Genomic DNA, 108,737 nt, shown 5'->3' on the forward strand with positions numbered 1-108,737 from the left:
TTGCACTTCTTCTTTGGTTATGGTCTGTTTTACGTTAAAAAAAAACCCACTTGTTTAGTTCCAAGATTTACACACCAATTACTCTGCGATCTTTTGCATACCACAGCTCACACAGAAAGATTCACAGGCCCCTTTTAACAGTAACTGAAAGTGAATTCCCTTCTGGCCAAATTCAGGCTATGATGCGATTGAAAGCTCCAGAAGAGCAAAATTTATATTTATATTTTTATTCATTTATCAATTTATTTTCTGTTATTTTCTTCTCAGAATTCTTCTTCTGTTTTAGCATTGTTTTGTTTTTTTCAATTGACCTTGAGATGACATTGGTTAACATAAAGTTAAACAAACAACAAACAACCGTGTTACTCCATCCGAAAAAAATCATGGAAAAGAAGACGAGCCATCTGAAAAACCACACACTTCTTTCCCCCAAGTTTTAAAAATAGGTGGTAATTAGATCTCAGTGGAGAATTAAAAATAAATGATTTCTACTTTATTAATGTGCCCCCCCCCCCTTTCCAGTCACCAGCCTTCCTGTCTGTCTGCCTGCTCTCTCTCTCCACCTTCTCTGGTCTATATTTAAGCTGTAGATGGCAAAGGACCCGAGACTCATCTCGTGTTTCCTCAACAAATAACACGCAGGGTGAGCGATCACTTGAATGTACGTGTGCGTGCCCTCATGCGCCATCAATATGACGGACAGGTGTGTCAAGCAATGCAGATCTCGATGAGCTGCTTTTGTCTGGAATCTAAATCAGACGTGGGACAGATGCAGACAACCACAACACGGGGGGAGACTCTGACTCTCATATCAATGGCCTTTAATACGGACTTCACATGCAGACCGGTGCTGCTGTTATGTACCGTGTCTAGACATGCCACTTTGTCTTGTGTGTTGCGTAACAGTGACAGGCGGCTCTAGAGAGTCAGAGACTGTTGAATCGGATTTATATATAAATGCAGAACAGTCCAGGACTCCTGGTTTGTAAAATTGTCTTATGACTGATAAAGGTTTCCATTGAGAACCTGCACTAGAACAGAGGAAGATTTTAGCATAGACAGAGAATCATGACACAGATGGGTCATGGCTGCAAATCATTTAATGGTCATCAAAACTTAAATGATAATGCAACGATATTAACATTGAAACATATATAAAACAATGTTCATGGTGTGATAAAGTGAAATAATTATTTGTTTCACAGTTGCATCTTTACTGAGGTAGTTCACCAAAGTTTAATTCCACACAAAAACCACAATTTGCCTCGCCACAGGAAGCAAACGTTTCATTCGCCTCTTCACTCTTACAGATTGGAAGTGAACAGAAGGTGAAGGTTTGCCTCGGTAATATTCAGGTATGTGACTGCGCCCTAACCCTGCATTTATGGAGACGTCAACGGAAAACAATGCGCAAGATTTAAGATACTTAAAAAACTATTTAGCTGCTGCTCTAGAGCTGTTGTTCTTTATGTATTGTTGATTTATACACATGCATTGTATATTATTATTAGTCATTTTTTCATTTTATTCTGTGCTAAAACCAAAACATAAGATGCTCATTCACTTTGAATAGGATGACGTCATGCGTTACGAAACTGCCTTGTGGTCACGTTGCATGACGACTTTTCATGCGTCATTGGAGGCCCCAGCCAATCGAATCATGTTTAAACAAACACTAAACTGACGCTAGCCAATCAAATCAGATCAATTAGATTAAGATTAGATTTCACTTTATTGTCAGAATATCTTCTGAAATTTGTCTTGTATCCCATGACGTCCGTTGGCTCATGTGCATTTCTAACATAACACCATGTAAACCTGTTCTCGTAGATCCTAAAATTAAAAACGTGTAACTGGTCAATATATGGTCACTCTAACACTCCAGTATATTTACTGGCTGGTGCTGCAGCTGTAATGAGGTAGTTTTCAAAGTTAGCTGCAGTTAAAAGTTCAGACAATTCTTCTGTTAGAACTCTTTTGTCTTTGTAATAAGAGCATAACAAATGTGTAAATTGTGTATAAATTATATATACCGTACATTTTGTTTGCATCAGTCACTGCCCTGTGTTAAACATCCTGTTGGATTTGAGCATCTATATGGTGAAATAGAAATTATTTAAAAATATTTTTTAAAATTAAGTAAAAAAACGACGTTTGTTACGAATTTCTAAACTGAATATACAAAAAAGTTATATATTGCTATTTTGCTAAGTTTCTGAGGTCTTAGATTCCTTAAGATACTCCGGTCATTTTACAAGTCAATATTCAACAGGAAGTCCTCCGTGTCCTCTTTTTGTGTTGCGGGGGTCCGGCCAGGTTCCGATTCCATCTCCTCAAGTAGCTTTTTCTCCACATCTGCATCTTCCGGACTAAGCTGTTCTCCTTTGGTCATCACATACACAAAATATTCAAAGCCCTTTCCATAACTGTACTGTTTGATTGACCAGTTGTACTCAGCGCGAGCGAAGAGGCGTTTCCTGAAGATGGGCTGCGCAAAGGTAACGGAGACAAAGCGTCCTCCGGGCTTCAAGCAGCGGCTGATCTGGGAGAGAGAAAAAAAAAAAGAAGGAAGAGTATTAGGAGACGTTACCACCATACTACATTACCGCCAAGAGCCACACCATTATGATTCCCATCACCACTATCATTACCAGCAATCTCCTCTGCGACACAAGCAGCCGCTTGTTGAAAGACTGGAGACTGACAGGATAATTTATACGTTTGACAACTGGGTAATGAAAAGCTGACAGTGCATCAGCAGTAACTGTTTTAGGCATTACATAACCTGCAATCATTTGATCAATTGACTTTAGCTATTTTTAATGCAACCACTGCAACATTAATGGGAGCACAAAATTATTCATAATATGCACTTTGTTATTGGATTGGCTTACGAAGCTATGGAGGGAAGCTACTGTCTGTTATGACCTTTATCAAGTTAATTCAGAGATTTGTCCAATGGCACAACCAGCAATGAACTCTCGGGTTATTCAAATTCTTTTAGAAGAGAAGACTACCTTTAAACTGGGGGATTCAAATCTGTAGAATCAACTGCAAGAGTAAATCTCCTGATTTATGTGCTGTCGCTGTTCGGTCCGATTCTCTGACTCAACCTGACACACGGTGTACATTGTGTCAGTTCCTCTAGACCAGCTCAGCACCGGTGCATTAGCCAAAGAAGAAGAAGTCGAAGTTTGTTTGACTCCAATGCTAACAAGGGAGAAACATGCTACCTTGATCATGTGTGTCATTCTGTGTCAAAACATCCAAAAAAGAAAAGAATATGGACACTGCTACATTGTATTGATCACTACTACCCTGTGCAAATGTTTCCAGCCATAAACTACATTTCCCACGATCTTGTTTGGCCACTTTACGCAGACAGAGTGAGGGAAAGGGAGCTGATTTGTGACTATGCTTAAACGATATGAAAGCCTCAGTCTAAACAGGAGCGTGCGTTATGCTGCTGTAAGCCACAGCAAACACTGAGCACTGAGCTCTTCAGTCCACAGCGGCGGCTGCTTAGCCATGCAGTCTGATAACATGGTGTGACAGCACGAAAACTGTGAGGGTCCCTCCTTATGAATAATTGTTGTTCTGGGTCCATCAGCCTTCCAGTGTGTTGATCCTTCGTGTGAGATACACGTGTGCAGCAGAACCCAGTGCGCTTCAAGAGAGGACTGCAGCTCGCAGGCAACGAGTGCACACACACACACACACACACACACACACACACACACACACACACACACACACACACACACACACACACACACACACACACACAGAGAATATAGACACCGACACAAACACATGTATACAGACACATTTAGCTACTCTTTGGCAGGGAGTTTCTCCAGAGACAGAAGTGTGTGTGGGAGTGAAGGGACACAAACTGCAGAACACTGAGCAGTGGGCGAAAAACTTTCTATATTTGATGTAACGAACATGTGAGCAGGGTCGATATATTGTCCTAAAGCACTAAGAGAATGATTACATGTTACGGGGATCTACCGATAACGAGTACCGATCCGATTCCGGTGCATTTTTACTGCTTCTACTAACCCTGTGTAGTATGGAAGTGATGATTTCTATCCTTCTTCTATGGCATTCTTCTTAATGCCATATTACTACTTTTATGATCTTTAGTTAGACAGACATAACTATGACTATGATTGAATTTTGAAAAGCACACAGATGAAACCTCTTCCACTAAAGAGGACATTTCTTTCAAGTCTGCGTGGCTCGTTCTTTTGAATAATCAGTGTCTTACATAATCCTTTAACTTGATTTAAACATAGGCAGCAGAATGATCTTCTGGTACTTCACCTCTAAAATGTCACATAGTTTGAAATTATAACTTTATTCTTGATAAATTACGACTTCATCCTTGTAAAATTGAGTTTTTACTCTCTGGAAATTACATATTTTTTCTTGTAATGTGATAACTTTATTCTCGAAGTCTCAACATGGGTCTGAGGCTGCGTCGAGTCATGTTGTTACCATGAAACTTGGTGGATGGTGGTTGTTATGGGTCAGCAAACAACCCATTCAAATTTGGTGCCGATCAGGATCATGGGTGGATCCAGGACTTTCTTTTTAAATCACTTTATTTAATATTGCGAGTTTTTTGGATCAGTTAGTTAAATGAATGGATTTGACTTCTGTGTCTTGATTTGAGACTTCTGTTCACAACCAAAACTTGACACTTGAAAAACAACCTTGTGCCAGCTCTGTGTTGTACAATCACAGACAGCAGGATTTCCGCACTTTCCTCAACATCAAATTCAATGACCTTTCAAGGAGTTTCCAGGCCCAATTCCCTCATAATCAAAAACCCAACGCAGCACAGTTTGAGACACGATTGAAGGATAATTAACGGTTCCAACACAAAGAATTTCTTAATGAGAATTACCAGGCTTTACAGAAGCTCAGAGAAAACAAATAGAAAGAGAATGGCTTTAACGTTTGAACACTGTTTAATTGAGCTGTGTTAGAGTGATGGGAGACTACGTGGTCTCTTCGCCTTTTCTAACACAGCAAAACAGTTTATTGTGTCAGTTGAGTGATGGAGACATGAGACTTGAGCTGAGAGCCCAGTGCAACCCGAAGAACACTTAAAGACATTTAAAAAGATGATGAATCGAATAGAATTGACAAAAAGGAAACAATCATTTCCTTCATATTTCACGATAAACTAACTCATGAAGCCGTTTGTCATATCCACAACACTGCATGGTCTCTGTGGATGGCTCCATGCCTGGTTTTTAAAGCAGAGCTCACATGAGACCCTCATGAAAGCACGGTAATGTCATGCAAGCATCCAGGACGGAGTAGTTGAGATCTGTGCGTAAGCTGTGCCCCCCCCCCCCTCACTGTCCTGTGGTCTTTGGAGAGAAGAGTCCCTCCGAGAGGAGCACGTGTATTCTGCTCCTCTCACATGATTCATCTCCACCAGCAAGCAGCCCGGGCATGAATTATTCACCCTCAACTCTGACATGGAGAAATAGCGAGACCAAGTGTGGTGATGGTGGTGGTGGTGGGGGTAATTGCATATTGTAGAAAGTTAGTGATAAAATGAACAAAAACGAGAGGCAGCAAGGTAGAGTGAGCTAGATTTGACTGAAAATGACAGATTTCATGTTTAGTGCTGAAGTTATGATAGTAATGGACTTGATTACATTATTTTTCAAAACTTAAAGCCGGTTCATACAACTTATATGTTTTTTTCAACCAAAGAACATATACTGTACATACTAAATCAGCTATATACTGGACTCACTTACTTTGGGATAAATGTGGAGCAATCAAACAGAGAGCTAACAAGAATATTTCTCAAACTGTTGCAGATATTGGGTCTTTTCTTACACCTGAGATGTTTTAGATTATTTTTGGGCCTTTCTTGAGAGGACAGTGCAAGAGTGAAGTGGGGAGAGAGAATGGAGGAAGACACTCAATAAAGGGCCAGGTCGGAACCGAACCTACGGCCGCTGCAGGAGGACTCAAGCCACCCTATGTGAGCGCTGACACTACCAGGTGAGCCTGCAGGAGCCCCAATGTCAAAAGCAGGAATAAACTGATGTCTAGTTTTGTCTGGACAATTTAATTCACCAGTATTTGGTCCAGAGTTACAACTCTTAAAAAGCAAGCAAGTGCATTGTGCTAATTTAGACTTTTGAAATGCTGCTGTCGATGCTGCTGGTCGACAAAGATCACACTCTTCAGTTTTTAACCATCATCCATAATCACACCAACAGGCAACAGGTTATAATGTCATTGTGGTAAAGTGCTTAGAGAAAGATTATTGATCACGAGTCGTGTTCCTGACCTCCTGATGACTTTAGCTGAAAACTGTCGAAGTTGATGAGACTGAATCCTGCAATAAATACGAGGGAAGTGATTTTCAATGCTTGTATCAAAAGTGCTGCAAGTTTGAAACTTAAGACACCAAAGTGAGACAGAGTGATGACTTCAACTGAAAAGGAGTCAACACACAGGGCAGGTGCTGCCATCCAGAGAGTGAACAGAGGTGGGAGTCCTGACTTCACCCCGTCAGCCATTATTCATGACATTAAGCTGTATGGGTGCTCTCTCTGTATCTGGCCAGTGTAACTCCAGACCTTTATGTCACAGGTGACCGGACGACTGACGTCACTGCAACCCAAGACGACTCTGAACTATAGTGAACAAATCAGCTCTAACCCCGGGTGCTTGACAGTGAGGCTGACAGCCATCGGAGGACAGCGTGAACGGTGAATTATGCAATGTTTCACACCATTTTACACAACCTGACACGTAGTCACACATAGTACTACCCCATCCATCTTTATGTGTTTGCAGGACACGCTACTGCTCCCTTTTCTCGCACTCAGCACCCGGCGTACGCACACAGAGGAAATCCTCATGAATAGGATGATGATGTATCGAGTGCAGTGAGTCACATTTATACTCATTCTGCACGTATATCAGCATGCGCACTACGACAGCGGCGCTGGATCTATGTAAATCCCCCGCCCACACATAAGAGCAGGGGTATTGTTTTGATAAAAGGTCGGCCCTGGCAGGTCGGTTCTGATGTGATGTTGTGCTCCGAATGCGACAGATGCACAAGTGTTTCACTTACAGGGTGGATAAGTGGTTCTACTTTTCAGGACGAGCAGATAATATGTAATGTGGACAAAAGGGACATGTGTCAAACTCAAGAGTCCATCATCTGAATGAACAGGTGGACGAGGGCTTCACTCAAACACTGGAGTAACAGACGGAGCATCCCAAAACACTGAGTCAGTATTCAAACCATCCACATGCACTCACACAGCTGTAAGCTGATCCGAAGTGGGCCACAGAGGAAATCTCCCTGTTAGCACCCGCACCCACACCCACACCCACACACACACACACACACACACACCATTATGACCGCTGGTGAATAATTCAGCATTGTGGCGGAAGCTTGTGCCTGAGTGACCTTACCTGTCTTGGGTTAATTGCAACAAAGAGTTAAAGTGAGATCCAGAGATGAGATGACATTTTTTTTTTTTGCCGATACCAATCAGATTCATAATAAAAGGAGAAACGGTTTTGTATCACTTCCCCTTCCAGGAGACAGCAGGGGTCGGGTCATCTATACATTTCCCAAGCAGGAAACTGTGATTGGTTGATTGTCAAGTGTTAAGGCAACCAGTACATGTGAGTCCTGCTTTATAGTCCGTATAAACTAGGAGGTTATGTTTTCGTCTGCAGGATTACGCAAAAACTATTGAATTTCCAGTTCACCACTTTGGTTCCAGACCAAAATATCTCAGTTAGTTGAATGTTGTACAGACATTCATTGTTTCCACCGGATGAATCTGTTTTTGGTGATTCTCTGACTTTTCCTCTGCCAAAAATTACAATTTCAGTAAAGTGACGCAGCATCATAAAAAACTGCTGCCATATTCCTTATTTGTTTTAAATGCAGCAGCGAAACAATCATCTAACTTCTTACTTTCTTCATGCACTCAACCTTTTAGATTTTTTTATCAGAACATTGTGGCTTTTTATAATCACCACATTGAGAATGAGTTGTTTTTATACTGGGAGAAGCAGATGAACTTGTGTGAACCTTTGAAATATTAACTTTGTATATGTCAGTCCAAGTCCCTGCCTGACCTTTCTGCATAAGTCAGAGAGGAGATAAGTCGTCGATATAAGGACAATGACATTTCATCTACTCTCTTTCTCCAGGTGGGCATCCTCAATTGTCTTCCTCTCTTCACTGGGCCACAGTATTAAAACTCATCCTCTCTTATCTCCATTCGATCTTCCCTGGGCTCAGGTTTGCCTTAAGATATTGTACATGAGGTGACAGGGCAGTGGGTGGTCACATCCACTCGAGTGCACAGGACTCTCAAATTACATAATCTGGGTTCATCTGAGATTGAAAAGGTACGTCTGTATTACCGGAGGCGGCGAACGCACACACTGTCATCCCTTTCAAGAATCTACCAGCTGATAGCCGACCGCATCAGTTCAACATCTTTAAATATTTGAAACTAAAAACACTGAGAATAGGTAATTAAAACATTTAATCAGTAAAAATGTATCTGTAAATAAAGAATTAAAATCGTAGACAAACAAGACACACGTGAGGCTGCTGTTGTGAATTTGGTTCATGTTATATAATCTTTTTCTCACAGACCAAAAACGTATCACAGAAGCTGGATAAGGAAAACCCGATCCTTGTTATGAGCAACTTGAGATGGGTGGTGCAAATGTTCAATATGTACAGCATCAATAAGTGGTGTCTAGGATCTGACCTTGTCTGAGGGGGGAGCAATGACACTAAACCCCCTTTCCACTGGTGAAAATACTCACTAACATCTCTTTTTTGTCTGTAATGGGAGAAGGATTCAATCTGCATTCAATCCCAGGTCAAATGACTCTGCAGCAGACACTGTTGTCGGCAGTGATGGAACCATGAGACCCGGGTGAACATGCTAATTTCTTATTCTGTATTTTGGTATTCAAGACGCTGACAGAGAACCCTTTAGGCCTGAGATTATGAAACACATTGAACTTCTGGGCATCGGTGGGAAAATGGCCACGGACATTTTGTGTACTTGTTGTTTTTTACATCTTGGGAACAACATGCAATGACTTTTTTTGTGTGAAAGATGCAACACTGGCAAGACGGCGAGGTGAGAGAGCTTCTCAGTTTGGTGATGGCGAACATGACTCACCAGGGAAACGTCTTCTCATCAAATTAACAACATGCAGAGCCAGTTGGCATTTTAGATGAGAGATAGGCTGTGTTTTCAAACATTCTATTGTACCTTGACATTTATTTTGCACTTACACTTGACTACATTCTTTCTTATCAAAGGGATAGTTCACAGAAAAATGAAAATTCACTCATTATCTACTCACCACTATGCCGATGGAGGGGTGGGTGAAGTGTTTGAGTCAACAAAACACTAATGTTGCAGCCAAAGTGACCTCCTCTTCAGACGTAATAAAACAACAGAAAAAAACTGAAAATGCCTCCATGCTGCTCATGTGGTGTCATCCTAGTGTCCGTAAGAACCGACATTCATATTCAACTCGAAATGGCGTCATTTACACATGTGTGTTTAAGCCTAAAAGTCTGCTACCGGAAGTAGTGATGCTAGAGGACGTAGTGATGTGAACGAGAGTGTGTGCGGTTTTCCTGTGTGTCCGTGCGAACGTGAAGAATAACAGAGGATATTTAAGCTTAAACACGGTGTAAATGACGCCGTTAGAGTCGAATATGAATGATGAGGCTTGCGGACACTAGGATGACACCACATGAGCAGTATGGAGGCATTTTATGTTTTTTTCTGTTGTTTTATCACGTCTAAAGAAGGGGTCACCTTAGCTGCAACACTGTTTACCCCTGAAACGTTATGACATCTCTCATTCTGCTGAATACATTTTGATGCATTTTAAAAGGAATCCAATATGAAATTGGTCGTACTTTAAAACTCTGTTAAACTCAACAGACTTTGGTTTGCCAAGTCAAACCGTCTTATTGTCTGTTCCAGCCTGATGACGGGGGAGGTATAGTGAGGGACAAGAAAGGGTGGAGGTGGTTCTTAGTGTGTGTGTGTGTGTGTGTGTGTGTGTGTGTGTGTGTGTGTGTGTGTGTGTTGTGTGTGCACCCACCTCACTCTGTGGGTGAGGCAGAACTGATCAGTGGGCAGAGACAACAACAGAGTGCTATCTCCGGACAGCAGACCTGTACGGACCACAGCCCTCTGTCTCCTTTAGAGATAGTGTATGCACGCACACGCACGCACGCATGCACACGCACGCACGCACACACACACACGCACACACGTACACTTCTGGGTTGACATCTGTGCACAGATGAACATAGAACTGATCTGGGGCAGAGAGAAAAAGCACGGAGGAGGGACACTTTCTTATTTAGTTTCATATTTTCATATCATATTTTATAAATTCCCTCCCATTATAGGTCTGCAGCCCCCTCACTGAAGGAATGTGCTTTGCTGAAATAAGCCACATCTCTTACTTTCCATTTTACCTCACCCGTATAGCCTGAGGCCAGGCATGTGGAAGGCAAAAACGTGTAAACGGCTGGAGGAAATGAAGGAAGGAGGCGGCAGAGGAGCACAGAGAAAAGCAGGGGAGGAGAGAGAATAAAGGTGGTAGGGAGGGAGGTCTCCTAACAAAGCAGCTACTCTTCTGCTCCTCCCTCCAGAGGTGCAACAGCCTGACTTGTTTCCTTCATCCCTCAATCTGTTCTATCTCTCTTTTTCACTTCTTCTTTCTCCTGCCTGGAAAATCGAAGTGAAGAAGCTTGATTTTTATGAAGAGATGTTTCAATACCTTCTTCAACTTGCCAATACTAATCCTGATGCAGAGTTCCAATCCAATACAAAAACACCTGTACATTACTAACGTCCACTGACCAGAGGTTAGCGGTTCGATACCCGGCTCCTCCAGGCTGTATGTTGAAGTGTCCTTCAAACCCCCAAATTGCCCCCGATTGCTGTGCAGGAGGTGTGTGAATGGTGTGTGATAGAAAATGAATGTGTGTGTGAATGGGTGAATGTGACTCATAGTGTGAAGTGCTTTGAGTGGTCGATAACACAAGAAAAGCAGCTACATAAACACGTCCAATTTGCTTCTGCACACGTTGCCTTCCTACTTGTGGGACCTTTGTGTGTAACATATTGTCAAATTGCTGACATTTTGTTAATGGCTGACATTACACTACTTACCAGAAATCAATTCTTCTGTGGTGCTCTAAAAAAAGTGACTGCAAGTGGCTACACAACCCAACTTACTGTGTTGAATACTGGTTCAGGGCAGCGAAGAAAAAGTGCCATTTAATCCAGGTTCGGATAAAAAAATTATTCTTAAAACTAGAATATCCGCCCTGCAGTTGTATGCCTCCAACAATCAGACAGGTTTTTTTTTCCAGATTCATATGAGATCACTGTGAACTTTCACCTGTAAGTGAAAATTTGTGCCAAATTTGAAACGATTCCCTTTCTCTCTCTAGACTACCAAAACCGAATCAGTTCATCCGTGAGTGCAAGTGAACATTGAAAGCATTCTGTGACGGTGCGTTCACAATGCAAACAATGGGTTTTGGGAGGTAACAGCGAACTTGACCTTTGAAAACCTATATTTGAAGAAAGTCCCTGAAGGCATTCTTGAGATATTGTGTTCACAAGAATGGAAAAATACAAATGAATGGATGGACAAACCAAAACCATAATTCCTCCGGCCACCAGCTCTTACCCACATGGAGGTATAATTACATGGTATTGGATCAGTGCATAGACGTGTGCACTTGACATTATGCTATCCAGCAGTACCAGAGGCATTGCTGATACTAGTTGCAGTATTGGGGCAACGTCAAATTTCTGCATGTTCAAGTATTAAAATGCTTCAGTGAGGAGAGCTGTTCCTGCAAAGTGTTCCTGAGTCTTGAAGTACCAGAGGCACAGGGACAAAACAACACAATAAAGATTCTGATCACATAGTGTATGTTGATTTATACCGATCCATATTCCCGCTGGACATCTTACAGTATTTGGCACAGACAGAGATAACAGTGCAAACTTGAGCGTGGTGGATTCTCCCTATACCCTCCCATCCCCTGCCTCCTCAAATCAAACCCACCCACCTTTCCTCCCCCGAATTTCCTCACATGACTCACACCCCTCCCATCTCCTCCGCCCACCCACTGCACGGATGAATTATACATCAGAGACCTTCTCTCCTCTCTCTCTCTCGCCATATTTCCACGCCTGCCTCGCTGCGACAAAAAGCCTTGTTTGTGTTTAACTTAACATATAGATAACTGTTGTGTTAAGTGTTGAAAACTGATTAAAAATGGAGACTTCTCGGCTCAGCACTTTCTCCTCTGACATGAATCTGTGTGGGCATGTGGGGGCTCAGGCTACCGCAGGAAGACAACAACACCCTGCCTTTAAAGTAGGCGCATCCCTTCCTCTCACACCTCGCGTTGCCATGGAGACAAAAGTTTAGCAGTGGTCACGGTAACGTATGTGGGTCAGAACAGGACGGCTCTCGGAAAAACTAAAAACAGCAGAGCAGCAGAGCAGCGAAACGCACATGTTCATTAGGCGAGGAGAGAAGTTCTGATAACGAGCGGCACCGATGCGAGAACGCAGCTCGAACAACACAAAAATAAAAGTACGCTGAATGTTTGCAGTGGAAATAAACATCAGCATTTCACTGGGATTTGAGGCTTTTCCAGGCTGCCAACAAGCACCAGAGTGTGTCGGGAAAGTCTTCCCCTCTGCAGCCTAATTAGTGGGTTGACTTTCGGTGAATGCAGGAGTTCAGTTCAGTATAAAGACAAGGGATTCTTATTTTTTTGACAACACGTGTGAATCTGAACTGGGTCACTGCTGATGCGTTTACAAAGAGCCTCTTCAACGTGGAGGGAACTGAAAGCTCCGGCGCGGTCATTCCCCTTAAAATGAGGGGAACTCTTGTCTTCAGGCAAATTTTTTAACAGCTTGCCTGTTGAGACGCAAGTGTGTTGTCCACGCGAGTGCACGGACCCCCTGTCTAAACGATCAGCATCCTCGCATTCAGTCGCCATGTTCTCCCCCCGCGGCGATCTGGCACGCCGAGCTAAAATTAAAACCTCCATTTCTTCCCCTTTCATCAAAAATGTCTTTTATCTCTCCTTTCTTCTTTATCTCTCCCACTCCCTCTCACTGCCTCCTCACCCCTTTCTGCCTTCCCCTCTCCATTGGGGACCCGAGAGAGGTTTGCTTTAATTACTGAACTACTTTTCACACTGGCAGAGAAAGACACAGACGCACTTCAGACGCCCACACCCGCCCACTGCCACGCTCCCGGCATCCCTGCACTGCCTTTCATGCCTTGACTCCCCAGCGTGTGTGTGTGTGTGATCATTTGCTTATGTTTAATTTTGTAAAGACTTTTTTAGCAGGCACAGACACAATGCGGCCGTCAAAAATGCTTAACTAATTAAGCGATGTTTGCTATTCTTGGTGCAGTCTGATGAAAAAATGATGCAGACTTTGTGAAAAACTTTTTTTCTACTGGATCAGAGCGCACAGAGTCAGCAGATGAGTAATTAATAAACTCATCCACCACTCAGATGAGTTTTTAAAATATGGTGAAACTCAGGGGAATGTGAGCTGCAGAGAATCTAGAGCAAAGCGTGACCGGCTGGTACAGTGACATGTCTGGCTTAGAAGCAGGCGGAGTAAATGGAGGGAGGGTGTTCCCCTCACTTTTGCCTGGATCCCTTTGTGTCTTCTGTCTTTTCGGGTCTCTAAATTTGTTGAAAATCTGTGCAAGACATTTATTACACATTTCAAGCCCTCGCTTGCACTTAAATGTAATTATCCATTAAGTTCTCGTGGCTAGACTTGCATCGGCAGTGGCTGGGTAATTACTTTATTGTAGCCATTCTCTATTTAGCAACACTCGCAGTTTACATCTAACATAGCAGCAGCTAGTGCTTTACTGCTTTACATGATCACTTAACTGTTAGATTTTAACTTTAAAATGCCACTGCAAATTTTACTGCTTGGACAGATTGGGGGAAAAAGTCAATCAACATCGCGCCGACAGAGCCAGAACCGAAACTACTTCAATAAAGTCTCACAAGTTCAATCCTTTTTAATGGCGAGCTAGAAATAAAGAGTCTGGCAGCAGCTGGAGAAGGAGGGAGACAGAGAGAGGGAGCTATAGTGGGCCTGGCTGCTGAAGGGGTCTCCCGCGGGACGGGGAAGTGGGACAGGACAGCCCTGTGGAGGCTCCAGCAGCACACTGACACGGTCCAGACCATTCACTAGGCCAGTGGCACAGGGGGAGCCACAAAAGATGTTGACCCAATATTGGCACCTATGTCAGTTTCACACTTCCATGTAGGGTATTTGGGAATGTTGATCTCTCGAATGTTAAACGACATAACTAAACATTACAAGAAACCAAACTCCAAACTGATATTAATTTACTGCCGTTTTCACTAGAGAGAAGAAGTGGTTCAAAACACGTCAGCATAAAACTGCTGCAGATACGCCAGTTTCCATAACAACCTGAAAAGATATTATATATACCCAAACAACTTTAACTAATTTATTCTTGAAGTTTGGGTGCACGACAGCAAGTCTGTTCATCTCTTTCTGCCTTACAGATATAACAAAGCCCTCAGATAAGCTGATTGTTTCTTAGTGCACAATTTGATACAAACTCTTGTCAAAAGAGAGTCGAATTTTCTTTCTATACATCTCAATGGCAACAGGGTCGACCTCCTTCATGTCCCCACAACTACAGGAACTGAACTTGCTGCTGCCACATCAGTCCAAGACAGAGCATCTGTCGACGGTTCCTCCATTCAGGTAACATCAGATGTTTGGGCAGTGTGGCAGTGAGTCATGGTCTGCTACCTGAATATAAACACTTGCTTGAGACAGTAGCACACAGTGCATTTTGATGCAGCCTTTTAATAATATTATATTATATTTTTTCCTCTCATCAATCTTCCCTCAATACCCATAATGATACAGTTTTTGAAAGGTTTGCAAATGAAGAAAAAAGCTAATACTGAATATCACATTTAGATAAGTATTCGTCATCTTAAAGAAGTTTCTTCTCTGGTAAATCAATTCATTGAACACAGGTCTCATAGCTGACATTGCACATCAGAGCAGCAACCAAGCAATGAGGCCAGTGGAGCAGCCTGCAGAGCTCAGAAACAGGGTTGTGAGGAGGCACCGATCTGAGGAGGGCTACAAAAAAAATTCTGCTGCATTGACTTTTCCTGAGAGCTCAGTGGCCGCCTTGATTCTTGAGGGCATCTGTAACAACTGGGTCTCTTCCCACAGAACAACCATCACTGAATAACTCCACGGTTCTGGGGTTTATAAGCAGTGTCCAGACCTACGCCTCTCCTCAGTGAAAGACCCATGGAAGCATGGGCACCAAGATTCTCTGGTCTGATGAAACCAAGACTGGCCTGTTTGGCCACAGTTCTGAGGCACCACTCATCACCTGCCCAACACCAACCCAATGGTGAATCATGGTGGTGGCAGCATCATGCTGTGGGGGTGTTTTTTCCATCCGTAGGGACTGAGCTTGTTTAGCTTTCCCTCAACCCAAACCAGAGCAAAGTACACAGACATGCTTGATGAAGACCTGGTCCGGAGCACCAAGGACCTCAGATTCCATCAAGCCAATTAAGCAGACAGCCAAAACAACACAGGGGTTGCAGACGTGGGATTTTCCATTATTGTTACATATTAATGCATTTGTGAGTCCAAATTGATTGACTGACTCAAAACTGGAACAAATTTCATTAGTTGTAAAGTAAGATTGACACGGTCAGTCGAGCTAAGATGACCACAGTTACAAGAACAGATCAGAATGGTCTTATCAAATGGTTTTTAGATGTGAGATCACATGTTTCTGACTACTGTCTTGGATAATACGCAGAAGTTACCCTGATCTGGGAAACAGTAATTATCTCTCAGCTCTGTCTGGATTCGCATTAGGACAGCACTGTTCTCCCTTTCCGGAAATTATAAAGAGAGCTTCTTCTACATCTCGCAGCCCCTTACACAGAACCAGTCCAGGACTCATTAAGAAGTAGACCATAAAACTGTTCTTTAACTACGCCTCTACAGTCTCATTAAGTGTTGAGCCTTCACGGTCAGGCAGTCATAGCTGCAGACCCAGGGGAACACGTGATGGGTTTGAGCCCAGTGTAGTGTGACTGTACTTTGTGTGAGGGAGGAGAGGAGCAACTGGATCCACATTAAAGCAGTGAGGACTACAGAGATTTAACAGAGCAGGTGAAGCAGCCAAACCTCCCTTTGTCTCACTGCAGGCTAACATGCGAGTGCTGATGCTCATTTACTTGTGTGTGTGTGTGTGTGTGTGTGTGTGTGTGTGTGTGTGTGTGTGTGTGTGTGTGTGTGTGTGTGTGTGTGTGTGTGTGTGTGTGTGTGTGTGTGTAATTCTTGTGTTCTCTACAATCTACAAGGGAAATTGTCTCTTTTTAAGTTGTTGCCAGAATACATTTCTTCTCAGGACTGATTGGCATCTCCTTCACTCGCCTGATGCAACCGATGAGAATAAAAAGTTACCAAACTATAATCTTTATTGGTACATAGAGTATAGTGACATCATGTATTGAGCCGGACTGACTGACCTGTGTAGGTTATGCAAGGCAAATTAATGCAATATAATTTATTCTCCTCACATGTTTATAGTTTGTTTGTTTTTCTTTTAGTTAACAGTAAACAGTATTACACAAAAGCTACCGGTCAGATCATCATGAAACATGAAACATGAAGGATGTGGGAGGGGTCATAATAATATATAATAATAATAATAAACTTTATTTGTATATACTTTATTAATATAGAGATCTAGTTGAAAACAAATCTTGCATATTTACACTTTTAAATTTAAATATCAGGCAGTAGACACTAGACATGTCAACAGTAAACACGCTAAAAAAAAACAAGGGCCATTAAAACTTTCTAGTTGTGTCCAACTGCAGCTCTGTTGCTAGGCGACAGCAACAAGGGCGGGCTAATCTGGTGACGCCGATCACCAAAATCCACAGCAGACTGTGCGTAGACTGCGTCCTCCAATGGAGGCGGCCCCTGAACTGGACACAACTAGTGTTTGTGTCAGATGTAATGAAATTCCCATGAACTGCTTTTACAATATATGAGGTCACAGTGACTTTGGCTTGTGGCATTTTAACCAACAAAAATCTCATCAGTTCATCTTTGAGTTAAAATGAACATTTGGGACAAACTTGAAGAAATTCCCTCAAAGCAATCTTGAGACATCATGTTCAAGAGGCCAAAACATGACTATCAAAATCCTTGAGTCCAATTGAACCTTTGGACCAAATTTAAGGAAATTCTCCCACTGTGTTCCTGAGATATTGGGTTGGATGGACGGACGGACCTAAAAACATATGCCTGGGGCTGAGGCTGTTGGTTTCGCAGAGGCATTACGCAAGGTGACCACGTCTGTATGCAAGATATTTTGGCTTCATTTCTGAAAAGTGGAAGGATGTGGAGACACGTCATCTGTCTACAGTCTCTGGTTAAAACAGAAAAGGAGTCCTGGTTAAAAGTGAGTCCTTTAAGCCGAGTACAGCTTGACTGAAAACAGTGAAAGTCATTGGCTGCCTGGATGATAGAAAGACAAGTAAGTTAAGGATTAGTTTGGGTAATGTTAGTAATTTAAAGTATAAATAAATTAATAGCAGTAACTTGAAACATGCAAAGCAAAAGCCAATTCCTTCAGGTTGATATAAAAGCAGCTGGTGTGAGCAACATGTTGTTAAATGTTCCTTTAGTATAGTTGATATTTTCACAGCTGCACGTTGGCCTGATTTCGATGGACAGTAATGACAAACAACATCAAGAGTCCCAGAGTTTAACTCTTTGTACCTCGTCACCAGCATCAAAGCTGCAGAAAGTAAAACTGCACATAGAAAAAAGCTTAATGCCTAAAAATGCCTCAAAAATAAAATCCACTTCTTCACTTTTTTTTTCTTTCTTACTGTTTCTGGCCCCATCCAGTGAATACCCACAGCAAAGCAATCAAACGCTCACTGCTGCGAGCTGCTTTATCTAACCTTAAAATGTCACATCCAATTCAACAGACGCTCAATAGTGTCCTGACTCACGCTAAGTATTGGTTGCTATTATTTGGGAGCTATTTCTGTGGCAGCAGTCGATCCTGCAGGCACAATATGCAGCGTGTAGACTGCTGCTGCGGAGTCTGATCACGTGCACCAAACCAGGTCAGCTCCAGTATTACAGAGTGGGCTGAAGCTCGCCCACTTAGGTCCCCTCAGATCCTCCATCCTTTAATATAAAGTGCTGCTTTAACTGGGGAGAAGATGATGAAACTTTTCCTGCTGCACAAGCTTTACTGCTGTGTGTCATGCACAGTCTTTCTGCAGTTTTAACATGGCCATCAATAGAAAAATATACATCTGACTCATTTGTGCACATTTCACAGTCACATCAACGTCAGATTTTGTTAGTAGCAGGAGCTGATGCCACCTCAGCAGCGGGCTCCATCACTCTGTCGCACCTTCTGTTTGCTTGTACTCTGCCTATCTGTCACTCGTTTTTCCCCCCGCCACAGTCTGCCCGTCCACCTCTCTCTGTGTGATCGAGCGCTTGGATTCAAGAAGCTGGGATTGTTTCGTGAAAATTCAACATGCCCCCGAGGTTGTTGTTTTTCATAATTAGAAACCAGAGCAACAATCTGGCTGCAAACAAAAAAAAACCAACAACAGACAGGGACGCTCACACTGCCGGGCTCGTTCCAAAAATATTCCTCATTTTCATATCCACACTGTACAAGTCAGAACAAACTGATCACACACAGCCGTCCCAAAGGGTTTGGAGCAAGTGGAGGCACTTTGTAGCGATAGAACTGTTCTGAACATGTAAGACAGCAAAACATACCCCCCCCCCCCTCACCCATTCCTTCACACGTGAGTAGCTTTGACTCCTCTCCTGCCATCTCTTTCTTTCCGCCTATTTCTAAATGTGAAGCGACATAAAATCCAAGTCCATGTATATTTTTCCCCCACCGTTTCTGTATAATTGCATCATTTGGGAAGTGGTACAGTTATTTCAAGCCCTTGGATGTCTCTGTGTACACAATGCAGGGGTTCAGAGAGACGTCAAATTGAAGGTTTAGTAGGATGGGATGGAGAGAGGGTGGGGGGGTGGGGGAAAGGACAAATATAAAATCGATTAGACACGGACAGATCCATATCATGCAAGTGGGTCAAAGAAATTCAGAGATGAGGTTTCTTCAGAAAAAAGGGCGGGCAAACACAACAACCACGGCCTTTTATTGAAATTGTATGTTTCGGAATTAAAAGACCAAACGTGACGTGTTCAGCAGCCTGATTTAAACCTAGAGTTATGATTTAGTCTGGAAAACCGTCGAAATAAATGGAAGCAGATACGAATCAAGTGTTTAAAATACTTTTAAATACTCTGAAATAAAAGGCCTGAGTATGTACACGCCATGAATGATTGATGCATGTTTATATGACACAGTTACCAACAGTGTTTCTCTGTGGGTTTAAAATACCTGTTTTAAAGATAAACCCGTGGTTTGAATTTTTTTTTTAGCAAAGAGAAGAAAACTTTCCCTCACCGAACACCCCTCATCTGCTGTTAGCAGGATGGGATGCACCGCACTGTCACCGAGTTTCCATGGAAACCTGTTGCTATGGAAACAAGCCCTGGAACAGACTCGGGAGGTGGAGATTTTTGTTGCAGGCGAGGCAGAGGGAGGTGAGGATAGATGCAAGAGAGAAAAAAAAACACAAGGAGAGGAGAGAGAAAACATGAAGAATTGGAGAGAAAGTAAAGCGAAAGGGCTCAAATGTGGTGCAAGCTTTCACCTCAAGTACCAGCACAGCTCACCTGTCCCCGGAAATGCACGGTTTAATAAAAAGATAGGTTTATTACTGAGGGATTCTTTTTGGTATTCAGGAGTTTTGAATTGCCGAGGGAAAAAAGAAGAGAGCAGCCTCATTGACATTCATTCCACCCGTCCGATGGGTACAGCAAACATTACATAACCACTGTGATGGCTGATGGACGACACTACAGCAAAACACACTCTCTGCACTTCTGATCTTTGTGAGGACCAACTCGAGTTTTTATATATGTAATGTTTATGAAGCTATACAAGTGTTGAGGTAAGAATACATTTAGGATAGGTACAGGTTAATTCTCTGTGTTATTGCATGTATTGATGATTGTTGGAGGGAATATGTTTGTGTCCATGTTTTGATGAGTGAATCAAGTGTCGGTTCCCTGTCGGATGTTATACACATCACATTTTCAAGAGAACAGTCAATGAGACTTTAACAAACACTCAATCACCAGTAAACTGAGTGAATGTGGCAGCTTAAAAGCAGCTTGATTTTTCTGTTACTGAGAAAATGATAAGGAGGCAGAGCTGGCTGTCAACAGGTAAATCTAAACCCAATACAATTTGCAGATATCCGCATTAAAGGAGCCGTTTCCCAGAAATTGCAGACTAACGAGTTGCTGGACTACATTTGATTTCCCGTAACATCACCCGCCCACACACACACACAGACACACAGACACACACACACACACACACACCTCCCCCTGCTCATCTCCATCTAACTCTGTAATCTTTCCCCGGCTGAAGTTCGACTGCAGCCTGCTGAGTTAGTCTATTTAACTGCTGTCATATAAAGAGCCCTTGGGGCATGTTGTGTTCTACAGTTAGTGAGACACAATATGGGCAGCAACTGGCAGGGAGCACCGTAGGACAGATGGATGAGCACAAACACACAAACACACACACATTCAGATGTACCAGAGTTCAGTCAGACTTTCCTTCCTCCATCATGGCTGCAACACAAACACACGTCTGTGGTGTATAAACAAAGCTGACAGAGAATATGTAGAAAACAGGAAGTACGGTAGGTTATTTACTCCATACTCTCGCATTCAGGCCCCCCTTCAAATGTTTAGTCGTCACATTGGCTTCATTTTGACTTTGTTGCTATGCGACACTATTTGTGCTAAGTCAGCTGACTCATGACACTACAAAAAGTGAGTGGTATTAGTTCTCTCAACTTCTTCTCAACTCTTAACTAAAACATTACTTCCCAAAATGTGATATGTCTCCTTTGTCTTTTTTTTTTCTGTACAAAAAGGTCTTTAGTACAGATCATAGACTGTAAATAAATACGTACGACATGACAGCTCCCAAAAGTGAAGCCAAACCATCTTGATCGCCACCTGGTGGATAGCAGCTGTTTAGGTCATAAATCCCAGCTCCTCCTTGTCGGATGGGACAAAGACCAAAACATGATACATTTTTTTCAAAGATGGTTTGTTCCATGTTAGTCTGTTCTTATCACACTGATGTATGTTCAAGTGGTCTTTTTCCAGTGAGTTTAGCTTTATTGCTAATTTGATGACATAAAAACAGGAAGGAAGGAAGGAAGGAAGAATATCTTTATTATCCCCAAGGGGCAATTTGTTTTACAGCCAGCAGTAAAAAGACAACAACAAATAAAAGACAGTAGACAACATAAAAAACTAAAAAACAACTTACATAGAGCTGAAATGTCATGATTGACAGCTGAGACTGACTCATGTATCGGCAGGACCTCAATACAGCAGCTCCATCCCCTGATCGCTAATGTGCAGACTCTCAAAAAAGCAAGATGGCGACGACCATATCCGGGATATTTTGGCTTCATTTTTGTACAAGTTGAGATGCATCGTTAATCTTTAAAAAAAAGTCTATAGTACAGACAGAAAATTGCGAACAGCACATCCACCAAACAAGTGGAGTGTAGTAGGAGCTGTTAGTTAGTTACCAAAGATATAACATAGCTACATAGATGCACTTTTAACCAGACTGCAGTGATAAACACCTTCCCATTACCACCACTGACTGGAGGAAAAGAGCAGGTGAGAAAAAAAGAGAGCAAAGAGAACATCTCATGGTCAAACAGAGAGAGCAAGACGCAAACTGTGACTTACGGTTTTATTTGGCAGCCTAAATAAAAGCTTTGCACCGACGATACTGACGGACGTGATTTAATTACCTGATTTGGAGAAACTTCTAGTTTCTATTGAAAGCAAAGGGACATTTTATCCATCCATCTAGTCACAAGTAAGATTACGCTGGCGATCTGTGTTTGTTGCAGCGGTGACAGTGTCATATCATATTTTTATCTTCATTCCACAGTGGCAAATTATTAAGGTCATTAAGGTGATGTAAATCTATGAAGTGATAAAAATCGGAACGAGGAGACGTTGTCATTAATAATAAGGGAACTTTTAAAACGTGTAGTTAATTCCTTGATGGCCGTGTACACTTGAGGACAAATGCAGTTATCTTTATCACCTTCTCTGGCTGAGACTTGATAAAACAAAAAAAAGGCAATTTCTTTCAGAGTGATGGCAGACATTGTGACATCTCTGGGCATTAATTTACCCATTTCTTCATTACCCCACTCTGCTGGCACAGAGCAACCATAATGACATTTTCTTTTCCACATATACAATACAATGTGTGTGAGTGTGTGAGGTGCGGTGCCTGCCAAAAGTCTGCTGACAGCCGCTGGCAGCCGCTGCGCTGCAGATGCATAAGTCACTGTCACGGCGTCACACTTCTTCCAGCATGGGAGGTGTCAGTTAAATAAATGTATAATTATCTGGAGGTTGACGAGTAGCAGTTTGGTTTGGTGCTGTGCCGCCCGACTCAAAGGGAAACGGAAAGAGTCTTTTCAGTGCAGAAGAGAGGCAATGACACACAGCAAATAACTCAGGCTACACATGTGGAGCTGAGACAACAGAGGGCACAGAGTTACATCTTGTGTCATGTGCATTGATTACCTCCATCAAGGAGGTTATTTTTTCACCCCTTCCTTTTTGTTTGTTGGTTGTTGTTGTTTTTTTTTAAACATAAATACACATCAGTCCGTAACTACTGGACTGATTCTTACAAAACTTGTGGCTACAATGTTTTTATGTGTGTCCGTGTAAGCGGTAGAATAGTAGTAGTAGTAGTAGTAGTAGACCTTACGGAGAGAGGACAATTTGGTCAAGTGAGGACATTGTGCATAGTGCGTCCTCACTTTTTCAAAGGGCTGTTAAAGGGTTGATTTGGTAAGGGTTAGACATTTAGTTTGGATGGTTGAGGTGAGGGTAAGGGGCTAGGGAATGCATTATGACAATGAGTGTCCTCACTAAGAGAGAAGTGCAAACGTGTGTGTGTGTGTGTGTGTGTGTGTGTGTGTGTGTGTGTGTGTGTGTGTGTGTGTGTGTGTGTGTGTTTGGCAGTATAGCGGCCAGCTGTTCAGCAGAGGGATCCCTGCACATCAGGTTTGGTGCTGTGGCCTGGAGTTGAGAGGGTATCTGCCATACAACAGCAATGATGAGAGGATGAGAGAAAGAAAAGAAAGAAAAGAAAGAGGTGGAGCTGGATGAGATTAAAGACAAAGAGCGGTGACAGCAGTCTCAAAAACAAGGAATGATGACGGATTTATCCTAAAAAATTAAATTAGAAGATTTACAGAGAGAGGGCACCTGGGGATGAGCTGTGTTTGGGAAAGACCAGGAACCAAGATGAACAGACTGACACGATTGATAAAATAGAGCCAAATCTCAGATATCTTAAATTTGTGTAATTTCACGTAAAACATTCAATCACCAGTTTTATCAAACTCAACTGCTTGGTTTTTATTATAAGCCAAAATATTGTTGACTTACCACAAGCTACGAGATTGTGAAACTATGTTATTTGCTCCTGTAGAAACCACAAGTTTCTGTTTTCCCATAGTGTTTTTGCTCCAAATGTTTTATGGTTATATGTCATCACGTAGCGGGTTTGCCTTTAAACTCTTTTTATGAGTATTTTCTAAACCGCAATGGAGAAAATTATTGGGAAATTTACTTCAGGAACCAGCGCCTTTCTCGAAGTGGTTAGTCACTCTCATGCTCTATTAGGTCGTACTTTATGCTACTTATTAGCTCACTGGTGCTACTGAGATACAAGTAACTCCTAGGATCATAGCAGTGCCTCTTTAAATATCCAAAAATGTTCAACACCTACTGATGCTGGAACCCAAATTAACTACTCCACAACAACACACAGAAACCTACAGAAAATATTATTTAACCACAGTACGTTGAGAAAAAGAAAACACTCTTATATAACTAAACATGTGATTTCAGGGAAAGTGATGATAGGCATCACTATTAACGGGAATCAGAAGATCACAAGGCTCAGCCATCGACTCTGACTGGATTTCAGTGGACAGCAAAAAACGTCCGGGCAGAGGAGAGAAAGAGAGAAAAGCAGAGTGCAGCGGAGGAGAGTGACCCAACTGCAGGCGTGATTGATCTGCTGTGTGGAGGGAGGCTGTTTTCACAGTTGGCTGGGTTCTTTCTATCCAGAAACACACCTCACTCACGCACAAACACACACACACACACACACACGTGCTCCTGCAAACACATGAACGCATGCCAGTGCACAGAAACACAAACAACCATGCTTTCTCCTGCATGCATATTGATGCCTCTCACGTACCGGATTGCACAGACATCTACACACATACAAATATGTAACATACAGAAAAAAACCCAGGCCTGTGATCGACCCCGTTACGTCAGAGCAACGCTTTTACTGTCATTTTCCCTGACCTCCCCCCTGCAATGACAAACCGTCCATTCTGCGGTAAGAACACTCTCATGAACATAAGTCTGCATGTTTGCTTGTGTCCTTGATCTTTTAATGTGCAATGCATGACAGAGTACATTCTCCATAATGTGTAATTAGAGACAAACATAATACCCTGCAAGCCGATACTGCAGATTAAACTGTGGCTGCAGCCAGACAACATCACATGTAGATGGACGAGCAGAGAATTTTGACAGGAATATGGATTGGGACAAAAGCAGAGTGGACCACCTGACCTACAAAAAACCTGCTGATGATAACTTTCGACAGGAGAAGCAAACAGGAGCAGATATAAACAAAGCGTTTCAGCCGAGCCTCCTCTTCCTCCCCTCCTCTCTGACTTTGAGAGGCCCTAATGAGAGAAAAGTGTCTGTATCGATTCTCCTGCTTTCTAACACTCCGAGATTGAAGAACAAAAGAGAGGAAAGATACGGACGGAGGCAGGGAGGCAGAGTGCATCCTATCGAAGAAGCTTACAGACGCTGCAGCCAAATGAGGAACAGTGCACTCTGTATAAATAATGCTAATTAACGATATTAAAGGTTCACAGTGTAGGCAGAAACCGAGAGATGCTGCTTTGTGCAAAGACTGTTTGAGTCTTTACTTACTCGCCCTATTTCTTTCTGTTAAATAAGAGGAACAATGCATTATCTACTGCAACAGAAATACAATAACTAACATTTGAAGCATATAATGTTGACATTTGGAAGCCGGGCAGAACTAACTAACTTCTTGCTAAGTCACTGTCATGTATTTCAATCAGACAAATTCTAATACGACGGCTAAATGTTTTTTTCATTAGTAATGTACAACGGTACAATGGATGCAGCCACAACATTTTGAGTTCCACAAATCAAAAGATTATCAGAGCAAATCAAATATTTTTCTATATTATTATTATTAGTTAATGAGCTACAGCATTGTTACCATTATCAACTGACCAACTGTGGCAGCCATAAATAAGTTTATGAAGTTAAAATCTAATCAGTTCATCTTTGAGTCCAAGTGAACGTTTGTACCAAAAACGTGTTTCTGAAGGTCACAGTAACCTTGGCCTTTTATCCCAAAAATATAATCAATTCAACCTTGAATTAAAACGTTTTTACCAAATTTGAAGACATTTCTTTAAGTTGTCTTGAAATGTCGTGTTCACAAGAATGTGACGAAGAGAAAGGCAACCTGAAAACATAACGATATCTGGCTATAGTACAAATGCTTGTGAAAGTTGAACTCATCTGACGAGGCTGTGAGTGTACACCCCTTAAAAATGTTTGGGAGCCACTGCAGTATCTGAACTAAGTGTGAAAAGTTGTCGTAGCTTCTGGAATTTCAAAAACACCCTTGCACACACAGTCACACGCACACACACTCCAGGGAGATTTGTGTAGTCTACTAACCCTCTTTGAGGGGTGTACTCCACTCCACTTCACTGTGGCCTACATTGATTTTACACACAGCCACTCTAAATATGGACTCCCCCACTTTGGACTCACGGCCAGGTTGTGATATATTATGTCGCTTGAATAAACAAACTTATCCGCAGCAGAAGACAAACTGAAAACATACAGTGAAAAACACTACGATACACCATTGTAATAATGTATTTGCAGGTGTGTGGATTGTTCTTTTCCGATCTTCTGGCCACACTTTTTGCTGAGCTACTCTCATTATCCTCTCATCTGTCTCTTTTCCTGTCCTTCGTCTCTAGTGCTCCTCATCCCTCTCTCCTATATTCTCTTATTCCAATTAATGATCTTCCTCCTTTAGTTGTTTCCATAGGAACAGTGATCTGTAGTCCATACTGGTCGTCTAGGCAACGGCGAGTTGGGCAGGACGTTCGGTGAGAATGTGAGAATGTGTGTGCACATGTCACATGTTAACTTGCCGCTCGCTATGGTGCAGGTATTCACTGTTTTTATAACTTTCTGTCAGATAAAATCAAAAATGTCTTTTAAGGACAGTCCCTGTTGATTATAATCTGTCTTTTGTACAGACTTGACTATAATAGGGATAAACTCTCTCCAGCGCATTCAGGTACACAGATGACATGACAAATAAGTACAGGATTGAGAACAAATGTGTGTGTGTGTGTGTGTGTGTGTGTGTGTGTGTGTGTGTGTGTGTGAGAGAGTACATTAAGTGAGTAATAAAGCAGTCACATTTATGAGATTTTGCTATGACTCATGTTTAACACCGTTGCATCTGACGACCCATGTCAGCCCATTACTGGACACATTATATCCATGTGGACGGTCTTGAACTGTAAGCGTGTGTGTGTGTGTGTGTGTGTGTGTGTGTGTGTGTGTGTGTGTGTGTGTGTTTAAGTGAGTGAGGGGGAGGGAGGTAGTATGTGTGTACAAGGGAACAGAGGCCTTGCTTCTGGCTCCGGGGGGCTTCCCTATTCACAGCTGGGACAACCCCTAATTCTGGATTAACAACAGTAAAGAGCGAACATGAGATAAAGAGTGTGGAGAGAACTGGGGATTAAACCAGGACAGAAGACAAATAGGAATATTTAAACTAAGAGAAAACCCTTTTATTGACTGAGGACAAATAAATCCGATGATATCCTGACACCACAAAGTGCATCTGTGTCTCTCCAGTCAGTTTTTCCTCTTAATCACTAAAATGAAAAAAAAACTTATTCACAATAGAGATGAATTATTTTACACTTAAAAAAAACAGACTGTATCTGAAGCTAATGAGCACCAAACATACTGCGATATTAACTGCTGCTAAATTTGGAACAAAATAAATAAATCATACAATATATGTATGTGCTGTTTGGTGGTGGTGCTTGTGTGTGTGGGGGGGCAGGCCATCTGCCAATGTGAGTGGCGAGTGTATGTATGACTGAGCACATGCAGAGATTCATGCCTGTGTGTGAAAATCTCTAGAGGCGGGAGGCCTCAGCTCAGCAGTCGATCCCCTTACACACACACGCATGTACATACAGTACATGTAAAGACATGCAAATGCGGATGTGCGATTATAAATGCAAAAACTGGTATTTTGTCAACACATATGAACATGTATGCACGAGCACCACGTGAAGCAAAAGTGTAAATGAAAAAAAAGATTCTATGCCACCATGCACAAGTGCACACACGCTCATCCTATCGTTGATCCCACATCTCTACACTTGCGCGATCAGAATTGCAATCACCCGCCCTGCCTCTCTCTCACGTGTGCTCCACTGCTCTACTTTCCCTCCGCTGGAGCTGCTGAGGAGAGGGCTCGTCAGGCCAGCACCCTCCATCTCTCACTGTCACACCCACACCCGCACAAACAAAACACAGACTGATGCAGCAACACACACAGAACCATGCATGTAACGGTAAAATACACACATGCACACGTACACATGGTAAGCTGCCTGCAGGTGTGCAAATTCAACAAAAGACACAAGTGCACAGTGCACTAATGTGTAGTTTGGGATGTACCCGCATATGCATATATAACTAGAGTACATACATGTACTACCATACTATAATTACTATATGCATACTCCATGCAAAAAAAAGATAAGGGGGAGAAAGAGCTGGTAGATAAACACACAAACAATAATGTAAGAAAATCAGGTTTCAAAAGTTTACAGACACTGAAAGCATCACTTTGGCAGCAGGGACTGACAACTTATTCCTTTCTAAACTTTAATATACCTAGAATTCAAATTATTTTGTACCCATTAACCCAAACTTTTTTTTTCTGTGGTGGATGGTTGAAGGGGTGCACAGAGGGAGAGCGATATGATGCAGAGAAAGTGCTGAGGTGAAAAGCAGCTTGGGTACTTTAAAATCCCTGAAGTGCCGTAATTTGCATAAAAAAAAAATCATACACTTTTTAGTCATAACTCAGTCAGATCGAAACTCTGAGGCAGTCAACGCATATTTTTTAGAGTCAGTATAACATTATCTCCAGTGTCCTTTAGGACTAAATGTCCATAAATCTGCTTAGAAACGAAGATACTCCTCTTGTCTGGGAATTTGGAGTTTTCTTCAGTGTCAAGGAACTGGATCGCTGTTTGTTGTTTATCCCACAGACTGTTTATAAGGATGGACGATATAACTGCTCCCCAAAAGTGAGGCCGAAGCATCTCGATTGCCACCTGGTGGCTGGCTGCAGTATTGATCATAAGCCCTTCCTCCATGTTAATGGATGGGACAAGGACCAAAGTAAAAAGTCAAATTACACATCACATAAATTTGTTATTAAAGATGACTTCTGTCATTTCAGGAAGCTCTCATCACACTGTTTTTCCAACTTTGACACTTGTTCCCTCACTGTGGACAGTTTCTGTGACATTGGCTCTGAAATGCTGAAGATCAGAGAATGTTTTCAAGTTCACCAGTGCTGAGGAAACAAATAAGTATTCATCATATCATGTCCATGTTTCATAAATGTCTCTTTTCAGGTTTTGCCTTTAAACAGAGCAGAAACATGAAGGACAGTGAGGTGGAAAGTGTAGAGTGTGAATAGATAGGGAGAATAAAGTGGATTGGCATAATCCACTTCTTAATCCACTTATTTCAGGCACAAAAGGTTCCAACACCAATGAAAACATGCAGACACATACACATGTATTGATGTTCTACATACAGTTAGTGCTCAATGTTGTTGAATGCACAAGAAATTTGCCAACTCTGAGAAATCAAGCAAAATCTTATGAGTGTGTGTGTGTTTGTGTGTGTGTGTGTGTGCAGGAGCAAGGAGCAAGGAACAACCAATCAATGTCGGTCAATGCCCCTCCTCTCTCTAAGGGTGATGTCATGAATTGAGCCCCTTCACTACGATGGGTGGGTGGCTACTCTCTCATATGTTTTCTGAGCATTAGTTCAGTGGAGGTGGGGATTCCGTGGACATGTGCTTGCATGATTCCTTAGAAAAAAACATGTAAATCTAATCACTAAATATCACACTGTGTCATTTCTTTGTAAAATCTCTTTTTTTTTTAATTGTGATCAAATCTGCCCTCCCCTCTCCTTGTGTCAACCGGTCTTAATAATAATGGAGTGACTACTGCTTCACAGCTGACGTATATACCTGCTGGATAAGCAGCGTTACCAAGGACTGCATAGAGGCCGGGCTCCATCTGTACCCAGTCTCAGATAACAGGGGGAAACATACGATAGAAAAGAGCGGAGGTTACCTTAAAGACAATTTTGTTGAATTGTGTATTTGTACTGATGTTTTCACCAATGTTCAAACACGGAGAAATCCACAATTTCATTCAAGGTAACAAAATGACTTTTCATTTTGGTCTTGGCCTTTTAATTGGTTCACATCTACTTTACCCCTGGCTTCGACATCTCTGCTGTAATTAACAGTGCAAACAACGTATGACGAAGGAAAAGCACTCAATTAACTTAAGTATCACGTTAAACAGCAGCATGTGTCGATAACGCTGGAAGTGACATCCTTCAAGCCAACGAAACAACATCGTTAAAAACCTGATCACCATCATAAATTAGACATGAAATATGATTTTCAACCAAGAACGTGGATCTGGCAGTTGGGCAGGTTGTCATCGACAGTCGGCTCCTTGAGCTTTTTAGAAACATCCACAGACAATTTCAAAAACACACTGGCCACAAAACAAACCTATGTCAAGCACACTTTGCATGTAACAACAATTCTGCCGCAGACGCCATTCCATCCATCCAAATGTTTGAAAAGCACATACTTCAGACAAAGTTTTACTGTTTTACAAAAGAACGACTTCAGTCCAGATCCTCAATAATACACTGACACTATGTAGAACCACCAAACTTGTTAAGCAGACTAAAGTTACAGACTTTGCCTTGTCAACTATCTTCGCCCCTGAGCAAAAACACAATGACTCCGGGGGGCACCGTTCTCCAGCTGACTCAGCACTTTGAGTCCACCCAGTTGCAAAAGAGAAAATCTCTACGAATCACCTCAAACCACAGATTTACATACACTTCTCTCAAAGCGACCAAAATATAAACATCACCATCACCAAGGGCTTGTTCTTACCCCTTAAAACAGGACTAAAGGTTAGCAATTAAAAGTGTTAGCCTGAGATGATATCTAACGAAAGAGTCGCCATAGCAACAGTAAGAGTGATTCACCGAGCGTGTCAGGCTTCAAAATAAATTTCACACCTCAGTGCACCACGGCCCCACCACCCCCCCGCTGTGAGACATTGTTTGGGTGTGTGTGTGAGTGAGTGTGTGTCAGCAACAAAAACTGTATTTGTTGTTACACAGACTGTACCAGGACTCTAGGAACAGAGTGTCTGTGTCTCATATAAACCTGCCACGACTGTGAGGACATATGTTTTTTTAAGCCTTCAGATTTTTGTTGCATTTTCTGGTGTACATTATTATTTTGACATATTAATCATATGTTTATTAGTATGCCGACATGAAATCTACCGATGTGAAGTTTCTCGATTGTTAACCGCAAATTTCTGGGGGTTTTTTTTGTTCTGAAACGCTCTCGAAGCAGATTTTAGATCAAAGTGCCCTCCATCTTTTTTTCCCACCCCTCCTTGCTCCCTCCTTCTCTTTCTCTCTTCCTCTCCTCTTCTGCCTTCTATTTCATCGGTCTCACACTGGTGCACTGCTCATTAGCTTTCTGTCAGTCTTGGTTTCTGTCTCCCACTCCTTCTCTTTTTTCCCCTCTTTCTCCTGTGCAGCCGTTCCTCTTTTCCTTTCTTTCCCCCTTTTCGATCCCTCCTTCGCTGCGTGTGAATTTGACAAACACTTCTTCAGGGATCTTCTCCGTTCTCATCACCCTCTCCTTCTTTCAGGCCATTTTCCTGCTTCTTCTGAACCGTTCTCACTCTCTCCCTCTTTGTGTGTCCAATTTTTACATTTTTTTTTTTATGTTTTCTTGCAAGGAATGAAAGCTGGCTCTGAACCTGCCTCCCACATTCCTGAAAAACACACGTACACAAACAAGAATCGTGACTGCTCTACCTAGAGCAGGAGTAAAAATACACCAGCGCAGAGGACTATCGACTTCTCTGCAACACACACACACACACACACACACACACACACACACACACACACACACACACACACACACACACACACACACACACACACACACACACACACACACACACACACACACACACATTTTATCTGCACACATAAAGATGCACAACACTCAGAGTGCAGCACAGAGACAATATGAACACAATCACACATTAGCGTCTCCTCACAGCCCTGAGCAAGGAGCGGTTGAGAGAAACCAAAGTGGAAATGAGAGGGAAAAGGAGCGAGAGGCAGAAGAAGTGCGAAGAGAAGGCGTGAAAGGAAGCATGTGATGTCGAGTGAGAAGGGAGCTCGACTCTTTCGCTGTAGCGGCTTTCGAACTGGTCTGCAGGGTGAGTTCAGCTGCACTCCTGCTGAAGGGAAGTCAAATCCTCCCATCTGTCCCTCAAACACACTTACTGATCCTTCGCTAATACTTTCTTCTGTTGGAGGAAAAAACACACAGGACCACTGTCTGCTTTTAGCTCATGTGAGTGTGTGCGTGTGTCTATTTTCAGACGCCGACTCTAAGCACTTGGCGCACATGCAGCAGAGTATCTGCCTTTGTTTACTTCCTGAGTTGAGCATTAAAACCTAAGTTGATTTGGGGAGATGAAAAATTATTTAAATACTTTTGTCGTGCATCATCTTCAGTCAGGCATTACTGAAACAGTAAAAACATGGAAAGCATCATTTAAATCTGTGACGTCTATTTTACCAAACTATAGTACGGTGCCTGTTCTAAACCTGCTTGTTTACAATGGGCTGTTTACTTGGCCTGTGGTGATACTAAAACTCAGAAGAAGAGTTTCTACCCTCAGGCCGTCCGGACCCTCTCACACACACACACACACACACACACACACACACACACACACACACACACACACACACACACACACACACACACACACACACACACACACACACACACACACACACACACACACACACACACACACACACACACAACCACACCAATTCACTTTACAATCTACAGTATATGAACAAACTTGAAATATCTACACAACCTTCTGTTTCTACCACTGTCACTTGAACTCCAGGTCAGTTTAACTGTAAATATCATCCTAGAAACTTGACTGTATTAACACCTTTTTTCTTTTCTTTAATGTCATTTATCTATTTACTGTTTTTTATTGTGGATCCCTTGGTATGTCTGTACAGAAACAGGGCACCCCTCACATTTCACATCATCTTTACCTTGTATCTCGGAGCGTGTGACAAACAAAAATCATTAAAATCCTTGAAGTGACCTGCAGTAATTGAGCCACAGCAAGTGAAGAAGAGCTGCAGGGCTCAGTCCAGAGAACTGTGAAGCTGCGCCACTGCCTGTTTATTAAAAGGTTATTAATATTGAACGCATCGCTTGTTCAAATCCCACCAAATCCGACACTGCACTTCCTTGGGCCCTTAAAAATATACACACCAAGTGTGAAGCTGATAAGATGAGCAGCTCTTGAGATATGGGAGCCAAGACAGACAGAAATTCTGGAGATGACTGCACCACAGCTGCTTTAGTTGAGGGGGGAAAAAAATCAAGACCAAATAAATTCAAACTAGTATGTAATTCAGGCTTGAAAGCACAAAATGACACGGTGCTGGAGCGTGCAGCCACTTTGAGGGGCTCATTTAGAAAGTACTGATTTCAGTTAGAATACCTGCATGGGGGGAAGGTAATACAAATGGCAGAGGAAGGAAGGACATTGCTGGGCTGCAGTGAGCACAAGCACATAATAGACTGTGATGACAAAATGTCTGATAAAATATTGTATAATTTTAAGCTTGTCGAATGCAATCAAGCTAACCAACCCCTGCCCACATTACTTAAGGCTGAATCCAAATCATCAGCGTAACACTAAGCCGGTAGCAGAGTCACGGCAACGTTTTAATGGGGGGAAAAAAGCACCTGAAAAGCACTATTATATTTGTATTTGTGTAATTTAGCATTTTCTGGTTTCTGTTCAGTATAAATTTGCATTAATATCGGTTGTACTTTGTCCTCTCGAGCTGCTTCCATTAAAATGATTCACACACTCTGACCTTTTCCCTCCATTGCATTCACTATGATTATAGATTCACTCTGTGTATTGAGCCCAAACTCCACCTGTAATTACGAACTAAACTTTGAATTAATTTAGCGGAGCCACAAAACGCTGCCGTGAGCAAATCATGAGTAATTTTCTACCCCCACTCAGAGCTCGGGGAGTCACCTACTTTACTTTATGGTGGTGTTCTCTTGTCTTATTGTGTCGAGGTCAAGCGTGGCTAATGGCCAAAACATTATTATTGTCACGCTGACAGCGGTGGGTAGAGCCGCAGCTCGCCGCAGCTGAAGGGCACTCGACATCGTGCAAGTCAACTGATGGGTTTGCGGAGATGGAGTGAAAATGAAAAGTGGCTCAATTACCGACTTCACTGTCACAAAGTCGCTTACAAATAAACTCCTGCTGCGGCAGAGCGTTCATTCATCACAGTCGGCTGGAGACTCTTGTGGTTTGCATAATAGTGAGAGGATCAATAAAACTGGACCCGTCTATGGAATATATTTCAAGTCGGCCTTTTGTTATGGACAAAAAATACCTGAAACTGAAAATAATATTATCTTCAAACTCCTGTGTGTGACTCAGGCTGAGGAACTTGCTATATATATATATATATATATATTTACTTCAATATTACCTTATACATAATGGACAAAAACAGTATACATCCTCATGCAATCATCCTGTGCCACTTTACTCGACCACTTTTCTCTACAAATAATACTTCCATCTGTAGTGAACGGTTTATGTTATGAAGATATTCGATGTATTTTTTTTTATTTTAAGTGCCTATTTTTATTCTCTTTTATACCGTCACATGCTCTCTCGTCTACATTGTTTTTGATGTAGTGAGAGAATTTGCCTAGTGTGGGATCAATAAAGTTTAACTTATCTTATCTTGTCTTATCTTATCTGAAGCTATATAGTGACCAATATCAGTTCACTGCAGGGACTTGAAACTAATTAGAGGCGTTTCAGCAACCAAAGAGAGGTTAAACCACTTCTTGACTATAACAGTAAATTAATCGCAGGTTCAGAATTGGTTCTTGTTTTCTCTGCGTCTAACCCAGCTCATATCATCCATCTAAACAGAATCGCATGTGTGAATATGACTGGGACCGAGAGCTCGTGTAGCCGTGTGAACCAATGACAAATGAAGTACGTAAAACAGTGATATGTCTCAGCTTCAAGTGGAAGAGCGAGCAGATGAACAACAAGCTGCTACAGTGGCTGAGAATTAAATGGAAGCGTAGGAACCAGAATTTCTCACCATGAATATAATGTATGGTGAGAACTGCATATTATTAGTTCATAATAAATATGTCATTATTATTATTAGATATACTATTACCATATGGAAAAAATGTTAGTCAGCATGTCCCTTTACTAATTTTAATATGTCTGCCTGGTCTCAAGGGAGTGTTGGATGAGGGTCATCTAAGGTGAGCACAGTGTGGATTGCCAAGAAAGGAAAATCTGTTGCATCCAGCTATTTCCTGTTGTTTTGGTGGTTTGATTTTAGATTTTATGCTCAATGTTAGATGTGTATGCATATACGGACGAGTCGTCTGTCCGTACTCTGTATTTGTGCACGTCTTCTGAAAGCTTACACAAAACAGGAAAAACAAAGCAGTAACACTGGAAATCATAAGGGGGCAGCAGTGTAGCCAAAGGTTCAAGAGAGACGACCGTAGGACACAAAGAAGTAATTTCAACCAGTTTGCAAGTTGGACCACCGCCATTTACAACTCAGATGTTTCCTTGAGACATACATTATCACAACCTCCTCCACCATCGCCATGTTTGTTGTTGTCAGGAACTCGCAAATCTGCTCTAACCTCTGAAGGATGTATTTGTTTACAACCATGCAAACGCAATGGGTGCATGGAAGCATGTGGGCAGTGACGGTTACATTGATTGAAACGGACAAATCTCTTATCGTACGTAAAGGCAGCGAAAATGACTCATAAGTCTAATAAAGCCAGGGGTTCCCATTATCAAAAGAAAACGTGGAATGGCTGAAAAGGTCTAATATCTACTCACATTATACATAATAATGGGCTTTGAAGGTTGTGCTTGTGTATTCAGCAGCTATTACAGGAAAGAAGGAGTCAGAGTTTTCAGTAAACACACACACACACACACACACACACACACACACACACACACACACACACACACACACACACACACACACACACACACACACACACACACACACACACACACACACACACACACACACACACACACACAGATTTGTGCAAAAAAATCCCTGGTTCCCTCTAGTACTTTTCATGGAAAATTGAATTGACTTTGGTGAGAACTCCAGCAAAAACCAGGTGAAATATGTTTTTATCAATACCTCTGAGAGTGCTTGGTGAACAAAACAGGCGGTCGGAGGGGACACCTCCCAAGGTGACTTCTCCTCCACCATGATGGCGTCCAGCGTGGCCTTCTCGAGGATGACATCGAAGGACGTGCCGGGGAAGTGGAGCTGGCGCACGTCCATCTGACGCCAGGTCATACCGGGGCAGTCGCTGTACCTGGCGCCCATTGTGCTGATGCACACCGAGGAGTAGTCTATGTTGGTGATGGAGCGGTAGCCGGCAATGTACATGTCCCCACTCATGCTGCTGTTTCCGCAACCTGAAGGCAAAAACAAACAAACGAGAGATAAGGTGACCGCCAGACAGGTTGGGGGAGGGAAAAACATAGGGGGAATGAGGAGAGGAAGAATCAAGAGAGGGGGATGCAAAACAATATTTCTCTGATAACTCAAATCCCCAATATGTTTTTCAGAATGAGTAAACGATGGTGTGATCAATAGAGCAACAACATGTGATTACACAGAGAGCTGCTATCATGACAACAGCTATTGAAAGGATTGGGACCACCTCCTGCGGTTGATGCACACACACACACACACACACACACACACACACACACACACACACACACACACACACACACACACACACACACACACACACACACACACACACACACACACACACACACACACACACACACACACACACACGTCTCCAGCTTATTCTAACGTGACGACTCCAAACAAATCATTCACCAGCAACAAGGTTCCAACTTGTCGCTCCTCTGCGGGCGACAGATGGATGAAAGCCAAGCAGAGAAACAAAAAAGGGGAATGAAGAGAAGTGATGATAACCTCTCATGCAGCAAGAAAAAAATGAAAATAATCTACTGAACGCAGCATCTCGCCTTTTGGATCAGATGACTCATAGATCAAGTAGATGGAGGAGGAGGAGTGGGTGGAGAAGACGGGGAAGAAGAAAAAGGAAAAGATAGGAGTGAGAGGAAGACTATATGGGGGAGGCACATACACTAACTCAATGTGTATATTCTGATTTAGCGAAGTTGGATTTCTTGTGCGTTGGCCTACAAAACTCTCATGTTATCTTGTACCTTAAAGTGTGTGTGTTTGTGTGTGTGTGTGTACCCGCCTGGGAAAGAAGGGTGGGGGATGATACGTGGGGCTGCGACTTCCGGCAGCATGTTGGCTTTGACACCTCTGTTGCGAACGTGTGGCTTGCGCTTGTTATCACCTTACTGCTTCTACTCATTACCAGGGTCCGTAAGCTCGATGTGTGTGTGCGTGTGTGTGAGAGACTGATTCTGTTAGCACCCTCACACACTCAGCAACACATTTGTAACTTCTTGGGAGGTGTGTGTCGGTGCCGAACATGCAGAAACCTCATGTTGCACATTAATAGCAAGCATTAATTCACACGTATAGACAGGAAGCAGATGTGAGATAAAAACTGAAAACAGAATTAAAGTAGCAAGGAGATAGAAACATACTTCACTCCACAGATACATTAAGACATTGCAGAGCAAGGGCATCCTGTGCCACAAATACTCCAGCAGAGCTGTTTGTTTTTAGACATCAGAGGGCCGGGTGCCCCGATGGCTCCCCCCGTGACGTTGGCTTCAAAACAAGAGAGGAAATATGTGAGCACTGATGGCTGGAATATGAGAGAATGCACCGGAGTTCAATTACACAGGCTCGACAGGTTATTTTAGATGCCGCACTCTGCGTGCGCCAAAAGAAAACAACGGCTTCTTCATAGAAACACTGAAAAGGGTTTGAAAAAAAGTTAGCATCATCCGTCATGAAAACAAAGCCAATCATTTCAGAACCACTGTCCAGTTTGGTGTCAGAACGAGGCGCTGAGGCCTTGTCTCATGCCCACATTTGGTGCTCTGCAGAGTGAGTTAAATCCCTCCTGCACTCCCCTCTCGGATCCCCAAAGCACGCCAGACATTGTTTCCAAAGGGTTCTCCCCGCTGACACAGCTATGTGTGTTAGTGTGTGTTTCTTTTTTCCATGCACTCGGCGCGGAGGAAGGGGTGTCACATCACGGCTTATTCCTAGGGGTTGTCACGACAATTATAGTTGCCAGGCTGTCATCAAGGACACTACTCTCATTTTGGGTATGTGACATCAGCTGGTGCCCCCCGCAACCTCTGACCTTTATACACAAACACGGGGGTACTGCGTGTTTGTGTGCGGGTGGACACCACAGTGAAAGTACCGTGTGTGTTTTGTGACAAATACATATTCAGGCCAGTCTGGAGCCTGCAGGAGTCGGTTTTTCCTCCAGCTGGAAGCGAGAAAGTTAAAACCTCCCGATTGCCAGAGAACGCATCCTAACCGGATTATCCAGAGCGGCAGAGAGAGGGAGGCACACTAAAGTTAGAGGTGTCATATCACCTCATTCTGCTGCCTGTGTGCGTGTGTGATGGAAAATTTGAGTCCCGGTCTTAAAACGTATCATACCACTCATAACAAGTCTGCAAAAAACTAACTGTGGTGACCAGCCGTCATCTGTTGGAGACCTGTGTAAACTCTGTGTTAGTCATGTTTGCAGTGTTTGTCCTTTTAGGCAGGAAATTCCGCACAAACAGTAGAAGAAGTGGACTTGGGGTAAGGTCAGAGAGGAATGTTGTCCAAACATGGAGGTGCTTCTTTCCTGCAGACTCCTGGAGATGCTATGTCCAACAATGGTATGAGGTTGCATGTCTGATTCAGAGGCATTCAAGAGAAAGCTGAACATGTGACTCTCACAGCGATGGGGAAGCTCCACAGGAAAAGACAACTCGCAGCGTTCCTCTGCTGCTCATAAATGAAAGGCTTACATGTTTGGTAACAAGTTTTCCCTGAATAACAACGGATGAAGTGGTGACGGGCTTAACAGTAAAAGATGGTTAAATTCCTGATGGTTAGAAATACTGTTCTAGATTTGAATAATCATTAAGACAGTGCATGAAAAAAAGTTAATCAAGGTAAATTCTCTCGAGCATCAACCTGTATGTGCAGCATTGGTTTGGTTTGCTTCAATGAAAACATGACGCAAAGCAGTGGCAACGAGCCAGCAGGACTGAGTCTTAAGTGTGATTATATTTAGATTTTTTTTACAGAGAAAATGCGTCAGTACTTTTTGAACAGTTACAGCAAATTCTAACGCTTTAATAATAATAATAACCTTTATCATTTTGGACACGATGATCATGATTAGAAATTTTCCACTCTGATGACTAAGTTTCTTCGATAAAAAGGAGGAGGATAATTTTAATTCAATGCATCAAGCCCTTGCCATGAATTTAAAAGCATGCTATTTCTGTCATTTTCCACAGAGCATGACACTTTTCATGGCTCACCTTCTTTAATGTACAGTTCAAGTGTAAAGGATAATGTGACTGTATAGTGCACTGGTATATATATATATAAACTATACACAGTGTTTTTTCATCTAATAGGTACTGCTCCCACTGAATATCTGCAAATCCATTTATACTTTGTTCAATATAATGCAATCACATCCAAATTTGAACAGCTTTAACTGATCCTGCAGTAGTAATTCCATTAGTTTAGATCCAAGCTCCTTCACTCTTCCCTAAACATGAACCAGTTGAGATTTGACCTTTGAGCTACCACACTGACCTCCCTCAGCACAAACAGTGACTCCCTGGAGTCCATCTATGGTCAGGAGGGGTGGTGGGTGGGGAACCCCTGCCAGTGAGCCAGCGGTGTAAAAATATCAAAGCTGCTATCTCTGAGCTGAGCCAAGCGCAGCAGTGGAAACTCCATGATGTCAGAGACACGCGGGATATTCATTCACATCCCAGATTGGTTTTGACACATTAAGGATGGGGAAGTGCAGCCAGCACTGATTAAAGGTGATGGTCACATGCGCTCAAGCAACAACACCCCGTCGACCACCCCGCACATGCGATAGGCGCCTCTGGGTTAGCCCGAGGTAAACAGACGCCACAGTGAAGCCTCAGAAAGTTCATCTGTATCTTCTGTAAATGTCAGCAAATGAGAAGAGCCGAAGATGGTCCTGTGTTTGTCTGTCAAGTTTCTTTAAATACATGCACATCGATCATGTGGCTGCATGTAAGAGTATTCTCCTGATGAATGTGTGTATGTGGTTTATTATGAGTCAAAACAAAAAACAGACATATGAAAAGAAGTAAACTGCTTTAGATCAAAATTGACAAATTATTTTCATGTTAGTAAATGTTTGCACTAATGTTGATGCAGTTTTGTGCTCAGAGTGTGTTTAAAAGGTCCAGTGTGTAAGATTTAGGTCGAAGGGATCTATTGGCAGAAAATGAATAGAAAAATAAACCTAGTGATGTTTTCACGAGTGTGTTTCATCTAAATTGCACAAATTGTTATTTTCTTTACCCTAGAATGGTCCCTTTACATTAAATACATTATATTTAGAGAGAGTGGGTCATCTTCACGGAGACCGCCATGTTTTTTAGAGTAGTCCAAACTGGACAGACTAAACACCTTTTTCGCTTTTATGACAACTGAAGGCTACCACAGTTTCTCTCTCATATTTGCCAGGGGAGGGTAAGGTGAGGTGTATTCAGCTGCAACATGCAAATACACCACTAGATGTCACTAAATCCTACACACTGAACCTTTAACTGAGACGGTGAGTCGTCGCGTCAGATCACAAGAAGCCTGCACGTGTGCCTGTGCTTGTGTGGGGGCGCACCAGGACGATGATGAAAGTAGACAGCGTCACGCTGAGCCTTGTTTTAACCAATTATCTCATGTTATCTGGCCCCCCAGTTATGGTCCACTGTTATCTGATTAATTAGACACAAATGTTTATATGACAAGCATTTGTGAACATGTGCACCCAATCACAGTCTATAATCTGTTTGACCTGTAAGGACTCTGCTCTGAGAGGGGAGGTGGCCTGGTGAACTTTATAAATGGAGATACAGCTCTGATTCTTTGATAGTGACGATTCAGGGCAGGAGAAGGGGACGTACAGGTGGAGAGAATGGAGAAAGAGAAGACACTGGAGGAGAGAGGTTATAGAAATGAAGTAAGAGTCGGGAGAAGGAGAACAAAAGAGGTCAAAATAAAATATGGAGAGGTAGAGAGCAATAAAACAAACTTTCACAGAGAAGCATGATGGAAACTAGAACTAGCACACAGCACATAGCTCTGTCTATAGGTGCAACAGTCCCCTTAAGCCAATAAATCTGTCCAGATCGGGACATTATCATCTCCATTGTAGAAGAATGATGAAGGTTTTTTTTCCATCAAAATTCAACAATTATTTGATGGAAAAATAGTAAAAATCTCAAAACACAAACAAATCCCACAATGTTAAAAGAAATGTCTTGGACTGCACTGAACTGCGCCAAATTTGGCCCAGGTCCTTCCAGCAAGTTGTACTGTTGTTGTTTTTGTTTGATGTACATTGAGTTCATTTACTTTATTTAAATTGACTTTATTCAAAATGTCTTCACTATTTTTCTCACTTCATATTCTTTGTCAGAGCTCTTATTGCTGACCTTTCATTCTTGCTGACCTTGTTTTTTTAGTGTGCTCCTCTAAGTGCAATTGTACCAGCCTCCATTTCCACTGATGAAGGGATGTCTAAACATACAGAAATGGATGTGTGGTTACATGTGTGTCTCACCATCTCTGCATCTCCACTAGATAAAGATATTCTGTATTTTCACGTTTTCAGAGAAGTTGCATCAGCAGAGAGGCCAGATGAAATTCTTTTAAATGAAAAAAAAAAAAACTGTGCTTTTCCGGCAACTTCTCCTCAGAAGTCTCTTCTTCCCGGCGCTCACAAAAGCAAACCTCAGTTACATAACCGAGTGTACGAGATAATTAGCGGCTGAATAATTAAGCATGTGCCCATGACAGTGTGACTGTTTGATGGAGTGTGAGCCAGTGTGTGTGTGTGTGTGTGTGTGTGTGTGTGTGTGTGTGTGTGTGTGTGTGTGTGTGTGTGTGAGTGATGGAGGACTTTTGGAAGGACTCCATTGTATGAATCTGCTTCTTTGTAGTGGCATGCAGCCTAAAGCTTCTTTCAGATCCAAAACACCAGCAGGCAGCAGGAATGGGGGCTTGGCGATTAATTAAACTCAAAACTTTTGCATTAAAAACGTACGTTTGCACTGATCAGAATCTGTGAGCGGAAAACCATTCTAGCAAGTGAAAGCTCTTTACCTTCCCAGTGCATTTGCAACTGCTCAACACTTGGTCATTGTGCGGAGTGATGTTTAAGACACTGGAGGCGGGAAAGGTCAGTCTCCGAATCCTTTGATTGGTCAATTTCAACACTCACAGTCTCTGGCCTGCAGGGAGACCAGGACCTCACTTAGTTGCAAAGGCAATTGTGGACTTACATAATGACATTTTTAATAGTCGCTATGCATTTTAAGACATTCAAAATTCACAGTACAGATATTTGGAATGATTTTTCATTTTGGATGTTTTGATGTCTAATATTAAAATCATGATGACTATATTATTTGAAATAGGAATATATCCACAATGTTCATTCTGGATATCAAAAATGTAACTCTGGATATCTGAAAAAGAATTCAAGGTGACGTCATTTGTCCTAGAAAGAAAACCGTTGAGGATATCTGAAATGCTCTTTTTTGAAAAATATTATATTTGTAATATACTGTTTATCTAGCTACCAAACATTTTACACTAATTTATTCAAATGGATTCTAAGATGTTGTATATATACATAATAATATAATTGTATTAGAGTGAGTTTGAGTTAGGTTCGATTCACTGGAGAGTGGCTCATGTGATGATGCATTTCAGGGATCAAACCAATCAGCCATCAAAGGTCATGGTCAGTATTCCAGGAGACCAATCAAAAGAACAGGGAGGTCAGCCAATGTCAGTTGGTGATGGACACTTCTGAGAGAGTAGGGAGGGTCGAGCAAGCACTCGCCCAATTGTTGCATGACTCACTATTGTGCACTTGTATCACATGCACATACATGTGTGGGTTTTGAGATTAATTAATGGCCATACCTTAGTAAATGGCTCCACCCCACCCCCACAACAATTAAAAACAACAGACAACTTTTGAAATAAACCTGCTGTGCTCTGGTGAAGGTCTGGAGATGGAGGCTGACACATAGAGCGCTAACATGAAGGGTGGGCAGCTGTCAGACAAAGTGGGCGAGCCGAGAGCAGCAGGGGTGACTTAAAGTGTACGTGTGGTAGAGAGCCCGAATGATGCAATTGGATCTGCCCTCGCTGTGTAGCCAAAGTGGACACACACACACACACACACACACACACACACACACACACACACACACACACACATATAAACACAGCATGAGTCAGGTGTGTAAGTGCAGATCAGGTCCTTGTAAGGAATGATGTTGTGGCCTATTATACTTCCAGAGACACAACAACAACGGCAATAAACAAACCTCCTTTGAAATAATAACTTCACAATCTATGACTAAGTACGATCACAATTAACTACTCATAAAACATGTCTACTAGCTGTTGTGTCCTCGTCTGTCTCCCTCACAGTTTCCATCCCACTCGAGCGGCTGCACAAAACTCTCATTAGATCCATCAACGCCCCACACGGCATCAAAGTACATTCATCATCACATCGCCTGTCACAAATAGAGGTGGATTTAATTTCCACTAACTGATCACCATTCTTCCAAGAGGTATCTGTTGGACAGACTTTTAGGGGCTCAACAGAGTTGTGATCTGGTGACAGCACATACCATGGCATGTGATTCACATCGTTGTCATTCAACAGTTTGGTCACCTCTCACACAGTAGTGAAGAAGAAGGAGATGTGAGTTCTCAGAGTATTTTAGCCTACTCTAAAATTGCCATTTAAAATCTTTGGCCACAGTTGCGGTGTGGCTATAGGAACATCAGGTCGGCCCACTGGGACAGACATGTTAGAAGTATTGGATTTATTGGTATTAATATTTTTAAAGTCCAGGGGAAATTTATCTAAATCAGCCTGTGTGTAATGGGCTGTTTTCTCGGCCTGTGGTCATGCTGGTTGCTGCAGTAATTGAGCCGTGGCGTACTACTCAGACTGCAGAACCCTGAAGCTGCTTCACCACTAGCTGCACAAAGAGCTGTTCACCTGTTTATTCAAAGCTCGGTGAAGCTCGACTCAGTACGAAGAACAGGAGAATCAGTTGTCTTTGCTGTTAGTGTGAAAGTGTCCGTTGTTGGGAACGAGGATGAGTCCCAGCCGCCGCTGTTACAGAGCGCTGGTCGCCTGTTCATTTAGGTTTTATTAATATTGAACTTATCACGTGTCCAAATCGCACCAAAGTCAACACTGCACTTTCTTGGGCCTTAACAAAACACATGTCACGTGTGAAGCCAAACAGATGAACAGTTCTCAAGATCAGACAGATAAACAGAGATTTCGGGAATCTGGAACTATTAGATAGATGGCCAACATGTTGGATGGATTTACATTCCAATCATCTGTCTCACTGATTTAAGTCCTTTTTCCATCAGTCTGTTGTGTAAAAATGTGGCTACTAAAACATGTATTTTTCTTGTCGTTGTTTTACTAAAATACACTTTGGGAGTCACGCTTAGCTTTTTTTACTTGTGTTTTTAAGAACACAAACTTAACTTTGACAATTTAATCAAAGAGTTTCATGCACATATGACCCTTGAGAATGATCCATTCAATGATGTATTTTCCTCCATTTTCTTCATACTAAAATCTCACCAATCACTAAATCTACAAGTTAAGAGACACTTCTACTGTTTCACGTCATCTGGAAAATCCCCAGCACCGTGGACACGTCATCGGCTCTAATCACAATTGCTCATTACAGGCTGCAGTGCAGAGTATCCCAACAGTATGAGAGATGTGACGCATGAGGGGCTCCCATTATGTAAATAAAGCAGGTTTTTTTTTTATTCAAAAGCAAACGCAACCCCATCAGCTTCCTCAGCTAGTTTAAATACACAGAGTGTGGCGTCTTCACACTGCAGTGGAAAAATCCATATTGTCGCAGCCTTCATCAGGTCATACAACTCACATGAGTAACACCCTGGAGGAGCCTGTCCAGGGCTGTTTGCTTCCACATTTTTGTTAACAGCTGTGTCTGTCAACAGCTCTCCCCTCGAACTCCCCTCCATATTTATTATAGCCACGTTGCGTCAGTTGCAGACACACCAATATTTATTTTTCCATGAGGCTGTTCTAGCAAGAGAGAACGTGGCTGCATGTGTGTGTGTGTGTGTGTGTGTGTGTGTGTGTGTGTGTGTGTGTGTGTGTCCTCCTGCACTGTTCTCTTTCTGTTTTAATCCCTCAGTCAGTCAGTCAGTCAGTCGGTGGTGTAGCAGCAGAGAAGAAGGTCATGACTCAGCAAGAAACTGAGTGTGTGTGGATATGCGCATGTGCAATCATATTCACAAGAATTGTTTCTCTGCTCCATTTAATCTGTGATTAATCCTCCACACCTGCACCGTGACCTGCGTGGCACGCGCACGCGCACACACGCACACACACCCACACAAAAACTCTTATTCTCTCTTAGTGAGGACACTCATTGGCATAATGCATTCCCTAGCCCCTTACCTTAACCCAAAACAATCCAAACTAAATCCCTAACCCATCCCTTACCTAGTCCTAGTACCAACCCTAAACCTAAAACCAAGTCTTAACCCTCAAACAGCCCTTTGAAGAAGTGAGGACCGGCCAGAATGTCCTCACTTTCCAAAAATGTCCTCACTCTGTAGGGTCTATACTTAAAATGGTCCTCACAAAGCAATAGGTACAGGACAAGTCCCCGTCAACACACTGTGGGACCAGAGGGAGGGAGCACATCAGGACAAGGACATTGCAGCTCCTGTGTCCCTCCAGAGGAGACGGGTTTCATCTTCACTCTATAAGGGTAGTGCGCACACATGCGTCGACAGAACCAACCACAGTAGAGTTACACACATACAGGAAAAAGCAGGTCCCTTGCATTTCAACAACAGCCCCAATAACATGCTGTTTGGATGCAAGTCCCCCAGACATCACTGTTTCTTCCTTGTAACCGCATGCAATGAAGTTTTGATGCAGACTTTCTCAGCAGGCAAATAGCACATTAAAAGTCAGAGAGATGACGTGTTTGAAATAGGACTGTGAATGAACAGAGACGAGCTCAGAGACAATAGCAACAGTTAGATGTTGCCGTGACATTTTACTGCGAGAATAACTGTCGGTTTAAATCAGCCTTTTCTTCTCCACTTGTGTGTGAGCTAAGATTTAAATGAGGCCAAAACATTGAAAAATCGCAGTGTCCCAGTGAGTGTGATGTTGGTGGATAGTCTGACACATGCCGTGAACAAGAACACAAATACAAACGCATAGAGAGACGCACACACACACACACACAGGTCGTTTTGAGAAGGGGGCAGAGAAAATAACAGCAGTATAGACATTTTCAATTAGCCACCTACCAAGACCACGTCTGTGAGAAAATGAAACGGCTGAAAAAGCACAGGTATACTGAAGTTTGACACACACACACACACACACACACACACACACACACACACACACACACACACACACACACACACACACACACACACACACACACACACACACACACACACACACACACACACACACACACACACACAGCCTCTCTATACCCTTACATTCCAGACACTTTACACACATGCACACAGAGGCTCAAACTTGACGAGTTAATTTTCTGCCTGGTTGGCATGCAGGCCGGTTTGTCAGTTCAAGGTGCCTGCGTCTATATGTAAATGGCTTTGTTGCCTGACCTTGGTGTGATTATGCAGAATGGATCAGGTTTTACAGATGAGGGCCGGCCCCGTGTCGGAGCTTTATGGCTGACAAAGCATATTGATCTCTGCGGGAGGAAATGGCATGTCTCTCTGCAGTGTCATTATGTCACAGTACTGATCTGAGTCTGAAGTCTCAATAACGGGCACTGCTGGGGAGTCAGGACCCTCAACGACATGGGGCATCTGACCCTCAGATTCACTCAGGTTGTTTTTTACACCTGGAAGTCCCAACCAAGGTTCACGTCATTCTTACATTTCTCAGATTTTAGTTTTGGTTTCACATTGCAATTTAGGGAGCACACAAAAGACTTTTGTATGACGTATACGTTTCACATATTCACAAAAGAAACACATGGGACAGAAATTTGATGTGTCAAACATGGGCTAAGATCTTACATAATATAGTTTACACATTTGAAAGGTCTATTCCAGCTCCATATTCATGCTATCGCCACATAAATATAACAGCATTATGAGCGACAAAAAAACTTTTTAAACTGTTAAAAATTGTATCAAAGTTAGTTTAGAATGTCATCAAGACCTCCAGTAAGTTTCTGAATCGTTGCTGATATCATTACTCATCTGAAGTGGCATCGCATCACTAACTATGTTATTGAACAGCAGGTAGTGGTCATGCACATGCAAAAAACCAAAGCACTACTTCGTTGATGGGCTCCCAGATCACTAGATAGTGTGTTCTAAGACTTTCAACATATGTGGAATCATAGTTTTGAAGTTAAATGTTAATTTACTTCATTACAACTACATTAGTGTTTGAATGTTGATGAAACTCCATTCCTCATTTCTGCTCCTTCAGAGTCTTCGGTGCAGCAGTTGACTTTGCTTTACATTGTTTATACTTTTCCTGTCGCAGGTTCAACTACCACTGGCCAACGACAGCCCTTTGTAGATTCCACGTTGCCTTACAAACTTTCTAATAAAAAGGCACAAAGTTGCATACGACTTTCCAACAGGTGCTCAAAAACATTAGTTTTCTACCGACATGGTGGTGTGGTCTGCAGGCTGCATGTGGGTCACTAGCGAGCAGCTGACAGCCGTGAAGCTGTGAATGAAGAGTGAGTCAGCCTTTGAGACAGGCTGGTGGATGAAGATGGTGATTAATGCTGCATGCTTCATCCCTTCCTCTGGACCACTGCTACATGCAATATGCCAATGCCTCATCGCTACTCTCCGTCTCTCTCTGACAGACACACACACACACACACACACACACACACACACACACTTTGATATGTCCGCTGTTACAGCTGCCTGTCTGAAACTTTCATAGGGAGACTGTTATACATCACTGATTCAGTTCTGTCTATGCTTCCTCAGAGTCTGCACGTGGCCGATGCATGTACCAGAGGAGGGATTAAGGAAGGTCGTGCAGCAAGTATCTACTGACTGAGAGCTGGACCGGACTGTACAACACAAGATACACACACCGAAACACACACATTAGTCTGTTCTCGGTGAATCATGACCTCTTCCTGTTTGGCAGGAACTGGATGTTTTTTCATCCACGAGAGAGCAAGAAACAAGAAGTGGAGGAGGTGAGAAGGATGAGGAGAAGTCAGACTGTGTGTGTCTGTGTGTGTCTGTGTTTGTGGTGAAGTTATATGGTCAGTATGTCCCAACAGATTCCCTCTAAACATCAAACTTCTGAAAAAAGATATAAACATGTGACCTTTCACTCCACCTGTTCAAGAAGTGCAACAGTGTGATGTCACTCCCTCAGCCAAGAGGAAGTACTTATATGGTCATGGGAGCAGAAAGCGCATGAGGAGCTGGATGTCACAGTAGTAATATCTGTGATGCTCCGAGGTTAGATGCAGTGCGAGGGGGGCTGCAGAAGCCGAACAGCCTCTTTCCATGCTGCAGGGAACTGAGAGCGGTGTGAATGACATTCAATTTGGTGGGAACGGGAGAGCGAGGGATGCGAACGGCTGGGGCTATGAAAGAGGGTAAGAGCGGGGAGGAATTAATAGGGAGGGGTACAGCGTGAAAAGGGAAGAGATGCGAAAGACGGGCAGGCTGAGATGGATGAGTGTGAAAAGGAGTAATTGGCAAATGCGACGATAAGGAGAAGAGGGGAGAGGCTGGAAGTGAGTGGGTGGTCTGACGTATTCAGAGTCTTTCTCTAACTCTCTCTTCTCTCTCCTGCTATTAGGCATCTCTGCTGCAGCATCAACTCCAACTGCATACTTGATGAGCGAGCCAGCACCGGTCCCAAGTCTCAACACACACACACACAGTTTGATAAGGCAGTGCCAGGCTAAGCACAGAATCTGGCACCACTACTGAACTCTACCTCTACCTGACTTTCTCTCTCTCTCTCCCTCTCTCTGTGTGCGAGTCTGTCACAAACACTGACACGCACGCACGCCACTGCCATATCTGAATTACAGGTTTATCAAAGTTTCATAAACAATGCTGCTGTTGTCTCAATCTTTTCTGCCCTAAACCCCCTATCCTTCCTAATTTGGTGAAATAATCTGCTACATGAATGTTTCTCTACAGTGTATGTCAGCAATGCTTGCTAGTTAACTTTGGAACGTTGATTTAGATAGGAGCTAGCTAGAAATCCAAAGAACAGCATCATCACAACAGCAGCATTTTACTAAACATTATGCCTAATGTGTAGGTCATAAACCTCACCTCCTCCATGTTAGCAGATGGGACATAGACCTAGAAAAAGGTCCCTCGCTACTGTGGCTACATCCCTACAGCACAGACTCTGGCTCCAAATGCTCAAGATGACTGCGTTCATATCCGGGAGGAAGTGGATATGTGTCGTACATCTTTGTTTACAGTCTATGACGTGCACAGAGATAGGATAGCTAGTCTATAGATTGAACAGCTTTACTTTACAATAACCAGTCTTAATCAAAACAGACCATATAGCGGCAACAACCGTCATTCATAAAAATCTGCGCAGTTACCAAAGCCAAGTGTTGTCTGGCAGTCATTGACGGTCAGATTTAAGCGGAGAAGTAAACTCAGCCTGAGATGACACGGACCTTATTTCTTGGCCCAGGAGGCAGATCTACAACAAAGCTCACACCTCTCCAGGGAGTGTCTCAAGTTGAGACTGCAGGGGATACCATTACAATAGCAACTGGGAGTGTGTCCTCAGAGTGTGGCAGCTTTCTGTTTCTGATGTAGCTCTGGGTGAATGAAAAGGAGAAATAATATAGTGGCAAGAAAAAAAAAACTACTTGAGCCCTTAATAAATATCTACATTTGTCTAAATTTGCCTGATTTCCATCCAAGTTGTAATATTAAACAGGGGTTATTGTATGATTTAAAAAATCATATAAGTGACATATTGTAGCGACAAATACAACATTTATATACTGTAAAGTCACTACATCACACAATACCAAGCTTCCCCCTCTTTTGTTAAATCCTTATAGTCATAAGACTGGAGCACAAAATCATCTGGGAACATTCCCAAATTCTCTCCCCCCTTCATCTCATTCCCCCTCACCCCTCATCCCCCACTAAGCGGCTGCTGGGAAATGCAATAGGAAAGATTAAGACCTTTAAAAAAAAATGTCCAGAGTGGGAAGAGATCGAGCGAGGGTTAGGGTTAGTTAGGGCAGTTCTCAGAAAGACTGCAGAATATAACGCTTGGTGAGGGTAGAGCCCGCTGCCAAAAAATGTAGTTACATCATCGCAGGTCAGCGAGGCAAAGTGTAATCATGACAGAGATGAGATGATGAGGGGATGAAAAGTGGGGGAGGAGGAGGGGAGGAGGAGAGGAGGGGGAGGAGACCAGATGTCAGCTCCTGAAGATGAAAATGAGCCCGACCGGCGGCAAAGGCATCTCCCTTTTATTCAAACACTCAAATAAGAAAATGAAACAAAAGGAAATGTGCTGCATTCACCAACAAAAAATAGCCTGACAAAAAAAATCTGCCGTGTCAAGCATCAACATCTGGCTCCTCCGTAGATCAGCAGGGTACCTTCTTCCCCTCCTCCACTTCATCCTCTTCCTTGTACTTCCATCATTCCTTCCCTCCACCTCGCTCTAATGTATATTATGTAACCTGGACTTCAGACTCAGGAGGAGAGGGGAGGGGATAAGGAGCAAAAAAAAAGATAGTGAGGCAGAGGTAGAGACAGAACGACACACACGAGTAGACAGGGATAGAAAAAGACCAGAACACACAAGAAGGAGATGTGAGGTGTGAGAGCGGCTGCCAAGTCGAGGGAAGACTAAAAAGAATTAAAAAGGGGGGAAGCAGCAGAGTAGAAAAGAGAAGGAGTCAGGAGAAAGAGGAAAAGCGCAGTTTTAAGGAAAAAATCAGGGAGTAAGGAGAGACAGAGAATAAGAAGACAGGAGGTAAAGCAAAATAATACAGAAGAGTAAACTATCAGGAATGGAGAAGAAATAAGATGTGGAAAAATTTGAAAATTAAGGAAAGATAAAAAAAAACAGAGAAATAGAGAGATGACGTGGTGGATGTGTCAGTGTTTTAAAAATGTTGCAGTGCACTGCATAAAAACCATGAGAGGGTCTCAGATTCTCTCATCATCAAATAGTCATGGGCCGAGCACTCATCAGCTTTCACGCAGCAGCTTCATGAGCAGCACACTGCGACAGGAGCCACATTTATCATCCAAGCATAATGCACGGTGCAGAAGGCAAATGGGATTTGGGCTGTTTAACTGAGAGCTATGTCTTGTTAAAGGGACTGTGGAAAGCTCATCTGCAGGGACACGAGTACGGACAGCCGACAGAGAGTGTGACAGCGAGCGTCGTAACACAGCACTCTGCGCTCAGTTTGGGTTTCTGTGTGATCACTGACATAGTTTAAAAAATTGTAGTGTGTGTGTGTGTGTGTGTGTGTGTGCGTGTGCGTGTGCGTGTGCGTTGTATTTAATCTGCATGGGAACACAAGGTCTGGAGAGACTCCCAACAGTGGGATTTGTGAAAATCTGTAGCTCAACTCTTCTCCTCACTTCACTGAAAAGCACAAAAATTGTTGGACCACCAAGAACAAGCACTTCAATTGGTAACACACAAATGAATTCAGTTTGTTCAACAAGTGATATTAACACAATTGATTAAGTTTGAATAAAAAAAAACTATTATTTGTATAATTTTTTAATTCAGTCCAACAATTAAGTACATTTGGTTATGACTGTTCACCGAACCCCTCCCTCCAATTAGAGACTGTCCATTCACAACATAGCAACTGTGGCACGGCAGGCCTCTCTAACATAAAGTGTCTCTGGCTATTCTTTTAGCTTTTCCAGAAAGACACACACAACAGCAAGTTACTCTGTCATAACAAAGATGCACTATGTAAATAAATATTGGTATTTCTCAATTATGCAGAAACCATTTCTGAAGGTTAGCAGCTCTTTATGGATTTTGTGGATTTATGGACGTCAGCTAGTTCAGACAACTCAACATAAGATAGTGTTACATTTTGTAACACACACATATTTATGCTGTGAAGATACAAATATTGCCCATTTTCCACAGGTCAGAAAACTTAAGACCAACCAACATCAGCCTTTTGTCTGCAGTGGTAACAGATACAATCTGAATTCACTCCAGGGTCAAATTAATCTGCATTAGACATGGGTTCAATCTGCAGCGATGGAAACATGACACCAGGGTGAACGCTAATTTCTTCTTTTGGCAGTCTAGACGACGATGCTGCACCTTTTCCAGCGTGACGTGACGCACATTGACCTTCTGAACGTTGGCGCATCAATAGCCATGAACATAACCGGAACACTCTCATTGGTCTCCATGGTGCATTCTTATGTTGTTTGTTGTGTTTCCCTCTTCTTACGCATTTGTGATGTCAAACCTGATCCACTAAGGAAAATTAAAATAAAAAAACTCTACTGACAATGGGTAAGGAGTCAATCCCCTTTTTAAGCAGGTTTACCAGGGTTTAAAGAACCTGAATATACCCAAACAAAACAATAGGAGTCTTGTCTTCAATCTTGTGAAACTAAGATTAAGTTGCTCTACACTGCATTAATGGGGCCCGTTATGTAATATAGTGTTACATGTTTTACTGTCATTTACATGGATCTGGTGAGGATGCTGACCTGCAGCTTTACCCTCATTCTTTTTGCAAAACATCAAATACCCTTAAGTTTGTGTTCTTACGACCCTTTTTTACAAACTTCTCATTTTAAAAAAGATTAAAAGAAAACGTTAAAAAGTTAATCTGCCAATTCTGTGACTAAAAACCTGCTTTTGAGATCTATATTGTTCTCAAGAGTAACTAAGACTCTATAGGTAAATGTGTAAAACTCATATGTGCTGTGTGATAGCAGAAATCTTGGCAGATAGTAACAGTAAGTGTGGGGGGGGGGGCAGTGTCAGCGAACAGTCGACTGAATGCCAATGTAGACTTTATAAAGTGATGTGCTCAGTTCTTCATCCCCAGCGGCAGCAGCAGAGGACACGCTCCACGCTGCCTCTCCCCCTCATTAAAGCTCACACGCAGCAAACAAGAACGCCACCTTCTTGTTACAGTCCATAAGTAAAATTAATGCATAACAATGTGTTTTCTAAATAAATATCGTCTTGGGGAGTTGGTAGCCATGGCAACAAGCGGAGGAATTGACTCTGCGATGGTGCTCTCGGTGCTCTCGCAGACTCAGACATGATTTAATACTGTGGGGATGGGAGGGATTGTCTTGATAAAGTGTGCTGTATTAAACTAAGCACTGCACTCAAACCTCATGGGTTTGTTGCTCTCCGTCTCACTTGACGAACCAAAACTGTCTCACCCTCTTACTCTCATTTGTGTGTGTGTGTCTGTGTGTGTGTGTGTAGACTCGTTTTTGCTACCTATTTAACACCTTTTCCAGAATAAACTCTAACTTTGGACCATGGGAACAAAAGCCCAGTCCTTATGAGGCAAAACGTCTGTGTGTCTTTATGTGTGTGTGTGTGTGTGTGTGTGTGTGTGTGTGTGTGTGTGTGTGTGTGTGTGTGTGTGTGTGTGTGTGTGTGTGTGTGTGTGTGTGTGTGTGTGTGTGTGTGTGTGTGTGTGTGTGTGTTCAGATAGCAGGGGGTTTATTTCAAGGCCTCATTTCTCAGGTTAAGTGAACAGAATATTACAAACTATGGCAGACCATCTGCTCTCTGATTCCCTGTACAGGCTAATATAGGCCATGTACACACACACAGACACAGACACACACAGAGTTGTTTGTCATGCTCTAATGGCGCTAGTTAATCCTAGCAGCACCAGACAAGATAATCCTTCATCCAAACGTGAGACTCCACCTCATAATACCTTTTCACTCGCCGTTGGGTCATTGTCTTGCTCGTGAGGTAGTTACAATGTAGAACAAACACCATACGAAGCACATAAAAAAGAAGGTCCAGTGCGGTTTGATCACGACATGCGGTGAAGCTTGTGGGCAACATTACTCGACCGCTTCGATCGAATGTTCCACTTACAGGGAAATGTCAATAGCAGCTCCAGTTACTAACTTTTGTTTATGTGTTGTCTGTCTGTCACTGTCATCTGATTATAAGGCTGAGCCACAAGAATCTCAAGTCATAGTGTGGTGCATGTAATCACACAGGGCTGCAACTAATGCATATTTCCCCATGAAGGTTATGTTTTCACCTGTTTCTGTTTGTTGGTTTATGTGTAGGATTACACCAAAACTACTCAACTCATTTCTATCAAACCTAGTGTCGGGATGTGGCCTGGGAAGAACCCATCACATTTACGTGCAGATGCATTTTAGGGTATGTTATGTACTTTGTTGACTTGTGTACTTACATTATCCTAAATGTTCCCAACAATGTTCAAACCAACAGAACTATATTCAAGATAACAGGACTTTATTTTGCCTGTTTCTACTATAACTTCTCTCTTTTACATGTAGTTAAATAGTCAAATATAAGGTATATTGGTTTTCATGTCCACCATTTTATGACAAATTTAGACTTCAGACTTTACATTGTCATTAATCAGATGTCTTTTTTCCCTTGATTAATTGATCATTGATCATTTGATCTATAAAAAATAATGAAAAAGCCATAAACAGCTTGTTCTATTCTGACCAACACATTTACAATCACAGAAGAAAAAGAAAAAAAAGCATATACTGAACATGACATGGAAATCTCAAAGAATTTGAGTTGTTTAAGAACACTTTGTGCTGCCAACAACATCCCAGTGAAAGCCGCAGCAGCTCAAAGCCCAGAGAAGACTCGGGCTGATCGAAGTCACTGATGTGCAGTGATGGCACTGAGAGGACAGGAGGCTCTCAGCGAGTCCGCACTGAGTGGTTTCCACCATTAATCAATCCAATCTCTCTCGCACACATACCTCATTTCATCCCCCCTGTACTCTTTAACTTGTCTCACTGACGATCTCTTTGGCCTTGTGGTCGGTTCATTGAAGCACCAATACCCACAGTAATATACAGTATACACACAATGGAGGGAAGAGGCATGGAGAGGCATTGTCTTCCAGAGAAAAGCATCAGAGGGATGGCATGGGACATGGAGCCTTTCATTAGGAAGAGCTCAACCAGCACATTATGACTCATGTATTCTTATCAACTGGCTAATTCTCAAGGATATTCATTCATTTATTTTTTGTAAAGAATCTGTTCAGTCATGCTCCTTTTGATTACCTCCTATTTCTTGTTTTTTGTATCTTTACTTTTTTGGGATAAACAGAAACAACAGAAAAAAGTGTTCTAAGAAACTGCTAGTATGTGACCTCTGTCACCTTTTTCAGGGTTCTTGAAGGTTTTAACAAGTTAAATCTAAAAACTTTTAAGACCATAATGAGCGGCATGAGACACCTATGTCAAGTATGACAGATATGAAGGAACATCAACGTCCTAGAGTTACTTAAACTTCCCTATAATTGAAGTTAAGGGAGGTATCCATGTTTTTTCACAAAGCCAAGTCGAGTGTACCAAGACTAATTCTGACCAGGGTGTTTTTTCAGTTCCATGTTGCACTGTCATTTTAATTCTAATAATCTGTATGGCTGAGAAAGAACAACACACAGAAACATTACCAACCATGCATGCTATGCCAAACCATTTCTCAAACAAAACTAATTTCAAACCGAGATGGAATGAGCGCTAAATGAACAGTAACACCATTAAAACCTTCCTATATCTAATTAAGGGCAAGTATTTAAGACCTTTTAAAGCCTAAAATTCAGATTATTACATTTTAGACTTTTAGGGGCTTTTTACGACCGTAAAGAAACAATTCAAACAAAATGTTAATTTGATTCTGACAACTCATAACACACACTGCCAGGCAAACATTCACATTGAATCAAAATAATCTTTGGTGCTGTGGCACAACTTCAATGTTTGGATATATTTGAAACATATATTTTGATACAACAGATCTTGTATTTCAGTATATTACACCCACGCACAACTTTCTACAAACATTTTGTTTTCCACTTTGTCATAGACTGCTGTGCAAAGGTGGAAAATGTGTCCATTTTTAAATCAAATTTTTAACACATTAAAAATACCCTGTACTGTTTATTAGAGCAGCAAGATACCATCAAAATGGCAACAACGATTCCTACCTTCATGCACTTTAATCCTGCAGTATCTGAATAAGCAGGGACTGTGCACAGGCAGAGATGGGAGAAATGAAGACAAATCTGACATGAGATGAAAACAGAGGAGTAACACTATGAGAGGTGTCTCAGAAAAACAACAAAATCAGAGACCAAATGAAAACACTGCTGTTGTTGGTGAGAAATTGTTGCAACAATGCACAGCAACAGCGTCATTTGTCAGTCGCCACAAAACACAGCTATGAAGGTCACAAAAAAATGATGCTCTGCCAACCCACACAAGCGTCAGAGGAATGGAAAGACAAAAGCAGAACATGTATTAAAAACTGTGAGAGGAATCTGTAATCTTAATTTTAAGCTAATAAAACTGTGACTCTCCTTTTATCCAGAGTTGCACATCTCTTGTGTGTGCGTGTGTGCATTTGAGACAAGGGAGAGTGCAAAGTCAAATGGAGAGTTACATAAGACTATCACGACCGAGCCGAACCAACTCTGTTATGCACGCACACAGACGCATATCAGGAAAGTGAGAGATGGAGCGAGATGGAGAGACCGTCAGAGAATACTGAAGACGAGCAGTGAAGAGATTGGTCCATGAACAAAACGATGAGGCAGACAGAGAATTATCAGCAGACAAACGCAAGGTCAGGGAGTGAATCTGTCAGTTAAAGAAACACAAAGAGAGAAAGAAAAAATGTGAAGTATGTTGATGGGAATAAGACTGAGGAGGGGGGTGCATTGTAGAGTGACAGACAGATCCACAGACACAGACAGGCTGACATGAAGATGCAGGGGTGGAGGTGTTGGTCTGCACCATGACAAACAGTGTTATGTAAGAGATCGCCTCACACAAAGCCAGCGCTCTCCTAAAAATCCTTTCGGACACAGACACACAGACACGCTTTGCATGGACTTCCATTCATTGTGCACAGCCTAACCAAAGCCTAATCCCTAACCTTAATCATGACCAATTCATGGCAAACCCTAACGTTCACCTAACAATTCACATCTTTCCTCTAAACTTAACCAGGACCTCAGAAATGATGTTTTGCCTCATTAGGACCAGACATTGGTCCCCATGAGGTCGACTGGTCCTGACACAGTCCGTGTTTATGCAGGTCCTACAGGGGTCACAAAAACAAGTATACACACACACAAAATAGTGATTACAGGAGCTTTAAATATTTGGAAAAACAACTTTCTTTCTCCTGGGAAGGTTACATGTCATGATATTGCAGATCTCATCACACTGCTACCATTTATTTTTTATACAAACAACAACAATGTCCATGGATCCATCACCACCATCATCTACACTGCTTATCCTTTGAGGGCCGTGGGGGGGGCTGGACATTGGGTGAGAGGCGAGGTTCACCCTGGACAAGTCGCCAGCATATTATAGGGCTGAGATACAGAGACAAAAAAACACTCACATTCACACCCACAGACAATTTAGAGTCTCCAATCAACCCGAGCACCAATCTACATGTCTTTGGACTGAGGGACGAAGCAGGAGTATGCAGAGAAAACCCCCCCAGACACAGGGAGAACAAGCAAACTCCACACAGAAAGACCCAGCAACCAGGATTTGATTCAAGACGACAGAGCTGGCCACTGCACTACAGTGCTGCCCCTGCAATGATGTAGAGCGTAAAAATGACTATGATTGCAACAGTATTTGGGGATTAGGACACAGGCCAGTGTTTAAACAACATTTAGTCTCGATGTACAGTCCGAGATCCAAGAACTATTTGTTGAAACACTGCAGCGACAGATCCTCACTCTATTAAACATACACACACAAACCCCGAAATATACACAGCAGCAAACCTATTCACAGTTAGTGTACAACTCTCCAGCACCACAGGCGGCTCGCAGCAAGAGTGCATCACTGCAGAGCCAAATGTACTGGGACATCGATGACGCACACACCGTGCCATTACCTCGCTGACGGGGCTTTCCCTGCTCAAAGCGAAGGGATGACAGGTTAATGACGACATCCAGACACAGAACACAGTGTCTACCTCGCTCGCCGACAGGCAACGCAATCAACCACAGCAAAATCATTTTTCCTCCACTAAACAGGCACGGAAGCCTTTAGACACCAGCGCCGTGTCTGTCAGGCTTTACAACAACAAAACGACAGATTCTGTGGCTGCTAATTACACACACACACATTTAAGGGCCTGTTTTATGTTTATTTAATTTGTTTGGTGTGACACAGCTTCTTTGTGCACGTCAAAGATCTGCTCCTCAAACGCCTCATTTGCATTGCTGGCTGTTTTTTACATATGTTTATGTCACATGTGACATGTAACATGTGGCATGTAACATGTAATGTGCAACATGCCCGCCTACCACCAAGTCAGGCTCAAATTGGTGCAGTAGGACCAACGCCATTGTTGCCGTGGCTACAGCAGTGTTAACAGCTGATCAGGAAGCCTCTGGTGTAAGAGGCGTGGCATTTCCGACACATGCTCAAAGCCGTTGACCAATCACAAAAGAGTAGACCTTCTTACCAATCAGAGCAGACTGAGCTTTTTGGAAGGCAAGAGCTAAAACGCAGTGTTTCAGACAGAGGGTGAAAGAGTCACTGCATCAGTGTACTGTATATGAGACAAATGTGTATGTTGAATGTTAAAGCATGTAAACCAGTAGACCCTCTAATTAAAATGATGACGCTTTAAATGGCCATAATACAGACACTAGGCCTATCAGAGCACTATGAATCCACTCAGCCTCTCAAACCTTCATCCTCCTATAGCTGTTATTTCAAAATCACACTGGGCCACTGAATCATGAAATCACAGATTTGTGTGCACGAGGTCACAGGAGAGTGATTGTCACAGTGAGGGAAGCCGGTTTCTTGGTATTCGTGACAAAGGAGCAGCGCCTTTCTGAAAGAGATGGATGACTCGTCTTTGAGGTAGACGTGATGTCTTTGTTAGAAATGCACGGTATCCTACGGGACGGCATTTCAGCGTTTGAGAGGCGATTTGTCTGCAGATGCACCTCTCAGCTGCCACTCTTCCTTCTTAGTGCTCCTCCTCCCCTCTGTGTGTGTGTGTGTGTGTGTGTGAGGATTGGGTGAGCGAAGAGAGGGCAGAGAGAAGGTAGAGAGGTGAGAGAGAGAGAGAGAGAGAGAGAGAGCGAGAGAGAGAGAGCAAGGTTAATATGATGCAGGAGTGTGCAGTGCAGACTGAGGTAGCACTGACCAGTATGTTCCCAAACCTCGACAGACCATTTCCTCACGCTTTCATGAAACTCTCACATACTGTACAAATGCAATTAATGTGCCAGTTTTACAAATGTAGAGTACAGTGGAAACAGCGTGTCGGGATCATGTCCTGCTGGTTGAAATTGATCACTATATAAGAAGTTTTTTATCCCTTATTTCTCATGCAGATTACAATAAAGCAGTGAACGTGACAACTTTGCCATTTACTGAATTACAGATGGATGACAAACTGCGCCTTGGTCCTCCTCTGTCTGAATGGTCAAGATGAAAACGTTACACTCCACTGACGTAACTCACACCTGCTGCTGTGAGCGAGCGGTGACGTGTTAGTTACGCAATGTGAAAGTACCAAAGCAGTGAGCAGAGTAGAACAAGAGAGAAAAAGAACTTACTGAGCCACAGCAGTTCATTACACACGCAGGCCACAACCCTCATGCAAAAGAGTTAAACAGGAAACTTAAACATACGAGAGCAACAGTTTTTTTCTCTGTCATGTATAAAAAGACCCTAAATTAACACTGTAATCTGTAATGTATTCTGCCATACGTTTATTGATCCATATAAGCTGTTGATCACCATAAAATTGATCAGTTTCCACTGAATTTTGTTGCTCAAGAGTCTATGTTTCAATTCAACACACACACACAGATTCGAGCCTCGCCTTTCAACCGCAGATACAAATCCACAAGAACCATTTTATAAAATATCTCCGTTCAGACAAGAAGACGACTAAAACTCTACAACAAGTATTCAGGGCCAGTAGTTGGTGATAACGTCTACATCAACAATCCGTCAAATACCAGAGAAGAATATCGTCGGTAGGCTCAGAGCTTATTGAGTGAGCTTGTTGTTTCTGTTGCTCATTACACAAAAGCTACAGTGGGCATGTGCAAAGTAAGCTGTGATGTCATCATTTAAAAAATGCTCTGTTTTACATGTACACACAGATACAGAGTTTTTTTTTTTTTATCTGCACTTTAGAGGTCATTTGAAAAACATCTTAAAATGTTGGCTGCATGTGGAGGAAGTTCCCCCAATGATTTGACCAAAACTACCTTTGACATTTTTAAATGGAATTTCGTTATCACAGTATTAAAGTGGCATTTAAAACGCTTTCTTTTTCCATTATCAGAACCTTTATGACTTTGGATAATCCTCAGACCTTTTCAGTTTTCATTGGAAATAAATAGTCCTTGTGACAGTGTATTTGGTGGATTATTATTTTACTGGGGTCACTGCTTCCAGGGAGAGATGATATTGTTGAAATCTGAAAGGTAATACTTCGAGCTACTGCAAGCAACACAAATTAAATAGTTCTCACTCCTGTCATATTGGGCTAGAAGCAGACATTTATGGCACAGAGAGCTAGAAAATGTGGGCAGGTAAAACCAAAATGATCTGCATGTTTAGACACCTGATGCACCGTCCTGTGACAGCTCTCGCCACTGTCCTGTTTCCAACCTCGCCACCCATGGAATAAAAACACACAATTTTTACTGTTGTCCCACTCTGTGTGTGGTCCCCTTTCTGTTGGCACACTGCAGCGTGACGCAGCTATAGGGGCTACCTCTCTTTGTGATCTAATTATTTCTCTCCATCGTTCTCCCTGCACCGCCTCCTTCACTATCATCTATTACATCTAGGCCCGAACCCATTTGATGTTTCACACCACGCTGGATTACCCTCACAACAACAGCACCGGACGTTTAATCAAATCAAGTGGCCAGTCGGACTCAGTGTCCGGCTGTGTAATTTACACTCCGTGTGAGTGGCAGCTGTGTGCCTCTCCCCTTCCGATGGCCATTTTATTAACACAAGTCAATGAGTCATGACAGTGTGTGTGTGTGTGTGTGTGTGTGTGTGTGGTCAACCCCACGGTCCGCATCCACAAGCCCTCTCACCAAGGGCGTTCAATGATCTGGGAGCCTGTGTCTCTGTGTGTCATCTTTGTATCCACACAGACACACACACAGTCTCACACAGTCTCACACTGAATCGCCACAGGTTGGAATAGATCTGATGATAAGATATCTTCTAATTGTCCCACAACAAAGAAACTCCCACTGCGACAACAGAAACACTGTGACACACTCTCACACACACACACACGCACTTGCTCTGTTTATCAGGGCCAGGCCCATCGATCATCCCAGCCTCGTTGCCTGGGTAACCCCATTATTATTCAGAGCATGCAGCACTAGCTTGCAGAGAAGCTGTGTGTAAGTGCGTGTTATTTAGGCGGCGGAGATTCCCGTCGGCTCAAAGGCAAAAACGCCACTGGTCCAGTGTCCTCCCTCATCTGCATACCTATGAGGTTGGACATTATCACACACACGCGCACACGCACGCACACGCACACGCACACACACACACACACACACAGGGCTATTTCACATTCTCTTCCATTTCTATCTCTCACCACCACCACCTCCCCTGCTCCCTCCCACACTTATTATTTTCATTCAGCATCCTTCTTCCATTTCTCTTCCCTAGCTTTGCTGCATTTCATTCAGCCCGCACCCCTTATCTGCTCGCCCCCCCCCTCTTATTTTCCATTCACATTCTGCGGTTGTGAGGCTCATTCATAAACAGCACCACCCCTTACAGCGGCAAAAAGTATCGAGGAAGGGGGCGGAGGGGAAGGGAGTGGGAGTGGAGGGGAGGCGAGGAGAGGGTGGGATGGAGGGAGGGTTGCCCCTACTGACTTACTGACTGCTGCATGCTGGGGGCTCCCAGAAAAAAAATCTGAAAGCAGCGAATCCGGATGCTGCGAAGAGGGGAGGGTAGGGAGGAGAGAGCGAGGGAGGGAGGGAGGGAGGGAGGGAGAGAAGAGAGGGGATGGGGAATAAGAACCCCCCCAAACCACACTCCCCTCCACCTCCTCTTTCATTCATTCATCATTCATTCAAACCTCCAGCCCTCGGCTCACACAACACACCTCACCTGCCACAGTTGTGCATCTGCTGCAGATGGTTTGGTACATGTAGGTGGAGACAGACAATGTACTGATGCACAGAATTTTCGGTTTGTGGACCGTATGTACATCTGCATCTTGACTTTTTCATGAATCAATACAACCAGTCAGCTCCCTATTTATATAGAAAGGGCTTTTAAAGTATTATCGACTGTTCCTGTTATTAACAAAAAAGGTTTCCATTGAAAAGTCAGAACTTTTTATCATTCAGATTATGTTGTGTCACTGCATCGATGCAGGGTCGTCGATGTCTGCATCACAATGCAACTTAGAGTTGAGAAATTTTCCCACCTAACATATATTTTATGTGTGTATGGGTGTAAGTGTTTAATGTTCCCTCCCTGAGGCCAGAGGACACTGCAGACAAAACAACCTCCTCTAACCTTTGCTAGTTGAGCAGCTACATTTATCACTGCATTACCTCACTCCTCACAAACACTCCTGTCCAAAAAACAATGCAACAGCATATCTCTCCCCCACTGCTGCTGATTAAGACATGAAGCCAATGTCAAATTCATGCAACTTGTTCCTTGAATGCCACTGTGAATAACCTGCAGGCAGAAACTAGGGAAGTGACATGGAGGACGGAGCAGATACAATCAGATCAGACACTCTCCGCCTCAAGCCGCCACAGGACGGAAGGGCCGCAATCAATAAAACGAAGGGCAAGTGTGAAATGGCCGAGGCCCGTCTCTCGCTTCCATTATTCCTCCAAAAGAAAAAAGGTGCCGTGCTCCCCCACAGCCGCACTCCTGCTGTTGCCATTGTTATGCCACGTGCAGGAAGCGCCTGTGTCTGTGAAGAGAGTGAGGGAAAACTAGGAGGGGAGGATGAGTGGAAAATGATTAAATAGATGGAGGAGTGTTGGAGATGAGGGAGGAGAGCAGTAAAGGAAATACAAATTGAAAAGTGGGAGAGACACCTGTGAGAAAGAAAGGAGGGAAAGGTTAAATGGAAAAATGAAGAAACTCGAGTTTCGAAATGAATGCTTGAAGTTCCGGTGAGCAGCATTATATCTGATGTCAGATGGATCCTCTGACAGCTGCTAAGACATAACACTCTCTCCCCCATGCTCGCTGTGTTGCCAGGGACTTTCCATCCCATCAGCATTTTGGTTCTGAACGCGCGCGCGTGTGTGTGTGTGTGTATTTCAAACACTGTGAAAAATAGGGATGTGAGAGGACTGTCACCTGTGATCTCCCTGTTATCGCTGAAATGAAATCCTACGCTTGGGTGCATATGTTGCCTGTGCACTGCAGATGTTCACTAACAAATGGTCGACTCTCACACTGTGACAACAACACACGAGCACAAACAAAACCGACCTGCAGAATCTTCCACTGCGGTGTAGGGAGATTTGACTCACCTCTCTAATTTATCTACAAGAGAAATTCTTGGCATAAGATGTGTTGAGAATTTGTATAACATACGCTACAACATGGAGTATAAAAAAGTCGGCAGTGGCTAATAGCTTCCTTAGAAGCGTACACGTCACTTCTCTAGAGAGTCGCCAATTTCTGAATGAGTCGCAGCTCAACATAATAACCCAGCAGCAGTTAAGTTGGACCCTCCTGTGAAAAGTGCAGCTCCCACGGCTCTCAACGTTGCCGTAAACACCAGCGCTCCGGCTATATTTATAACCAGCCTGGTTCTGGGAACACAGGTGGACGTCTTTGATACAGAATACTGACACGTAGGGGCAAGGGAGGCACAAGTGAGGCGATGGTCAACAAGGGAAGAAACGGGAGGTGAGAGAGGTGAGGAGGGAATGGAGGAAGTGAGGTGGGAGAACGGGGGAGAGTAGGGGAACGGTTGTGGGGCATGAATGTGCAAGAGCCCGAGAAGGTGATGGAGGAAGGACATTGTTGTCAAGATGAAGTAATGTTTTGTAGAAAAGTTATAATGTCATAGTGTCGGAGGCAATGTGACATGGTGACACAACAGCTGACTGAACGATCACACATGATATTTCAGTATTGCTTCACCAGTAAACACCAGCTACATCACCCTCAGGAGCTGAAGTCACAGGCCAACAATGTCCGTAGGTGAGCGAAGAAGGGAGAAGCAACACATAATCTTCTGTATGTTAAAGACACAATAATAACAATGACTTTGATTGTTAAACTGCAAATTATCTTCTCAATTTCAAATTCTCAATTTACTAGATCTGGAGTTTTATTTAGATCGGCTCCAAATTGCTCACACTCAGGAATATCAGTCCCGTAAACAGGCCTGTCTTTATTAATCAAGATCTATGAATTATTCTCTGAGAAATTATATGTAACGTATGTCAAAAAACACCCAATGTTATAGAAAGTAAAAATAAATTCCTGGATCCGCCCACTGATAGGCTACGGATCTGCACTAACCATTTCAACAGATCCTTTTTGGCCAATGTCGCATCAAACAAACACGTAAACCATCCAACAAACATAAAACATAACAGAATTTATCCATTTATCATTGGGATAACAATGGACAGCAGTCACCAAAAGAGGCCCAGGATGTTTCAAATGACCAGTGTTGTCCAGAAATTGTCCAGTTCAAGGTCTACCTTTCCCAGAGCTTTTGACAGCATCTCTGATCAGCAGCATCTCTGAGGTCTTCGTCTGCTGGACTGCGATACAGTTAAAAGCTCTGTAAGAAGCTAGCAGGCCTGCCCACTTAAAGATTATCTTGTTAAACTCCTGTTTGTGAATCTCCACACACAACAGGGGGTAAGCTTCCCTTCAAGAATAGAATAAAAAGGATCAGCTTTACATTTTGAAAAGCTGGAACCAACCAACATATTTGGTATTTCGGCTTGAAAGTGGACGATTGACGGATATATACTGGTTATCAAAACTGTCCCTGATTATTTTTCTGTTGAACCCAAATGTTAAAGCACAACCACATTTGCAGGCAGTGGCAGTGGCCAGCATTTCAACAGCCATCAATGCCGGGAGCCCGTATCTTCACCAAACCAGAACAAAACATCAGTTATTGTTAATTACTTAGAGTATATATGAAAATAATAAAAATATAATATAACAACAGAGCATCTTTAGTGTCTGTCTAAAGCTATATTTATTATAGTTATCACCTTCAACAACACCTTGTATGTTACCAAACACTGCACAGCATTGAGGCCAGGAGACACCTACACACATGTTTTAATACCCCTGCGGACCCTGAGGTAGGTATTCTCTGTGCGACTGTGAGGATTGTGTGTCATCTCTGATGTCAACTTGTGAAAGCACAATGTGGATAGATGCTCCAGATCCTCCAAGGACACAAATCTCAGCCTCACACACCGCAGGAGCACCGAGCCATTACATCATCACCCCATGCCTCGGGGGGAGCGAGGAATGAGCGCTGACCACTGGGAGACGTGGGGTCATTACATCACTGAGTGAGAGCCCGGAGCAGGCCATAAAAGAAGGAGCGGTGGCCGTGCGGCGGGCGGGGACCGGGCCGTGTGTGAGCGGATCATTGCTAATGCTCGGTAATGTTGCTGAGGCACATATACAGGTCAGGTACAGGGCGTCGGTGTCTGCTTGACGCAATGCTGTGACACATCCGACCTCAGGGCCCCTCAGCTGATCAAGCAGCCGACCCGGCCAGTAATGAGCAGAGTTATGGCACATTATGAGGTCATGTGCTTTAAAAATGATCTAACCGGAGACTATGTTCCATTTCAAAAATGTCTATAATGTCTTTTTATTTCTGGTTATCCATAGTCATCACTCTGACAAATGTTACGAAAGAGTTCCTGCATTATTTTACAGCAAAAACAACACTGACCTGAGGTCAGCGTGGTAGAAGTGGGTGTCTGAGTGGGCGGTGCAGCTTCTAAACTGGATATGCTGTTATGAATGATTTTCCCACCTGCTTGATCACGATGGAGCAGAGGATCAATACTGAATGTCCTTTTCAGAATGCATCCTTACATAATAAAAAAAAAAATCATAACCAAATATCGTATACTTTTAATGAAGACAAATGATCGGGTGAGGAGGAAAAACTGACAAAATGTACATGTTAGAACAAGTTAACTGCATAAGAGCAGAACCAGACAATAAGAACACTGCATAGTTAAAGGAGAGGAACTCGAAAAGCAAGCAAAGCAGTCCTTTATCAAATATTAAACACTCGTGAATATCAGGCTCCCTTAGCATGTCTGATTTTTTCATCAAGATCCATGAATTATTCTCTGAGAAATCAACGAACGTGTAGAAATTGTCCTATGTCGCAATGTCAAAGAGAAGTGAAAAGATGATTCCTGGATCTGCACCATAATTGAATGGGTTCTCTCCTGACCTCTTTATATACAGTCTATGCTCCTGACCCGTACCACGTCCTTCCAACAAGTTTCGTGGTAACTTCTGCAGTAGTTTCTGCTTAAACTTGCTTTCAAGCAGATGCAGACTAAAAGCTAACCTCCTTGGGGTAAAAAATGATTTCTTGCCGTCTGGTAGGAGATATCGCTCAATAACAGCAAAAAGAGCCAGAGTTTGCAACAGCTTCATCCCACAGGCCATTAGACTGCTCAACTCTCTGGGAATTTACACAGTCAAAATACGCTACCTTTACTTTTAAAACACAGTATTTATTATGTTTTTATCATTTTAACTCTGTGCACTTGTTAGTTGTCTTTCAATCTGCTGCTTTTTTTTAATGGTCTTTAAACTGTTGGTATGTGCACACAGGTCCTGGGAAACATAACTTTGCTCAACTGTATGTTTTACAGATATGACTGAAATTACACAAATGAACCTGAAACTTCAAAACATCACATAGTGGAAAGCTCCTCCTGCCCACGTGTCAAAGTCTCCGTGGGCGAGACACTGAACCCCAATGCACTCCTGATGGTCAGAGTAGAAACTCACATGGTAACTCGCCCCATCAGGCTTTAGATACAAACTTACTTTCATGGGAATTGTTGGCAATATGGAAAAAAACATCGCCCAAACTTGTGGTGGTATTGCTTCTATAAAGTCATTCAAAACAATTTTGTGCTGTCACCCGTCCTTATTGATCGCAGCCCTAACCCAGAGATGACGTCTCGCATCATGCAGTTCACATCTATTGTGTGCAGCTACAGTCTGGATGAGGGGACTGACTCTGCTGAGTAAGAGGGAATAATACCAAAAGGCAGAAGTAGGTTACTGAGGAGGTGGGGAGTGAAAACAGTGAGACGAGGAGTGGAAGGGAAGAGGGGCCGGCAGGAAACAGGTAAATGGATAATATGGACAAAGAGAGAACATACAAGAGGTGATGAGACGACTTAAAACTGAGAATAAAGACGGAAATCAAGTAAAAGAACAAACAGAGGAAGGAGAAAGACATTAAAACTGTCATCAGCATGCAGGAAAGCCTTCTAGCTCTCATCATCTGTGCATCTCTTCCTTCCGTCTCCTCTGTTTCTCTGTGCTGCGCCGATTATCCTAATGGAAATGACCTCCGTCGGAGACAGTTGAGTGGCCCAAACCTGATTAGTAATTTACCTCCCTTCCATCTCTCTCTCCTTCATCCTCTCATCACACACAAACAGCACCGTGGTGCCTCAAGTCTTTCTTGACGTCGTCCCTTCTCTCTGCCGAGTTGTCCCCCCCCCCACTCCATGGTGACGGTAATCTATTTTGTCCGTTCGTACGAGCCTGGATTTACAGACACGACAAGCGAGGGGTAGCCGGGGGAATGTGTGCAACCGTCTGAGCTCGGCGTTGTTTAAGCGCTTTTAAGTGCTCGATGTGTCTGTATACACAACATGAGAGGGTTCACAAGTCATTACAGTGGGCTTCCCTATATAGCCCCTTATCTGTGCATGTGTGTTGTTGTAGAAGACGCAACAACACGTGCGAGTGACAGAGAGAGAGAGAGAGAGAGAGAGAGAGAGAGAGAGAGAGAGAGAGAGAGAGAAAGAGAGAAAGAGAGAGAGAGAGAGAGAGAGAGAGATGCCCTCCAAGATGAGAGCTCTCAGGCGATATAACAGTTCTCCTTTGGGTTCAAATCAGCGTGCAGAGAGTGGTCTAGCCCTGCTGCTGCTGCTGCAGTGTAACACAGCTCAGAGGCACGAGAAGATATTTTATACATCACACTCCAGAGTCTCGGAGCCAACTCACGCCTCTGCTGTATGTGTGTGTGCCTATGACGCACGTTGCAAAAGTGATGCTGTCCGTCAATGCTCTGACCTCATGCAGCAGGGCTCCACACCGTTAACGTCGTAATCAATAAAAAGAATGAGACCTCCGGTTATAATGAAGTTGTCTGTATATTAACGCTGTAGTCCTGCAGGAATTAGACAGCAGCACAACAGAGGGAGATTTTCTTTTGTTTTTGAGCATAGAAAAACCCAATGACTGAACCATCCCCCCACATATACACATTTACACACACACGCGCGCACACACACACACACAGCAGAGGACCCTGTTCACTCCCTGACACAAATTTAACAAACCCCCTGACACAAACACACACACACTATCTCATATCAGCAAGAAATGGATCAGCACGGCCCTCTATGGCTCTGTGGAGGTATAACAGTCCAACAGCAGAGGACGTCAAAGCAGACATTATGTACATAATGACATAATATGACATAAGCTAATTATAACAAGAAAACTCATTATTACAACTACTTCTTCACAGTCTTTTAATTGCCCGACAGCAGTCTCTGTCAAAGACGACTGGATGCCATCGCAGGTGATGACAGCAAACGCCCAACTTAATAGATATAACAAATTGAGATCAGCATTAGCAGCCAAATAACAAATAAATGTGCAGATAAATTCTTAAAATTAATACAAACAAAGAGGAATATAAGCACTGAAGATTTTATGCCAATAGGGACAATGCGTGTACCACTTGCTTTACATTTTTTACATTTCAGTTCCATACAGTGTTCGTGCACCAAATGTTTTTGTAGCATGTTTTACAAATCTGCAAGGCCAAAAACAAAAGGTGCTGCAGAACGGGCTGGATTTATGCTCTAGTGAACATTGACACCGTGTGGACATTTGCAGAAGTTCCACCTCAAGACTTGGGGGATAAAACACGCCACAGACAACAAAAAAGGTTCAACTCTATATTATTCACAGAGGGACATCAATAACACTCAAGGTAAGACAATGTGTTTTTTCTGCAGCTACCACAGCAGAGAAAACAGGGTCCAGTCTAAAATGTGTCTAGTATAAAGAGTAGGACTGAATCTAACTGGTTTTTGTATCTATACCAATGTAATTCCTGATTTGAATCACACATTTAAGAATTTTTTTTGGACTGTATTTCAAACAGAATTATCTAGAAAGGCTTGTTTTTGTGAAAGTTTAAAATATTTTCTTTATTTCTTATCTCTTCCTTATGAGTTCATGTCTCTAAACTAAATGGTTTAAAATGTTGTTATCACTGAGATGAATTTATCTATTGAAATGAATATTGGCACGAGTTTTACTAACTTACACACAACACACAGGTATTTCTGGGTAGATGTCTGCTGCACATCGAGGTGTCAGATCTGTCAATGTCTTTATATGAAAGTATTCAGGTCACTCAGGTCACTACACATGCAAATGACTGTGCAGGAGGATTTAATGGAAGGAGAAGTGATGCTAATGACAGCACCGACAACCATGGGGATGATATCCGACACTTATAATGACAAATGGTGACCTGAATTGTAGAAGGCTCGCAGGAAGTGAGGGAGAGAGGAGAGCTGCCACAGGTCTCCTGTCAGACTCATACAGGGGTGCGGAGATGCAGAGAGGAGGTTACCAACCAAGATACTGAGGTGATGGAAGACAACAAAAGCTACTAACCCAGTATCAGAATGGAGTCTTCCTTCTTGACGTGCGTATCCAGAAGGTGCTGGAATTTGGAGAAGTCGCCCAACCAGTCGTAGCATAGCTCCTTCTTGTATCTTTCATCCCAGTAGTCAACATGTTTGTACTGGGAGTTGTCATCTGGCATGAAGTCCATGTTCTCTTTATCATAAAGTAGAATATTTTTCAGAATAAATGTCAAAGTGCTTTTATTGTAGTTATATTTTCACCTGCACTGTTGCAGGAACCATCACAGTTCGTATACCAAGAGCCTCCGCGTTGCTAAAAGTGAACAAATCCATTAACACATATTCAGGAGTCATTAGGTTTATCAACTGAAAAATGCTCACAACAAAAAGCTCATTAGAAGTCAACACAAAACTGAACTTATCATCAATCAATCATTTTAAGTTATATCATGTTTTGGAGACAAAATGCCAAATAAACCCTGCACCTGTCTCTTGTCCTGTCTACCTGGAGGCTTATGAGGGGTGTAAGAAACAACTTGACCAAAATGGAGGTGATGAAAATGCAGGTGAAATAAAAAATAGAGTGATGAATGACCAAGTGATTTGATTGATTTAAAGCCAATTTGACTAAAGCAGTCGTTACATGATGAAACTGAGCCATGTTTCATCGTTTTATTCATCATTTACGGAACAATATTGTCATTTAACATTTCAGGAAAGTGGCGTCAAGGGTAATTTAAAGTAGTGAGAATGACTAAGAATTAATAATGGAGCTGATTAAATGTATGTGAATTAGGAAATACAGTGATCAACTATCCATTCATTTGATAAACTCAATTGAAATTTCATGTGAAACCACGCCCACAGACCAACCGAGTGTTTGGCTCTGAATTTGCAGTGTGTGTGTTTTTGTTCTATTTGTAGCAACACATCGTAGTTGACTGTAACACAGTTTAAAATAACATCTTACTTAGGTTCATCAAATCACCTTTTTTTAACTGACACACATTTTATCAATATAATAATTCATTCATAAGCACTTCAAATTGTGTAGTGATTGTTTTACTACTCCCACTATTGACACCAATTCCCTAAACTGAAAAGTGTAAAATTTGTGATGAGAATATGAATCTGTTTTCATCATATCACAAATGTTTTAATCTATAAATTTATCAAATCACTTGATAACTTTTCATAATGATTTTTTCCCCCATTTCACATCTATTTTACTGCACATTTTTTTATATTCTCAAATATTTTCATCCACTGGATTTTTATACAAGCATGAGCCATTTGAACATTGGTCTTCTGAACTCAACCAAAACAAACACACGTGTCCTGTTTCGTGTTCTTGAACCTCCCTCGCCACGCTGACATGTCTGCACAGCGCATGCGCGGACGCATACATTAACTCAGTTCTACAAGCTGTGCTCTGTCCTTCAGTTGTATTCACGAGCTTCACAGAAACGCGCAGTGACATCTTAATTACGTGTTATTAGTTTGGCTACTTACGGATTCCACGTTACACCAGTGTCTCTGCGATGAATTTAAAAAGCCACCTCGCAGCGTGGGAGCGATCACGTGTTGTAGTTTTTTTAGAGAAAAAACTAGTTCCTGTGACAGGATGTCGGCATCTCCAGCTGATGAGTGAAGTGACTGTGGATTAAAGTGAGTTTGGTCTAAAAGCTCCGAGTCATTAAAGAAACGAGTGTGAAGAGAAACACGTTTCCTCCATGTTGTCTTTCTGCTTCCTCTTCGGGCGGAGCGGTTTCACTTAGCACGCCCTCCGCGGGTTCCTGCTGCTTTCACATGCTCCTCTGCTGTCGGACATTACACAACTCTGATCTCCCTCGTTTACTTCACTACAGTCTCACTTCACTGATGTTTCTGCTCCCATTGGCTTAGAGAAAAACTACATCATCATCTGAGCAATATCACTAAATACAGCACTGGGTTGGAACACTCGTGACTTTAACAACTGAAGACGATAAAATGTATATTTTTTATTATGGTGTGACGTCATTTAAAATGTCAAAACACAGCAGTCATTTGACATGAAATTGACCATTTCCATGGTGGCCCTGAAATGCAAATCACAAAAACACAACAGCAGTAAAGCTATAATGCAAAAGGTGGGAAAATAATCATAAATTATTGTTGGGGGTCTTATTTGATTTTAATTTTTTATCATTGACTGGTGTTATTTGCCTCTGTCCTGTCATATTTTATCTTTCTTTAACTTTGTAAAGCACTTTAACATTGTTTTGAAAAGTGCTGTATAAATAAAGTTCATTATCATTATCACCTGCTATTGACAAGGCTTGTCGCTGATTTGATGTACATGTTCATGTGTTTTGTGATTTGTTGTTGTGTTTTCTTATTTTTTGTGGTTTTCTTATTGCAGAGAAGAACTGAGACTGAGGGTGCAGGGAGACTCTGCCCAGTATTTGCTTGTGTTCACTGAAAGACTAAAAGAAAGTTGTGCCTGAAATGACCCCTTGTTGTATAGTTCACTTAAATAATAGTTTGAGGCTCATTAAGGTGAATTCATACATTATCCTACAAATAACCCCAAAAATGCTAATTATCTCCCAGTGTTTTTTTTCTCCCTACTACCTCAATAATAATCTCATCTCAACAGCTACAAAACGTGAATAAAGTGAAATGGTGTCCATTGATGCATCAGTATTAAAAATATGTTTTTATGCATATATAGTGCTTTTTCTAATAGATACATTTAGCTGTTAATGCTTAAGCACTTTTATTTTTGATTGCAGACTTCTCGTAATGGAGTATTTCTAAAGAGCTGTACTGAGACTTCTATCTAAGTCAAAGATCGGAATACTTCCTCCACCACAGCACAAATGAAATGACAGTGTACAGTAGTAGGCAGCCAGCAGCCTTTTTACAAAGCAAACACAGAGGTCTAGAGTTCATAAGCATTGAAATATGGGAAGGCAATGTCATATTTTCTCCTCTAGATGGCGATATCAAACTGGTATTTTACTCCCTTGCAGATGCACATTATGTGCAACCAGCATAGATGAATAATCCAACCATGGTCCGATCTGTCACCAAAGAGTTGTCTGCAGCTGTGTGGATGCACAGCGATGTGAAGAAGAGCAGAGAACTTAAAGGTGAACTCATGGTTAAGATGTATGAGCTTCTTCATCCACAACTGTTGCTTTTCCTGTGACACAAAGTGCTTCTCAAACTGTTGCACTGCCTCCGTCTCAGTCACTGAGATCCTCTGACAGCAGCTGAAAGAGGAAGCATACGTCTTCACTGCATCACCTCACTGTCCATCCCTCCACCCATTCAAAGTCAACTGTAGTTATCTTTATAAACTTGGGCAGTCATACCTCTCCTGCCTGTAGTTGTTCATAACGTCTGTCTTTTAGAGTTAATCCACCATTTTGATCAGAAAAAAATCTGTTATCCCAGAAGAGCCAGAGCACCTGAGTATGTCCGTGCATCTCTAATATCATCCGAAAGGTCGACTTCAGAGGAGAGGCACAATGCTGAGGTTGACTTCTCATTTGTCAGTGCCACTTTTCATGAAAACAATCTTTTAGTCCTTTATTGTGTTACAAGAATATATATTTTTTTCTCTGCACAAAAAGTAAATAGTGTTTCAATCTGAAACTTTTCTTAAACAGAGCATAGACAGAAATAATAATAATAATAATAATAATAATAATAATAATAATAACAAAAAATGCTGCAAATGCCTACATCAAAACCAAATACAGAAATGTGCAGCACATTCAAATGAACCATGTATGGACAAGTCATAGACTTTAAATAAAGATGGACGACATGATAGCTACCTAAAAGTGAAGCCAAATCATCTTGATCACCCCCTAGTGGCTGGCTGCGGTATAGGTCATAAGCCCTGCCTCCTCTATGTAAGCAAATAAGATATGCGCCAAACTAGAAAGTCAAATAAATGTTTCTGCCATTTGATGTAGTTCTTATCACATGTGTCCGATTGTTAATTTTCCCGTTAAGTTTGGTGTTAATTAGTTATTTGATGCTGTAAAAAACAGCTGAGACTGATTCACGATGGGTCGAGCAGGTGTATCAGTGGGAACTTGAACTGTGCAGACTTTGGCTCCAAATGAGGTCAACAGCACAACATGGCGGCACCCGTGCCTGTGATATTTTGGCTTCATTTTTATACATTGAGGAAATGGAGATCTACAGTCAATGATTTCAACATGAGCCTGCTGGATTTTCAGAAACATGAAATGATATTGTACAAAACACAATATGGAGTTTAGATAATTTTACAACCACCCAAAATGATCTCATTGAGAGCAGGCTGGTGCAACACAAACTGTGAGAAATCCTGCAGGTTTCTGTGCATGTATGTGATGCTGCAGCAGACTTATGTAACCCACAGCCCGCTGCACTTCAGGTACAATCATTTGAGTGATGACAAGTGGGAGAAGCCACAAAACATCTCAGGCTGCAGGCTTGTGATTGTGGGAGTGGGCGCATGTAGTGGAGAACAGGATAGAACCGCGTCTCCCTGATGCTGGGTCCGCTGAGAGCGATGCGGACTCCCGGGGTCCGGTGTGAGATGCGGGGAATGATTTGCCACAGATTCCTCTGCATAGTGGAGGCTCCACCACAGACCACGTGAGAGGCGCATTCACACACCGGCTCATCCCCGCTGCTGACATGGACCCCTGGACACTCTCCACTCTCTGCTGCGCACAGACGGACGTGGAGGGAGGGAGACACTCTTTCTGATCTTTTCTTTTTCTCTTCTTTTCATTTCCCTTCTTCTTTCTCTCTCTCTTACTCTCTCTCTCTCTCTGTCGTCTTCTCCTCTCCTCCCCAGCCCAAGTGTTAGTTAGAGAGGGGAGGGTATACGATGGCTTGGCCGTGCATCAGCAGAGTGTGCTGCCTGGCTCGCTTCTGGAACCAGTTCGACAAATCGGACCTGTCCGTGCCGCTCACCATCCAGAACTACTCGGACATCGGTGAGCAGGAGGTGCGCTCCGTCACCAAGCAGCTCTCCTTCTCGGAGCGCGCACCCGGGAATAACTACTCGACCCCGGACGCGCGTAAGGACGCTGGCTCCCCCCACGAGCCCCTGGATGGCCCGGGGACCCGAGGATCGTTCAGGGCGAGGAGGGAGCCCGGCTACAAGCCCCGGGAGGACTACCACCCGCCCGAAGTGCCTTTCACCACCGTTACGCAATACAAGCAGGATTTCAAACCCTGGCCCATCCCCAGGAAAGAGAACTTCCCGTGGATTAGTAACGGGGGCAGCAGGGCGGACAGTGTGTCGGACAGCCCGGGGAACAGTCACCTCAGCCAGGCACAGGCTGGGGAGGAGCGGGGCAAGGGGCAGAGATGGGGGGAGCAGCAGGTGGCGGAGGAGAGTAAAACCAGCTCCTACAGGTAGGACGCATCCGGATGTGGGCCACTTCAGGCAGTGATGCCGCACTTCTGGCCTTCTTATGGCCCGGACTAACTGGATGTGAGCCTAAAGTGTCCCACTTGTAAAATAGCGAATGTGGCCCAACTATCCCAAAACAAATCTGGACCTTTTGGGTAAACATGCGGTGCTCTAGACAACATGTAACCTGGATGTGAACCTAAAGTGGCCCATGTGGTAAATGAAGAATATGGCCCAAATAGCACAAAACCACTTTGGCACCTTTGGTTGACAGGTGGCATTGCGATGGTTTAGTTGTGGCCCAGATCTGGTGAACGGGCCCGGACCCCCCACTTACCATCATTCCACACGGTTTTTGGGGCCAGATGTGGGCCAAACAATTTTGCTCTGTGGGTTTGACCTGTTTCAGCACCTGTCGCTGTCCCCTTCATGATGGAAACCGATGTCTGCTTTGAATCTCACCAAGATTAACAGTTAATTGACATGTAGGTTGGTCCCAGGAAAGCCTGCATGAAGATGGGGTTATCAATAATTCTCTCACATTTCACATTTATATTTGAGATTAAGTTTAATTCTATGAATATTAGATTTTTTTTTAGGGTGTGTGAGGGCAGGACGGACAAATATAAGCCTCTCAACCTTTCTGGCAAGAGAAGAAATGTATGTACAGCCCCCTTTTATCTATGAGTTACTACCAGCAAGTTTATACGATCAGGTTTGAATGAATAAATATACCCTGTGATTCACAATAGAAAGAAAAATATTTATCTCACCTTGCAAGCTTGCAAGGTAAGCTTAACCTAAGCTTATCGTAAGTTAGGCTTGCAAGTAGTTCTCAATGTGGAGAACTACTGAATCTTCTTCATAATCACCTCTGGAGATTAAAGGGGTATTCTGTTGATTTGAGTCATCACAAAACTCGGATAGACAAGTTTTTTAGTTGCGATATCTGGACTTTTAATCATGGATCACTAGAAGCCAGAAGGCTTCGGGCCCAAAACTCTTGTCCCTCACCTACAGATTCTGTATATTCACATGTAGAATCTATTGATAGAGATTATAGTGGCTTTCATTACTTCCTCTAGGCCTACTGAGCCTCACATCCTCACTTTTTAACATAGGCTTTAAAAAATGGATTGTTACATTCCAAGCACTCGGCACTACAACTAAACTGATGTTCGTGTGTAAAAAGTAGTAGTAGTAGTATCCTCACAGGCATCACTTCAAAAACAAGCCGGATACAAACTTGTGCCTGCTCGGCGCCTCCGTCTCACTCTGATGCACCTCTCTTCCTCCAGGCAAGAGTACAGGCCGTGGACAGGGGCGAAACCAGCCAAAAGTGCAAGAAAAAATCCTCCAGCTCAATACTCCAGCCTGGGGACAGAGGCCACCGACGTCCCGCGGGAGACCAGCTACCAGGCTGCCTTCAACGGGGACTTCCAGAGGTCCATGGGGTGGAGGTCTGCTGCCCCGAACACACAACCTGCTGCTGTCCCCCAGCCCACCCCCGCTGTCCCGCAGGCCGGCAGCTCACCCAGCGCCTCCAGCCTCCAGCAGAGCGTCGCACCTGAGAGGGCAGAGCTCAGCGGAATCACCAAAGGAGAGGTGAGCAAAGACAGAAGTGTCCTTCACATTATATATGTACATGTAGTGTCAGTCACTTAGCTGGATGACTGATGTGAAGCACTCCTTCACTAAAGGAGCTGTAGGTTCAGAGAGTTCATTAAGAACATGTTCCTCCTGAAAGTCATCTTCACTCATCTCCCTGGTGGCCTGTTGCTGTCGGGGCGTCTCAGTGATACAGCATTCTGTCCCTAAGCAGCTCAAAGTGACCCAGCTGTTTAAAACAGGCCATGGACTATATGTTAGATAACAGCCACACGCATCACTTCGACCTGGATAGAAGAAGCCGGATGAGAACAAAGAAGTTCTGTAAATGAGTAATGTGCTCCATTTGGGTCCCAAAATAAAACAAACCTGTAGACAGATGTATTAACGTCTGTACTTAATGTGTCTCTGATCGCGGCTGCAGTTAAATACATATAAATACAACACTTAATGGTTCTTGTCATTTTATTCTAACACTTAAAAAAGTTTGTCAAACCACAACAGCACTCGTCTAAACAGACCGTTCATTCCAATAACAACACATGGATTTCTCCAAATTCTATATGAAATGTATTCAGCGTACTTGATAGCATCAGTTCTGTGTGTATCATTAAATGAATATGAAAAAAACATATTTTTGCATTTTAGAGAATGCCAAATTATTTGGAAACTGGAACTTTCGACCATGCAGGCATCTTTTTTACCTTGATATTTTCTTATACTTAAAAAAAATTCCCCGTTTACCTTTTGTGCAATAAAGAGGAAAATGTCACTGGGCACCAAGGACAGATGTTCTTTGACAAACCAGAAATAAATTGTCGTGTCTCAAAGCAGAATTGTGCTTATTGTCATTGACAAGTTCATTTCAATGTCAAATATATATTGGGATTTTTTTGTTGTTGTTGTTTTAAACATAATTTTTCAATGTTGCCCAGAGACATAACGACAACAGTTTAAAGCACAATCTGGGTCTGTGCTCTGGGACGCAGTGAGACAGAAAGATGGGCGCGCACAGAGACAGATGTAGAGTGAGATTGAAATTTGAAGCAAAACTAACTGCGACAACAAGGCGACAGGATTTGCTCTGGGAACTCATCAGTTCAGGCAGGTTGTTCCTGATTATTGAGGGATAAGGGGACATATCCCTGTCTTTCCACTTTCAGTGCAGGTCAGCTGTTGCGTGACAGTAAGTGAGACAGCTTTTGGGAATCTCCAGAGGTTTAGTGCCATCCCTCTTCCCCGCCTGCACCCACTAGATGCCATCTGCCAGAGGAGAGCTGGGCCAGGGCTGGACGTGGACTGGTGGGTTTGTCTCTTCGCACACCGAGTATCATCTCACACTGAAAGGACTCAGGGAGGGATAGGAAACTTTCTTTTGTGGTGAAAAGCTGTGTTTCTCATCTCTCCTCAGTTTCAGGAAAAAGTGATAAATACGTTAGAGAAAAAGCAAGACGGCGTACTGAATAAAATTTGCATAAGTTTCTGATTAATGACTGCACCATTAAGCCGCCATGTCTGTCAGTGTCCTGTGTGACAGTGATGGAGGTCGAAGTGGGAGATGTCAGCGGCAGGACACAGACTATTAATAACACTGGCCCAGTTGGAGCGAGAGTTCACGGCACATTAAGGAGGGATGTGCTGCTGACAGCGTGTTCATCTGTGGGACGGGACTGAACACACACACACACACACACACACACACACACACACACACACACACACACACACACACATTATAGGTCACCTTTTGGTGACTTTACATAGATCAGCTTTTGGCCCCAATTGGACGAGCCGTGTCCTATTGATTTGTCTTTTGACTTTTAAAAGAGCCCGACCAATGTATCGGTTGGCCGATAAAAGTCAGGCGATGTGAGTTTTTCACAGACATATTGGTATTGGCATTATGTTTGCTAAAAATAAACCTTTTATTTTATGGAATAATAACAACGCAGAAAATATGTGCAATTATATTTAGATTTTAAAGTAAATTTAAGGCAAATTCAATATCCCTTTCGTCGTGTTTGTGTTTTATTTTTTTTTCTAGTTATTTCAATTTCATGAATAAACTCTATAACATCAAGCCTCAATTAAATAAGCACTTGATAACGACATCTTGTGAATCTTTTTCAATTTTATTCATAGATAAATCGGCTGATACATCAGTTTCATAATTTTTTTTTACTCCCTAATATTGGCATAGGCCCCTTACGCATCCATATCAGTGGAGCTCTAGTTTTTAGTCTGAAATTTGTCCCCAAAGGTAGCCAATGACAGACTCAGACTCACACACACACACAGTGTAGTTTAACATGCATTCCATCAGTCAAACCACAATATGCCAGAGCAACATAAACTGGCCTGGCAGCAAATCAAGTTGATCTTAGATTATCCACCCCTGTCACCAGCGGCCCACTCACTGCCAACTCATTACTGACTCACCAGCCCCCTGCAGAGGAGTCTGACCAAGCATTACACATCCCACTGCACTGTGCATTACGCTGGGTCATGACACCGGGCTGGTATTTTGTCTGGCGAGGACAGGATCGGTCGTTGGACACACAACCACACCATACTGCATTATCACCAATAGACACAGCTTCTTCATTCAGTGTGTGGAGCAGAGACTGACTGAGTCTATTCATTAAACGATTTAATGGTTAAGTCCCCAAATAAGCTGCTGAAATCAGAATCAATCTGCCCGTGATGATAAAAGAGTCGAGCAGCCATGAAATTCTCATTATTGCTCGAATCAATCTGTCAAATTGTGTGCACCCCCCCCCCACCTATAACCGATCAAATCCATCTCAGCAGATAAAGGCCGTCTCTAATTTGATCACACGCAGCAGACAACTGACCGATTAGATCTCCGTGCTGATGCTTTTTATGATGAGAGAGCTGTGTTGTCTTGAACTCGAACGAACTCCAGAATGTAATTTAAAACATCCCGATGACATTGTTGTTGTTGTGAGTTGTCGGATGAGAGAATGAAGCTCTGGTAAAACCTGCAGCCCAGCTTGTCTGGCTCAAATGAGTGCAGCTCTGAACTGTCTGCACCGTGTGTGTGTGTGAGAGAGAGACAAGGCAGATTTATGAGGATGGGCTGTTTAATCCGCAATGTGTGTGTGTGTGTGTGTGTGTGTGTGTGTGTGTGTGTGTGTGTGTGTGTGTGTGTGTGTGTGTGTGTGTGTGTGTGTGTGTGTGTGTGTGTGTGTGTGTGTGTGAGGGATGAGTGAGACAAAACTGCAGAATGGGGAACACATTTAACATGCAGAGTGGAGCCCTCAGCGGAAACTCTCCTCACGAAAAGTTCCTGGTTGTTTTATTGTCAGTTCAGATGCAGCGGCCCCATGACGTTTGGGATTATTTTGCTCCCAGAGCTCACAGACAATCCTGATTTACTTCTGAATGCCGTGTTTTCACCTGGCAGTGACACGGTGGGTAGATGGAAAGGCTGCTCACAATGGTTTTAAACTGCAGAAAGAGGTTTATGCAGCCTGCAGGGACAGTGAGGCACGTGTGCACAGATTTGTTTGTCACTGCTGGAAATGTTGCTGCGCGAATTTTTAATAATAGATGCAGAAAATGTTGCAGCTACAAACACTTTTTTACATTCACAACTTATATCCTCATCATACATGTACAATTGCAAAGATGCGAAACGTGATATACAACTGCAAACTCGGAATCATTTCTGATCATTATTTCACAAGCCCAAAATATTAATGACGAATGCAAAATGCCTAAAAACCATAAAACACACAAAAGACAACAAGTAAGAGACGTAGTAGAAAAACAAAGAGTCACAAAATGCCTAAAAACACAACACAGAGATGTATAAAAAACAAGAAAGAAATACAAAGTGGCTAAAACAGGTGGGGTCTCATAAACTGTTTGCTGTTACAAATAGTTCCTATTTAGTATCACATCAGGATATTTAAAGTGGTTTATTTGACATTCATTACACTGTAAATAAATAACTCGTAACTATCATTATTCTCAAACATCGGGCCTCAGTCTGGACCATATTCAAATTCTCCCCCTCCCCTTGCAGCCACCTCACATCCTTCATCCATTGTTCTTTCCTCTGCCCCTTTACATCTACATCCACCAGGAGCCAGACTCGCTCTCCTGTTTTTCTCTCCACTGTTTTTTCTCTCTTGAACTTCTCCTCCTTTTTCCCACGCTGCCCAGGACGACACTGAAAGGTGTCCTGTGCCAAATTGGCAGGGAGGAGAGGGGCAGGGAGGAGAGGGGAGGGGAGGAGACGAGGGGAGAGGAGAGGAGAGGAGAGGGTGGCATTAACAGGAGTAGAAAGGCAACAAAAAAAAAGGCATAATGAAAAGAGACTAGGACAGGGAAGGGGGGGAAAAAGACGAGGAGAGATAAATTGAGTTGCAGCATGTGACGGATAGGTGATGGGAGAACGAGAGCGAAAAAGTGGGAGGAGGGTGGTGGAGGTGGAGAGCACCATGTGATGGATTATCTGTTAAAGTGCAACGTTGCATCAGGTTGCTGGGCCGTCTTTGGCACCAATCTAATATAGGAGAGAGAGAGAGAGAGAGACCTGGGTGCTACACGGAGCAGAAAATACAGTGAGTGTGTTCAGGGTGGAGGGGGTGATACACTCACACACCCATCTGACTTGCTGAACAGCATGTACCTGCTTCCCTGCCACCCACGGCGCTGTGTGCTCACACTCAAAAGAGCTGTTGGGACAGAAAGTCTCTCCAAAGGCCGAGGGATAAAAAAACGCTGCCACACACATTAAGTGAAATATAGAAGCTTGGCATATTTTCAGTAACCTGTCGAATAACACGTTGGCAACAAGGTTCGAATCCAAGCTTAACCAGGGTCTCCCTGCGTGGTGTTTGCATGTTCTCTCCATGTTTGTGTCGGTTTATTACGTCTAAAGACAAACAGAATGAGGTTTGGTTAACTCTAAATTGACTGTTGATGGTTGTTTGTCTGTGTATGTTTGCCCTGTGATGCGCTGGTGTACCCCGCCTCTCGCCCCAACGTCCGCTGGGATTGGCTCCAGGGCCCCTCATGACCCTCAAAAGATAAGTGGTAGAGCAAATGGATGGAGGGATGGAACTGCTGGTGCCAGTGATCTACATAGAGATCACTGGCATTGGAGTCTCTCAATCAAAACAAAACAGGAAAAATGTTGTTCATTGGAGAACCTAAATTGACTGTAGGTGCGATTGGTTGGATAATGTAATGTAATGTAATGGTTGTTTGGCAATGTATCTCGTCCTTGAGATACGCAGACGACCTGACCGAGGTGTACCCTGCTTCTTGCCCAATATCAGTGGTGTTTGGCTCCAGCGCCATCCATGACCTTCAAAGTAAAGGGGTTTAGATAATGGATGGATGGATGGAGACGTGCCACTTGTCTTAATTTCCCATTAGATTCTGGTCAGACTTTGAGAGCAGCTGCCCTCATCTGAACAGAGCAGCACTAAGCAGGAAGTGGCGATCCAGTCCAAACCGCTTGCTCTCTCTGACAGCAGCCCTGATGCTTTCTGACGCCAAGGCCCGACCAGTCTCCTCTCATTTCACGGGTCCATTCTGAGCACCGCAGCCGCTGCCCTCTCCGGTTTCATCTCTCCGATCACCTTAACAGCTGCTGTTATACCTGTGTCGTCTCCCTCTTCCTCTCTCTCGTCTCAGGAGCATCTGGTGAGGACCAAGCTCTCCCCGAACCCGTCCGCCATCTTCCAGAGCGGATCGAGGGTCTTCAACATCTGAGGGCCGCTCTTGGTCTCCGTTTCAAAGGAATCAACGGGAGAATGTTTTCAGTCCATTCCACGACACACAAGAATCTATGCAAGGGAATGTATTGTTGTGAAGCGTGCGGAGCTGCAGCGACAGCACCCTGAGTGGAGATAGATAGATGCCCCCCCCACTCCACCCTTACAATCCTCCCCACCCCCTGTTGCTATGGAAATGAATATGCATGAAACTAAATAAGTTGGCAAAAAAAAAGAAGCTATTTTTCTGTGTTTGCGTTAATAGGCGCACAACAAAGTGGCTGCTGTATGTGTGATTTTGTGTGTGTGTGTGTGTGCACATGCAGAATTGTCCAGTTAATGTACATCATGCTGTATCTGCTCCAACAATGAATGACGAGACGTTTGCTTCAAAGTACTTTGTTGCCCTTTGGTGTTTGCTAGAAATCTGCTCGAACATTAAGTTATTTCCTCAGTATTCAGTTAGTTGACTCTTTTCAGAAAGTATTGTACCGTTTCTCATTTTGTAAATCTATTGTTTCAGAGAAAGAGCAAATATATGATGTAAGTGAAATGACAATAAAAGAATATTAGATTCTTAGCACTTTCTCTCACAGCTGGATTTTTACAGCATCACACAGTTTTGTGGGTGGCATCAGTAGTGTACGAATAGAGTGGTGATTGATTCCATTTAGCTGCTGTTATTCCACAGGTCACGTAAAAGTCGATGTTTTTATCAGCATCTAAAATCAGAGATTCTTCAATTCATTGTCTTTAAAAAAAACAAAAAAAAAAACAGGTTCAACACAAGTTAAGTTTGATAAATAATCATTATTCAACAGTAGTTTCTCTCCGTTTATTACAAGAATATTGATTATGTTTTTTGGTTTGCAACATGAAAATACAGTGTTTGGATTATCTTCTACACTAATGTGGTTTAAAAGGCATCACAACCACTCGGCCCAAACACATTAACAAAATGCAAAAGCTCCACATTAAACAGAATTACCAGCAGAATATCAGCCAACAAAACGCACACGAGCCTCAATTACTGTCAAATTCATTAATTCACGCACACACACACGCACACACACACGTGGGCACAGACATGAACACACGTTTCCACTACTTCAGAGGACATTACATTGACTTCAGCTCATTTCGTGGAGACCTACTGTAACCTTAACTAGAACTACAACTAGCTTAACCTGAACCAGACCTTACTCTAACATTAAAACATGTCTTCATCTTAAAATTCAATGATTGATTTTATGGATATTTTCTTTTCGTCCAGAAAGACAAATCCCCATAGTGTGACTGTGTAAACAGATTTTGGTCCCCACAACATGAGTAATAACTAGAACACGCACGCTCGCTCGCACACACACAGTTAGGGCATTGCTGATTGCAGGTGTCGATATTAGATACAAAAATAAAAGAAGATTTGAAAACATCCATTTCATATTGGTCACATACACTGTGCACATTACATGACAGACATATTGTGGTTGTTTAACACTTAAAAGCACGTCAACAGACTATGAAAGCTGGTTCATGATAAACAGAAGATAAATACTGGTGTGTTGAATTCATAATGATTTGTTCATTAGAATATAACCTGACATGAGAACTAGGTTTTAGAAATGTGAAACATGAATTTCTTCTCCCTCAGAGAACAGTCACTTCCTGCATGTTTGTGTTTTTCTTGTATGTGTATGTACCTCAGCCAGGTAACACAGAGATGTTCGTAATGATGGATAAATGGTTGCCATGGTAATGGCACTTTTTGGAAGGATCTCTCCGTTTGCTTTGCCACCCTCCAGACATTACTATCAGAGTGACAGATAGAGAGAGCCGACACTCAGGTGTTCATTAGTGTTTCCAACTCGCTGTAAATCTGTGGTTCACGTCTGCTGGTAAAATGAATCTTGTTCCCAGTCCAGGGGACGTGACAGCAGGATGAAGAATGAAGGCGGGGACAGCTGTCTGATGCTGTTATTCAGCCCTGTACGTCACTCAGGCTTCATTTCCCCAACGACTGGCAGGGAACAACTCAGCATTAAAAATAATCCTGCTTTGAGGTAAGCAAGAGCCCATCAGCCTCTCAAAATCAAATGACAGGATTCCCAGAGGGCCGCTTCCCTCCACACATTATGGGTGAAACGTTACAGTATACCCGCAGTATTTGAGACGTTTGTTATTCTGCTGCTGCGAGAAGCAAACTGAGCCCTTCTCTGATCAAGTTAATGAATAAACTACGTTAGTTATTACTGCACAACCTGAGGCAACAGGACCACATCCAGGTGTGAATATTCACAGTGGAGCTGTCAGATCAACGTGTCGAGCCGCTCTGTCATAAGCAGTCCTCACATCTTTGCCGGTGTCAGTTACCAGTCAGTGTCAGTCAGTTGTCCTTAGACAGGTAACCCATGTGTGTGCTGGTGAGGAAGTCACAGGTGGGGATGCTACTGACCGCTTGGTGGATGTTCATGGCTGAGATCTCTCTGGGAGCCCTGGAAATAAAAAAATAAAAAAAGTGGACCTTGATTAGGATTGAAATCAAAGCTCAACACAGAGGAAATATGTTTCAGACATGTTCAGATATCAGTGATCATCGGAATAATTTGTTTTCATGGTTCTTCAGCTCTGAATCAATTCAATCAGAGTAGGGTTGGCCAATGTCTATGTCTGTATCTACAGTATTAATCAAATTCAGAAAAGTAAAACCTTATCCGACAATAATTAAACAATTTAAGTTTCTGTAAATTCTTTGGATCAATAATAATATCTATTCATTCAATACAATTTACTGATCACTTTTTGATAAGTATAATCTGAGTAGCAGTAGTAACTAGTAGTTTAGATAAGCCTGAGATACAGTGAAATGTATACAGTGAAAGATGGAGCACTGTGCAGGTTGCATGTTAGTGAGAGAAAACACCAGAGCTGACCTGTTCTGAGGGGATTTGGCGTAGGCCCCGGCCAGAGCTTCTCTCAGGACGTCACTGGCAAACTGTTCTGTCGCCTGCAGTGTAGTCAGCACACACACATTTTCATCATTAGTCACAAAGAAACCCACTGTCTGATACAGACACTGTGTAGGTGTACATCTCATACATACTGTATATTCATCAATCAAGTCAAGGGTATGTCAAGATTATGATGAGCTACTGTAATTGGACGACTTTTTATTTCCTTTTGCGAAACTGAAAAGGGACCGACCTTCAGAATCATGGTTTCGACTAATGGAGCGAACACGTTCTTCTCCACCTCGATCGGCTGGAAGTTCACCCCAATCTGAGAGACACACAGGAGTCATCACATTAAAATGAACAAAATGGTGCAGCATGTATTTCCATTACAAATGAAAACCCCAGACTGGTCAACCTACCTGCTGAGCTGCATCACTGACAAACTGGGCAGACACGCAGGGGCCAAGGAAGAACTTGGGCTCTGCGTCAGCTTCTTGCTCCTCTTCTTTGACCTTTAGTTTCTGGCAGGGTGGAACCATGGTGACGATGTCGACTATTTCGTCGTCTGCCTCCTCTGGTTCAGTCTTCAGCAGAGCTTGCATCTGCTCCAGCCGCGACACCAGCTCGTCGCAGCTACTTAGGGTTGACGGGCACTCTGCGGACACATCCACATGGTGATTTAACACAGCACAGAAACATCAAGTGCTTCAGCACTTCAGTCAGATAGCAGATTCTCCTTGTTTGGCTGTATGTTTATAGCAAAGTGGAAAAATATCGGCTCATTTTATCGATTAAACACTGACAATTATAAATTCAAGATATTTGTGAGAGGAGAGACAAGGAGAACACAAACAGATTATCATATTGTCTCGCTCAGGCAAGTGTGTGACTCACTGAGCTCTGCAGCTTCGACTCTCAACCCTTACAGACAAAATTAATAAGAACTCCCTGTAAATACAACACAGCTGAACAAAAACACTGAGGCTGCACACTGGCCGCCCTCACACCCAACTGGACTGCAAACACATCGCTGAACTGACTGGTAACTGCAGAAGCACTACGCCTACACATGCAACGCTGAAGAGGAAATATTGATCCACTTTGAGCAGCTGTAAGCAGAGGAGTCAACAGTGAAATCGCAAAAAAAAAAATGGGAAAAAGTAAATGATCCTCCTTCAGAGGCTTTGCCCCAAAACCCACACACTCACCAGGCTCATTATCTATCTGCGTGAGGATGTCCTCGATGGATTCGTCATCATTCTTGCGTTGGGGCTCGGGGTCAGGCGGCGTGTAACCCCTCTGCCTGCACCACTGCACCACCTCTCTTGTCTTCGGCGGAGTAAGGGCCTGCAGGCGCGGCGAGCGGTCCAACACGTCCTGGACAACCCGCTTCACTGCCACTGCTCGCTGAAGCTACAACAAAACATGCCAGACGATATTATGCAAACCTATATTCGGTCTAAAAGCCCTGAAATCTGCAAAGTGACACAGATAAATATGTTGTGGCTGGCAAGACTTGGTGTGCATACAGTGCCTTGCAGCCGTTCTTCCCCTGTGATAGCACTGTATAATGATGAGCTTTGAGTCCCCTCTCCCCTCATGTAAATTAGCGACCGGTAGATATAAATATCCATGATATTTCTGGGTTCGTCTGAGAACCATTTATAGTTGTGAGGAAAGAGAACAGACAGCTTATACACGGGCTGGTGTTTATGAGCTCCAGATGAACCCATTAGGAAGAGATGAGAGGAGATAAAAAGCCCGGGACGCACATCGGACCTGATAAGACAGGAAGACGCAAGGCAAACAGAAATCTCGCAGAGTCAGGACTGAGCACCGAGACAGATTACACAGACAACAAAAGTGCAAACACTGCAAATTATTACTGACATTATAGGCACTCTCATCCTGGAATCTGGAGCGGAGGAAATCGTAAGTGGGTGCCGTCACTCTGAGATAATAACTTGTCATACTGAACATGTTCAAGATAATGCTTTGTCTTTTCAAACCACAGCAAAGATGTGTAATGATCAGTAATGTTTTAAACATGTGTACAACATGTGTTTAAACATGTGTACATAAGTATTTTGACTATTTCTCTTTTTCTCAGCAAGATTGTTTTCACAATGAATGCACATTTCCACTGAGAGGACTTTCACATACTGAGGCTATGCAGCACTGAGTTTGAATTGTAACCCTCATTTCAATAGAATAGAATAGAATAGCAGAGAGAAGAAAGTTACCTCTGATGCTCTGCGCTTCCCGATATTCCAGGAATAATACTGTTCTGTTGAAGAGGCGCAGAACGGATGGGAGTCTTCAGCTAAACAAACAAACAAAACAAGTATATTAGCTCTCAGTCTGTTTTTATATCTGGAGTTGATTACAACAGATGGAAGGCAAGCTCACTTACTCTTTTCTGCCACAATCAGAGGGAACCTCTTCACCACAGCTGTCAGCAGCTGCATCATGGTCTCTATGTGCTCAGTGCTGAGGAGGAAATCACAGGGGTCAGATGTAGTGTGAGAAAATATCCAGAGAAATGGCAAAGTGTTCCTAAAACCCTTCATTAATACTCCAGTAGAAATATGGCTCTAATAAATCAGGTCCCACTAATTTTCACAGAGAAATCAGTTTAAAAAGTGAAAAATGGATGATAACACTGAAGTAGTAAAACAAATTCAGTGATGGCTTTGTCAGTGAGAAAAATGTGTTTCTGGCTTTGTACCTTTTCTCTAAAGAAACTGTAAATGATCCGTCCATCTAGGAATTAATCATAGACTGTTTGCGATTGTGGCATCGTGACCCTTTCTCGTGCTTACTTGATGAGGTCGTGCGAAGAGTTGTCCGCCCCTTGTTCCTGCTTGACGGTGGTGGCTGCCGAGGCAACATGAACAGATGTGGGGACAGGGGCAGTCACCGGCGGAGATGGACCCACTGTGACAGCTGTGCTGGCACCTGGCTCTGTCTTCACTGTAGCAGCAGCAGAGAGAGAGGGAGATACAAGTTAATTTCATTAAACTCAAACACTGAGACTGACATGAAAAGAGAAAAGACAGTGATGAGAAGAATGTGCGTAGATGGGAAATAAACCTTAAAACCTCCATCAAAGACCAAAAGAGTCTAAAGCACCAAGCACTGAATACTTACTGAACATTGGTGACAAACACTGCAGCAGATTCTTGTTTACTTACTTGTTCTCTGTCATCACATAATGAGAAATGTCAATATTTTTGTGCAGAAATGTGTTCTAAAGTTCTGCTGTTTATTTATATTGAACACATTGAATTTAATCTTAACCAGTGTTTCCCACAGAGCTGACTCATTCCGTGGTGCTAGTGCAGGTAGATAGTTTTATAAGGAATCTACGGAGCAAAACACTAACTTACATTATTATGAGAAGAGTAAAAATATTTTGTGTTCATTATTAAATTGTGGCGGGAAACATTAGAATATGGTGGGCAGCTACAGTCTAGATAGTTAATGGGAAAGACTGTCTGAACATATGTTGGTAAATTCTATAATGTTGTACTCAATAAAATAAACTCGTAAAATTTGGTATCAGTAACAGAGTCTGTGCTACCACTGGTACGAAAGCTTTTCCAATGATACCCATCCAAACAAAGAAAAATTGGTTGGGAATAAAGGAGGGGAGGGGATGGACCCCTCTCACCTTGTGCCAGGGGCAGAGCAAGGGAGGGGGAGGCCTGGATGGCAGGACTTGGGGAGGCTCCAGCTCCAGCTGCTCCAGGGTTGGTGGAAGAGGAGGAGGAAGAAGCGGAGGAGGGAGTAGTGGAGACTGTGCCTTTAGGCACAACTACACAGAGAAGAAAACGCACACTCAGGATGGATCGATGGGCCATTAGACAAACAGGCTTAAAGGTTAAGTGAAAAATGAGAAGGGAAGAAGATGGGTCGTACAGAAGCTCTCTCAAACTCGATGTCGCCATATGAATCGAAAAACTCATCTTCAGAAAGATGAACTGAATAAAGTTACTGTTTGCAAATTCATCCTTTCAATTCTAAAGTAATTTAGAAGAGAGGCATGCTTTATCTCAACACTTGCTGTAAAAGATGTGGCAAACCGACAAAACAATCAATACCAATGAAGCTTCATGTTTTAGTAAAACACCACTGATATTTCCTTTAAGCTACAATTAGATGTGGTCATTTTGATGTTGAGAACCCAGTATTTGTATCTGCAATCCTCACTTGTTGTCTTTTTCATGGTAATTGCAGATACCTACCTTTTCCAACAGGCATGAGAATGGTCTGCATCCCTCCAGACCCAGTGCCAACCCCCAGCTGTTTGAGCTGGTTGGCGGGGATGGTTAAAACCGTCTGCTGAGAGCTGGAACCTCCAGAGTGGATCTTCAGCATACCTGGACAAAATAATTCAAAATACAGAGCAATTCATTAGTTAATATTATCTAACTTGTACATTGGAACCAGGTGACTGATGCAGTGTGAGGTTTCTCTGTATCTACCTGAGAGAGTTGCACCAGTCTTCCCTCCTCCGGCTGCCATCCCGCTGACTAGTGAGGCTGCTGTGACCAATGACGTGCTGCTGCTCTTTGGCACGCCAACCACAGTCCCCACTCCTGCACCCTTGGACATGCTGATGACCGGCATCGTAGCAGTGCCTTTGGCAACTGTTACCACAGCTCCAGTTGAACCAGCTGCACTCTTTGTCATTGTGGCAGAGTTGCCAGCACCCTTGACCAAAGTGGCCACGGCTGTCTTTGACAGGCTGCCCCCACCAGCGGCAGCAGCAGCAGCAGCGGCAGCAGCAGCAGCACTGGCGCTCTTAGCTGCACTGATTACTGCTGCTTGGTTGGCTGCCACCAGGAGCGAGTGGTGCTGAGGCGCAGACTTCCCACCTTCGGCAGCCTGCGTGGAGATTACAGGAAAACATAGCTGTTAACCAGGAAGTAAACAGAAACAGTCACTCGGTGTCTGAAAAGACAAACTGGGTCATTACTGTGTGTTCCATGTTTATACATGGCAAGGGTCAAATAACAATCTTTCATTCAAAAATGTTCCTATTTGTTTGAGTATCAACTTTCATTTTTACATTGAAAATACTTTTTTTGTTATAGGCTAAACATATTACCTTCTTTGTAGTTGCACAATAGTGCTTGTGTAAATAATAATAGCCATTGTGAAGATCCGTTTAAAGCTGGACTTCAGTGAATATAAAGGAAAAGAGTGCTGGAAAAAGAAATAGTCTGTGTTTGAACTTTTCACTTGGTGTTTACTGTCTTTTCTCTGCTATGTCCACATTTGTTTTCCAGTGTTGTGCAACTGGGACAGTGAGCTGTTCCGATCAGGTCACTAGTTTTATGGAATTCACAAAGACAAAAGAGTCAGTGTTCTCTCACAGAGATGATAGAAGCATTTTGATCTTGACATTATTTTTTGCCATGTCGTCCAGCCCTACTGTCAACACTGATAGAGCATTGATTAGTTTTCTCAGTTTGCTACATACTGGAAACATGTTTGTTTTCACGTGTTTGAGCCTGAAGGAAGTTTCCATTTCTCAAGTTAATGAGGCCACTGACTGAAGCTGTAATCACCCAGACCGGTGCTGATGAACAGCTTAGGGCTCTTCACACTCTGCTCTCTCTGACAAATACACTGATGACATTGCCACTGCAGCCACACTGGATCACTCCTGTTTTACATGTATTCATACTGCAGTGGCAAATGCCGCATCACTACAGCTTTAACCCAAAATTTAACTCAAGTGGTATATTTCGTCATACAAAAGAAACCACCTGCTTGTTACACATAAAGCCACAACACGAAGGTATGTACTTAAATTCTCCATGAAATGAATACTCAAGTTACAAAAACTTTTAAACCAATTGTTTTGGCAATTGGGAAATATAGCTTAAATATAAATAACAATAAATATTTATGTAAATATTATATATTAACCCACATCGACTAGTTAATGAATGTAGTTTGTAGGCATGACAAAATGCTTCATGTCAATTTTAATGCAACTGCTGTTTGTTTTTTTTACATTACATTTAAAAAGAGAACAGCTGTCAGGCAGAATAAAACAAAAAAATATGAGGACTGTGAAACTCGCCTGTTGTTGGCTGCCCGCTGCTGCAGCGCTGACAGAGCTGGGGGTGGAGCTAGCAGCAGTGATGACTCCGCCTGTCATCCTCAATGTGGTCGTCCCCGGCTTGGACAAATGACCCGCTGCCGCTGCTGTTACCGTCTTAACGGAGCCATCTGACAACTTCACCTGTGCGCCCTGGGAGCTGCCAACCACCTGTCGGTCATAGACAAACTTTTACAAAACTCATTGTGACAATGAACATGGTAAAACTGTCAAGGGAAGCAAAAGAAAGGGCAGAAAATTCAGATCATTGTGAATAGGATGTGAATTTTCTTTCTACTTATGAAACCGTAACAATAATCTACATTATAACACAATTACAAGACTAATTGTATTAAACAGACTGTGGCTATATGAACTCTGCAAACAGCCTGCAGAGCAAGATGGTTAAAAATGACAACGGCTACTGTGCTGTTATATAAAGTGAGACAGAATAAAACTACATGAGGGGACTTGACCTCCAGCCAAGCAGCACTTGGGTGAGTAAAGCCAACACCAGCTGCTACTGGACAAGCCCTTCACAGTTTCAACGACCCACACATTCACTTTGTATGACAGGAAACTGCAGTTTGCAATAGCTCTTCAGTTAGTTTAAAAATAAACCAGTTAATATCTAAATTTAAGTGCCAAAAACAACAAAAAAGTGGAAAAGCTTCCAACCATCTGTTTGGTTCATCAACACTGATACAATCAAATAACAAGAATAAGTGTTGTGTCATGTTATAAGCATATTTTGGTCACATACTGCATTAGTTTAAAAAAGACAATGTGCAGCAGTAAGCAAGAATGAGGTTTAAAAGATATTTCAGTGTGAAGAGAAAACAGGAGAGCCAGGGCAGCTCAGTTGGGACTAAAGTGCTGGCAAACACCAAAGCTGGCATTCAAGTGCAAAAAACTTGAAGCTGGATCCTTAGTGATTGTACCCCACGAAGTTGTCAGTTAGCATCAGATACTGCTTGTAGCTCTTAATACTGACCTGAGCCAGAATGGCTGCCTTCTGTCCAGCTGTTACCCGGATGGCCTGCTGGGTAACAGTCGCTGGAGATGATGCTGCGTGACCCGCCGAGCTGGAAACCCCCTGCTTCCCTGAACCCTGCGCCGGTTGACCGACCAGAAATGTACCCTAGGAAAAATGGATAAACAGTGATTAGCATGAGGTAGCAATCCAATAACGTATTACTTAGATTCAATGCAGTCAGTGGAATTGTCATGGTATAAATTCAGCTAGATAAACCATTCCACATTGAACAAACACATATACAAAAGCAGAAACTGCCCCTTTCAAACAAAAAATCTTAAAAAGGTAGGATTATAATGCACCTCATGTCACACTAAATGGTAGATTAGGTATATTGCTATTCTAAGCATTAAAATGCTTCTACTGCTTCAGCTGTTTCATCCTTTATATGTGTTAGCTTATATAAAATGCATTAGCCTTCCTTAAAATCAATTCATTAGTGTGTGTGTGTGTGTTTTGTATACACAGTTTAGCTGTTTAGGTAGATGTACAAAATAAATGAGTGATAGACAACACTGAAATTAACCTTGAATATAGATAATTAACATGAAACACAGCCCAGAAACATAATTTAAACTTGTGAAATCTCTGCAGACAAGGGGATTTTATGCTGTTGGCACATATGCACAGTCGGTTCTAAACCTGACTACAGGATCAATGATGCTGTAATGAATGTTTCTAATTAAAAACCCACCAGGATCAACCTCCCGACTACAATACAAGAATACTGAGATTAGCGCAGGAAAAGAAACACGAGGAGCAAACTGTAAATACACCTTTTCATGACTGTGTTGATGCGTATTAAATGCATGATGTGTAAAGCATCTTTATGTTGGCAATTAAATAACAATGTTCTGTAAAGCAAAAATAAATAAGGCATCAAAGAGAAAACTTTTATACCAGAGCAAGTTTTCTATTATAGCATTAATGCATTTCCACCCACCTGTGGGGTCTGTTTGAGGATGTAGGACGTGTAGGAGAGGTTGGAAGGCAGACTGCTCGAAGAGGAAGAGGAGGAGGTCTGAGAGCCCCCAGCGCCTGCAGACGAGCTGCTCTGCGACTGCTGACCTAAATTACAGACAGTCAGAAACACGTCAGTCTCTAATCTCATAAACAAATCTGTCCTTGTTTATCCAAAAACACAGATCATCTTCTATTTATTAATGTGTGTAAAATCAAATAGGTAAAAGCATATTCATGATAAATGATTCCAAAGCAGGGCGAGGCAGAGTAATGTTGGTTTAGATCTATATTTCAGATGCTGCTAAATCTCTTTAATCTCACTGAGTGATTCTAGCTCGCAGCATTACACATTAAATACTCTGCCGAATGAAACAGATGACTACAACTGACTCACTGTCCAGAAGGTAGTGCGGCAGCCAAAATCTGTAACTGTCACCAGTGTGCTTCAAACTGTAGGGTCACTTCAGTAGTGGGCTTTTTACTTTTCAAAAACTTTAAGATGAGCCGAGAGCAACAAGAGCTTCAATACAGATGTGTGTGACCTACGGAGCCGGAGGAAAATGTCAGGGGTCCAAGACTTTTGTTTTAGAAGCCCTGGATACTGAGTCACCGACACCATCAAGCTCATTAATCAACTGAATCCAATCTAGTTCATTTCCTCGGGTTTTGTAGGATATTAGATTCCTGCTTAGAAATGATATAAAGCGAGAAATTAGAAGCTGAACAAGAACCCCCATTCTCACTCTGAAATCAAATAGCCATAAAAGGCCCAAATTAAAGTCAATGATTTTCTTTTTTCGAAATTACATTTTTAAAGTGGAGAATGTATAATTTTAAGAACTTTATATCTGGGTTGTATCTTGAGTATCTTCTTCTGTTAAAGGGTTGATTTTAACCTCCATGTTGCTTCACTAGTAAGATTTAACCCATCTCTCTATTGCATGTCTGATGAAGTATATCAGTTTCTTCAAGTGTCCGACACGACCAAACCTAAACCCTGAACAAATGCTCCGCTCGTTCATGTTATGTGTATTGCTGGCACAAATACAGTGTGGAGCATTATGTTATAAAGAGGGACATATCTGCAGTGAGAGAAACTCTGTCACCAGTCTTAAAACCCTACATTTCTTAGAGCTCGTCAAGTTTGTGAACTAAAAACAGAACGAAGAAGGGATGTGGCTGAATGACTAATGTCTGACACCAAAGTTCTTTCCAAACGTCTGCATCTAAAAGGATTTATACTGGATGCATAACTCACCGGCACTGGAGGCTCGGAGGATAGCTCCCTGCGGAATGAGGAGCAGCTTTCCCTTTCCTGACGGGTTCTTACTGTTGGTGGTCAAGTAGAGTTTGGTGCCTGGAGGCAAATTGGCCAGATTGGCCAAGTTGTTAGCTGGCAGCTGAAGAGTAGCCATTACTGTGGACGTATAAAGACAGAAAGAAAAGTCAAGACATTTCCTCATCAAAAGGCTATAATAACAGAATAAATATGTTTTATCCATCTATGTGCTGTGCAAACTCTTATCTTACACACCGACTGATGTTCTGGATGTTTTCCACCCAGGACTAGTTTTGGGAACCCAGGACGTTGTCTGGGTACTTTTTGTATTTTGTATGCATTTGTTTGTTCTTTGTTATATTGCCAAAACATTAAAATAAAATATCGAAAAAACATAAAGTGTGTTTCATATCGTGCAGATCATTCAAAATCAATTGTGCAGCTGTAGCATGACCTGTACATCATACATGTTGTCTGTGTGTGAACTCTGACCTCCGCTCTTGCCACCTGAACCTCCAGCCGCCTTGGCAGCAGCCTGCTGACCAGGGATGCCACTGGCTCCACTTACAATGGCTTTAGCGACTCCCTGAGCCAAAACCTGCTTCCCACCCATCACCTTGGAGACAGAGGGGTTGCCCTTGGCGACCAGAATCTGTCCACTGCTGATAGCCACCTGTTTGACTGCGGACTGAAGTGTTGAGGTAACAGGAATACCTAACATCTAGAAATAAGGAGAGTGCCAAAGTTACCTGGTGAATGATGGTGACTATTGATAACACATGTATATCACTGTTAACATACAAACATTGGAATGCTTTTTGGCATGACACTGACCTTGCTAGATGTGGCCCCTGTGGCCCCTCCTGTCTGTTTCTGGGCCGACATTGAGATCATGTGACCTCCCTTCACTGCGACAAACTGGTGTGCTGCTGTAGCAGCAGGTTGCTGCTGGCTGGTTACTGTGGAAACCATTTGCTGCTGCTGTGTTGAAACTTCCCCTGGCTCTTGCTTGATAATAACCTGCACAAGAAGTGAGTGCACATGGAGAGGATTGCAACATGAAGGCTCCTGTGTTTTGTAACCTCAAAAGGTTGTAGATAATTATTTGGTGTCAATCAGTTTTTTATAAAAGAAAAAAAGAGAAATTCAGTATTAATATGATAAAAAAAAAAATTACTGCAAATTAACATCCCCTTATTTTTTTCCAACAGGATACAGACAGTAAGCAGCGGGAAGAGATTTTTTGAAAATCAGCAACATAATTTATTCATTAAGGAGATGTTTTATGTTCCCCATCTGTCCCCATCTGCCCTGGTCCTTAGAACTACAGAAGAAACCAGCAGCTTACAGACTGTTGAGTCTGAGTGGATCAGAGTGTCACTATGACATAAAAGAAGTTTTCAAAGTAATCATATGTTGATCTTTGAAGATGGCGATGGGATGATGTGATGATGTGTGGGAGTGGGAGGATTTTACAGCAGGGTATTGACACTGACTGAAAAAGAACTGTGCAATTGTCTCTGCAAAGCTTCCTGCACATCCTCCCATCTTCAGAGTAATGTCCCATTTAAACAGCTTGCCAAGGCACTCACATATGCTGAAGATAGCACCCTGGCCTACTATTTATACCACGCTGCTTTGTTAAAGACACAGATACTACAGGGATAGACTATACTCAAAGTGGGAAGGGGACATATCAGTTACAAAGTTTGAGCTCAGAAGGATTCATGTTAAACCACTAAGATTATCAACTCACCTTCACCCCTGAGGAGAGGAAGGTGCCTGTGTGAACTTTAGGGGCCGGAGAGCGAGTGCCTTGAGCAGCAGATTGTTTAGCCGAGGGGCTTCCTGTGAAGTAATATACACACAAACACATAGAGTTGAACTGATGATTACTCACTTCAGATCCTGCCATTCTTTCAAAAAGGATCAAGGCCACTGTGGAGCGAGGTGACGGTTTCTGTGGGTGTTGAAGGTGAGCACTGCTATAGTTCCACTCCTTACAGACACCATTTCAATTTCTTTTATCCCAGGATTGGTGAATCAGCCTCAACACCCACATCAACCTCATCCAGCTTGATAAAAAGAGTACTTATTCGCACTCCTGCCCTGCTGCCAGATCTGGTTGAGCTGTGCATTTGTGGAGGAAGTGTGGGAGTGGCTGAGTGGGCGTAAGGAAAAGAGGTCCTAAGAGGAATATTGACGAATTGAGGAAGTAAATGCAGCAGCCTTGGTGATGTGAGATGACTCCGCTCCATGATGTGGTGACACACACACACACGACATTTGCTTGACTGGACAGTGAACTATCATCTTTGCAGATAATTAAACAGCACAAAACTTGATGCGAGTGTGGTTTCATCCACCTAATCTGGCCATGAAACTCAGCAGCTCAGTCACCATGGTAACCTTGCATCCAGCAACCACCCAGCTGGCTCATCAGCCGTCATTTTTTATGCGTGCAAAATGGGGACAAAAGAGAGACGGTGAGGAAGAGAGAGACAGAGAGAGACAGAGAAAAAGACAGAAGGGAGGGAGCACAAAGACATAGATAAAGGGTAAGGGAGGACAAGAAACAAAAAAAAAAAACTACAAAAATAGAGGAAAAAGAGTGAGGAAGGAGTATGTAGGGTATTGTACATCATCTGTTCAGCTATAACGCACATTCTTCACAGCCGGCTTTTTCTTTTCAATGTGGGTGACTCAGACACTGATTTTTGATTTTGCTACAGGTCCACTTCAGATTTCAAGCTGCACTTTGACACAGAGTAGGAGATGTGTACCTGTGGAGGCGGAGGATGAGGAAGCCATGCCGATCACCTGGCCTGGCTTGTCAACAATGATATAAGGGTTGTTGAGAACCGACGAAGAGTTCTGCTTGCTATGGACAGGGGTGGAGGTGGTGGGTGTGCGAGGCAGTGGGGAGTGGCTTGGGGTGGAGATGGGAGATCCTGCGGAGGAGGAAGTACACGTGCTATTAGATCAATAATTCTCTTCAAGGGTGTTCACAACAAATGTACACAGGAAAAAAGTACAAAAGTGATTCGGGTGTTTGTTGAGATTAAGGCAAAATAAAGCAATGTATGAGAGTTGAGTGAATATTTATGATTTTAGCTTTAACATGACACAAATATCATATGTTTTGATAGAAGCCCAAAAGAGTGATGCACAATATTTAGTCCCGGGCTCAACACTAATGCTAAATCAAATCTAACATGGGTTTATTAGGGGTTCCTAAACTTTGTACACCTGCACTGAAATCTGATATGAAAATGGTTATGTTAAACATATGTGTATGTGCATATATTGAATGTATTTGTTATACTCTGTTTACCAGATTACATGGCATTTATTTGAAAATGTGACCATCCATTTTGCTAATCTGGAGAAGCTCATTATGGAGAAAAATTATTTAAATTCTTAGTTTGTCACAGGGGGGAGAAACTATTTCCATAATTTTTGCCAACAACAGTTAATGTGACCCTGGAGGTGCTTGTGAGAAGTCCTGTTCTTTTTATGTACCGCACATTGTAAACAATTTGACAAAGTAAAGAATGACCATCAATACTAGGGATCTAAAATACAAGAAATGGAATGTTGGTGTCAATATTAAAACTAACAAAGTTTAACATCAAGCAAGTATTTCTTCTTTTTTCTATATTTAAAGTGACAAAATCCAACTTCTTATTTGTGGCAAAGGAGATATGCAAAGTGATGGGACATCATGTGGAGCCACTGTGAAATGGCACCTGGATGGAGACAGTTACCTGAAACTATTTTGCAGCTCATGGTGATTGGTTGGAACGATTTCCCAGGAGACTCCGCAGGACTGGGCGGCTGTCCTTGTGGGACAATCTTACAGCTTGCCGTGATAGGCTGGAAGGCGGAGTTGCTATGGGAACCAAGGGTGATCCTGTCACTGGCTTTTGGTCGGGTCGGGGTGCGCTCACCGGCTGCAAGTGCTGAGCTGTGAGCATGTCTCCCCATCTCTGTTTTAATGAAACCTTGGAAGAAATGGGAAAGTATATTTTAGTTTTACTCTCTGTAAACCTCATTTAAAGTCGAGATGGGAATTTTGTCACAAAGTTACAGATGTAAGATGTAGTATCTTTTGAATTCTAATTCTTGAATTAAGTGAAACCTCTGATTCCTGCTCAAATCTGGTTCAGGTAAAGTAAATGAGCCACAGCAGACGGGATCAAACCGACACCGTCTGTGATAAGCGAACTCTTGTCACTGCATTACAACTCATACTAATTCAACTTTAATACAAACCACCTTTTCCATAAATTATTCTTTGTTTTTAAATTATTAACATATCATTTCCATTTACCTACCTTCAGAGAGTCCCCATAAACTGACAAGTATAAATGAGAAGCCTCAGTAAAAACAGGAGTAAATAGGTTAACATGCAACACAAACATAAGGAAATAATAAACAAATGAAAACAAGTGAGAACCCTGCTGATTTTCCAATTAATATATAATAAAATAATTAATAATTTAATATTCTGAATGAAATCTTTCCTCATAGAACATTTTCACAGCCAAATTTAAAACATTTTAAATCCTGCAATGTTTACATCCATGTTTACTACCAGCAATCATTGTTGGTGCAATGATTTTTTGGCAGGTATAGAGTCAGAGCACTGCAGGACTGTATTATGCTGCCTGTATGTTTGTGTGTGTGCCTTTGGATCATCATGCACGTGAAAGATACAAACAAACAGTTATTAATAATCAAAAATTGCAAAGAGTACATTTAATTGCTAAAATGTGAATTTACTTGTTCATGGTCATGTAAAAAAAGGCTGAATGTTTCTACTGATGTACCTTTGTCTATGATGGGATCATGTGACACGGGCGAACTGGAGCGTCCGTAACTTTGGGGCAGGGAGGAGGTGGACGTGGGGCTGGCCGCTCTGTGTATCACCTTGGATGAAGCAGGCTGAGGGATGTAGTCCTGCCCAAGGGAGTTCCTGAGGAGCTCCACATCCACCACCTGGAACAAATATAGCTCATCGTCAGAGAAAGAGATGTGAGGACAAGTCATCGCAGGAAACAGAATGAACTTTTATTAACTTACAGTTTCTGCCCCCAGTGTCTGCAGCCCAGTATATGTTCTGTCCAGCTGTAGGCCAAGAAAAAAGGGTGAAATAAAAAACTTAAACTTAAATCCATGAACTGGATATGCTAGATTTAAATCACTATGACAGATGAGTCATGAAGTCACAGGAATTTTTTAATACTGCATCATAATAAAAATCTGACAACTACCATAAGATCCCATGAGATTTAATAGTCTATACGTTTCTAAACTAGAACTCATATTTTGCTTTCAAATATACCCTTTGTTGCTTTATATTCAGCCTCATGTTATAAAGGATTTCATAAAACATTAGCATGACTATACGAGGCTGAGTTAATCTGCATATGATGCGGTCTGACCTTTAGCTGATGGATGATGTCGATGCGTTTGTTGCGAGGGTCGTTGAAGTGGATCTGGATCCGCACAGGAAACTCACCCCAACCGCGACGTGTTAAATGAAAGGGAGGCTCACTGAGAAAAGACACATTCAAAACTTCAATGTAAGGTCAAATCTAGATGAACAGAATCTATAGAGAATGAATTACAATCAGTGCAAAAAAAAAAACTAAGATCCCAACCTCGAATCCAACTCACTCCTAAAAATCAATGACTTGAAAGTCTCTCATCTTCTCCCCCTTTGAAGCTTTCATCCCCACGGAGCAGAAACTTATCCGACTGCATGTATTTAGAAGGGCATGTTTACAGAGATGCATATTCTTTTTCTAATCAAGTTTACTCTATGAATGAGGCCTGTGGATTGTTTTACTTGCTTTCATTCATCATTTCATCTACATTCACATTCAGGCTGCGTAAAGTCGTCACAGAGCACTGGGCCTATGTGGGGTTCACTGGGAATGAAAACTTGAGTCAATCGGGGGGGAGCTTATGATCTGCTGCTACAGCAACATGAACGCACTGTCAGCTGAAACAGCCAGGAGGCTGCAGCTGACTGATGAAAGAGAATTTATTCAGAAGCAGAGGGAAAAATTTAATCCTTGGAGGATAGAAACTACACATATTAAAACACAGAACTTCAAAAGTTCAGTTCCCAATTAACAGCGATACTGATCTTCACACCTCAGTGCTCTGAGCAAAGGTGAGGCCTTGAAGACTCATGTTTTTGCAAAAGACTACACTGTGTGTATAATCTGGTTTGTCCACAGACTCCACCTAATGGTGTGTGCCCCCAATCTGCATAAGCACTACCCACCGGCACTTAATATTCAGCTATAATTGATTGAGATGAGACAGGGCTGTATGATCTGAATCATCAAATATCCACAAGGGGGCACTGTTTACTAAAAGATTTTCACAATAGTCAGTTTAATAGTGAGTCTGTTTTGTATCTTCAACGTTGATATAAACATCATCTGATGATTAAGAGAGTCTCTTACGCATTCAGATATTATCCACAACTATTTTTCACTTCCTTCATTTTGGCAAGGGTGTGTGGAAAGAGGTGGGGCAAACTACTGACATACAATTATAACATAAGGTTAGAAAAAATGTCAAGACTGATCGTACTGGAACAAGTTGGCCTGTAACTTCTGTGGTTGCCTGAGGTTACCGCATGAAACAGCACCCAAGCGCTAATATTTACCACAAGTAAGGAGTGCTGCCAACACGAGAAAATGCGTGCAGGGCTGAGGAGCAATTAAACACTCTTTGTCTGTGTCAGACATACAGGAAAAACAGAGAGGCAGGCACAAACCTGACTTCCACGAGGTCATTAGGTTTGTAGCTGGGGTGCAAGAAGAACCAGACTTTCTTTACAAAGTGGTCTATGCTGGGTTCCCTCCTGGAGCCTCTGACGTACACCATCCACTTATGAGTCGACTGGTCATTCTCCTCGCGTTTGTCAGGGGGAATGTACCTGGGGGTAATAGACAAAAAGGAAAAACAGCCAGAGGGGGTAAAGAACTAGACTTATTAAACACGAGGGATAATGCAATGGCATTTGTTTGTTTAAGATGGTTAAAAACCAAGAGATTAACACAATTCAAATAACAAAAAGACAGAAGATTGGCAGGAGGGGAAGCAAGATTATAAAGGAACAAAAAGGTCCTAGTAAATATAGTAAAGATTGGCGAGCAGAGTAATAAGGGAAGACAGGTTGCAAAGGTCAAAGGCAAAAATACTATTAAACGTGCTTTATATTACACTAAACTGAATGCTCAGTCACGTGGATAAATCTATTCCCAGGGAGAAATTAACTGGGTAAAACGGCATTTTCCACCTTCATCAAGCCTGGGCTTGTAATAAAATGATGATGTTGGTTCAGCTCTTCTTTCCACGGGCACACGCTAGACAAATTCAACTTACAGACTGAGTTTAAAAAGATAGTGCAATTAACAAGTAAAAATCTATTGAGGGAAAGATATACCTGCTTAAACGTAGAATCATGAAACCACTAATCTATGGTACGGTTCATCTAAAGCGTCATCTAATTTGACTGCAAGGACACAGACCCTGGAAGTTGCATCTCAGATTAACAACAACTCCTCTAAAGACACAGTCTACAAAAGTTAAAACTACTTCAATAAGTAAATAACTAATTCATAATTTTTACTTAAACCCTCATCTTTATATTCCCTCACAAAATGTTAAGACAAGCCACCTGGCATCTCTCTACTTTAAGAAATAATAGTATCCCTTTTCCCTGCATAGAGAATTGCTAGGCTGTCGCCTCCGTCAAATTTTTCGTGCCACCTCCAGCTCCCAACAAAATTCTAGTACAGTGGAAACTGCTTATAGTGATCATATTTGTCCGAAGCCAAATTTATCCCAAAACTTTCAGTTGTATGGCTCCGGACCTCTTAATATAAAAGACCTGTGCTACAACCTACTGAGTCAGAGAGATGACAGAATGAGTAAAATCTGGTTACGTACTTGGATACATTCCCCACTACAATGGTCTTCTTTGCATACAGTCTAGAGGCCTCGTCTCCGGTCGTGTGGTAGATCACCCTCTGATCTGCTCCAACAGATGATGGCACACCAAAAGTGTCCTGCGGTAAATAATGGAGAACACAGCAGACATGACGAGAGGTAAAAAGATGCAAGATGAATGCTGACACCCTCGACAGTCACCAACTAACCAACAACAATGTAATCTATAATAATAATAATAATAAAAATATAGCAATAAGAAGGCAGCATCCTGTGAATCAGTAAATACAAATAGAAAGAATTGGAACAATAAAAGAATAAGGCGAGATTACATAAAAGCAATAAAACATTAAAAAGACATAAAGACGACATCACATGAAGGCAGGTCTATAAAAAAGGATTTTAAGAAGTGATTTAAAAGAAGTCAGTGAATCTGCAAGCATCATCTCCTCAGGCAGGTCGTTCCAAAGCTGAGGGGCCCTGATGGCAAAAGCACGGCCACCTATAGACTTGAGCCTTGACTTTGGAATGACGAAAAGAGCCCCACAGGAGGATCTATGGCTGCAACATGGTTCATATGAGGTCAACATTTGCGATAAGTAGCTTTGGGCCAGACAAATGCAAGCTTTAAAATGGATTAGTATAATTCTGATGTCAATTCTAAAACAGGGAGCCAATGGAGAGAGGCCAGGATTGGGAAGATGTGATGTTGTCTATTAAAACCAGTAGGAAGCAACTGAACTTACTTTGCCTGTATTACGCCCGGGTCTGCGCTCCTGCCGGCTGCTTTCCTCTTTCCACGCTCCCTCCACATCCCTCTCAGATCCCTCTCCTTGCTGTGAGAGGGACTCGGACTCTGAGTGGGCCAGAGAAGGCGTCTCGGAGCCCTGGTTGAGAGGGGAAGAGGACCGGGATGGGGACTCCAGGAAGCGGCGGATGGCCGGATGGTTCAGCACTGCAGTGTCACTCTTAGAGGCATGCTGGGACAGAAATGACACAGGCATGTACTGGGTAAAGCAGATTAGTACTAGAGTTGCTGTGGCCATAACTGTGCAAGCTTAAAAGAATGCATCCTCAAAGAAATCACTGTTCTCCCACATTCATGACACCTGCAAAGACTTCCACTGAATCAATCATCAAACTATGATGTTGTATCTAACTATTGTTTCTGTTTTATAATGGGCTTACGGTGGCATGTCATATCCATTATTATAACCATCATCTACAAGCACCTGTAAACACTAAATGCTTGTAAGACTGGGCAGGTTTTTTAATCATCAAAAACAATATTGAACCCCTGGATATGGAGATTTACCTCTGGGAGCTTTGTTATCCCAGCGTTGGCATAGTAATTAGCAACTATGCATGCCCTTAACTTGTCCATCATCCTCCTGGCTTCATTGAGTCGCTGCAAAACAATGAAACACAATGAGCCAAAACACTCTGTATAGCACAGCAAACATATAAATAATGACATTTCTCTATCCTCTGCATCAACACAGTACTGATGGACTGCACGGACATAGTGTGTGTAGGAAATGAGAAGAAGAAAAGACACTTTGACTGTGTCCTCCAGGTACCTGACTGATCACATCTATCTCGTGCTCTTTGCTCTTCATCTCCAGAGAGAACTGCTCTCTGATGATGGTCTCGATCTTCTGCACCGCTGCTTCTCGGGCTGTTAAAAGTATGAACACACATGTTTGTATTGTTAGTTGTTGGCTGCCACAACATGTAAATCAGGTGCACTGGCTCAATCAGAGCAGGAACTTACCATCGTGTTCAGCCGCTTTGTTTCTCTTGCTGCTCTGGACCAGGGAGACGTCCTCATAATCCGGATCGTTGCCTTCTATCTTCCTTTTAACACCCGACATGGCTGCCTGTTAAACAAACGTGAAACGGCAGGCTAAGCCTTTTAAACCACTGCTCCCGTGGGCCAGTTATCAGTACACTTCGCATAGAGTTAGCCGGCTAGCATTGGAAGCTGTCAGGTTAGCGCTGACCAGCTAGCCAGTTGTGCTAATATGAGTTAGCAGACCACATAAAACACAGCATGTATATTACCACTCTCCCATTAATGTTAGAGAAACAACAAGCCCGAGCTAAGCTAATCTAACTGGGCGTGTAAACTGTGTCGCTGCCGCGCTGTGCCTCGCGGTGGAAGCCGTACTTGTCGTCCGTGCAGCCGGCGACACTTAGTGTTGCTAGCCGCTATCCGTGTTTTGCTAACGGTAAGCTAGCGTTAGCACACGGTCGTAGACCCCGTTTGAATCCGTTTGAGACGCAGACTTACGGGGCTGCCCTGTGCACTGGAGCCACGCTTCTCTGCGAGGCGGGTGTTTTAACTCAGTGAGAGCATGTCCCTGTGCGTGGAGCCGCATTCACCTCACACACTCGTGTTTGCTCAATGGCTAAAGTGTCGAGGTGCACAGGTAGGCTAAGTAGTGGAGAGCTAACGGTGCACTTCAGAGCACCAGCCACCAGGGGCCGCTGTTCTGCAAAAGCGGTGGTAAGATAAGATAAGATAAAATAATCCTTTACGAGTCCCACGATGGGGAAATTTGCAATATTACAGCAGAAAGAGTCAAAAATAGGCATCAGTAAGTAAGAATAAGTAACATGTAATACTTAAGTGTAAGGATAATAATAGTTTAGTGTAAAGAAATAAATATAGAAAAATATGAATGGAATAAAAACGAGTTTACACAGTGTAAAAACAAGAAGAAAATATGTACAGTGAATGGATTGCACAGGAACCGTTGTATTGCACAGACAAAATGAATATTGCACAGTTAAGAGAGTTAAAGGAATAGTTCACCCGAAAAAAGAAAATTCACTCGTTATCTACTATGCCGACGGAGGGGTGGGTGAAATTGTTTGAGTCCACAAAACACTGTTTTGAGGCCACCGTAAGCCCATTATAAATGTGAAACAAAGATGTAGATACTTTAATACGATATTGAATGAGAGCCTCTGAAGTCAGAGGGAGACACTTGGTGCCTGGAACCAAATGTTAAGTTATGCTTAGTTGATCCAGTACCTATCAATAGATTTTTACTGGCTGTACACCTTGTTCCTAGTTTTAAATTTGGTTATATGCCATGAACTAGAAAGATACAACTCACAACTTCCTCGAAAAAGATCCACCTCTTTTTTGAACTCAGATGTGTTTTGATAAAGCAGCACTTCTGGTGTAAATAGCATAAAATAAGGGCATGCACATGGCTTAACTTTTTATATTGACCTCCAGTCAGAGTACAAGGACCTTTGCTGCATTCTCTGGCTGGAGAGATTTATTACTGTAAAGTTTGTGTTCACATTCGAAAAAACAGGTTCATTTGTTCCTTTATTGTTGCACCAGTGTACATCACTGCAGCATTTCTAGGAAGGTCAGCGCTATTCTAAAGAAGTTCTGCTGGCTAATTCTGATAAATCTGTCATCTTTATTAAGACCAGAACGACTGTGGGGAAACAAGACCATAGGGTTGGTGGCTCCATCCCCGGCTGCCGCAGTCTGCACGCTGAAGTGTCCTTGGGTAAGACACTGAACCCACAAATTGCCCCTGATGGCTGCTGTCAAGTGTGTGATAGAAAAAGTATAGACGTGCATAACGAATGTGTGTGTGAATGGGTGTAACTTGTGCTGTAAAGCACTTTGAGTTGATTGATGACACCAGAAAAGTGCTTTATAAATACAGTCCATTCAGAACTATATCTTTTATTCTTATTAATTTATGCCTGCTTGTGTCTCTAACCAGGATGTGTGTGGGTGTGAAGTGACACTACACTGCGAGTGCCAAAAGTCTGATCAAGATTAATGCACGCACTCACGTGATTTACATACAATGCTGTCTTGTCTGAGAGCTAGAAATTCTTTCTGCATTGTTGAGTGTTGCTGCAGACACATTGTGTCCTCAAGAATGTGCAAGAAGAATGTTTGTGGTTTTGATCAAAACCACAATATGAAGTATACAAATCAGAACATCAGACACAACAAAAAGGCCTCATGAATGCTTATTGCAGCAGGAGTTGCATCACCCTAGCTTGTAATACAGTATGTGTGACTTTCTTGATCAACACAGTGGTTCATTAAAGTGATTCATCCCTTGATGATATGAGAGATTCAACAGCCATATGGAGCCATATAGTTTATTGAGACCTCATATTGTGGTTCACATTTGTGGTTTTCATTAAAAAGTCTTCTGGTGTGAAGACCACTGTGTATGGAAAGCCCTTTGAGCATTCATTAGATATCAGTGATATCACAGCACTATGATGCCTACTTGTAACTATTGAGGCTCAAAATGTCCACAAATCATAAGTTTGACTAGTAAGGAAAAATGTTGTCACTAGTTTAACTAGTGGACATTTTTGGCATGACTTGTACAACTAGTTACACCAGGGGCTGTTTTCGACTTCACTAGGGTTTGGGGTTAGGCTCAAAAAGCGTCACTAGTCACACTAGTAAGGGCCAAAATGTCAAAATTAGTGTGCCACATCTAAATGGAGTGGGTGGGGCCATTGCAAAATCCTGTGTCCGTCATTTTTGTTTTTGAAATGGAGAGCCAATAAGAAGCCTCAAACACACTTCTCCCTGCTTTGTAATTAGCATTTTGTGCAACTAGTTAGTACTTTTTGCTTCAGTAGTTACACTAGTAAGGTCAAAAACCTGTCACTAGTGTGACTAGTGAGCATTTTTTACTTCCACTAGTTCTACTAGTAAGGTCGAAACAGTAATGACATCTAAAATGCCCACTAGTCACATTAGTGACAGAAAAAAGTGTCACTTGAGAGTTTTTGTCTTACTAGTGCAGCAAAATGCCGAACTAGTCAAGGAAACTTTTTGTGCGATATCAAGGATATCTAATAAATGCTCAAATGTCTTTCCATAACTGTGCACATTCAATCAAGCTGCACCACATTTCACATGTTCATATATATCAGTCCCTCCTGTCAGAACTTTTTTACTAATACTGTAAAATGCCCTATCTCACAATGTTCAAGAGTCAAAATGGCATCCGTTCTGTTGTTTTAGTTTGCTAACAAACAAACTAACCAAGTGGACAGAGGTGAAA

General features: G+C 42.6%; 3 protein-coding genes across 4 annotated transcripts; 1 reads left to right on the forward strand and 2 right to left on the reverse strand.

The window, feature by feature from the left end:
- Positions 1-1,082: 1,082 nt before the first annotated feature.
- ece2a (endothelin converting enzyme 2a) lies at positions 1,083-72,389 on the reverse strand. The gene is made up of 4 exons (XM_035171261.2): positions 72,080-72,389; positions 70,596-70,760; positions 36,228-36,511; positions 1,083-2,542 (listed from the first exon to the last, which is right to left on the reverse strand). The coding sequence occupies exons 2-4, from the start codon at positions 70,753-70,755 to the stop codon at positions 2,252-2,254; spliced, it is 735 nt and encodes a 244-aa protein (XP_035027152.1). The 5' UTR covers positions 70,756-70,760; positions 72,080-72,389; the 3' UTR covers positions 1,083-2,251.
- A 2,615-nt stretch (positions 72,390-75,004) lies between these two features.
- On the forward strand, positions 75,005-83,921 carry map6d1 (MAP6 domain containing 1). Its single transcript, XM_035170348.2, has 3 exons — positions 75,005-75,982; positions 77,279-77,585; positions 83,262-83,921. The coding sequence occupies exons 1-3, from the start codon at positions 75,450-75,452 to the stop codon at positions 83,337-83,339; spliced, it is 918 nt and encodes a 305-aa protein (XP_035026239.1). The 5' UTR covers positions 75,005-75,449; the 3' UTR covers positions 83,340-83,921.
- A 241-nt stretch (positions 83,922-84,162) lies between these two features.
- On the reverse strand, positions 84,163-106,136 carry yeats2 (YEATS domain containing 2). Of its 2 annotated transcripts, XM_035170346.2 has the most exons (30): positions 105,956-106,136; positions 105,437-105,542; positions 105,243-105,340; positions 104,978-105,070; positions 104,409-104,642; positions 103,663-103,781; positions 102,485-102,646; positions 101,133-101,244; positions 100,771-100,815; positions 100,518-100,686; positions 99,453-99,689; positions 98,469-98,636; positions 97,442-97,533; positions 96,520-96,705; positions 96,178-96,406; positions 95,665-95,823; positions 94,387-94,511; positions 93,402-93,548; positions 92,390-92,578; positions 90,780-91,182; positions 90,540-90,674; positions 89,966-90,109; positions 89,115-89,265; positions 88,706-88,782; positions 88,536-88,615; positions 87,501-87,705; positions 86,712-86,947; positions 86,543-86,617; positions 86,272-86,345; positions 84,163-85,833 (listed from the first exon to the last, which is right to left on the reverse strand). In XM_035170346.2, exons 2-30 carry the CDS (start codon positions 105,534-105,536, stop codon positions 85,725-85,727), a joined length of 4,353 nt encoding a protein of 1,450 aa, XP_035026237.1. In that variant the 5' UTR covers positions 105,537-105,542; positions 105,956-106,136; the 3' UTR covers positions 84,163-85,724. The 2 variants fall into 2 exon arrangements, with proteins under 2 accessions (XP_035026237.1, XP_035026238.1); XM_035170347.2 differs by lacking the exon at positions 89,966-90,109 and having other exon boundaries at positions 105,956-106,135.
- Positions 106,137-108,737: the final 2,601 nt, after the last annotated feature.

The sequence above is a fragment of the Hippoglossus stenolepis genome, chromosome 11, assembly GCF_022539355.2.
Source record: "Hippoglossus stenolepis isolate QCI-W04-F060 chromosome 11, HSTE1.2, whole genome shotgun sequence".
Lineage (NCBI taxonomy): Eukaryota > Metazoa > Chordata > Actinopteri > Pleuronectiformes > Pleuronectidae > Hippoglossus > Hippoglossus stenolepis.

Bases quoted from the DNA above. Each gene is read 5' to 3' on its own strand.
- map6d1 (XM_035170348.2), top strand. From the start codon at position 75,450: ATGGCTTGGCCGTGCATCAGCAGAGTGTGCTGCCTGGCTCGCTTCTGG. The intron at 75,983-77,278 runs GTAGGACGCATC...CTCTTCCTCCAG, and splicing joins AGTAAAACCAGCTCCTACAG to GCAAGAGTACAGGCCGTGGA. The intron at 77,586-83,261 runs GTGAGCAAAGAC...CTCTCGTCTCAG, and splicing joins GCGGAATCACCAAAGGAGAG to GAGCATCTGGTGAGGACCAA.
- yeats2 (XM_035170346.2), bottom strand. From the start codon at position 105,536: ATGTCGGGTGTTAAAAGGAAGATAGAAGGCAACGATCCGGATTATGAG. The intron at 97,534-98,468 runs GTACACATCTCC...ATTACTTCACAG, and splicing joins CTCATCCTCCGCCTCCACAG to GAAGCCCCTCGGCTAAACAA. The intron at 95,824-96,177 runs GTCAGAGTTCAC...ATACGTCCACAG, and splicing joins TTCAGGTGGCAAGAGCGGAG to TAATGGCTACTCTTCAGCTG.
- ece2a (XM_035171261.2), bottom strand. From the start codon at position 70,755: ATGGACTTCATGCCAGATGACAACTCCCAGTACAAACATGTTGACTAC. The intron at 36,512-70,595 runs GTTAGTAGCTTT...TTTTGCCTTCAG, and splicing joins AGACTCCATTCTGATACTGG to GTTGCGGAAACAGCAGCATG. The intron at 2,543-36,227 runs GTATTGATAAAA...TCTCTCTCCCAG, and splicing joins TTCACCAAGCACTCTCAGAG to ATCAGCCGCTGCTTGAAGCC.